The sequence below is a fragment of the Acyrthosiphon pisum genome, chromosome A2, assembly GCF_005508785.2.
Source record: "Acyrthosiphon pisum isolate AL4f chromosome A2, pea_aphid_22Mar2018_4r6ur, whole genome shotgun sequence".
In the NCBI taxonomy this organism is placed as follows: Eukaryota; Metazoa; Arthropoda; class Insecta; order Hemiptera; family Aphididae; genus Acyrthosiphon; species Acyrthosiphon pisum.
Genome location: NC_042495.1, coordinates 45,040,812 through 45,155,395, shown reverse-complemented (window position 1 = coordinate 45,155,395; position 114,584 = coordinate 45,040,812). Strand labels below are relative to the sequence as shown.

The 114,584-nt window shown below is 31.4% G+C and overlaps 3 protein-coding genes and 1 long non-coding RNA gene across 33 annotated transcripts in view; 2 read left to right on the top strand and 2 right to left on the bottom strand.

The window, feature by feature from the left end:
• Nucleotides 1–7,761: 7,761 nt before the first annotated feature.
• LOC100164103 (dystonin) lies at nt 7,762–85,870 on the bottom strand. 23 transcript variants are annotated; one of them, XM_016805242.2, is made up of 53 exons: nt 85,342–85,870; nt 84,992–85,221; nt 50,828–50,889; nt 47,852–47,869; nt 47,682–47,726; nt 47,276–47,365; nt 46,493–46,570; nt 46,338–46,430; nt 40,486–40,649; nt 40,295–40,410; nt 40,119–40,222; nt 39,838–40,053; nt 39,382–39,770; nt 39,112–39,319; nt 38,672–39,040; nt 38,578–38,601; nt 38,031–38,501; nt 37,692–37,967; nt 37,278–37,625; nt 36,649–36,909; nt 36,365–36,579; nt 36,055–36,205; nt 35,722–35,805; nt 35,391–35,621; nt 34,245–34,321; nt 32,919–34,158; nt 32,276–32,422; nt 31,178–32,202; nt 26,223–29,961; nt 25,822–26,148; nt 24,913–25,558; nt 23,301–24,823; nt 23,088–23,242; nt 22,941–22,952; nt 22,020–22,845; nt 21,701–21,924; nt 21,085–21,625; nt 20,785–20,982; nt 20,396–20,689; nt 20,034–20,317; nt 19,731–19,784; nt 18,572–18,649; nt 18,212–18,383; nt 18,011–18,128; nt 17,579–17,808; nt 17,329–17,446; nt 16,608–16,688; nt 15,381–15,520; nt 12,461–12,740; nt 11,638–11,800; nt 11,282–11,338; nt 10,179–10,310; nt 7,762–8,708 (listed from the first exon to the last, which is right to left on the bottom strand). In XM_016805242.2, the coding sequence occupies exons 2-53, from the start codon at nt 85,092–85,094 to the stop codon at nt 8,585–8,587; spliced, it is 17,121 nt and encodes a 5,706-aa protein (XP_016660731.1). In that variant the 5' UTR covers nt 85,095–85,221; nt 85,342–85,870; the 3' UTR covers nt 7,762–8,584. The 23 variants fall into 23 exon arrangements, with proteins under 23 accessions (XP_016660731.1, XP_016660728.1, XP_016660742.1 ...); XM_016805239.2 differs by lacking the exons at nt 84,992–85,221; nt 85,342–85,870 and adding exons at nt 63,702–63,918; nt 71,084–71,488; XM_016805253.2 differs by lacking the exons at nt 84,992–85,221; nt 85,342–85,870 and adding exons at nt 63,702–63,918; nt 71,084–71,488 and having other exon boundaries at nt 33,696–34,158.
• On the top strand, nt 71,698–73,116 carry LOC103309704. Its single transcript, XR_510812.3, has 2 exons — nt 71,698–72,300; nt 72,452–73,116. It is a non-coding gene; the product is annotated as an uncharacterized LOC103309704 (long non-coding RNA).
• Nucleotides 85,871–86,354: 484 nt separating the features above from the next.
• On the top strand, nt 86,355–108,516 carry LOC100160998 (focal adhesion kinase 1). 8 transcript variants are annotated; one of them, XM_008185885.3, is made up of 22 exons: nt 86,355–86,702; nt 86,896–86,985; nt 97,148–97,316; nt 97,945–98,076; nt 98,391–98,522; nt 100,082–100,237; nt 100,364–100,552; nt 100,699–100,776; nt 100,864–101,086; nt 101,201–101,242; nt 101,587–101,685; nt 102,156–102,353; nt 104,006–104,222; nt 104,346–104,741; nt 104,831–104,910; nt 105,336–105,856; nt 106,711–106,857; nt 106,926–107,060; nt 107,129–107,228; nt 107,309–107,433; nt 107,493–107,599; nt 107,671–108,516. In XM_008185885.3, the coding sequence occupies exons 3-22, from the start codon at nt 97,197–97,199 to the stop codon at nt 107,828–107,830; spliced, it is 3,357 nt and encodes a 1,118-aa protein (XP_008184107.1). In that variant the 5' UTR covers nt 86,355–86,702; nt 86,896–86,985; nt 97,148–97,196; the 3' UTR covers nt 107,831–108,516. The 8 variants fall into 8 exon arrangements, with proteins under 8 accessions (XP_008184107.1, XP_029346859.1, XP_001951286.2 ...); XM_029490999.1 differs by lacking the exons at nt 86,355–86,702; nt 86,896–86,985 and adding exons at nt 90,169–90,514; nt 93,147–93,964; XM_008185884.3 differs by lacking the exons at nt 86,355–86,702; nt 86,896–86,985 and adding exons at nt 90,172–90,514; nt 93,147–93,964 and having other exon boundaries at nt 105,336–105,547.
• Nucleotides 108,517–110,064: 1,548 nt separating this feature from the next.
• The window catches only part of LOC100302382 (ribonuclease H1-like), an 88,998-nt gene continuing 84,478 nt past the window's right edge, over nt 110,065–114,584 (bottom strand). The window contains 4 exon segments of the mRNA NM_001162971.1: nt 110,065–110,504; nt 110,603–110,778; nt 111,333–111,427; nt 113,054–113,317. Coding sequence (NP_001156443.1) covers nt 110,424–110,504; nt 110,603–110,778; nt 111,333–111,427; nt 113,054–113,175 — 474 coding nt within the window. The 5' untranslated portion in view covers nt 113,176–113,317 and the 3' untranslated portion in view covers nt 110,065–110,423.

Sequence of the window (114,584 nt, the reverse complement as noted above, 5' to 3'; positions counted from 1 at the left end):
GTGTTGTCGCCGTCTTACTAACGTGTAACATAACAAATTTACGCTCAGCAGTTGCCGTTTTATTCCGTTGGCTTAAAAAATTAGAGTGAATCGACCTATTGTGAAACTTAAACTATCGTAAAAATTTCTTATAGAAACACGGATAATGTTCTGACCATCATGTTTCATAATAGGTCGATTCGCTCTAATTTTTAAGCTAGAGGAATAAGACGTAAACTGCCGAGTGTAAGTTTGCCAGGTATGTTACGCGTTTGTAAGACGGAGACAACACATGCGGGTCTGTCCTCTTTTATCGGTTTTATCTCTATTAAATCAGTTAGTAATTATTAAAAATTAACCATAGAGGCTCATTTTATTATTATATATAATAGTTGTTATATTATAATAATCATGAATAAATGTAATAGATTAAAAAGTAAACTTAATTTAAATTGATAGTATTTTTTGAAAACATATAAGAGTTTAATATAATATTTAGTATTTAAAGATTTTTATTTCACGAAAAGTTATTATATGAATGTTATTATATTATTATATAGTTGTTATATCATAAAAATCGTGAATAAATGTAATAGATTAAAAAGTAAACATAATTTAAATTGATTGTATTTTTTCATAACAAATAAGTGTTTAATATAAAATGTAATATTTAAAAATTTCGATTTCACGAAAAGTTACCTATTGATGTAATTAATTAAAAATATTACATAAAGTGTAAAATAAGAGTTTTCATGAAATGGATAAACATTTCATGAAAAATACGATTACACTAAGTGGATGCGATTTAAGTTAGTAGAAAAAAAATTTTAAAATGTTACTTTTTTTCGAACATAGGTGTTGCCGACATACCTGTTGAAGGCTTTTTTATTACAAATTTTACTTTTAGAGAATTTTGTGATGGAAGGATTTTTGAGGGAACTTCAAAACTATGGTAGATAGTATAAGGCAGCGTCGAGTAACAATTTAGCAAAGAAATATTTAGAAAAATGTTTGTTTTAACAAGGGATTGGAAACAATTTTTAAAACGACAATTATATTACATAGATTTTAAAAAGGAAGAAGCTTACTTTAACCTCTCAAACTGCGCTATACTATTTAAATAAATGACGATCTATACGTTTGTAGAAAATAAAATTGGAAAATGTTACTTTTATTCGAACATAGATGTTGCCGACATACCTGTTGAAGGTTTTTTTATTACTTTTTTTACTTTTAGAGAATTTTGTGGTGGAAGGATTTCCGAGAGAACTTCATAACTGCGCTAGATAGTATAAAATCTAAGTAACTTAATCAGTGGGGTGTATCATAAAAAAATTGGTGTTGCTCAAATAATTTTAGGTGACCTACTCCTCATAATACTGTTATACCGACCTATACAATTTCCTATTTTTCTTCTATCAATACCCACCCACCCACCCACCCATATTTAAGGTGTTGCCTGAGCAACACTTGGACCCCATGTTACATGCTACTGTCAAACTTATGTTATTTGACTTATGAGTTATTACTTATGAGTACCTATTTTAAGATGCACAAACAATTTACAATTTTAAAATATTCTTGACTCGATTTAAAATTAAAATATATTAAAAAGCCTATGACATTGCCTAGATAATAATCTTACCTTTTAATTTTACAAGAAGTCAATTTACTCTAGTTTTTTAATTGACGGAGCTAAACGTGATCTGCTAAGCGTAAAGTTTGGTATGGTACGTACTTGTAAGACGGAGACAACACGCGCATTCAGATGCCAAGTCATCTTAATATGTACTATTATATGCGATCAAATGATGGTGTAACTATTATACAAATTACATACCATTTAGATACCTCAAATAATTTCGTCGATGTTCATAAATGATAATAATTTCATAATAAATTCTTAAGATTATTGATTCATCGATGATTTCAGACCACCTTTGAGTTAAATTTAAAACGATTGTTACAGTAATATCAGTGTTTTGTTCTTGTTACGTGATGTACTCAACTTTACAAAATTTAACGCTGGTTTTTTTTTGGGATATAAAATACTTTATTCAAAGAATACAAATAGGTAAGCACTTATACGCTATATTACCGGCGAGTTTATATTCCCGTGAGTACGGCACTCGGACGACTAACTATACTACAATCATAATGATGCGATCACACCCGACCGGTGTCCGCGCTGTTCTTTCGATAACATTATTATATTATTATATTATAGTGAACTATGGACCAAACAATCAGTGTATCCTTCCTTGTATTCTGTTTTTTTTTGGTTACTATAGTTGACTTATTGAACCGCACCGAAATACAACCGTACTACTATTTTAGTATTATACCAATAATACTTATGGTGTGTTCGATTTCTGCTTTCAAAGGCCAAAGCATAAAAACTGTTCAAGTACACACCTAACCTAACCTAACTCATATTGCCATGTAAACAATTAAATTAAATTACAAGTGGGTTCAAAAATTATTTGTATTATATATTTTATACACGTAATATACTATATGTGATATACATATTTTATAACGTCATGTGATGTATCTACATATTTTATTATGATTGGCTTATTTGGCTGTATGGTTATTATTTATGGTGTCCCTAAATTGGGTGCACAACGCGCAGTCCTAAATAAATATACCGGTAATATTATTATAATATTATTGTTTGATGATTTTTATTAGACTACGCATCGAATACTATTTGTTTTTCGATTTAAACATTACTTTTAATTTATATTCACTGTGTGTGAGTGTTGAATATTGTTTGTATTGCAATTTACTTGAAAATTGCAATCACTAATGCACCGCGACTCGCGCGTGTAATTTTAATATTATATCAGATTCAGTTAATATTTACGTTTGTACATTCAAAACAATCGGTTAAGTAAATATTTGGAGTTTTCGACGTTAAACCTATTCGTATAGTATATTATATATATTTTATACCGTTGATTTTACATCGTTTACCAATGATATTTTTGCGTCAACGAAAAAGATTTTTGAGCAGGTATAAGGTAATACGTCATGACCATTTTTTATCTCGTCAGTTATTTCGTTTAACTTTGGCTCTTTACATAATATAGATTCGGACATCCGGGGATAATGCCGGACGGTATTGTTCCGCTATATTTACGGCCCATATCTAACTTGACAAAATCGAAAATTATACCCTATACCTAAGTGAATGTGAAAAAGGTCAAAACTGAAAAGAACAAAATTGACATAATTTACACGCATATACATACACTATAATACCTATAGGTTAGGTTAGGTTAGGTATTATAGGACCTATAGGAACACGCGAATTTGTGTCGACGTTCAAAATATTTTATACGTGCATAAAACATTGCCTAGTAAGTTATAATATAATGGACCAAAATGAAGGAAAATCCTATATTATATGCCAGGAATCGATCTCATGAACTTTTCATTGACTTTCTCAAAGAGTAGCCACATACTGGGTCTACATACTTTGATGACGAATTATGTTGGCAACTACATCTAAAAAATTAAAAAGTGAAATTTTATCAAGAATGAAAATTATCATTATAATATAATAGGTACTTATAGGAAACAATACTTGTGATCTGGGGATCAGATATTAAAAATCTCACTATAATATACAAATAACTATTAATTTCCTTAATCGACTACGGAGTCATTAATTTATAATTTAGCAAAAAAAAATATATTGAATATTATTAACCCAATCCATAATCAAGGTATACGTTTGGCAACTGAAGAATTTAGGACAGTAGCTACATATAAAAATATTTTGTGCAGTACAGAAGAACCCCCGTTTAAATTAAGATGACAAAATTGCATAGGTACTAAATTAATATATTATAGTGAAAATGAAAAATATACCAGAAAGTATTTCCAAAACTTTACTGCACACCCCTTTGCCACCAAACTATTCAACAACAGACGCACAGTTTTCGAAAACTTCAAAAGTATCAGTGAAAAGTATAGTTAAAACTCATAAATAAATAAAAAAAAATTGAAAAAAATTCTGCTCTGGGATAAGGAATTGAAAATTCATGTTACAACTACAATAATATTAAACAACGATGATAAGGATATAAAAATATATATATTTTTGGTTATTTTTTTTTTAACTACTTAAAATTATGCAAAATCAATATTTTCAAAAACATTAATGTCTTTAGAATTGGTGAGTGTCTTACGTTAAATGGATCATCTGGTATAGTATACAACCACTCATATTTTTCGTATAACTGTTACGAGCTAAGCTCAGTCGGTATACGTACCTATCAATTCTTATATTATCATTATTATTATATTATTTATACATTTTTTTTAAGCCATAAACTGTATTTGGTTATTAGCTGGTTATTAGCTGATATTTACTTTGTGGAGAGGGGAGTGATAGAGATTACGGTTGATTTGTTAACACATATATATACTGGGCGAGGATTCGTCAATAAAAACCCGGGAAGTCACCCAACTGGGTGAAGCTAGCGACTTCAACTGATGCTTGACCTCAGAACACGTTAGTGATATCGGCTAACCACTGTGCCACTTTAGGTCACTTATATTATAGTATATAATAATTGTATCATAATGTTATTGAATTATGCTGAAAAATATTAATAAATAGAATTCAAAAAATATAACTTGCAATAAAACCGATTTTGAGTTTTGGCATGTATACACTATACATGTTGCCGCTCATATATATTACCTTAAATTATAAATACTATAAATGTAAGAAAAATAGGATTTTCCTATTTGCTTATTCATATTGCGTAACACAAAATCTAAAGAAAGTTTTGTTTGAGAAAAAACTATTTCTTAATGCAGATATTTTGCATACATATTATATATTTGAGATTTTGCATCTTTATTTAAATGATTCTTGACTTTTTGGGGTTAAACCACGATCGATAGTTAAGAATCATGACAATGAGCATTACAATGTTCAAAAGTGAAAGACAGCAAAACTTACAACAATTCGATCACGTATTATGTACGAGTTTACAATAATAATTTGTACCAATGATCAGATTATACATAGGAAGTTGAATATTTTTCATAATGTTTTCCCATGGTCTGGAACCTTTTTTTTTTAATACAAATTTAATCTACTTTATGTGCAAACTGCAAGAACATTATCGGTTGAAATTGAATAGCACTATTTATTTAAATTGTATGTGATTAATCATAAATGATAAATTAATAATCCACAAAACACCGTTTGCAAATACCTCTCACGTTCACTTAAACTACCTACCCTATTTTTTAGTTTTGAGCACGTATACCGATATGCGGTACAAATACGGAGACACAGCTACATTATAGCTATGTACTTGTATACAATCGTATTATAATAGTTATGTAATACAAATAGCTAATATAATCGATTGGCGTTTCGGCATGAATGGTCTTGCACAAGTGGATTTGTCGGGAAGTCTATCGTCGAACGAATAGTAATATTTTGGATCACTAATAATATTTTTATTTTAAATACCTGAATAAACATTTCAAATCTCACAAACTTATTGTACTTGTGCAAATATATTTATAAGAAAAAAAAATGCAAATAATATATGGGAGATATACATTTTTTAGAATATTTGTGACCCACTGAAATTTTTTCACTTACTCGCCAGAAAATCGTTGTATATTTATTGTATTCTACTTCTATGATACCTTACAATATAGTTTTGTATACCTAGATAGACCTATCGGCTATTAGATAAAATATAATAAGATGGCCCATTATAGGTACAATAGATATAACATATTAACTAGGTATAATCATTGGTATAATTTATCGTCGTATTTTGTTTTTGAACAACGTCTTAATTGATAATCTGTTTTAATTGTACACTAACTATAACTAAGTGGACTATAAATCGGATTATATACTCGTAATATAAAGAAGAAAGTTAAACTAAAGTGCAGTTATTGTTTCTTACAGATATGCTTGAATTCTGAAAATAAACCAAAAATAAAAATACAATATTTTAATTATTAATAGGCGTGAAGTCTGTTATAAATTATTTATAATACAAAAGTGTTTATATGCCTAACGTAAGGTCAAGGTGTTTTCAATAGGTACTTAAATAATTAGGTGGTAAAAACAAAAAATTAATATTTAAAAAAAAAACTAGGTTTACATAGAATCAACCTAAAATTATTTGTAATGGATTACATTCACACCTAAGATGAATTAGACTACCAAATGGAAAATTATTTACACTTTTATGCACCTAAATTATGCATTTTTTTCTGGTTTGTTCAAATACAATAGTCAAATGAAAAATATTGTTTTTAGTACATATTTAGTTCAGTTATAAATTCAATGCATTTACGATTTTAATCTAAATAGGTAACTGATCATAAATTTATAATATTTTATGCATAACCTATGTATATAATATATTAATATGTGATTTTCATATTAAAAATATAATATATAATTTGATTTTATTATTAAATACTAGCTGATCCCGTGCGTCAAAAAAATGACAATTCTTATAAAAATTACGATTGTTTAACTCGTTTTGAGTGTAACTTCGCTGCGGTAAATGCAACTCAGCCACCTTGATAGGCAATAATGTGCAAAAACTCTATTTGATGCAAGCTTGTACCTTCATTCTACCCGATTAACCAATGGTAACTAATGAAACAATAAATACTAATTTTTATTAATTATTTCTTCTTTAACCAATAGCAACCATTTATAGACAAAAATGTCCATCGTAAATCTCAAAATCCCCGTTTGAGCACCTACCGGGTCCAATTATGAATATAAATCATACCGGGAACCACTCAAACACACACAAAACATTTCATCAAAATCCGTTTAAGGAATGCATAAAGGACAGACAGACAAACATTCATTTTTACATTTTTATATTTAGATATATTTGGCTGGATACACGTTTTTTGTTTCTGACAGATTTTTGACAAAATTGTTCATTGCCATGGTTACTTATTAACAAAAAAATATTTATGACTCAAAGATTTTCTTTGTAGAGGAAAGATATCGAGAAGAGCTTTATGGATCTGGATACTGGGCTTGCCCATTTTGTTGTTTGTAAAAATAAATAAAATATATAAGTATCTTTATATTATTTTTACCATCAAAATAAACGTATATAATATCATGACTACATGGAAATTCAGTTTATAAAAAAAACTTAATAGTGTAATATATGACTGAATGACCAAAACATTAATTATAATACCACTGATATATTTATATTGCCTTTTTAATATTTTTTTTATAAATTAATTTCATAGAGATAGACTTATTATTATTGATAATATTGAAATAATCAATTTTTAAAACATTTGAGTTTTCAATGAATAAAGAAATAATTAAAAAAGAATAATCCATAATACCAAAAACATATCAAATTATTTGATTTATATTTTGATTAATAGCTTTCTAACTTTGAGGGAGATAATATACAATTTATTAGTCCAATAAAGAACACACTACTCACGCGTTGTAGATATCTTTTGTAATATTTTTAATACCGTTTCTACGTACCCCAGATGGTAAATTATTTTATTTTATTATTTATTAAATTAATTAAGTGAAATAAATTTAAATTATAATTAATGTAAAATTAAGTTACCTAACTAAACACATTTACTCACTTGCGTTTACACCGATAGAATTTTAAAAATGTAGGTAGACATTATTAGCAATAATGTTTAGGAATAGGCACTCTCTACCTGTTGGCGCTTATAAAGACAATACAGGTAGCATAAATAAATAACAAACTTGTTAAGTAAACAATTGCACAATTTATTCAATCCGCAACGGGAAAACAATTAAATATTATAAATAGTTAAAAAATAATCATTTGTTGTTACGATTGGTTAATTTTTAGAGTTACAATAAGTGTCTCAATGGTATTCATTAATTACTCAATATGTTATAAGTTTAATATAATTACACGTTACATAAAAAAATATATCGAAGAAGTAAATAATACAATATTGGCACTTGTAAATAATTTTAATGTAAATTTATTAACCATCCGTATATAGAGATTATATACATTAAAATAAATATATATATATAAAAAAAAATTACAATAAATAACAATATTGAACCGCTGGATCGCAATTAATATGAACGGTGACACAGTATTATGATTTTTTTCATTACTTTTTTCCGTTATAATGGCACTAATTGAATATCATAATACGTGTATAATATTATATCCCCTGTAGGTATATATTTTATACAGGCAAAAGTATTGATTTTGTTTGTATAGTGAATCATAATATTATACATATATATAAATTATGCGTTCGAAAACTTATCTGATATTTTTATAAAATGAAAAACTTTCTACTTTTGCTAGAGAAACAGAAAAACGAGTAGGTAGAATATAAATTCAAAGGCAACAAAAAAAAAAGATAATATGTAAAAAATAATAATACTTAATTTTTTAAAAATTAAAAAAAACACTAGACAGGATTAATTAAGAGATTAATCAACGTTTTGATTAAATGAAATAATAATTATAAATATCGATTACGGGGTTAAACATCAATTATGCGTATACATATTTTATATGTTTGTTGTTCCGGTGCATGCAGGTTTTCAGAGCCGGAACGGTTCACGGGAATCCGGTTTGGAGTCCCTTCGCTTCGTTTCGGACGCATTCGACGGCCTTCGCGACAGACCGGAAGACGACAATGGCGTGGCGGCCAACGGAGACTGCAACCTGTGCGCAGAGAAGACAAAAGTAAAACAAAATGTATTTTTAAGCAGACGGGTGGACGAACCAATGACGAATAACATCATGCGACACGAGACAAGGCCACTTATATGCAAACTGTTACATGAATTATGCCCATAATGCACGACATACGTACGAGGTATATGACATAGGTAAGTAATTACACTGATATAATATGTCATATTGAGGGTCTGCAAATTTTGATTAATGTGAGCACCCCTTGAAATTCCGTCTATGACATGTAATATGATAACATTGATAACGAGTTGGACACTGACTAATAGAATTGGTCATTTGAAATGTTTAAGTGCGGGATTTGAAAATTGAACCAATAATATTGTATTTGTGGGTCATATAAATCCTCGAAATACCACATCTATAGTTCTGAACGTTGCAAACACATAATAATAGACACCTATATTGGTTCAATATTCTAATAATGTAAATATAGCCATTAAAATATTGAGTATGGTTCGCAATTGGAAATTAAAAACTAGTGACAGTTGACTTTTAAAAGTAAAAAGAGCATATAGGTATACGACTTAATATTTTAAGAAATATTATAGATCTAGGTAGGTACTTATTACGTATATATATTATATACGCATACAAACAAATACACAAGAAACACAGACAAAAATGAGATTGATAGACAAGTAACTAAGAAACACACATTGCAGGAAATAAATAGGCATATAGTTTGCAATTAAGTAGGCAAACACGGCGAGAAGCGATGGAACTAGACAATAATATTTTATGTTAGAAAGATGCACAGAGTGATTCATATAACTTGAAATACCTCTACGTTTTCTCAGTTAATTGTTGTGATTTTTAAAATAATAAGTTTTTTTACTGATTTAAGCCATCATGTTTTAATGGTTTTAATCGTGTTAATTTTTAACAAATATTTTACCTATTTAAGTTTTTATTTTGTATATATTCAATTTAAAGTGAAGAAAATATCAGTAGCGTAATAGCGTAATTAATATAGTGCAATACGTATAGTGCAATACGCTACACCCGTAGTTTTAAATGGTTATAAATAAAATAAACTAAATATTTAAACATAAAGTATTTAGAGTATAGGGTCTGCAATTCAAAATATGAATTTAAAAACTAGAGTTATATAATAAACGGTATATATAAAAACCATTATTTTCAAGAAAATAAGTGCCTAGCAGGTTAAATGAATCACTCTGTATAGCATGTACAAAATTGTACATGCATTCGTACGTGTACACTGTACATGTAACACACGCTGATAAGAGCGTATAAGATGTGAAAGCGATAGCGTGCAAGATAAAACGATAATACAGTAAAAATAATACACAGAAAGTGATCAAGAAAAGCATTGACGGGGTAACACACAACGAAAACGGAAACGGGTATACAGTAATAAAATAAAATAGGAAGCAAGTGGCACAATATTATGTTTTGATTGTTGTTGCGCATTACCCAGCAGACGGAGACGACGAAAAGGACGGCGATGACGAAAGGGGCGGCGAAGACGAAGACGTGGGCACTGTTGCCGAGGAACACTGATGTTCCGCAAGAACGGGTATTTTCGAACCCGGATGATGGTTACGGCTGCACAACCGTCCGAGAAATAAATAATATTATTAATTTATGTGTACGCATAAATCGAATCGAAAACACGCGTCTAACAAATGACCCGACCCGCCCGACCTGCATTACACGACGTTTACAAGTTACGTACCAGGGTCAATATGTATCATTCGATGTTTCAAGAAATTATGACAACTTAAATAATATCTCAAACATTTGGCCACAGATGAAATTTCGTCACGATCGATTTGGATTACCAAGTCAGGTAATGGTACCATTATAGGTACCTATGTACTTTCTAAGCTGAGTTTTCCAAAATGAAAACGATCGTGTGCATAATACGCATATAAAAAGAGTGCGAGCGTGTCTGAAAAGACCGGTCTGATTTAAATTGGTCGAATAAAATATATATATAAATATTATGTTGCACAGCAAGGCATTAGTTGATGGGAAATATTAAATCGGACGGATAAATGTTATTCAGCTAACTGTTCAAATTCACATGAATTCGTATATCGTATACAGACGGGAGAAATAAACAGAGATAGTCCTACAACAGCTTCGTACGTGTATAAAACACTTACCTATCAGAAAATATTTTAATATAAATATGTTTTGGGACTGCAGGATATACGATAAAATGTTGATTTTTCGAAAAGTTTACGTTGTCATCATGATCACTTATTAAAAAAACATATTTTTAATTCATAGATTTTCTCTGTAGAGGAAAAATATCGAATAGTGTGCTATGGTTTTTTCTTTCAATCATTCAAACTTGTAGCACTTTCACATATTACAATACGCGATTTGTGACCGTAAAATCGTCCACAGTCAACGATTATGATATGAGTTACATTTTACTATATCCATCACCGATTGTATTGTATACAAAACGTGCTAATTATAGTGTTTCATAAAATACTAATAATGTTTGAAGCCTTGAAGATATATAATTACTGCGTATTACTTAAAATGTTAAAAATGTTAGTTACCTAGAGCTTGAATTAGACAACGTAGGTATACTCGACGACCTGTGCATTGACAGGGACCTGCATGAAATGGATAAATAACAGTAACATGGTTAGTGAGAGTTAGGCGAGTTAATAATATTATGAAAAAGTTAATAATTATTATGATGATGATATCAATGAATGCTAAATTATCGTAATAACTAATAATTAATATTATATAATTCATAGTTATGTATTAAATATTTTTGAAAAATGTGTTCGTTTCCGAAAAAAATATAAACAAAAAATATTTTCAGAAGAGCTATCATATAACTGAACGATATGTATTAAAATATAGAATAAATATTTATTATTATAAATATATATGTATATATTACCTGGAAGACGATGACGGGGATTGGCTGGTCAGCGCTGACGGCGAGCGCACTCCCCTGCCGGTAGTGTTGGTCTGTCCGTTGAGCGTAGACTTGCGAGTGGCGGACGTCGAAGAAGGCGTCTTGCCGGGCGTAAGTCTTGGTATCCGACTTGGCGTAGTCGAATCTAAATCACGATGAATGTACACGTTTTATTATAGAACTATATATTTATTACGTACTGTATAATGTATATTATGATATATAGCAATAACTTATATAATCACATATTTTATAATATGTAACAAAGGTGTTAATTAACAAATAATAATAATAAATATGGTTTTCACGCATCACTTCGATCACAAAAACTTTAAACACAATAGATAGTACACATTTATATATTGAAATAATGGACAAATGGGCACACGACATTGGTGTACCTAAATAGCCTATCTAAAACGCCGTGTAATGATAATTTAAATTACGTAATGCATTGTTAATTTATATACTTAGGAACCTAAGTTATCAGAAACATACGAAATTATTCACTATAGAAAAATTGCCTCCGTTAAGTATAATATTACAATACTATACAACGCTTATCGTGAGCTAGTAAAAACGAAAAAGAACTATACACATGCCCATAAGTACTATTTCACCCACGGTTAGTTACGGTAACACAAGGAAAAAAAGTCTAAGAAGGGTAAATATTTAGTTTTCTTTTTGGATAGATGAAGTATTCGTAACTGGTTAAGTAGAACCACCTTGCGCATCATATAAATTATGTAATATACAAGTACAAGTATAATTTTATAACGAAATATAATAGTAAATAAACAATCACCGGTACTGTCCAGAGACAGGTTGGATCCGTGACGGCTGGGTGGCTTGCTTCCCGGTCGACTCTGCGGCCTGCTAGCTGGTCTGCTAGCCGGTCGGCTGGCCGGAAGACTTCCAGTGAGTCCGACGTTTGACTTCCTGACAGTCGGCGTGGACGGTTTTCGGACGACTGAAGTCCTTGAGTTCGGCGATGATTCGTTGTCACTAAGCGAATCTGGAGTGCCAGCTGTGCGATTCACACCCATCTTGCCCATCGGTACGCTCCTGGAACTCCGTTCACGCACCTGATATACACACATTTCCAGCGTTAAAAAAAACCACGAACACAGCACACGACGACTCATCGAATATAAAAATTAAGATAGTAGTAATAATAATAATAATAATGAAAACAATAATAATGTGTATACATATAATTATTATAGTAAATAATATTACGATAAAATATTATTATATTTATAATATAGAAAGGTACGTATAGCGGCGGTGGCGATAAAACTATATACAATTATACTGATCAGTGGCGTGACGGGCGTCATCAATAAAATATATAGGTATTCATGAAAAGTTTGCCACTAGTTTTTGATCATCTTCTCACTTCTTCCTATAAATGGTGCAAATCGCTTGGATCTAATAAAAATACATATTATTTTATAAGCGACCTATTAAAATACGCTGCATGTTACGATTTTTTTTATAAAATGGTATAAGAATAATTTTATATTCCATAAAAAAACACTACGTATAAATGTACGTAGAATTCATTGACACGTTTAAATGCTAAGACAATAATTTTTAGATTTTTAAAAGATTTTGTCAAAATAATTAATAAACTCAAAATTAATTGACTGTCTTAGCGTATTTTTCTACCGTTAATTTTTTACGAATTTATACTTTTGACCAATGATGATTATCGCATATCTAGTGATTATTGGTTTGCTTCTCCGCGACTATACACCACCGAACAACACCGAAACAATTATATAACAATAATTAATATAACATCGATGAAGGCCGCCACCGCCGCCTAATAGCACCAAAATAAATATTAATAAAAATAAAACAAAAAAAAAATTGAAAAAACGCTAGAGTGCAGTTTTTTCCTTTTTTTTGACAATTTACCCAAAAAGTGTTGATTTGCCTGCTTGGGCCCATCGCAAGAGGATACGAACACGGCAAGGACTCTCGTTGTCTTAAACTCTCGAATATTGGCATCAACTCTCTCATAAACTCTTCGGCTGTTTAATTTTTAAAACACATATATTTACTATCGATCATCGACACATTCTCATCATGCTCTCCCCGAAGTGCCTCGACGTAGCCAAAGAGTATCATCTCGTATATTTAATAATAATTAGATGTTATTATGATACGATTGACAAATATACGATCACAATATGCAGAAGGAAATCGTCAGTTTTTTTTTATTAAAATAACCCTTGAGAACTTATTCATAAATAATATTATATCACACCTCGCTATATATATTTGTAGTATACAAAAAATATGCACTCAATACAAACCACAAGCCGACAGTTTAGAAGTAGAGCTCACGCCAAATATGTATATATATATCTGTGTGTGTAATAACATAACTTATACGGAACTTACGTATTATCCGTACTACATGGTTCGTTCGAAAAATGACCGGGCTATTATATAAGTACATACGTATTTTCTTTGGACTACCTCTATTTTTTCATATATGGATATATTAATTTACTAATAAAATAGTGTGTAAAGATGTATGGTGTAAGATCTGCAGATAACTTATATATTCTTTCTGAATAGATGATTCAAAACTAAATTATCTTTTATAATATAACCTTTTCTGTTTGCAGTTTTTTAATGTCCCAATTTTTTGCAAATTTACTATTTTTATGGATAATAACAAGTTTTTTTTTACTATCCACGCATCTGCCTGATTACTTGAATCTCTAAGAAGATAATAATTCTATGGACTATTGAGCAGGTGAGTTGGGTCTTTATTTTTTAATATATCGAAATTTCATACTAAAACTTATTTAAGAACTTGTAATCATATAGTCTCTTTAATTATCTCATTGATGGAATTGATGAAAGTTAGTATACGAATAAGGTGGTTGATCCTGGCACAAAAAAATGTAGAAATATCAAATATTATGGGGATTAGTGAAGTGGCGTAACTAAGTCCACAAACCTCATTCGACCACATATTGAATACTATTTGGCAGAATTATATTGCAGCAAAATCACATAAATTCAAACCAATTTGATTTGATTTTGAAACATTAAACATTTTTTTCACTTCTAAAGAACAATACTTATTTTAAATTATTTATATTTATGATTATTACCTATATTATGCATTTATTTTATAATATATAAATTTTTTCAAATAATAGTGTTGAATGACATTATATAGACATTTAATAATATATTAAAATATAATAAAAATACACCTTAATATTTCATTAGTAAATTACTATACAACAATTTGCTAACTGGTGGACCAATAAATTAATAGGTACTTATAGAGTACCATTGATTGTACTGTATATTTAATAATTTAATGAATGCCTATACCTACGTATAATAATATTATGTACGTGTAAATGGAAAATTCTCGATCGATCCATGTAGTTCAGATGATACGTAAGTATCTAAGTCACGCTTATATATAACTAACTACTACGCACTCAGAAAACTAAAAAAAAAAATAGCAGCAGCGAGCAAAAAATATAAGTAAAAAAAAAGCCAATATTTCACTGCACACATTATAGTTACTGCACGATGCAACGACGATACGGCCAAAAAACAGTGTTTATAAAATATATATTAAGGTACAGTCCGTGCTTTCTTACTTGGATATATAATAACAAAATAGTATATATTATATAATAATATACACGTAAGTTATTTGACGGATATGTTAGTCATTTTACCTTGGTGATCGGACCGGCAGTAGAACCAGACCGCTGTTGTTGTTGCGCGTTGTGTTTCGGTTTGAATGCAGACATGCTCTGTGATACGCCATCGGCCAGTATGAACTGCTCACGGAGTTCGATGTTTGTGCGTCCTTTGGCTGTGAGTGCGTAAAGGAAATGAAAAGGTGTGATGAGAAGGATAAAATTGTTAAAAAAAAAAAACAAAACAAAACAAAAACAAACAAAATAAACAAACACATCACAATATTAAAATAGTGAAAAAAAACAAACAAAATAAAAACGTTAATGTGTTAAAATAATAATAATTAAAATCAAATTTAATTAAATATAAATTAAAAAATCCAAAAAAAAAAAAAAAAACATTATTAGTACAACTAAAGTATAATATATTATTTTAAATATATACTATATAGTATATTATATAGTTATATGAAGCCAAACCGGATTAGTGTCCTCACGCCAGGTTAGACATTCAGCGCGTATAATAATATATTATACGTAATATGTATAATAAACTTACTATTAGCATGCTTGTGGTATGTACTAAAATAATGATAGACCGCAGGATACGTGCATAGGCGAAACTATCGAATTCGTGGCCTTTATATATATATTTGTTTACGCGTATTGAATATTGATATACTATATACATATAAATGTTAAATGAACCTTATTATATTTTTGCATTTAGCAATAACATCTATATATATATTTCATCAGTTGTGAAATTTGTATTTTGTGCATGCCGATCGAAATTTTTATACATACGTATATATAGAGTACAGTAAATAGTTTCACTTATGAGAGCAAGAGTGCAAGGATTTCAGGACTTATAGGATGAGGCGGCTGCGAACTCGCTACATATGCATACGTGCGATACGCATGCGCGAAATACGTGTTACAAAAACTATATTACATGTATAACATCATATTTAGTGTAGCAAACTATGTAAATCGATGCTATACCTGCAATCTCTACGAAAAACGTATTCTAATTTCTAAATGCGTTACGCGAGTGCTTGATTAAGTTTTTAAAATAATATAAAACTGACATCGACCATGTAATAATATACCTTTTTGACAGTTGAAGAAGGCTTACGGTACGCGGCGCAGTGTACCATTGAGAAATACAAAACAACAAAACGCAAAAATAAGAAAACCATAAAAAACCACGTGCATCGAAAAAAAAGGGTTCAAAAATATGTAATGACATAGCGATCATACAATTCAATTGGACTAGGCTGTAAGGACACCACGGTTCGTGTTCTTCAGGCACGAATGGGTTGGGCATCGGCAGCATTTCGACTAGACTCAACCAAAAAAAGAAATCAAAATCAAAACGGAAAAGAAAGAATAATATTGAAAACCAAAAACAAAACAAAACAAAAATCGTGAATATAGGAAACGGTGGATAAGGACAAAATCAAAATTGAACAAATAAAATATGAGAAACAACAGTGTCATAATATTATGTAAATTACGTACTTCAGAAACTAAAATCATATTCAATGTTAATGTAATATATATAATAGTATATTATATATGTATAATGTACACATGCGTTTGAGTTAGTATGTATAGAATATACACTCGTTTAAGTTCTTTTTACTTTCTCAAGAGTTTGTTTTTAATAATTATTAATATAATATGTATTTATATATTGATGTTATTTAATATATTCTTTTCTGTTTGTTAACCGCGTGTATGGTATGTATATTATGTTTACCCTTGTACTAACGAGGCACCGGTTAAGAGATACTAAAATAACAGTAAAATTAACTTATTAATTAGTTATTATTAATATATATATAATATATATTATTTATTTATCCAAAATTTACCCGACCATCGGTTAAAGATTAATCGAATTACTATTATATATATATATATTTATTTATAATGTATTTAGAATGTTTGCCGATAATACTGTTAACGAATTACTCACCTCTGCACGGATCGTTCTTAACCAAAAATTCGTCGAGAGCGACCCAACCGCCGCCGACACGTACCATGACGGTCGACCTCAATATGCGAACTAGACGTAGTTTCTGACTATCACCGAACTATATGTGGAAAATCAAAACGAAAAACGTCAATCATCGCAGCACAAATCCGATAATTATTATAATTGCATAATAATAATAATGACGTCATAAACCCCAAAATCCCTCAATACGTTATTATACACCCCGTACCCGGTATTTTCCTTCTCCAACTTGGAACACCCTGAACTTCTGCCGGCAAGTACACAGCATTACCAGCCTCTTAACCTCGTCGTGTATCTTCTCGGATTCGGTGTCTGGTTTCTTTTCCTCCCAGTCGGGTCGCAACGCGGCTATGAATTCTTTCCAGTCGATCAGACCAAGTTTATCATGATCAAACATGTCAGCCACGGCGTTCATTTCCAATTTACTTGTGTCAAATTCTGTTAAAAAATCACATATTTAAGACAATAATTAGCACATTATAATAATCTCGCCCTCCAGATTCACAGCCTCGCGGGCTCTTCCCGTTATCCGAAACTTATTGAAAAATCAAACCATAATATTTTATTTTTGACCCCAAACATTATCTAAAATACATACTGTACAGTGTAATAGTGTGTAAATTATCGATTTTTAACTCACTAGTTTTCATGATTCCGTCGATGAAGTCATCTCTCGGAATGAGACCATCATTGTTCTTGTCCATTTTCCTGAATAAGTCAGTGAGCCGGGATTTCTTGTGGTTCATGAACTTCAGGAACTTTAAACGGAAATCAAACGCAATTAAAACACAAAATCAGGGCATACAACTGTTTTTTTTTATTTATTTTAATATTTACGTACTCGTTTCCTCCACAGATCCCAAGAGAAATTCCTTACTTTCTCGACTTCTCTCAAATAGTTCAGACGTTCCTGCAAACGACGCTGACGTTCCCATGCCATCAGCCACACAGTGTGCCATTTGTCCCAAAGCTGTCGGCAACGCGAATTGCGTAACAGCGGCTCTTCCACTTTGCTACAAGAAAAATTAAAATCAAAAATATTATGTGAAAACGAAAATTAATCTACACCAAAAACACGACACAACTAGGCATTCTACATGTTACAAAGAGTACAGAACAGAAGAATAAAATATGGTACATTATAATACGTATATAATATATAAAATATTTTATATTAAAGTATAGATATTTTCTAGCTTACCTTCCTTTAGCTGGGAATCGAGGTCCAATATGTGGCAAATGATCCATGGACTTATCTCGTATGATTTGACTACCCCGACTAAAAATACGAAAAATAAAACAACAAAATATTAATTATTGATGCAATTATCAAACTCAAGAAAATCACATCAATAAAATAAAATGCATAAATATAATGCACATAGGTTTGTCAGTGAGATTTAAAATTTAAAATGATAACCTTGTTTTATATTAATGTGTTCTTATTTTTCAACCAACCCAAATGGTAAAAGCAAAATTAAAAATTATCAATACCAATAATGTTAATAAGTATTTTTTTAAAATATTTATACTAAACAACAACATAAACCTCAATAAGTTCTGTTATCTTTAGAAAATGTGAAATTACAAGTAAATTTAATAAATATAATTACAATTTACAATGGATAATACTTAAAAATGTATATACATTTTGACCATAGAGAAATATGCTATTATAAATAAATAACTCCATGAATTATAAAAATTTTTGTAACTAGTAATAGTAAAAATTAAATTAAAATAATAGTAAGCAATTAAGTAGATGTCTACAAGAGAAAGTTGATAAAAATAAAAGTAAAACTATATTTAACATACTAGAAAAACACGCATAAAATCATTAATCAATATTAATAAAAAAAATAAAAAATAAAGATAAATTTAAAATATATCAAAAACAATAATTTAATTTACTCTGCTTTATTTCTGGGTATTCAAAAAAATATAAAATAAAATATTCTGGTAAAACTGATGATTGATGCAGATAAATTGAAAATAAGATGTATTGAACGCATTCAATTGTTTTTATATTATTTTTATGGTAAAAGAATGATCTTAATGTATGACAATGAGAGAATCACGTTTTTCCTTTAAGTGGTCATTTAATAGGTCAGTATTTGTCTTCTATGTCTCTATTAATATTAATATTTATAATTTTTAATAGTTTTATTGTTATTATTTTATTTTTTTGCTCACAGAAAAATTTAAAATTGACTACCTAACTGTGGTAAACAACATGCAATAATGTGATTAACCCGATCACTAAATTCAAAAATATAGTAACATCAACATTTAACCACCCACTGTATAAGTATCAATAAAATTACAAAAATATGTATGTGCATTGTGAATTTTATACCAACCTTTGTCTGCGTTGATCACTTAGATCATGTGAACTGCCAGCCAAGTCCTCTCGGCTGAAAATGTGCAAAAGTGCAATCTTATAAATATTAAGCGTGCAATATTGTGTCAATATTTATATAAAGCGAACATAAAATGAAAATATTTCTATAACACAATAAGCTCTAAGTATACAAACATGCAACTGATAATAAACCATAAATAAGGTTTAAATATGGTTGGTTTTTGTTTATTTTAAATTAAAATAATTCCATAATTATTAAATATATTAAAAATGTACATTATCGAATTCTGATTTAGCAAACCTGATAGCAGAAATTTTCTTAGCTGATGGTTTTCTACCCACTGGAGCTGTAGGTTGTTTAACTTTGCACACAGTGTCCACTTCAGTTTGTCTTTTAGAGGTGCTTTCCATGAATTCACGATGTTCTTCAATCAGTTTTTCAACCACTTCTACACTGTCGGGTAGAGGTTCAGATTCAAGATCCAATAATCTGTTTTCTAATCTGGTCAACCAGGAGAATAATTCTTCTAGCAATGAGTCCAAGTCCTGAAGAGACTGTAGGTGTTCGACTAGCCTTTGCTCACGCTACAATAACAAATTATTAATTAAGAACAGTAAAAACAGTTATTAGCCACACAAGTTTTGATAAGAATGTTATTTTACCTGTTTAGCCCAAGTCCAAACTTCTTCCCACCTAGACTGAATTATGGTTATCCAATGCTTGATTACGCCAACTGCGTCTGGATGAGCCTTTTCTAAAATTCTTTGTGCTAAAGTAACAGTAGAATCTTTTTCATGTTCTTTATCAGACATTTCTTCAATGAACTTCCTATGCTCATTCAACTGGTTTCTTGTTTCTTGTTCGTTATCTGGTAATGGTCCAATGAACCTTAATTTCATCTCTGCGTCAGATAACCATTCTAACAGTAAATGTACAGATTTATGTAACTGTTCCGCCTAAACAAATTATAAACAATTTGAGTTGATTAACAATCTATAATTTTTTTAACATTAATATATTTTAATTTGTTTCTAATATGTATTTTTATTACTTGTCTTAAAGCATCTTCAAGTCGTTCGGTTCGTTTTTCGCACAGTTGGCTAGTGCGATTCCACAGGCCTTCTAAATCATCCAATTGATTTTGAATCACAGCACGGTCAGCATTATTAGCCTTGGACATTAGATCTTTACCAGTCTGTCGTACAGTTTTCATTTGTTCGTAACGCTTAGATAATGTTTCTTCAAATGTCTAATGAAAAATATTTACATAAATAATATACACTTAGCTGAATGCAATGTTATCCATAGCATTAAAATGTTAATAAAATTAAACATAAATTAAATTATTTACCTTATGCTGTTCAACTAAAGCCATTACTGTATCCAAATCTCCGTGCACTGGCCCATCATCTGTTAGTCTTTTCTCAGTTTTACGTAACCATTCCAAAAGAGCTTCCATAGCATCTTTAAACTGTCCACAGTATAACAAAGCTTCTTCCAACTTTCTCTGTCTGTCTACAGATTTAGTGCATACCATATTCCACTTTTCTTTTAATTCATTGATCATTTTGTTCAAGGGCTGTTCATCACTCTTAGGAGCTTTTTCTTTTAATGCTTTGCCCATTCTCATAGTAGAGTCATATGTTGCTTGCTTTCCACTTAAGGCTTGTTGTACATCTCTGTGTTTGGCTAAACGTTGTTTAATACGCTCTGGATCATTACCTACACTAGCATCTTGGGTTAACTCATCCAGGTTCTTCTCTGCAGTGGCCAACCAATCCATTAGGCTTGACCATGCTTCGTTGAACTCGCGGGCTTCTTTATACCCATGATCAAGTGCACGAGTTCTTTCAGCACTTTTTGACACAACACGTTCAAAACGATGTTGTACACTAAAAATACAAACAATAATTTAAACAAAAATTATTTGAATGGATAACATTAATATTAAATAATATTAATTTTACCTGATTAATAAGTTTTTAATGAGTATGACATCTTGTTTCTGTGAAAAGTACTTCAGATGAGTTCCTTTCTTGTCCAAATGAAGCATTATCTCCCGATGGGAGCTTACATCTTTTTGGAAAGTCTTATGATCTTCAATCTGTGTTAAAATGGTGGCCAGAATACGAGAAACCGGTTTCAAGTTAGATAATGTTTTTTCAGCATCAGTAAGCCAATCAACAAATGCCTAAAAATTATAATATAGAAAAAATAATTATAAAACAATATTATATTATATAATATATTATTAAATATATATATATATATATCAAACATAGGTACCTGTAAAGCATTATGGAATTCGGTAGCTTCTTTAAGTGCAATTTCCAATTTGATTTTTTTATCATTAGCTCTGGCGGTCACACTATCCCACCGCTGTTTTAGGGTCTTCAAGTTTTGCTGCAGATTTCCAGAATTTGGTGATTTTTTCAAATATTCTTGTCCTTGAGCCAAAACTGTCTCCACTTTTGGTCTATTCGATTCTAGTTCGTCATATACTTCCATGAAACGTTCCAATTGTTCACTAGCTGTTTCAGGTAAGCCACCAACTGGTTTTGATGTCGCTATTACACCATCAACTTCACCTAGCCATGAAAGCAGGTCCTGTATTTCTACGGCAAACCTTTGGGCTTCTTGCAGCGCGTCTTCTAATTCTAATTGCCGATCTGCCGCTTTTTGTAATAAGTCTCTCCAGCTTTTGTTCAGAACATTTAGTTTATCTTGAGTGGAGTTAGCTTCAGCTGATCCTTTTCCATTTTCAATCAGTTGTCGACCAGCATCATTCAAAGTGTCAACACTCGACTGATGGGCATGAATGTCATTCACCAATACTTTGAGCTTAGCAAGTTCAACTTCTAATAACTGGGAATCACCAGCAACAGGTTTCAAATCTTTGTCTAATGTTTTATTAGTACCATCAATCCAAGCAAGAAGTTCTGCCAATGCATGATGGAATTGGCCTAATTGTAAAAGACTGTTTTCTAATTGACGCTGTCGTTCTACAATACCCTTCAATAGATTTTCCCATCTACGGTTAACTTCAGTTAATGGTTGTTTGAGAGCAGCTGCCTGTTCAACTGTAGTTCTTTCCGTAAGTTCTTGGGCTTGCCTATTATGTACAAGAAATAAAATATAAGAATACGCAATATATTATTTTAAACTAAAATTGAAGTGGTTTCATCTAAATTAATTTATAACTATTACCTAGTAACACTTCTGTAAAATAATTAAATCCATTGTAAGCCGTAGAAAAACATACAAAAGTGATTAAACACAATAAATACTTAACGACCTGACCCAGTACTAATGAATAATAATCATTATTTATTAATATTATATAACTGTAATTACCTGTTCAAAGCTTCTACTTTAACCATTTGAGGATCAATATCAGATTTAAAGTTCTTAAGTTCACCAATTTGATTTTTAACAACTTTGATGTCTGTTCCCAATGCACCTAAATTGGCAAATCTGCGTTCTGCTCCATCCAAAAATTTGAGCAAATCCTAAAAATAATTTATATTAATTACGATTAACATTAAAATTTGTATTAATTATTCATACTTGTAAGGTTTCATGGAATTCCATAGATTTTTCCATAGCTTGTATCAAATTTTCTTCACGTTTAGCAAACAATGCAGTTACAGTTTCCCAAGCATTATCTAAGTCTTCAATATGTTTCTTAACTTCGGGCTTATCAGGATCTCCACAAACTTTCATTAATTGTTTACCACTTGCACGGCACTGGTCTACTTCAGGTTTGGTCTGATCAATTTCTGCTTTAATTTCTTTTAAAGCAGCTTTTTGTTGTTTCAATATAGCTGGTTCTACAGCTGGTGCATCTTGCGAGTGTAATGAATCTTGTAAATTTTTTAGTGTACCCATCACATTCTGTAATTCTTCCCAGAATCTCTCAGCTAGTATGAGGGCTTCTTCAAGACTACGCCCACGATCATTAGTCGCTTCTTGGACTTCATTCCACAAACTGTTCAATCGATCTAATTTACGTTTTATGTCTTTGACTGCGGGGTCCGAGGAATTCGGAGCCTTATTAATAACATCATTAGCTGCTCTTTTCACTGCTTGGAATGCATCAGCACGCTTATGTAAATCTTCAACAACAGCGTCGTTTTCATCTTGTTGGTCACGAATTTTGGGAGGATGAGCAGATATAGGTTCAGCACCAGATACTTGTTCGGCAGTATTTTGCAATGCTCTTAACATGCCTTCCAATTTATCACTAAATTGACTCGTTTCTTGTAATGCTTTTTCCAGAGCTTGTTGCCTTTGCCTAAGTTCAGATCTTAGTGCTGCATACCGGGAATTATCACTGTCTATAATGTATTGGATTTTCATCCCCTCATCTTCGTTACATAGTCTGATTAAGGCTTCACCAGTCTTATTAAGTTTATCCACAAGTGGTTTATGTTCGGCAATAGACTGTACAAACATTTCATTTTTATCTTGTTGCTGGGCAATAAGTTCAGGTCTCAAAGCAGGCATAGCTAACATTGATACTTGTCTCTCCATATCATCTAACCAACCAGATAAATCAAAGTGTGATTCTTGGAAATGTTGAGCAAGAGGTAGAGCTTGTTCAAGTATACTCAAACGTTCAGCACTTAATGATGACACATGTTCCATAACTTCCCGAAGGTCTTCCATTTTTTCACGCATGAGACTTGTGTCATTGCTTTGTGTAACTTCTCGTAAAACTTTCTTGGCCATAGACAATACATCTCTACCACGTCCTTTTTGACTCGATATGTCATCGTTAAGTGCCTTGTGTTCTTTAAGTTGTACACGAATAATATCCACTTCACTACTTGGAGGTTCTGCGTCTCTTAATTGGTTATCTACTTCACGGAACCAATCTAACAGGTCATCCATATCACCAATGACTTCAAGTGATCGTTGTTTAGACAAATGAATACGTTCAGCTTTTCTTTGAATTTGTTCAGCAATAGCGTCAAATCTTCGATTATCTCTTGTAACAAGGCCTTCAATAGTTGAAGCACCTTCACCAGGAGACATTTGACACAATTGTGGTCCTATTTGATTAATGTTTTCTAAAACTGGACGGAATTCTGAAAAACAAAATAGTTTATTATTATATAAATGTATTAATTTTGTTTTGAAAAAAAAAAATATTATGTACTGCAGTATTTCTATATACCTTGAATATCAAGTTCTAAATTATGTATGTCTTCTTCTTTGGGTTCTGCGGTTTGTAATTGTGATTCAGCTGATAACATCCAATCACCCAAACGTTTATGAGCATTATGGAATTGCTGTACAAGTGGCAACATGCTTTCGGCATTCTTTAATAAATCAGTGCCAGCAGTGACCAAGTCATTGAAACGTCTCTGCAATACGTCTAACTTATCTTTTAATTGAATGGCTTCATCACTGGTTATGTGTTTCATAAGCTCCATGCCTGCATCTACGGTTCCATCAACATCTGATTGGTGGTTCGATATTTCTTCACATAGATCCGCAATATCCTCCATTTGTTCCACTAGTTTATCTGTATGCACAGGTAGTACTTTGTATTTGCCTAAACGTTTCTCCATGCCTTCCATCCATGCTTGCAAATCTTGATAAGTTAATACCAGATGTCTTAAACCAGCACGAGAGTCTTGTAACAATTGTCCCACTTTATCTGAGGTATTTACAAGTGTAGCATAACGATCAGCTGTTTCTTGGATACGATCCGCTACACCAGATGCTTCCTCTTCACCAACCAAAGCCATTAATGTACTAGCTACTTCGGTAAGATCATGGAACTCAGGATTTTTAGATAAAATTTCATTGTGCAATTTCTAAAACAAAAAATAAATATGGATAGGTTAAAGTGGGAAAATTGTAAAAAATAAAGTTATCATTATTAGAAATCATAATATCTCAATAGCATAAAAGTATAAATTACTTATTTGATATAAAAATAATAGAGCATTAAACAACATACGTACTTTAAACCAACAAATTATGTATAAAATTATTAAAATACATATAATAATATACAATACTAAATTTTTATTTAATAATGGGAATAATAATAAAATTAATTTTTAATTTTACTTACACTATGTTCTTTAATCCTCTGTTGTATTTTTTCTTCATCTGTAGGAATTAGTTCCATGTCCTTAATTTTTTTCTCGCTTTTATCCAACCATTCCAAGAGCGGCGTAATTTTTTCTAAGAACTCTTTAGCCACAACCATAGCTTTTTGCAAATCATCCATGCGTTTTGTAGCACCACGATCCAAATTATCAAAACGTTGAGATAATTCTTTCAATTGTATTTCAATTTCCTTACGTTCTCTAGGATCTACATTAGCCGCAACTTCATTACCCATATCAAATATTGATGACAATGAATTTTGACGGTCGGCTAACATTTTCTTTAAGAACTGAAAAATTTTAAATTAAGTTTAACATATTATTACCTAATCCAATAACAATTAAAAAATAAATAATTATTTACCTTTTGTTCTTGTAATTGTGCTTTTACGACCTTGTAATCAGCTGAAGGTGGTTTTTGATTAGACACTAATTCTTCTGTATCAGCTAACCACTTAGCAAATCCATCCAAAGCGTCTTGGAACTTGCCAGATTGTAAAAGCCCATAGTCAAGACGTCTGTCCCTCTCGTTTAATTTTTCTTTGAGTGCATTCCACTTATCATTCATTTTTTCCAAATCTTTTTCTAAAATACCAGTGTTTACACCCCTGGCTGCAGATTGTATTAATCTTTGACCTACACCATTAACTTCATTGACAGACAAAATCAGTGGCTCAATGGTGTTCTTTCTGAAAGAACCAAACTCTTGTTGTTGGAATTTAATTGCCTCCACTTCAGATCCAATTGGTTTCAAACTCTTAAATTCATCAGTTGCATGTTCTATGTCTTGAACAACATTATCGTGCTTATTTTGGAAAGCTTGTAGTCTGTCTAAAATATTTTCAAGATCAGTTTGTCTGTTTGATGCTCGTTCGTCAAGTTTGTTTAATAAACGTGTCAGTGATTCAGCTTGATCACGCATTGAAGTAGAGTCTTCCAAACGTTGACCTAGTTCAAGCATTACTGTAACATCATCTCCAGCCCTTGCAATTTTCTTGATAAATTTGTCTACTTCATCTAATTGTCCAGTAACAGTTTTAATATCTCGACCAGGTGGCTTCAATGAGTCAAATTCAGCTTCTAAGTCATTCAAGTTTTTACCCAGAGCTTTGACTTTATCTGCATATTGTGCCAATGCAGTCGAAGCTGAAAGTAATTGTGAACACCTATCGTCCAATTTACCTTCTAAATCGTCTAATCTATCCATAAGATTGTCAACATCATCTTGTAATTTTAATGAGTCACCAACACCCATTTGAACAGCTTCTGAGGCCAAGTCACCAGCTGTTTGCCTTAGACTTACCAATGGATTTCTTAATTTTTTAGCATCTTCACGCAATGCTTTGATTCTCTCCAACAGCTTTGGATCACGCGCCGCACCTCCAACCGAATCGTGAGAAGTAAGTTTATCTTCACAACGCTGTAATGCGTGTTCAGAATCTCTAAGGTTGTCGGAAAAGTCAGATAACTTTCTTGAAATGTCTTCTAACCATTGTGTTTTTTCCATTAATTCATTGTTCAATCTATCCCATCGAGTTTTGATGGTTGATAGTTCTTGTTTTACAAGTTCTTTATCCACATCACAAGAAGAAAGGAATGTTTCTCCTAGGTTTTTAACATTCTCAAACTCACCAGAGTGTTTCCAGACTTCATTTCTAAAAGCAGACAATTCTCTTAATTGTTTATCCACATCTTTTTTACTAAAGCTGTTTGGTCGAATAAGTTCTAATTTATTTTCGGCTTGAGCCAACCATGGTGTAAAGGATTCTTGGGCTCTATAATATTTTCTACAATGCTCCATGCATGTTTGCAGTCTGTTATGGCGGTCTACAGCTTCTTTGCGCAGTTTGTCCCAATTCTGTTGTATTTTGTCTAAATCGCGTTGCAAATTACGAGATTCATTACGTTGTCCAGTTCGTGATAACATATCACGACCCTTATTCAAAAGCATAATTACTTCATGTTCTTTGTGTAACACTTCTTTGTATATTGGCTCATACTGAGAAACTTGTTGTTGTAATATATCTTTATCAGCAGATATTAATAGACGTTCTGTGAGACTGCCCAATTGATCAGACAGCCAACCAAGTGTCAAAGCACAGGTAGCTTCAAATTGTCTACCGTCCTTCAATGATCCTTCAATTTCAGCTTTTTTATTGTCCAATTTCTTTTGCAAGTTGTTATATTGACGATTAATGGCAGCTAATTTTGCTTGGATATCTGCTTTACAAGCCGGGTCATCTAATACATTACACAAATGATTGCCAGCATCTTCTAAATCAGCTAATAATGGTCTTTGGCCTTCTAATTGTCTTTCCAAGTTTTGTATTTTTCTAAGCCTCTCTTCTGGTTCTTTATCATATGAAATATCATCTAATTGATCAGAAATATTTTGCAATGCTTCAGTCAAACGAGCGAGACCTGCATCAAATTCTCGAGTGGAATCAGCTGCTGCGCCAAGATTGGATGCTCTATCTTCCAATTTGCCAAGTAAATCTGACCATTTTTGTAAAATTGCTGTTAATTTATTAGAAAATCGTTGAGCGTCAGGTGAGTTTGGATCTGGTAGTCTATTGAGTATGCTTTCACCAACAGATGTTAAATGAGTAAGTTGAGGTTGCTGAGTTCTAAATTCTTCTCTCAACACTTGAATTTGCTGAACTTGACTTTGTACTATTCTAGAGTCTGATGATATTGGACCTAAGACATTTAACATACGCTCTTTGGATCCTAACCAGTTGGAAAGATTGTCATGTGAGTCATGGAAATCTTTCAAGTCTTCAAGAAGTTGAATGCGATTCTTACAAATATCATTTAAGTTCTTCCAACGGCTTGTAACATTTTGTACGTCATCATGTAATCTATCAGCTCCCAGAGAAGTTGGTTTCTTTTTTAATAGATCATTTACGCCAGATTTCGTACTATCTAACAAAGATTGTTTTTCATACATTTCTTCAAGAACAGCTCTGACTTGTTTTGCTGCTTTATCAGACTCTTCTTTAGTCAGAGGAATACTCTCTTTTGGTAATGATTTCTGTGTTCTATCTAAAAATTGGTTTAATATTTTCATATTTTCAACCAACTTTCTCACATCATCTCTAATAGTATCTAATTCATTTTGTCTGTCTGATATTTTTACACCTAATAAATTATATCTGTTATTAATCTCATTCAATTCTTGCTGCACAGGGCTGTCATCTAAACCATCTTCAATTCTGTTGTATGTGAAACTTACAACAGAACTTCTAGGAGAATCCCTAGAAGTTTTTCTTAATGAGTCCAACGAATAGCGTTTAGTAGGAGACACTGAACTACGTCTTCTCATAGAATTGGTAAGGTTAGAATCATAAAATGTAACCCCTAGGTCATTAAGTCTGTCAATAGTAATGCTGTAATCACGATGGTCCTTAGAAATTGGTTTCAGTTCATCAATTTGATTTTTAATAATATTCATATCTACAGCAACACTTTCTAATTGGTTAACTCTTTTCTCAGTGTTATTTAACCAAATTAATACTTGATCTCTCAATTTTTCATATGCTTGAAGTTGTTCTATTTTAGCTTTAGATAATCTCTGCTTTTCTTCTAATAATTGGTTTAAATTTTTCCATTGGTTTTCCAATCCTTTAACACGATCACGTACAGGAGGAGTGTCGGTTACGTCCTTATTGTTAATGAGAGTTTTTCCATCACGTATTGTTTGATCTAATGCTTGTCGTTGAGAGTCTCTTTGAGCAATTAAATCATCCAACTTGCTTTCAGGCATATCGTTGAAATTATCTAATGCATTTGCCAGCCATTGTTCAAGCATTGCTGCTTGACTATTAAATGATGACAATATTTGGTTGATGTCATTTAATAATTCACCTCGTTTAGCAGTCCTATCCAAGAGCTTTTCAAAACGAGTCGTAACATCTTTTAACTTGACCTCAATTTTTTTGGTAAGTCTAGGATTGCTTGAGTTGATCATTAACTCTTGTGTAGAATGTGCGACGCTGTCAACGCTTGCTCTATGTGTATCAATATCTGACTGCAACAATCTGTACTCTCGGATTTGTTCAGATAGACGATCTGTGTGTAAACTTACTGGTCTCGTTATATTCCTATAAAAATTTTATTTCATTAAGACAAGTTAATAATTTTACCAATAAATGTTGGTCATTAATGCTAACTTGAATAATCACTAAAAACATTTTTTAATGGATTAACAATCATAAAAAAAATTTTAATTAAAAGTAATATACTTGAGGAAATAAGGAACTATTATAATAGGTAATAGGTAATTAAAGAATTGCTTATTACAAATGGGTTGGTTATTGAAATTAAATATTGATAAGATGGGTTATAAGTAAAGACCGGATTTATATGTTTTTACATATCACTACTGGGTCTATGCAGTCTTATGAGAGTAAAAATGTGGACGATTCGTTCAATTCTGAATGCGTAGAAAAAAGTTTTGTTTGCATATTTGAGAATATTTCATGGGTTAGAGAATATTTAACCCATTTAGCATATTTTGAAATATTTCGTGTTAATTGTGGGAAAAAAATTGTATTTATTTTTAATTTTAATATTACGGTACCCAGAAAAACATTTTTGAACATTTACAATTTTTTTTTTTTTATAATTTCCAACTCTTACTAAAGTGCAATAGTATACCATTTAAAACACAACTTTCAATACCTAATTATTATTTAATACCTCTATATTAAAATAATGTTGAAAAAAAACATATTAAAGAAAATAATGATGTTTATTGATTATTTTTGCATATTTTTGCATATTTTTGCATATTTTTTAAATTTTTAAGAGAATATAATGAGAATATTTTAAGGTTATTTAGAGAATATTAGCATCATAATTTAGGTATTTTAAGAGGACTCTACCAATACATTTGTTGTCTCCATCTAACAAACGTACAACATAACAAATTTTTGTTTACTTGTTTTATTAGTGTGCTGTTAGCTTTGATGTTAGAGTGAATTAGCCTATTATCAAACATTTAGGTTTTTAGGTAAAACTTTATCTATATTTAAGCGTCGGCGATTTTTTTAATATTTTAATATTTAAGCAATATAGAGTATGAAAATATCACAAATTAAAAATACTAGTATCTCCCTTGAATATTAAAATATTAAATAAAAGCCGATGATATATCACAGATAATGTAAAAGTTTGATAATAAGTCAATTCCCTCCAATATCAAAACTCACAACACACTATTGAAACTAGTGGATACAATTTGTTTGTCATATTTGCATAAGACGAAGACAACAAATGCATAAGTAACGTTCTCTTAAATAAAATGAAAAAACTTACTTTAATGTGGCTTCAGCATCGTTTAACCAATGAAGTAATGAATCTAAAGCATCCTGCACACCATGTGATTGAACTAATGCAGTGTCCAATTGTGATAGTCGGTCAATTAAACCATTACATAAAGATCTGTACTTATCTTCCAATTCATTAACTGGGCCTTGAATGGCCTCAATTTCTTTGATACCACTTTGGCCTTCAAGTGATCTAATTAAGCCATCTGCAGCTTGTTTGACATTTTCAATAAGCCTAGCTTGTCCCAAAAATTCATTATTCAAAGTTTTTGTTCGGTTGAATTGATCTTCAAGAGCATTTGGATCGGCACCAATTGGTTCATTAATGATTTTAATAGCTCTTGGTTCTGCTTCTCGAAGCCAAGCTTTAACAGCGTTCAAGGCATCCTTATATTCTCTCTGTTTAGAGTTAAGTCCGCTTAATTTATCAGACAAGGCATTAGCTCGTGCTAATAAATCTCTATAATTATTAGTGACATTGATAACTGTATTTTTAACCACACTATCTTGTGATGATACTGGTTCGATATGATGAAGTCGAGAAGGTAAACCCGTTCTGAAATCATTTAAACAGGTAAGATATTCTTTAGACTCATCAATAAACTTTTGGGCTGCCATTGTGATAAAGCGGAGATCTGCTTGGTGTGAAATTACATCAGACACAAACTCCCTTGTGGATTCGGTTGATGATGTATCCGCAAGTCTATTTATATTAGCTAATGCTCGTTCTTTTTCATCAAGAGTGCGCTGAGCTCTATCCATCCATGTTGTAAATGTAGTAAGTTCAGATTTAAACTTGGACAGTTCATCTTTAGCAGAGACTAAGCGACGTAGCAGTTTATCAGTGCGTTCATTTGCATGGTCATACCGAGATTTCAGAGATTTTCCTTTCTTCTCAACATTATTTATTTCTTCTCTAGACAAGTATTCACTACCCGTGGCAATTATATGACGCACTTGATCCAAACATGTTGTAATAGGACGTAGTTGAGAATCAATTTCTTCTTTAATCAGCTGAAAAATATAAGTACATAAATATTATATTGAATATAAGATAAATTAATGTATAAATTTAAAATATCCATACTTTTAAAATGTTTATTTGATTACGTAGTTGATCCAAACCTTCTTGAGCTATATCTTGATTTGCAATTCTGTCTTCAATTTCTCCAATCCAGTTTAAGTATTCTGACAGTGTGTCATCGCACAGTTTGTACTTTTCTGCCATGGCTTGCTATAAAAATAAATTTCAATTTATGTTATAAAAAAATCAGTAAGAAGAACTATAGGTAAGTAAAAATTTAAAAAAAATTAGTGCAATTATGAATTTAGCATATATAATATTATTTTTAATGCATACAAATTAAAAGCTTATTACATCTAAAAACTAATTTTAGTTTTCATGTGTTGTTGTTTTCATTTGTAAATCAGTTAAAATAAGCCTTTACAAAAAAAAACAACATACAACATTTGTTACAATAACATCACAAAAATAATTTTGTTAGGCATATTATACAGGCAAAAAATAACTGGTATGTATAGCTTTCAAAAATAATCTGGTTGTCCTGAAAAATAAAACACAAACACAAAAGCTATGAAAAAAGAAAACTTAAAAAAAAAGCTATACTCTTAATAAATAATTAATTAAAAAAGTTTGTTGACAAAACAACTAATATAATTTTAAATCACAATACACCATGCATGGCATAACATTACATCATTGAAGTTACCAAGGTTATTCCTGTGGTGCTTGATTCTAGTAGTGATACAGGTAAAGATGGTACATTTCTACTCTCATTATGTATAAAATCTTCTAATTCTTCTTCTGTTATTGATTCTTGTACAAAAAACTGAGGTCTCATACTATTAGACCGTTCAACTTTACGTTTTCCACCTTTTATTTCAACTGTTTCAACAGGTGAAGAAACATATTCAATTGCTGATGGATCATATACAAAGTTACCTTCTATAGCTTCTTTCATTGTACTACCTTGATAGTGACCAGTGGCATCTAAAATATCTTTCCTCAGTGCTTGTTTTAATGATAATGTTTTTGGCTTAGTTGGATCAATTACTACAGCAGAATCTGGATTTATAATGCGCATATCAATGCACTCTTTAAATGATACTAACCTGTCAGTACCAGGTATAATAAAAACACCAGATTCGGGATCAAATAAATTTTGTTTAATTGCTTCAAATAAACTCCAACCTTCTGTTGGCAAATCAGTTCTAGGATCTTCTTTAATTTTCAAGGCGTCTAATGTTTTGGTCAATACGACTTTCAATGCACTTTTTGGTTTGAGGCCATTAAGTTTTGCTAAAAGTTGTAATTCATCTTCAGCCAGATTAATCTTATCTAAGTTTCCTTGATGAACGGCGTCGAGTACAGTAATTTCTTTTTCATTTAATGTGACTTTTTTATTTAACACTTGAAATACCTCACCCCTAACCTCACTCGAATTAAGAGTTTCACTAAAATCAGCAATATGTTCTTCATTTTTTACCTTTATCCTTTCAACTGGTCCTCGTTCAGCATCCATTAATTCCTTTTGAATAGCTTCCAGCAAAGTCATTTGTGGTCCATTATCACCAACAACACACGGACCCAAAAGTTTGTTTGCTAAACCTTTGTCCACCAGTCCTTTCTCAACAGCTTGCTCAATACTTACCCAACCAGATTTTGAATCTGGTTGAGTGGCAATACGACCAGTTCGTACATCTAATACTCGTAAACGAATTGCTTCGCCTACTGTTAAAATTTCGCCAGTCTTGGGATGAACAATTCCTGGAGCATTAATAATATCATCATCAAGTCCAGTGGCTTCTTCCATACGTCGACGCAATGAACGAATATCTGCATCACCATTAAATTCGACGGTTTGTGTAGAATGTTGATTACCCATTGCAAATGACTGATGATCAATATTTGTAGCTGTTATTGTTTCGTCTATACCATTTGTCGATACACTAGAATAAAAAAAAAAAAAACACAACACAACTTTAATCATACAACTATGAAAACATACTAAGACTATATAGTATCAAGTACTAACTCAGGAATGGTATCATATATATTGAATTCAGTTCTGAATGTGCGCAACGGCCTAGCCTCTAATGTCTTCACATATTCCTGCAACATTTATTTAGACTAATCATTTCTAATAGATAAATTGATAGGTTAAAGCCAAACCTTGGGTATCTTACAGTAATTATATGTTGCTTAATAACTTCAAGGGAACAATACTCTACCATTTTTAATTATTTGTAGTAAAAACTAAAAGTGCAAAATAATTGACAAGAGGAGTGTTACTGTGTAGGTGTAATCAACTATACTTAACAAAATATTTGTTTTCATACACAAGAGTATATAATTAACAGAATGTATTAATAAAAATTTAAATTGACCTAAGTAAAAACAAGGTAGTATTATTTTGAAATTTACAAATGTAAATATTTTTATTTAAATATCATTGTAAGCTAACCAAACATTTGTATATTTATATAACACTACAATTGTTATGTGGGAGCCGAACTTCAAAATGTATGTGTCTCAGAATAATAATGATTAGATATAATAATTTTGATATTTATAGAATGAAATTTTAATTTTAATATTTATCATCAAATTCTATGAATGTATACTATTGTAACATCATTCAATAAAATATTGTAAGTAGGTAGTTGGAATTTTTTGGAATAAAAAAATTATCTCTTTTTACTTTAATTTAAATTAATTAGATAGTAACAACTTATGTTTAAGAGAAAACCTCTTAATTTAAAGTATAATAATTTAAATTTAGTTTATTAATGAGGGCTTATGAATATATTGAATTCATGAATTGTTTTATTTTACAGAATCTTCATATATTTTACACAATTTAACAATCATTGAATTAAATTTAAATGTGTTATTTTTTATCAGTTTAAAATAAATATAATTAAAAATATTTGAAGACACCCATAATTACTATTTTAATTTAGAATCAATTGTTATTCATACATTTTTTTTAAACTTGGATATTTTTTTGAAATCATAAATATAAAAACAATAGATATATAATTGTTAGATTAAAAGGAATCAAATATTATATAGAAATTAGAAAATACTAAATATTAATTGTAGAATTAAATTAATAAGATTTAACAAATATTGATAATGGATCCTACTTACTTAACATTCTAAAAATAATCTTACTAACCTGTAGTTCAAGATCATCAGTATCGACTGATGCTAGATTTTTCAACTGGTCAATCAGCATGTTAAGCAATGCTTGAAATCTATGGTTGAGCACATCAAGTTCATGAGACACAGCCAATTCACCAACACTGGGATCCATATTTTGTCCTTTATTATGATTGCTGGCATCAAGGCTTGGATGAACTTCGTCTACCAGCCACGCACAGTAATGTTGAAGTCGTAGGTCATATATCTATTTGCGGGTTAATTATACGCATAGTCTTTGTTATGGTCTGTTAAATGGTTATCACAGCAAATTTCGATTTTTATTTTATGTTAAAAAGCGTCGTTACCTTAGCTTCTCGTATAAATCTGCCACCGTCCACATTGACGCTCTCAATTGCTTTAGTACGTTCCTGCACCTTGTTATACAAAGCCTACGAGATGTATTTGATCAATAAATAAAAAAACCTTTGTTCTGGCCGTAAGGCTTTACTTGGATAATGTAATACAGTATACACTTATGTTATATTAATATTTAATATTATACAATATATTAAATTATTATGTATTGTTTATTTAACGTGCAATGGAATGTTGAGTTTAAGTAATATAAAGTACATGACTCACCATAACATATTATATTTAATGATTTATGCCAGCTTTATATATTTATATACACTTACCTTAGTAGTTTCTGTAAGATCTCTTGCTTGCATTTTAAGAGGTACCACATTATTCAATTTAACATAGCTCTCATCAATGATTTTAACTTCAGACTGGTACGAATTTTTGTATTTATTCAAAAGATCGTAAGCTGCTTCACAGCTCTTTAGCCTGTAGGAACAAAGATACGTACAATATTATTGAAAAATTAAAGTGAACAAAAAGTCTTTGATATGTTTCACATTAGTACTAGAAGATGATTAATATCTTATTTTTGTTGTATAAATTAGTAATAAGTGAATTTAATTTATAGGTAATTTATTATTTTACCTGTCGACTAATTGACTACAAACATTATTCCATCTACTTGTAATACGATTTACATCACTGTCTAGTCTATCCAAATCGTGATGAGCAGTTCGCGGTAAGTGGTGTCTGGATTTTTCTGTTAAACGCCTGGTATTGTGTTTATCTTCAACCAACTGATCAATGATTGGCTGTTGAAGGACAACATTTTTTTGTAATGCTATCAGATCTTGATGCACCTTTATAGAATTATACACATAAATATATCACTGTGAACTTGACATTAAATATTAATGAAATTAATTTACTAATTTTAAAGCCGGTAATTCAGATGGCATTTCACCATAGGATGCCAATTTTATTTCAAAATCTGATATAACATTGTTTGCATCATCTAATCCAGACAAAGTAATTTCTGCACACTTGAGTCTTTCAACATAAAGCTGAGAGAGATTCCATAACTGGTTCCATTGGTTCAAAACCTTATCATGTTTAGCTTGTAAGGCTGCTGTTTTGTTTGGTATGTTTTTGAATGTAGCTTGCATGGCTTCTACATCAGGACCCAAGTTCTATAGCACAAATAAAATTATTATGATAACATATTATTATTCTATTACACAATCCACGATTAAAGATAGTATAGTTGCACAACGAACCATAATAAAGTGTTGCTCCGAGTTTCCTAGTTTCCTCACAACGATTAGCGGAACCGAGCATTGGCGCTCCAAGCGTTTAAATATTGAATCATATATATGAATCATATAATGTGTATGCCTAGTACTTAATTTTTACGCTATCAGCGCTAGTAAAAGCTTCTAGAGTATCGTTGATAATAAAAGAAACTATGAGCATCATTTAATTGTTTCTTATCATAGTTCGTTGGGCAACTATACTATCTTTAATCGTGACACAATCTAACAAATGATGAATAAAATACCTTCAGTGATGTTTCAAAATCTTTGTGTTGAATAACTAAATGTTCCAGAGTGTCCATGTCTCTTGGTATAGGGGCACTCAATCTAGTATTTAATGTGTGTTCATATTCATCCAATGAAATTTGAATAGATTTAACTTGATCAGTAAACATTCGTGTAAGGTTTTTACTGTCTTCTTCGGCTTGTGATCGCCTTTCAAATTCGTCAAATAACCTGTTAACTTCATCCATTTCTCTCTTGAGTCTTCTTAATTGAGGGTCAGCTGGATCACCTTCTCTCAACAACTTATTAGCATCTTCATTTAATGCCTTACGAATAGCATTACGTTGATCAGCACCCATGGCCAAAAACTATAAAAAAATAAAATAAATAAATAAGTTTATTTAATTAAAAAAATTAAATAAAATGTTTATTACTTGAGCCAAATCCCAACCCTTGACAACTTTGATAGTAGCAAATATCATATTTTGACGCATACGCAATTGTTTACGTTGCCATAATGCTGTTGAACGATCATATGCTCTACGCAAACGATCTACAGAATCTAAAGCTTCTTGATCAGGAGGAGGTATTAAAAATACAACACCAGGAACATTTGAATCATCAGTTAGATTCATTCCTCTGGACACTCTCCATTTGATTCGTCCAGAGTTATCATGGAGCAACCATTGAGAACCTTTTTCAACATTAATCTAAGAAAAAAAAATTTTGTTAAACATTAACTGTTTTATCATATCATAATTTTTTTAACATACCCCATTTTGTTTGAAGCTACAAATTGCGTTCACTGGTATAGGTCTAGTAATTGGAAGTCTACGTTGCTTCAGTGGAACTACTTGCCTTGATCGATCTTCAAGTGTACCAATCACTTCACTGAAGTTATTTAATTCTTCTCGGAGGTCTTGCATACCTTTCAACAAACGTTCTCCATCATCCAAACTAAATTCCGATTGGCTAAAAACAGAATTTAGTAACTCGTCTCGTTTGTTTAACCAATGTTCAGCTTCTTTGACATCAGTATAGAACTGATGATAGTAAGTGGCATGCTTTAGATGAGTTTCTAAACAAAGAGTCAACTGGAGTAACCAAGTCCATTGTGTTTGTAATGCAGATATATAAGCTTCAATACACTTTGATGCAAGATGACCCTGAAGAATTAACGCTTCTCCGCGATCTTGGACAGAACTTAATTGAATCTCTCGTTTCTCAAGTTCTGACATTAAAGACTGGAAAAATAAATAATAATAATTTTTATAAAACATAAAATAATAAGGGAGTATAAATTTAATCAAAACACACAACCTCAATCCCTGATCCAAATGCATGCTTAAAAATTAGTTAAAATATTAAAAAATTAAACCTATTATATAATATTATAATAAATACTAAATATTACCTCATAGTATTGTCGAATTGATGGTATGTTTAAATCTTTATCACTCCAATCACGATTTAATTCAATTTCTTCTTTCTCGTTTAGCCAAATAAGCTGATTGGTAGCTGATTGCAAGAAGTCTTGCAATGTTTCTAGATCAGATAGTCTTTTATTAGAGAAAGTAACTAATTCAGCATAAACTTTCTGCAATGTATTCAAATGCTGTGAATACAGAGATAGCTCATCTCCATGGAAATTACTCTTAGCATTTATGCAATGCTCAACTTTAGTATGGAATTGGTCGATTATTTTATGTTCACGCTGGTGTTGGTCCAAAAGCCCTTGGACACTGGGCAAATCTGAGCCATATTCAGCTTCCTGTAATTGTTTCTATAAATACATAAAAACAACATAAAATTAGCAAACACATAAAAAAAAACCAATTTTCAAATCTATCCTACCAATTTGTTATTGCACCAATCAATGCATTCTTGCAATGAACGGAAATGAGTATTGGTATCAACAAGTCGAGTTTCCAGAATGGTTCGTGTTTGTTTGGTAACTGTACGCTCTTCAACAATTGGAAATGATAGAGTAGCCAAAGGAGTAAGAACTTTTGAATGCAACAAAGAACGCAAATTTACCCATCTCTGATGCAGTTTTTCCACCCTAAATAAAAAATATATAAAATATAAAAATTTAATGAATAAAATATAATATATAGTAGTTACCTCTTTTGTAACTCAGGTGCCTGCACATAACGTCCTTCTCTGAGTGCTTGTACATCAACAAACAACGATTGAATAGTATCTTCAGATAAACGCAACTCAGTCTCCAGTTGATCAGCATTGTGTTTTGCATCCAATGGATGCAGTCTATCTGCCCGGCGACCTTCTTCTACAATTCTAGTTTCCAACTCATCCAACTTTAAGTCGGTGCGCTTGGTTTCACGATGAACTTTTTCCGCTAATCTTTGTAAGCGTTCAAGACGTTTTATTTCTTCCTGAATAGCAGAATCTCGATCTTGGTATGACATCATCAAACGATTCCAGGTACGGTCAATAGCATCAGCTTGTAATTCTGGTTCAATATCATTTTCGCCAACAGCCTCAAAATATTTCTATAAATTATAAAGTTCTATGAATGTTTCTACTAACAAGACACATGTTATATATATGTATTATTACTTGAAGTTCCTTATATAAATGGACCAGGTGTTGTTTGTCCCGATGGCGAGGTGGAAGCTCTTCATTACGAAACTTAGTAGAATCAGATGCTAATTTTTTCATTTCAATAAGTGTTGATGGGAAATTACGGTCGGACATTACAGATAACTTTTCACGCATCCAACGGTTCAATGATGAGGCAATTTCACGATATTCCCCAGAACGTTGTTGAGATTCCTACACAAATATAAAAATAAAAATAATAAATATTTAGAAAATAAAACTATTCAACTTTTACTTACAGAATCATAAAGAGGGTGCAAACGCGGGGGTTCCGGGAACACTTCGTGTAATGATGATATATAAGTAATAATCGATTTTTCGTCAATTTCGTGGGTGTCAACGTCTGTAAAATAAGTATTACAATAATGAATTTACAAAATCTATGCAAATATTATGATGCAATTATGATGATCACCTTCCGGATCCAATAATCTAGTGACTCCATATTCTCGTTCTGCGATGTAAAATGCAGACTCCAATCGCTCACGAACATTTTTACTTTTAACATTGCGCCAATCGATTAAATCCGGTCTATGGTAAGATTACAATAAATATTAATTTTTACTACATATTATAAATGTTTACCCACAAAAAAAATATTATTACCTATTTCTGTGTATAATCGCGTTGAATGCCATGCCATCCCGCCAAGAAGACGTGAAGTCCGACACCCGAACACCTGGGTATTTCGATGTTGATTTGCGAGCCCATTTCAATAAAGCGTCACGCGCCGATACGTTCGGTTCTTCACCGACCACAATGTCAGATATCTAAAAAAAATAATAATAATAATAAATAACAATAATAACATAAACATAAAAAATAAAAATAATGAAAATATCGAAAACCACGCCATTACAAGTCGACGCGCGTATTAAATGTCCACATAAGGTTTCTTGTCCCACCGGAGGCGGTTCGAATTACCCATATTACATTGGTGCCATATACATAATTGTACATATAGGAATATGTATTTTTACACAGAATAAAAATAATAAAAAAAATAAGACAATTATTATTAGGGTCAACAATGCGCAAGCCCGCCGACGAAAACAAAATACAATTCGGTATACGTGTTTTTTACGATTCGACCGAGCCACCAGTCTTCTCCTTAAATGGACAGTAGGTCCGCTCTAGAGGCCGTTCACAACACATTCTCGCCCATGTCATTTATTAGTAGGACAAATTATATGTGTTTTTATTCTTCTATTGAAATAAACATTCGAGCAAACGAACGAAAAGTAAAACAAATTTTTACTCATGAAGAAGATTTAAAGTCGAGACTTCGATCCAAAACTGGGATAGAGTAAGAGAGTACCTATGTGTGTGAGAGAGAGGTGATTTATGGGTGTGTGTGCGATCGTGTGATGTGTATGTGTGCGCGAAGAAAGAAATCAAAAATCAGGTCACCATCATTATGCGCGTTTGAAGGAAATGTACATCATGCATAAGAAACCATCCATGCGTGCCCTGATCATAGTCATATTATTCTTCACTATTATGGCAGCGGGTACAGTGTAAAACGTAGACATTATGTATGTAGATACTATCCATGTTTGTATACATGTTAACTATGTTTCAGTCAGGTGATGTACAGTACACAACTGTATACATTACCTATAGTAGTAGGTACAAGAAACAACATGTAAATATATAGCGCAAAATATTGTAGGTAGGCTTAATGATGTTTGTCTCATTCTGTTTTTGATGCATTTCTTTACCGGCCCCGATAAATAACCAAAAAAGCACGGTTAAGCTTTTATTCCTATGTTTCGAAGCACTTCTTCATTAACAATCGCTCCGTTCACTTCGAAACACGTAGTTCGTTCACCTTATTCTTGTTTCCGGTACGTGCACTCAAACAGTCTGCATATGTGCGAGAAAATTTAAATCCAAGTACCCGAATCAGCAAATTTAACTTTTATATCGAATTTTTTGAACATCAATACAATAATGATAAATTAACCCCAATACGCTAACCACTCATCTGTGTCATTTCCGATTGTATAACAACACAATGCCCTACGATAAACGGGTATACAATAAATTAAAATACACAAGTTCTACATTTTATGGACTGTTGTCGTCTATTACTAACCAAACACATAAAAAATAAATATTCGTCAGTTTATCAAAGGCGGTGGTTATCTTTTCGGTAAACAAATAAATTTGTGATTAAAAGAAATTATGTAATAATAAACTATACAGAAATAATAATTATAATTTAGATGCTTGTAAGATTATCAACTTTTTAAAAGATAATCATTAAACAAACTATGTATGAAACATGATGTGAAATCAAACTGATAAGCTTAATATGACAACCAAAATGTATTTTCAACCATGATTTGAATGGCTTTTAAAATATATGGTTTAAACTTTAAATGCGAAATGTGGATTAAGGAATGCAACACAACATTTCACACGCGAAAACTCTATACATATAAGACGGCCTATGGTGGAGGACGAAAATTGGTCCGATTCACAGAGGTGTGTCTGTTATTGGAAGAATGTGATGTACAAGTACAATATATGAAATCTTTTAATGAAATATTTAAAAATAAGCGTTACAGGGGGGGGGGGGGAGGTGTATCCACAAATAGAGGTTTTACTGTAATGAGTAATAACTGAATTAGGATATACACCGCGTCCAATATAGTTGCTTGCATCGACACATTGTATATGTATATATATAATGTGGTGCGTGAGCAGTGCGTGTATGTGGTTAAGTACTTTACTACTATATACATAATGTGTCGAACATAGCACAAATATTATGAGCTGATATTGCATATGTACCCATAATTTGTAAACCACTTTCATTCGAAAACAGATCGGCTTTATCTATGCGTATAAAAAAGCGGAAAAGGAAAAAACTATTCAATGAAACAAAACATGTATCCTATACAGTTATATAGCTATATACCACGAAAAAATGTCAAGTTGTACGCGAATATAACTACTGTACGAGAAACACTCAAAATAATCATAGACCTCCATCCGACTGCACGCAAAAAAGCCGTTCGGACCGATTTCCCACCAAACCGCCGAGAGACTGATTCAACCGTTGCGATTTTGAGCTATTAGGTATTTAGTTTTTAGGAAAACTTGCGATCCGAAGACAAACCCATCACGACAGGATGAGCCTGGCGAACATATTATAGGTAATAATACATATAGGTATGCAAATATGCGCGTGCTATGCACGATTCGCGAGACTACCTTGGCTTTCTTGGTCTTGATGACCTGATGATGATGTCTGGACGAGGTCCTTTTGGACTCCTCGTACGGCTGGTCGGCGACCATCATCTGGCCGGTTTTCATCATGCTCTCGGTGGCCGACACCTCGACGCCGCGCGTTAGCACGGTGGTTTTTCGCAGGACGCGCGTGGTGACCGAGTGCCTGCCGACTTCCGGCCGCCTGTCCACCTTTTGCGACTCGTGATTGGACCCGGTCACCTCAGTGGACAGGTGCCGTTTCGTGTACACGGCCTGCAAGTCACGCACGTCGTCGTCGCCTTCCCGGGTGCCCTGCATGAACAGCCGGCTACCACCCGGGCGACCAGCCGCCGCCGACGACGACGACGACACCTCCTTGGAGGCTTTTGTAAACCGGTACATAATGTACCGTCAGCGTTTCGATCTCTGTCGATCTCGATCTTATCCGGGTACTCGCGTCAATCGTTCTTCGCTCGCATAGCGGCGCACGAGACGTTTCCGAAAACCGTTTACAACGACGTCTATCAAATGCGTTGGATGTGTGTATCGCGACGATGTATGTACGTAAATATAGTTTGCATACGACAAGTCCGGGACGACAGCGACAGCAAAACCGTTACTGAGCAACGATGAACAACGATGACGACGACTGACTGCACGCGCGATACGGCCGGTGCACAAGAGATAACTGAACCGTGTTAAGCCGTCGGGGGCCGGGCCGGTGTTGTATCAGAAAGGCAATACGTGAATGAGTAGGAGGATGAGGAGGAGCGCGCACTCACAGGTATACAGGTACACTAACGGAGTGTTGTCGCGGCTGTGGTGTGTGTGTAGAGGGGAATAACAGCGACTGCGTATGGTACCTGCCCGCAATAATAATAATAAAAAAGCGCACTTCAAGGTTATAACCACGCACACGCACCGCCACCGCACCCGGACACTGGGGTGAAGAGGGGGCCCATTGAATAATATTGCGAGACGCGATACGCATACGCGAGATTTTCTTCCGTGGAGTCGGGATTAGATACGCGGAGGTTTCATTGAAAAAACAACAATTGCGCAACGAAAGTGACCAGGCTGCAGGACTCGTCGGTCGGGTCGTATGATTTAGGCCCCCTCGAAAAGCTCCAGCAGTCGTCGCAGATGGTCTACCAGAATATTATGGTATTATATTGTAGGTAATGTAATGTGTTACGATATCAACGCCCGGCGCCCACGGACGTTGAGCCCACGTTCGACCTGGCCAAAAATCTCATCGCCGCGTTTACGGTGTGCACCACATATCCATATAAAGAGCGGCCAGGTGCGTTCGGATCCTTGGGTCGCCGGGGACCTTGGACGAACCATAGCGTAGGAGTCACCAGCCCAGCGGACGCTGGAGGAGGCCACGGATTACATAAACACCGCACCGCTGTGCACAACATACCTGCGCATTATATATATACGCACCAGTACGGACGGAGGCGGGAAATCAGGGTTAAGACCGGATATATACTCACGGCAAAAACAGATTTTCACAATCGCCCGCGTCCTAGTGCTTTTTACCGGCTTGCGCGCGCTACCTACCTATTAAACGCATTAAAAATATGTTTCCAGGAAATCACGACGACGTCAATATTGCATGTACATTGAGGTATACAGTATGCCGCGATGACAGTATGGTGTAATGCGATGACACGCGCCGCCACCGTTATAATACACGACGACGACAGTATCACATAAATCATAATTGTGATTTCGTGACGTACGTTATTACGAGTAACGCCTCTATTCGTGATATGATTGGTAAAACAAAAATTGTACCGTTCCTCCGTTCGAATAGGTATACTCTCATTGTCTCAGACATTTAGAACGCGCGGTGCCGTAAATACTGATACACGACTATATTGACTATAATATAATTATTTGACGCGTTTCAATATATTCAATTGGAAAATATTGTCATTACGTGGTTGGTATAATTTTATCTCGTGTACCCATAAAAATATAAAAAAATCTCATACGCGACTTAGATGCTCCTAGATTATACAGTTATTTAAAAAACAATTAATTAAATTTGTAATAGTTGTTTAAAGACGAAATATTTTTAAAAAAAAATATTATTATTAATTATTTATTAAAATGTACTTTATACATATCATTCGGTGATAATTTGTATCAAACGATGACGATAGAAAAATTATCTGTTCAGAATTTTTATATTTACTAAAATTTTGAACGGAAAACTTTATATTATTTTAACTTAATTCATATTTATATAAAAATAATGTATTATGCACTGCGATTCATAATTATTAATACATACTTTTAGAAATGTTTTTACAATAAGAAGCTAAAAAAAATAAAGAAAAACAAACGTATTTAAAATATTAAACATGATACAAAACACTAAAATCAAATAGGAATCAGCTGATTGTAATAATAAGGTGTAAGAAATTTAAAGAAGTTATAATAATTAATTATTCACCATATTACATACAACTATAATAATTATCAGAAGATAAAAACTTAGAACATTCTTACTAATTAATTAAAAAGGAGCGTTCGAGGTAACTGCTATTACTTAGATGCTTTTATAGTTGCCTATCCAACTCCCAATATAAAATCTCATTTCTAATAGCAATAACTTTATGAAATATGTATTTTGGCATAATAAAAAAAAGTTTTTAATCATTTTTAATACATTATAATTTATAAAACAAAATTCTATTAGGATATTTAATTTTCAAGTAATACCATCATACAATGAATTAACCATTCTGAGGTTAGCTAACGTCAACTAGCTTCATCAGTATCTAACATGATATTATGACTAAAATCAATTAATATTCTAATAAATAAATTAAATGCACTGCAAATTTAGTAATCGACTCGACTATGAGGTGTTTTTTGAAATTGGATATTTGAACATTTTAAATAAAAATAAAAGAATAATTATAAACTAATAAGAAATAACAAAATTATAAGTCATATAATATCCAGCTTTTAAAATGTATTCTAGCTGGCAACTACATTACGTACTTTTAATCCATACGTATTTTTTTTTTTGAATTGTTGAAAATGTAAAAACTAGCAATACTAATCGTGTAGGCTATAATCAACCACACGCGGTTCTCAGGTGCGCCCTGTGTTTTGTTCTATCACACGTGACCAGCGTTGTGTAACGATTTATTTTTGTAATAATATGCCGTTCCGAACATAAATACCCATATCCAGCAATAAAAATTAACGACACTAACCTGGAAATGAAGTATAATGGTCCATATGAGACCCAGCGTGAGTTTTGGATTGCCATCTACAATATCTTCGGCCCGAATGTTCACGAGTTTGATCTAAAAACACACAACAATTATTATAACATAGCACTATTTGTTATTTAAGTAAAAATATTTACCTTTTTGAAACGCAAGTATTCCAGTGCCATTTGAACATTTTGTAGCATGTGAAATCTCAGTTTGCCTCTTTCTCTTGGCTGGAAATTAATTCGGAAATAATTATTACAGATATTTAGAGTAACTACTAAGTAACTTGTCCTTGTCAATCTATCAAATATACGATTTGCAGTGTTTACGAAAAGATAAATAATACAATATATTCATTGAAACTCAACAATAATAGGCACAATTTAATGACTTTTTTTACAAATTGTATTACACAATTTTCCACAACAAAACAAAGACAAGGATGTATTTCAGGCCTTGGCGCATCACTTTATACGGAATATCAAGTTCTAAGTAGCTGCTGGCCGTAATTATCATTGTCCGGTTTGCCGGGAACACCTTTCTTGGATGTAATAGCATTTTCCTTCAATTAGGTTTTTACAACTCTGCTATATAATAGTACTAGCCTACCCCTTAAATTATCAAACACAAAAGATAACAATTAAAGCGACAGAATTGTCGAAACCGCCCACAAAAACTATCGTGTTGTGCCACAATCAAAAGTTTTCGATTACTCAAAACATCGATTATTATGGCCTAATGATTATCTGACACGTTACAAATCCTATAGAGGCACACCCCAGAAACCTTGAAAGTAATTTTTCTAATAAGTAATAACATATAAAATACTGTCCGATGCATGTAAAAACATTTTTCTTTTTCTAAAAAAAAATACCATCCTACATACATAATTTTGTTATGCCTTGTCTATATATTTATTATTATTTATTGCTTACCAATTGATCTCCGGACAACACTTCGAGTAATGATATCAAGTTCAGACCATCTTGCAAATCGATGAATAGGTCTCCAACATGACGGTTCGCCTGTAAAGCCAAACAATTTATTGTTTCATTGTACGTATATCTATTATTATTGAAGCGTCAACATGTTTAATAATAATAACCAATGCTACAGATTCACAATTCAATAAAATATGTAAATTTATATAAAAAACGTCAGAAAAACGTGATATAGACTACTAAACACTTAACACATGGAAGGCAGTGACAAATAATATAAACTTTCTACACACAAAAAATAATACAACATACGGGTTACAATTAGTACTTCTATTTTAAAAAAAAAAAAACTATCACTCAAAAGAAAATATTTGAAAACGCTCAACTCAAGTAAACTTACACAAGAACAACTAGAATTAGAACACGCCTGCAAACAAGTGTATGTCTGAAACATACAATTTACTCATTTACTTTTAAAGTAAATTACGAGAAAAATGAACGAAAATCCTTTCGATCGTGTCAAATTAAAACGTGAGTTATTATTTTTTTTTTTCTAAGTAATTATCCTACCTTCGAGTATTTCCAGTGCTGCTTTCAGATATTCAGGTTAAATGTAAAAAAAAACACAAGAACTGATATAAGCAAATGTTAATTTTAATCCACAGATTATAATGATTATACTAAACTTTAAAGTATATAATATTATAATATGTGACATAAATAATAAGTTTTATTTATTTACGGTTTTACTTTTATAAATATTGATATAAGTATATTATAAAACCCCATAATACTCAAGAAGGTATACCCCCTAAAAAAAAAGTAATGCATTGCAATTTTTGATTTATTTTGTTATTTTTTTTTTTGAAAGATAAATCTTATTTTGTTTTCGATAGCGGAAGTAATATATACCCACCATATGCCAATCCTAAAAACATAATTTTGCCAAACCAAAATATATTATTCAATATGAATAATATGATATTTAAATGTTTCCGTTTTGTGTTGGTGGATACATCATTAACTAGTACAAAAAAGTAAGTTGGCGTTGATATTTTTTAGGTACTATGTTATTTATACCTTGACCCAAAAATTATAGAATAATAAAGAAAAATAATAAGCAAATGCATACTAAAATCAAAAAATATATATATATAAACACTATAGTAATTACAAATAAAATCAATTAAAAATGTTAACATGTACCAAAACAATAGGTTGGGTACACTAAATTTATTTATCACACATTACATTCTTATTAGAAACAAATATTTAAATATTTATTCAATGTAAAGTTTAGGTTTGTACACTTCAAATTAATAGTTAGGTGACGTAAATTTTATTTAACAAAATGTTGATGCATTATAATTTTTTGGGCTGTATTTATAACTGTCCTATTGCAGACTCTAATCAGAGGATACAGCATAAATAAAAGCTTCCGAAATTTCATTCACCCACAGATATTTTTAACTACCTACCAAAAAAATATATTATACCTATATTATAGTATCTAGTTATAGTGCCAACTTCTATCGAAACCATTCGTTATATTATTGTCATTACATTATTATATGCAGATGATAAAATTGGATTCAATTTTGTGTATATTTTAATAATGTAATTTCTAACGGAAAATTGACTAAACCGGAAATTCAGCGAAAAATTTCACCGTGTATCTACAAAAATTCACTAAAACTATCATAAAAGTCTAATAACGCAAGGTTTTTTGTTCTCAAAAATCTTAATGTAATATGAATTAATGTATTGACTTTATATATACTAAATTTAAGTATAATATATCACATCTCTTAATCATTTACGAATATTATTATTAAGTACATTTTATTATTTAAGTCCGGTGAAAAAGAAGACACTTCAAAGTTAAAAGTTCACAGCAGCGACATTTACGATTTTAATTTTAATTTTACATGTAGGTACTTACAAACTTTTGTAATATTTAGACTTTTAAAGCCATTTTTTGACATACAGAGTATATTAAATCAAAATGAAATAGGTAATCCATAAATATGAATAAGCTATATGAAAAAAAAAATTGCAAAGAATTTTTATAAATTCACATTATTTGTGAACCTCGAGGACTTTAGAATAGGAGGACTCTCTCGAAATAACTGAATATAGATATTATCATGACATTTTAAAAGCGAACACTTGTAGTCTCTTTCTAAGAAACTATACACACTATTAAAACAAAAACTCGACATTTTTAATCTCATAGACTAACTTTATTTAAATCAGATAAGTACTTATTCCTGATACTTATTGACTCACATGGTGCAAAAATAAAAAATACTTTAAGTAGTCTTAATCTAATGATATATAATGTGGGTAGACTTTTTTCAATATTTAAATTGTTTTTTAAACTACGTAAGCAGTGACTGTTTTGAGAGAGGTCATTGGGACGATTGACCCCCTCCACAATTGGGATTTGACTAACCCTTTTTAATATAATATAAATATTTAAAAATAATATTTTATGACTATTATTATAATAGTATAAAGTTTTAAAATATAACAATAATAAAAGCACCTATGTACTTAGTATTTGTAACAGAAATAAAACAAATTTTCTTGTGCCATATATGATACAATAAATATGCCTCTCTTCCTTGAAATTTAGTCAAAATCGCTACTGTAAGTGAAAATTTAAAATCACCTTCAATTTATTATAAAATATACGTATTTAATAAAATATTAATAAATTGTAAAAGCTTACATTGGGGACTAAATCAACATAATATCCTCAGTTATTTGTGTAATATATTATAATTTAGAGGTTATGCTTACTACAATACAATTAAAGATTTCTAATTGAAAAAAAGTTAAATATCGGTTTTGACACCTATATTATGACGAGTATTTGACATATTACACAGTACAAATATATTCAGCGTCTAATTTTACAAGAGAGAGTTTAAATGAGAGTTAATAATTTTAAGTAACAGAAAAAATAGTGATATAACATAATATCACTCAAAACCGTATAAGCAACATAAACGTGAGGTATATTTTTAAACGTCAAACCATAATTATTTTTAAAATATAAATATAATAATGTTTTTGAAATCAATATATTTGTATTACTTAAAAAAGTTCCAGACTCAACTAAGCATAACAAAGTGACTAGGTAATAAAAATATTTATATACACGTCAACGAGTATAAATATTCGCGTTTGTTTGTTTTGTTCAATGATAAGACTCCTTTGTGACCAAAAACGATGCAATTCACTATTCAAATAATGGGAATGTATAATATATTATATTTTGTGCTTGACAGGTGCATAATTATTAATACGTATAACGACTATAGCTGGTACTATCTATAAAACTAAACCCAAAGTTAAGAATTTTATGTTAAACAAAATATTACATGTATTATAATATGTTATTAAGTTTAACATTAACATTATTATTTGTATTAACTACCATCCAATACCTATTTGTATTCATATTATATATTATAATAGATATAAATATACATATAGTAAAATATAATACACCATAAGTACTAATGTTATATGACTCACTTTTTTCAAATGTTTGTTCACCCATTTCGTAAACGTTTTCTTCTGTATGGCATCTCTTTCATCTGAAAACAAAATATAAAACTTTAGTTTAAAGATAATAATATTATAGTCAATTTTTATCGGTTAAAAACTTAAAAACATATTTTCCAGTTTACACAGGCAAACCATTTATTATACGGCCTATATTATAATATACGTTTAGTTGTAATTTACGTTGAACTATGCATAACGTTCTGCCACGTCATTATGTACATAATATTATATAATTTTTTCAAAAAAAAACTTCATCTAACATGACGTACTTATTAGTTATTATAATACAAATAAATTTACACAAAACTATACGAATTGCGACATTTCTAAATTTTAAAATGTATAACAAGTAACAAAAACACTAGTCTGTGCCCCAATATAACAATATTCATTAGACATGCAATACCATGTAATTACTCTATCTGGGAGCGTTCCGGCTAAACGTAATCGAATTTACAAGAATTTATTTATCGCTTATGCATTTCGCTTCGATTTTTTTCTTCGACCTATTTGGAACATTTTACGTCTTTGTTTCATTCAGCACTACAGTTTATTTTAATTTTATGACGTTGTTTTCAGAATCTGAATACGCTGCCTAATAATTAATATAATATTAACTTGTAGTACCTATAAGATAATATTTACAAAAACACATTATTATGATAATTCATTCAGACGCAAAGTCAATACAAATTTCATATTTATTTTTGTGACAAACCAAATTAATTATAACTGTTCCATTACATATGTCATCGTACATGCCGTGTTTACATTGTCATATTCAATATACATAGATATTTTGAAAACTGTAATGAATACTTGGGATTTATAGGTACTTCCATATTTTTAAAAATGTATCGTATCAAAAAAATTACCTATATAATTTCAATAATTTATAATTAAAAACGTGATGCTCGCGCGTGTCGTCTCTATCTTACAAACGCACAACATAGCAAATTTTTGTTCAAATGAACCCGTTTTGTGTTGTGAGTCTTATATTACAGTATAAATTAACCTGTCATCAAATTGAAAGAATATTATCTGTTCTGTCGTCACTTTTTTTTTTTTTTAATATTAAAATAAAAAATGTTGACATAATATTATTAAAATAAGTTATAAGTATACCTATCTAAAATATAACCATTTAAAAATGTTCATAACTCACTAGCTTTAAATTAAAACATCGAAAAAAGCGACGAGGTAACAGATAATTTCATTACCTTCAAATTTGAAAATAGGCCAATTTATACAGTAATAAAAAACCATTAACACAAAATGTATTCGGTTGAACTCAAATTTTCCATATTGTACGTTTGTAAGACGGATACAACAAATGCAGACATTACGTCCTCTAATCTTAGTAATATCCTATTATCAGACAATAATGTTAAATTCTGCTTGTTTATAAAATTAAGTGTGCAATAAAATGCAAAAAGAAAAAACAAAGAATTCTTCAAGAAATGTATAAATAATGGCTATATTATAAATTATCAAATTTTCAACGAAAACTTTCTGGCAAATATTTTTAAAATCAAAAATGACACATTCAGCTTAATTAACTAGAGACAATGATATGTAATAAATGGTAGCATGGTACACATTTTTAGATTGGCAGACGGTCAAGTGGGTACATCAAATGGAATAATTCCAATTGAAATCATAATTTGGCTTTGGCACTACCATACCTTTAACTAATACATTTATACATCAGCACAAATCTTTAGAACCTTAAAACTATATTTTGAAAAATTGAATGAACAAAAATAACAATGTCTAATGTGTATATTGTATACCTATATTATGTGTTTAAACACACACATTTTTAATCGTTTATGCTCTAAACTACATTTAAACTTATATGCCTAATATTAAAATATAATATAATATTTTAAGATTTAAATTAAAAATCAAACATTATAAATAATATATCTTAAATACTTAATATATAGGTACAATTTTATATCATGACACTTATCGCAAAATATGTTACCTTAAGTAACACCTATCGAAAATGTTATCTCGAAGGTTTCAGGTTCATTGGGAATAAATGAAATAAAATAAAACCACACATAGCTCTACAAAAGGTCTCTTAACGCATTAACTTTAATTAAAAATATGTAGGTATAGGTAATAGGTATATGTACCTATATATAAGATTAATTTAATAGTCTCTTTCAAAGAATATTTTTAGAATTTTTATAGTCGAAAAGAAAAACCATTAATTTTAATATTTAAATAAAAATGTACCGTACCTACATGCAAAACAATATAGATTTTGATGCGAAAATAATTAAAAGATTATAATATAATTGTGTTCTTGAGAAGGCACTAAAATAATAAGCGAGCCTACGCAAAAAGTATGCCAAACATAACATTGTGTATAATTAATTAATTATTAATACGTTATCATATGTAACTAAAAATAAATGCTTTTAAAACGATTGTGTAATTATTCCACACATCTTACAAAGTAACAAGAACATTGTATTTAAAATATATCATTTAAATAATCAAAAAAAGAAATTGAGATGTTTATTTAAATTATATACGTAGCTTTTATTCGAAAATAACAGTGGACGCTCAAGGATTAGGGTGGTCCTATGTATATTATATAATAATTGTTGTTATTATACCCGTGTATACGATTAAACCTGTATATTTATTTTCCATCACGTTTTAACTCATTCATAATAGTTACTTAAAATATAGGTACTAATCTACAATAAAAAACAAAGTTTTATAATTTTTTGGAATAAAAGCATAAAAGTATTATAAAATGACTCCAGAACGAAAAAAAACGACGCATTTTAACGATATTGTATTGATTTTCAGATAACGAAACCGAACAATATGTTTAGTGCTGTTGATGTTAATAATTTATAACTAATGCTCGCTTCAGTATAATAACAAATTATTCAATATAATAAAATATATATTATTATATACTTAGGTAATAAATACCGCATACAACCGTCGTCGTAATATTGTTGTTACATAAGGCCAGTGAAGAGGCCGACTTCTGAGACGTTTTTCAAACGCATTCTCCTCCGTAGGACGCCTGTTTACAGATTTTCTAAGAAAACAATTTCACCTCGGAGAAAAACAAAAGATCCGGGGTAAGGAAAACCAACAACAGCGAAACCTCACAACCTGAGGTCGAACTCTCATTGTCGGTACTCAAAGCACGATGCATACAATTATAATATACAAGTGTACGATATATTTTCTAATTAGCACAGCGGCTGTGGATCGTAATACCTGTTCATTATACGTCATGATATTATATACGGAGTGATCTATTTCGTCAGCAACACTAATTAATAATTTTATCAACCAACTCATGCGATTTCGAGAGAAAACGTTTTACACGAAAAACTTAAACAACATTAACCTCATATATTAGACGTACCGTAAAAACAAAACCAAGAGCAAAATTGAAAAAATGACTAAAATTAGTATAGCACACTGTATAAAACTAATAAATAATAATAATGAACATAACGAAAGATCTATCGAAGTGTAGGCAAATACCGACAGTATATTTAGTAATATAGACCCCAAGGTGGGAGGGGGCGCAGTCAATCGACCTTTCCCCGTATTTGTAACAACACTAGCAATTATATAGGTAGGTACATAATAAATAATATTATGATAATGTGTATTATATATTTATATTGTTACGCTGTCGCGGAGTCACGTCATCGTCACCTCCAGCAATACTGAAACCATGGGCTCTAAAAGATAAGATGGAGGTAATGTATGGAATTTGCCCCTATGGCTTTTTAGAGATCCGCTATATTATGGTAATATGATATTAGGTCTCAATGCTAATGAGTTATAATTAAATGTTAATATTATTGTAAAAATTGAATCTATAATATTTTTATGTTTATAATTTTGGAAAAGACTGAGAGACGTTATTAATTTTTTTTTCAACAATAATAATATTTCAATGTATGCATCACGATTAAAGACAGTACTATCTTTAATCGTGGTATGCATTGATTTCACTAGAATTTAATTAAATCATGAAAAAAACGAGCTTAAATAATCAAAATCCTATCAAAAAATACATATATAATATACATTATAAAGTGTATAGTTATGCACGATATTTCTTATATTGTATTATAAACATTGATATAGAGCTTGTCCTTCCCCCCCTTCCCACAAAAAAATGTCTGTAGTCGCCTATATGGCAGCTGAACGCATTCGAGACGACTTTTATAGTGCTGCCGACGTCGTATAACATACATAATATTATTATTATATTACACGAGGCTTCAGCACGTACATGCGCGCGTGTGCAATGCGTGTATACATAATATAATAATACTAATATCGCGGTTGACGTAACCGTTTACCTGGTATTTTAAGCGACCACCAGTCACTGCGATGATTCAACGCGCCTAACTACGAACTCGGTTCGTGCGAATAGTGTATTTAATATCGTCTAATTAGCAGATCTATGAGAAGAAAAAAACTTGATGTACATAGATTATATATATATAATTAAAATGATATATTATGTCGTCAGTCTTCATAAATTTCTCTAGGTCAGTATTCCAAGGCCACAACTAAAACAATGACGAATTCGGGGAATCGAACTAGACAATTTTCCGCACCGGAAACTATATAGAAAGACCAACCGAAAGCAATAGGTTGACTTGACTATCATCGGAAATACATTAATCCACATTGATTTTTTCTATTCTTTATTTTTCTTTCTGTATTATAGGTATGATAATTTATTTATAATTTATAATTTTATTAATCATATCCAAAACTAGAACCAAATTATATAGCCACTCACTTGCACGTACAATAAACAAATTTGGTTTTATTCCAAATGAATAACGATAATACTAGTTTCATAATGAAATCAAAAAATATATACTTAGTAAATAATAACACAAGTAGTTGTAAAACTAAATTTTAAATTATACGATATTTAGAGTTGCTAGTCCCGTAAATTGTACACTTTTTATACACAGGAATTTTCTGTTTATGTTATTGTTTTTTTTAATGAATATTTTATTTTGTTGATTTATATTTTAAAGCACCATTCGTATATATGTACTTGAAAAAAATGTATGTCACACGATAATATATTGATTAGAAATTAATGTACAATTAAATAATTAATACAGTCTACAGTCCTACAGAGCTCACCAAATTTAAATTAATGTCTACCGTGTATTAAAATTCATTCATAATACATAATAATATGTACTTATATAATATGGTTATATAATAAGGACTCGCACACAAATATTCATCAATAGGTACATTAAATAATATATACTTAGCAAAACTTTATATAATATCGTAAAAAACCATATTAGTTATCAATTTATAATTTATATACTAAATATACATTAAATTGACAATGCTATTTTATCGATTGGATGTCTATAATAATAAAGTTATTACAAATTTAAAAAATATTAGAGTTTAAATAAATATATTAAATTCAACAAACGCTTTCCCGCCGGAGGATATTTACTTTTAGATATAAGTATATAATGTTAAAAAAACAAATTAATATTGCCATTGGTGATATTGACGAGAATATTGATTAATATTTCATAAAGATTTGCCATAAAATATTTAAACATACACTAAATATATGTTTAAAATTAAAAATATAAGACAATTCAGACATTAGTAATATAAATTATTACTTATTAGTTATTACTTGTACCTATAACTTACTATCAGTAGGTATAATGACATATTATGTATCACATAGTATCAGTACTTAATAATAGCTAAATAGCACGCATAGTATACATTCTACACAGTGTCAAAAGTCCTTATCAATCTTATTTTCAAAATATAAATAATACAACCAGATAGGCACATAGAATATGATATATATTGGTTATTAGGTATAGTTTAATATAATTGTACACATTCCCACATTTAATAACTTATTTATCCCATTTCATCAATCAGTGGATCTTCATAAAACATTCTGAACAATAAACTTGACTTTTATTAAATTATTGTCCTTGACATAACAATAAATAACCTAATTTTTCTTTTCATTTATTATTTTCATTCAACAAATTGTATGGAGTATCCACTTAGAAAATATACAAATGTTGTTACCTATGCGAAATTTTACCAATAGTAGCATAATGGTGTTTTAACGAGTTGTTAATAAAAATACGTCAAATTTAAATTAATGATCTTGGAAAGATAAATAACGTTCAGTGAATGACATATATGTTGTCACTGCTTGCTCACAGGTATAAGGGAATACATTAATTAAAACGGCATACTTACATTTTTGAATGCCTATAAAAGTAGATTTAAATAAGATGAAAACCGAAATTTCCAAAATAGTTGATATAAAACTATTCATGACTACCATAATATGGCTAAATGTCGAAAAAAATATATATAAACTGTATACGAATTAAATGTTATAAATTACAATATTTTTTATAAAAAATGTAATAATCCCATAAATCATACTACACGTTTTGAAAAAAAATATAAATTATTATTGTATAATAGAATTAACCAAGCAAAAAACATACATCAATGTTAAAAACTATAATATATATATTTAATTTCAAATATAATGTTCTGTCAAGTAATATATATTATATATAGGTATATATATACAAAGTAATATAATATACGGCTATACCAGCTATTGCAATACCTATAATAATATCTAACATCTATATATAATGTTATGTATTAAAATTTGCATAGGTACCAATTTTGATTTCAATGGTTATACATATACACTATAATTTTATAATATTATGCAAATACCTATTTAGTGTGTAATTATTGAACATAAAAATCAGTTTAAAATTTTTATTTTAAAATTAAAAACCATCCAAACTTATAATAACAAACTATATATTGAAGCATTTAACAAATAAAAAATAAATAAAAAAACATATTTAAAAAATCATGAAATTATATTTATTCTATATACATAAAAATGTTAAGTTAATTCATAACTTATTCGTATATATACATGAATTATAATATTATTTTTCTAACGTTTGTTTGATATGTTTGAGTATTTATTTTTTATATTTTGACATATACTTTACCTACCATATCGCACTGTGAGTATATTAGTGTAGTAACTTGAAAATGGAAATTGGAAGGTTTTGAGTTACACAATATGTTTTCTAATAGTAAAAATAACATTAATTTACAATGCACTAGTGTATTATGTATTAAGTATTATGGAAAAATTGAGTTAAACTGTAATCTAGTATAATGCCTACCTATTATGATAAGAGATATCAATAACTCGATTTTCACAAAATCTTCATTTTTTAGTTAACACACTGATGTATTCACATAGTGATATATAAATAACGTAAGACAAATTGTGTTTATAACTTCCAATTAAAAAATAATAAGGTAATACTTTCAATTAAGAGTAATAATAATGATCTATGAACTATATTATTATATCGCCACGTAAAATAAATTGAAAGCTATTATTTAATGAAAAAATTAAAAATGAATAATTATCATAACCGATCATATCAAGGCAATTGTTTTGATTAAAAATTGTCTAAATAATTTTTATTTGAATTGAAATATAGGTTGATATTAAAAACTAAACTAAAAGTGACAATATTACATATATTATTATGACCTCAATAATTCCTCAATAAAAATTAAAAAATAACATAATAATTAACAATATTATCGTTCATTATTTATAACAAGTTCTATAATAAATATAATCTTATTGCTTTGAGAACACAATTTAAATATTTTTAAAGTTTAAACGTTATTTAAATGTGTTGGTTTTAGATCACCAATAAACAAGAACAAAATCAAGTGCTGTACTTGTCCTATATATTATATGGTATATGGTATATACTATATAGTCTATATGTATTAAGGTATTTATCATTTATAAGATTAATTCAGGTCATCATAAGTTCATTACACGTTTAATAAACCCTAGTCCTTTAAGTAGACGAGTATTTGTGTGACCTCCAGTGATTGATCCATATAGTATAAAATATTTTAGATTTCTTTATTTAACATACACTTTTATTACCTATTCATATTTGAAGTGTCTACTCATAACTATATTAGTAAATTGTTTATATTGTATTGAAAAAATAGACTTTAGAAAATTATATTTTTACTACAAAATGAACAACATATTACTCATCATATTATTTGTTTATAAGACAATGTGCCATGTACGCGAAAATCTATTTTATTTTCATATAGGTACCTACAGATTTATTGTTAATTGCACGGATTAAAGAAAAATATATTAAATATTAAATAATAAAATGTTATTCAAATGAACTTATAAAGACTATATTATTATGGGCCGTTAGATAACATCTTATTTGTATACCTATCTTATTCATGTTAAAATACAGATCATCGTCGTACAAAAATGCGTGATACCAAATGTACTTTTAATATTCCAAAGCGAAGAATGGCCTTCGAAGTGAATAATGGGTTTTGCGATGTTATACTCCGAATAAAAAATTGTAGTACATACTATCTAAATCTCGTTGCTTACAAAAATATAGGAGATTAAATTTAAGAAATGCGATTCTAATTGATTATTGTTATTGAACGGCAATCGTGTGTGGTTTCTTTCATCTCTTCGTTATACTCTAAGCAATATCATGTTACCCATCTTAGGCGCCATATAGTTTGCACGCGCATACACACACGCATACACACACACAAACACACGCACACACACGCACACATATATATACATATACAACTCTCCGCAAAACATTCGATTGTTTCGCTTTTAAAATAACGCACGGAAAATGGTAGGTGTAATACAGGCTGTAAAGAGTAACCGATATCAGCGACACGCCCATGAATAATACTTAATAGGGATAATTCCACCGGCTTGACCGGTATTACGCTCAAAAACGAAAGTTATTTTAAATGGCCACGAGGTTTTCCCACAGTAAAAAAAATATGATGTATAATATAAATTATAAATTATATATAAGCGGAAAAGTAAAGCAATAAACAAAATTAATTTTTAATCAGCTAAATAGTTCGTTTATTGTTCACCCCCAAATGGTGATAAACGATAGTTAATCGTTTTATTTTTGTTAGTATATTAATATACTTTAAAGTATTTGACAAATTAAAATATAATTACTTTATAAAATCAACTACATTCACATTTGTAGATACAAAAACTAAAAAAAATACTGACATTCAATTATTGTTTTTAACATAACATTCAATAATATTATATCTATAGGTATTATAAATGATAAAATATTCAACTGTTTAAGATTCTAACTGGACCTCAATAATGAACACTCTTAATGAAGACAAAAAGATTATTGACATGTACACGACTATATGCAGTGACGTTTTCTTATTATTTTATAAAGAACCACCAGTGTAGGTACTATTTTTGAATAAAAAATAAAATGTATTATAGGTAGGTATATAATAAATACTAGTAGGTATAATAAATACTATTATAATATTCAGATGTTTAATAATATTATACTTTTATATATACTATTTAAGTGCCTCCTTTAAGTACTGATACATTCCTAAAAAATTACATTTTGACAGTTTTACTTTATTATTTCTTAGAAGGCACTTAGATATTAAAATATTCAAAATTATTATTTATTATATTTTAGTATTTTACCGGTATTTTACCAAAAATAATATTTTATTATATGATTAATAAAAAAAAACCTCTAGATGTGCGTAAAATACAAAAATAATACTATTGATGAACAATGTATACATACACAACTACATATATATTATATAATATTATACACCAATATGAATTGATAAGTTAATAAGATGAAAGAACTAAATATAATGCCGATAATTGAATAAACATGTTTAGTATAGATAATGCTTCTTCTATTTCTAATTAAATATTTTTAATACCTATATATATATAGATGTTATCTAAAAATTACCTAAAAACAAAAATTAAATACATAAAAAATACACATTTTTCGTTATCAAAGGTCATAATAAAGTATACTTTTTACAACAAATATTTTTAAAAATTATATCATAATATTCAATGATTAAACTATAATTAATATTTTCAATATTATAATGATAAAAATCTACTACGACTGATATTAAGTTATGTTTATACAATGAGTAACTACGCTCAGTAAAAATAAATTAGGTAAGTACTGCAGCATAATTATAGTTGAACAGTATATTATTTTTTTTATATTTATCTATTTATTGAAGATGTAAATATTTAATTAAAACCCTTATTGGCGTAACACAAAACGTCTGTACATTAAACAATACAATTCTGAGTACCGTAGAAAATGTAATACTCATCAATGCATCATTTTCAAACAACTAGATAACTATTCGAACACGAAATTTAGAGAAAACCAAATTATTTATATACAATTTGTGGCTTAAAATTTGATGCCTTGATCTAAAATGAGAAAATATATTTCTTTTGGTATTTTGATATGGTTTAACTACTGATTTAATATGGATCGGCAAGGATTATAACCGAGTGAATAATTAGATAATAATAAAAACAAATGGTTCTGATCATCAAGTTGTTGAGTTTATTACGTTTATTTCCTGTCTTGCAAAACCATGGTTTTATTGTCTTGAAATGAATTGATAATATTAGGCTATAAACACGATGACCGGTCTTCGATGAATGATTTTTTTTTTGGTTATTTTTATTTTGACCTATACCTTTTTAGGTGTTGTATTAGTGTACTACAACACTGATGGCGAAAACCACTGACCCTGCCCACTGCATTCGCCTACTCTTATCCACACCCCGGGCTTTGTCAATCTAAATTACATAAATAAAAAGTGCAAGGAAAATTATGTTTTCCCTTAAGAATAAATAATTTATTAGATCTTATTGGAGTACAATGCCATTGCGATAGCCGCATGCCATTATTCTATAATATATTATACATATCACGTGTCAGAATTAAGTCCTATTGAAAATTATAATGTGGCGTAATATCTGGATGTGCAATTATTAAAAAATTACGAAGGCAAACGTTTTCAATAATTTATACCGATACGTTATAATTTTTCATTATTCAAATAACATTTAATTTTTTTAAATCGCTGCAAGGTTACACTATTTGTCATTTATTGTACTACAAATCATGTGCAATAAGTTCTGGTGTAAAAACTGTAAGAATTTTAAACGCAGATAATTTTTAATTGGTATTTTATAAATTAAAAATTCAATATATTTCAAATACCTAAGTATGGGAAAATATAGTTTTTTTTCAAAACTTATAGTTGTTCGTAATAAAATTTATAGATATATAGATACCTAAATCTATCATTTAATTTTTTTTATCTTAACAGCTCATCAAGTACCTACTTAACCTTATATAAATTATAAAAAAAACAATACAATTAATTTTAATTTAAATAATTGTAATAAGCATAGTTATAATTTATAGTTGATTTTTTAGTAACCATTCAAATACATCATCGTTGGTAGTACATTAATATCAGTTAGGGGAGTAAACTAAATGAACATATGCTATTCCATATGGTTTTATAATGTGAAAAATAGCATAAGTACATTAATTCATCACGTCAGGGTATAACTTTTTGAATACGCAATTATACCGAATACAGATGGAACCTCATATAATGGTTTATCACAAGCTATGCTGGTATATATATTATATATAGAGAATACAGAATATATGTGGTGAAAACTCAAAATGTACTTAATAATACAGTTATATGTCTATAAGAGTTTTTTAAAGCTGAAACAAAACACATAAAATACGTATAGCATTGTATTTAAATGATCATAAGACAGACATATATCGTGTATATTGATAGGCACTGCAGTGACAGCGCCTAAACAGACATTACAATATATTATATATACACTGCAGCCGTTACCCAACATATCACGTGTTACAATACAAAACGAACCCTACACAGAAAGTGTTACTACTATTATTACGATTTACAACCGATTGCGATATTAACCGCGCAATATGGTACCTGACACCTGTACGATATCACATTAAATTACAAATAATTATTATTATGGATTTTAAGTAAAACGATAAAAAATTTTCTTCCAACGCGCGGGTGTAACACCTACGCGCAATAAAAGAGAAATTCTGTGCGATAAGTCCAAAAAACGGAATAACAGACCCGCGCGCCGTTTTCCAGGCATCGAGAAATTCCGCCTACAACGCGTCGTCCCACGCGCGGTATTGCGATAACAATGCACGATGTTCGCGTAGTGCCGGTGCGCCGCGGTCGTATTGAAAGTGTCAATGTGTCATTGATATTATAATAAAGGTATGTATTATTGTATTATCCTATATGTATTATTATAATATTATTAGAATCGTAAACCGGCGGACTCGACGACACGACACGGACCACTGACTGGGCGGCACCGGCAGGTCGCACGGACTGCACGCCGGCTAGTACGCGTCTTGCACCGCGGATCGTGGACACATTTCAAACGCCCGATAAGTATGTCTGCGCGCGCGGCGATTCTCACCGTCAGTCCTTGGACGGCGAGTGCGGTGTGGCGCGCGCGGCGTGAAGAAATGTGTCGCGCGAGCGGCCGCGCCGGAGGAATCGGTCGTGCGCGGCCGCTACCGGCACAGACGACAGACCGACCGACCGGCGGCGGCGGCGCTCGAGTTCACGGTTGACCTCGTTTTCGCGCGCTGCCAAAAAAAAAAACACTTTGGAACCGAAATACGTCGCATCGGTGTAGGTACCTATGTTATATTATCACCAGCGATACTACTTTATAGATAATACCTAGCGCACTAGTAAATTACGGCCATTGAATTGTTAAACACATGTGACAAACCTTTGAACTTGCTCAGGTTCTCCTCGTATCCGCGTTTCGACTTGCGTGGAGTTCCGGTTGTCGCGGTCCCGTCGCCGTTGGCCGTCGGCTCGTCTGGGTCGAACCCGAGACGGTCCTTGTAGTACGACATGTCTCGCCTGGCAGGAGATGGCAGTACTGCGGACGGCTCCTGTTTCTCGATCGCTAACGCCGCTAACGTCTTTATTGCGCGACGATCCTTCAATGAGAGGATGAGGGACGAACGAGAAACAAAAAAACACAAAATTTGAACAGCTATCGGAGTATTATTCTTTGCTAACGCACGCCGCACGCGTTTCGTCAACTGGGTATACGAGCCTGTCCCTAATCGCTGATGTACTGCACACAAACAAACACTCGCCACACTCGACTGACGAACGCCAAAAACGATATCGTATGTAACCTGCCTACGTTAAATAATATAATATCGTCGGGACAACGGGTCGCCGATCACTGGCCACATGCACGCGCTGCACACGCGTATAACGACATAATATATTGTACGTATGACACACGCACACGCACATTTTGTCGCGCGCAGAATAAAGTGCGCGCGCGATCTCGCGGGGCGGCTGGCGGGCGTACGTGTGCGTTCCCCTCCAGGTGCCCCCCTCACAATAATGAAACCGGCACAGGTTTTTGCGAGCGACTCGGGTGGCGATATAAACGATGATCGAACCAGGGCGCGGGCCCCAAATGGAATTCGCGCGCGCGCGCGCGCGCCGGTCGCACACCGCGGGACGACGCACAGCGGTGGGCGGCGATGGTCCGTGGGACGCGGGATTGGCGTCCTGCACTGCTGCCGCCGCCGGTTCGCCTTACATGGAACTGCATTACACCCGACGACTGCCGCCGATGATTTTCCACCGGAACGGGTCATCGGCGATATTATAATATGCACGAGAAAAAAACGGAATCGCATTCCGCGGGGGGGGGGGGACGCGCCCGGAATGACGACGGTATAATATTATTACATAGGCGGACGTGGGCAGAGAGACACTCGGCGAGACTAATATAACGCAACGTACATTATAATATAAATATATAATATTACAAGTAGCGTTTAGTACTATAGGTCCATTTCTTGCACGTGTACCTATTTAATATATACCTACTCGTTTGGCAAAAACCTCGGGGCTTTGCGAACAGATTTTTCTCGCGTGCTGTGCGCCACCCGAAGTAATTAACATGCCACCATATCATCCGACTATCTTTATATAAGTATAAATGTATAATTGATATGGGTACATATTGTGCTGTGTGTGTTATTCGTCCGTGGGTTTTCGAGGAAATTAAAAAATACGAATTCGTACAAATATATTGTATACTGTGTAATGTGTATAGCCTCCGGCGAAGAAGATATTAATATTGCAATTTTAATTGCTCGAGTCGTAAATCCCAATTGAAACTTGTCAAAAACAATTAATAACATTTTAATTAATATTTTCCCATATAGGTAGTCATACCTACCTACTACATTATAGTAGTCGTGCAAACTTATAAAGACAATATTATTATTACTAGTAAGTAATAAAATTAAACTGTAGACTGTAGTCCTCACGACTTTTATTTTATTAGTTATTCTACAGTAACAGCATCATAACAATTTTATTAATAAGTATAAACTTGAAAGATATAACCTATCTATAATTTATATAACGTTAGAGTAACTGAACTGTTTTAATACAAAACGTAATGTATTGTTATAAAATTGAAATAACATAAGTTAAGGAAATGTTATTTTTAAAAACAATGGTTTTCCTAATAACAGGAAAGTATATCGAACAAAACTTTCCCTACAGACTACCGTTCATAATGACGTAAGAATTTTATACGTCATATTAATTTATTTTTAAGTGTATGTATATTAAACAAAGAAACGATTTTATTTTTAAAGGCCAAATTATTAAAGGTCGTGGCCATAATAAACAGGTACTTATACAAAACGCTTCCATATTCCTTATTATTTAACTACACTGTTTATATATCTGTACTACTATTATATTAATGTATCATAATGTATAAAATATAAGGGTCAAAATAGTTAATTATTGTTTGTTTTTTATACATACCTACACTACCTATCTATAATAAGTTTAAATAATTCATTACAATTAAAATTTAATATTTAACTAAATAGTTGATTATTACATTTTCAAATGATTTTGATTTGTATATCTCAATAAAATAAAGTGACTATTAATATTTTATATTATTTGGTTTAAGTTATCGAGCGTTAAAATCTTTTGACTACCTCGAGCTAAAATTGTTGATATTTAAATTTGATGACATTAAAAAAATGTTATTATTTTTGTTCAATAGTATGGGTTTTATTTGACTAGTGAAAGAGTTACCTATGGAAACTACACATGAAACAAATATGTTTAATACTACTCATAAAATTAAAACCCTGTTATGAATAAATTATGGTGTTATAAATTATAATACCCATTTAGATTTACTTACAGTTTAAAAAGATAATTATTTTTAAAATCGTTAAATATAGGTAAATACAGGGTATGTTGAATGCAATTTCTTCGTCCCACCGACCACCGTAAAATACAGAACATATTTGGTAAATCAACCAACATTATAAGAAATCTACACTCATTATGAAGCTGAATTTAAGAACTGATATAACATATATTACCATCCAACAATATAAATATAAAATTAATTTTAGTAAAATGTATAGCATAATTCGTTATAATATTATGTACTGTATAGTTACTTTTTAATGTATATATTGGTGGTATATATTTGTCTATTGGTGGATATTTTGCCAAATGTGTTTTTTGGGGAGGGGTTCGACACGATCATTAACATTAGACAGGTCTTATCAACTATTACTTCCAATATTTTTCACCCGGAATATGTAAAGGAACACAGATGTATATAAATTCAAGAAATTAATAATAAATAATACTAATAAGTTTATATTGATATTTTAAATCTTTAAATATTAAGTGTTGTCAAAACATTTAGGGGGGATTAACCACCCCAAACCCAATTGATACACACCTATGAGTAGGTGTAAAATGTGTCTAACGTAAATAAAAATGCTAAGCAAAACCGGACCTATATTATACCTGTGCATACAAATAATGTTTAGGGACATTACAAGTTCATATAAAAACAGAAAATATTTTATTGCATATTTTATTTCAATGAAATAGCATATTTAATTATTACTTCAAGATATTTTAATTATTTTAACTTCTTAGTTAAGTATAAGGAGTAAAGGAGCATAGTGCAACTTTGTGTTTCCTTATTTAGATTTGATGAACAGTGTAGCGAACAAGATATCTTGTAGATTATAAATGTTTAACAATTTATGTCCAACAGGGTTAATTGTTTATAAAGTAATCTAGTAATTTACTTAAATAATATAATATATGCGAAATTCAATTTGAAATATAAAATCAATTTGAAGATTATAATATAGAAATAAAATTTATTATAATAAAGATATGATAGTAGGTACCATACATAGCTAATTTTAGTTAAAAATTTAAATCATTAGCTTGTTTATTTTTAGAATTTCAACTTTAATTATGTACCTGTTATTTTTATGCACCTATAATTATATTTTGAATTCCTAGGCAACAAGGGTCTTCTCAGTGGGTCCCAGTACTCATTTGTATATGAAATTAAATTAAATTAATTTTAAAAAAATACTTAATATAATATGATCTTCATAATTATTATGATGTATAATTATTACAAGAGTCACATTAATTTTTCTAGTACATGTTCAGCAGGCAATTTAGGGTCATTGTGCGGCTTAAAATATTTTATGATTATGAAATAAGTATTATAAGTACTATGCATAGTATTATATTTCTTGGGATGTCATCTTAATAGAAGTCAACAAGCCATAAAATTAAAAACTAACTTCAAATTCAATTATTTACTCGAGAAGTAGTTATATACATTATACATATTGATATCAACATCATTGAACAATAAATTATCGCTATAGACATATACATACATATTACATACGCATACATACTTCCATAAATTCTTAAACATATAGATAGACTTATAAACATAATATATTATATGGTTTCATAAAAAAAGATAAATGTTTTGAGTAAGAATCAGTATTAATTTGTACACTGTCAAATTCACAACGAAATATACTGTTAATATCCATTATATATTCCGTTTTAATATGGGCTCGAATGATCCGATAATCATAAAGTCATAAGTACCAACTCTATATTATATTCTTATAATGTAAATATTATCATCGAATGAAAAATCAAAACTTATGCACTTGAATAAATGTTACTTTAATATCTGTCGTTTTTATTAACTATTATTACTCAATCATAAAGGATTTAACTTGTGTCATTGTATGTGATAGAAACAAAAGACACCGATAATATACACCAGGTTGATTTATAAATACTTTAAATTTAACTAATCGTATATTTTTATTAGAGCCCAGCTTTTATAATGTTTTAATTATAGATCCAGCTTCATATAAGTTAACCAAAGTACATGATGTCGTCAACTTATACAGTAATCGGATAGTAATCTGTCATTAATTCGCTTATAGTAGACCTAGCTGTCCTCGATCCAATGGCCATTAAATGAATATAATATGAAACATTATCAAGGTTTTAATGTAATTCAAATATTCCTAATTTTTTTTTTATATAGTTCAGACAGACTTCATCAAAATTCGTGCATCGCAAAAAAAATGTCTTTTAAATAACAAGGCCATGTATATAACAAGATTATAATAACCTTATTATATACAATATAATGGATATCCAAATAAACAATATTTAAATAATATTTTAGAAGCTTTGTAATATATATTATAGTAAAGTGTATAGGTAATATATTATATTGATTAATATAAAAAAAGGTTTTATGGCATTTTTTACAACAGACAGGTACGTAGGTATACGAACAAAAGACGTCACTAACAGCAAAGTTTGTGGACTATCATAACGAAAATTATGGTTCATATTAATAATTAATATTAAGTTAAAAAAATTAACTTGGAATATTGTTGAAATAATAATAATTATTTTTGGATAGCCTAGGAAACACGTTTAAATTAACAAAATTGATACTATATTTTACCTAAAAGATTTTGTTTTAAGAAAAAACTATCAATAGTTATGAAACCAAAGTGAATATATTTATATATTAATTATTACTTAATAATAAAGTGAACCACGGTATAATATTAAAACATTTAGATTCTTTGGAAATACTTTAAGGTATACAATAAACTATTAGTTATTACCGACACGTAAACAATAAAGGTCAACAAACTCAACATTTACATTTTAATAATAAAACTGACATCAATGAATTATTTACCTCAAACGAATGTTAATTAGAATCTACGAATTAACAATCATAATGAAATAATCAGAGAAATAATAATGCAATGGTGATTATCACAATATCACGGGTAAACGGAACTATTATAATAAGTATTACATAATATTATGGTATAACGGTGTGACTGTCGTCCATCCCTCTAAGCACAACGTAATGACTAGACAAAAACGCATACGACGTGCATGAAATCCGCTTGGATTTGGACACGGGAAAAATAAATCACAGCTGAGTTAATATAATCGCGTAAAGAAAAATTCAATGGACATTAGATTCATAAATTGTTCGGAATGGCAGCAAACGCAACGCACACCACGTACCACGGAGGAGTTTGACGAATCGCGTGCATAAAAAATATGCTTACGTCGTGTTTTTTAATATTTCCCCACCGCTGTTCATTGTAATATTGTCTAATGTGCAGCGAAGAGTATAACGAAAACCAAATAATATCATTGTTTATGATTTAAACAGATAATTTTTCAATAATCACGTCTAATAATTGCAATTTTCAAACAATCAAACCCACACACACACACACACACACACTGTATATTAGTGTGTTACGGCCGTGGGAAAATAGGATCGGGCAAATAATATTCGGCGGGGGTGGTGACCAGCGACGGCGGCGTATGGACATAAACAAACGCAGCCGGCGCGGCGGTGACTCGACCTGCATACGAATAATCACCCCGTTTTCACGTACACCGATGAGGGGGTGCTCCCTCCGAACGAGCCGAAAACGGATAGTAAACACTGCGTAATAAGTACATGCGACGATGACGATAATAACAATAATAATAATAGTAAACACAATGCGCGCACGACGACGCCGCAACGAAAAAAACAGTCGTTAACGTCGCCGTCGTCGGTAGGTTAATTCGTGCGGTCCCGCGGTTAAGAGCGGCGTCAAACGGTCGCGCGCGACTTGTACCGGCTATTATTATTATTATTGTATGTTATATAAATCTCGAAATTATTATTATTATTCATATCGTCGGAAGATCGGTTTCTTTGCACAGTTAGTATAACTGCCTGCATATATACATACTCGGGGGGGGGGGGGGGGGGGCGAGAGACGTGACTTTGAAAAATATATATGCACTTATTCTGGGCCGCAGCCGCCGCCACGCACAGAGAGAACCGGTGCTCGCACAGATTCCGCTTCGGGCAGTACCGGGTTCACATGTACCACCGCACATGCACACCTACCGCGCGGCGACCATTCACCGCCGGGATACATTGTTTTCGCGTGAGTACAATATTATAAACTTAGCGGTGGTATACTATACATAGGTATTCATGGTAATGATAAATAACGATTTTTATCGCCCGTGAAAAATCGCGGCTGTCGTTTTTCGGAATTCCCGGCGAGACCTGCCGGCCGCGGGTGCGTCAGAGCGCGAGAATTTGTTTTCTATTTATGTATTCGATCACACGCGCGTAAATGCCTACCCTCGGCCGGAAAACCTGTTTCAACACGGGCGTCGGTGACGATGACGGAGCAGATGACGTTATGTTAATATTTGTACTCGTCAATCCGGTCGCCGACAGAAATGTTTTTTTTAATAAAACCGCAAACACGTTAACTAGGACTTGTGTTTGTTTTCGTTTTTACTTGCGTAAATCGAGACGTGACCGTTATCCACGAGCTGATTTTCGCGGAAATGATGTGCGATGAGAACCGAATAGTATGTTTTCGCGATTTCAGTGCGACAGGATACCTATAATATTATGTATAGCACACTGAACTAACGTGTGCAGACTTGCAATTTTGCAACGAGCTTGCTTTGATATTGATGAACAATCGTAATTAACACGATCGCGAGTAGCTTTTGGCGAGCCGTTAATACTAAACGAGGGCGAGTGTGTTTTATTACCAGTACGCCGTTCGCAATCGCTTGAGTCTCGGACGAAAGCGATTACGAACAACTGCGGGGATCCGCGTGAACGTCGAAAGCGCAGAGCAAAATATAAACAAAACGAAAAACTGCACTTACATGGTATTCGTTTCTATTTTTTTTTCTACAACCTCGGCCGACGGACTGTGGAAAAAGTACGACGACGAAGAATTACCACCGCCGCACGCCGGGCCGGAAACGATATCGACAGTTTTAATACCTATGTCGCTAGTAACTGCATAATGACGCGTGTGAAAAAATTGGTTAAAAATTTAATAATAAAAAAATCGAATACGATGTTGTAGGTGTATAATATTGTAAAAATATATTATATTTTAATCTGTTGTACTCGTGTAAAATGTAATAATAATTGTTATTATTATTACACTGTAGGTATATAATATATTGTGGTGATATTGCGGTGATGCTCGCGGAATGGATGTTTAACGGAATATTACAATAGCATCATAGTATACGCAAACAAAACAAATAGGTACGACAAACGCCGAAACGACGACGCGGCACACGACTGCGGTCTACGGGTCCGCTACGGGTTACCTATAGTTACACCACGATTTAGACGGACGGACAAACGCACACGCACACAGAAATACACGCGCGCGCCACCACCACGTTCGATACCGTAGACCGTGGGCAATACGCACGCACACGTACACACGAACGCGCAAGTGTCGAACAGATGGAAGGAATGCGTCGTGGAGTGTGTTTGCGAGGGGGGTCATAAAGAAATGGCGATGGTGGGGGTCATGACGAAAAGTAACCGACGAGACGGATAATAACGTTATAATGCGTGCGTGTATTATAACAATATATTATTTTATTATTATTATTATTATTTAATTTTTCAATTTAGTTTTTGCCCTACGCAACATACATGCGCTGCCATCTGTCGATAGACCCCTGCGACTGATCAGTCGTCTGGCTATATAGGTGTTAAACGGGCATGGGTTTGCGACGCCGTGCCGCACCGCCGATTACCTGTTGCTGCTCTCGGAAAACGCGCAAACTTCGGCGTTCCGTTTAGGCAACCGGACAAACGGAATTATTTCCAAACGACACCGACCTAGCGACGGTTTTCGAGATGATGATGTCACTCGATAGTCGATAGTCGAAACTCGATAGTCTTCGAATAATTAGTGTAATCATTCCATATTTTCTAAAATGTCAACGTAAAATATTGACCAATTGGAAGCAGATTCGCGGACATGCCACTAACGAGGAAGCGAGAACTCGAACCATCTATCGACTGTGGAGAGCTTAAATATATATTTTAGAATTCGTCAACCGTGGTACACGTAAGCATAATATTATAATATATTTTTGTGTCAAACGCGTCAACACTCACTTTTACCGTTGTCTATCGGTGGACCTCGGATTTTGCAGCCAAAAGTTCTCACGCATCAATGCATCATCACAATAACGACAGTATAGCTTTCTCTGACGCAGATGCGAAAAATGTTTCATCGAAAATCAGACAGCCGCGATGGACGTGGAGAAAACGACAAATTTCCCAAGACAGCAGACCAGCGGGTAACGGAAAATTTCACGATAGCTGTATACAAACCATATATGGGCGGTAATAGCGGCAATCATTTCGGCCAAGATAAGACAGTGATCGACTGCATCCGGTTAACAACTTCACATGATTTCGCCGCCAGAATAACAGACGCGTCAAGAAAATTTTGGCCGAAACCAGTATAGTTAATTCACCAAAAAATGGTCCAAGCGTACATTCCGAGCTATAAAGATGAACTCTGGCCGCATAATTTAAATATTATTACTATTATTCCATTCCATAACTTCCTATTAAATTTTTATTGTTAGCATTAATATATTAATTAATGGTCTTTGAAAACAACCGAATTCTATGTCATGTTCAATTGGCATAGTATAGTAATATAGCATAATATTGATTACCTATTTAATATATTATTATCTTATATTTCCAGACCTTATCATAAATGACACTAAATCTTCAGTATATTATTAGCGTAATTTTTCAGAGATCTAAATTTTATATACATGAACATGATACATGCCAATAATTATTTTAATACACACATTTTTGATTATGTCGTTTACTTTGAATAAATATTTTCACAAATTAGCAAGAATTTTGATCTTATACAGAATCTTATACCAGTCATTATTAGGTATATAAATATTATATATACACATAACCCCGTTTTGCGTCACGGCGTGAGTGCATACTGCAGTACATAATGGTACCTAGTAAATAGTAATTTAATATACGTGAGTGCGTAAAAGTATAGCTGTTTACCACTATTATCAAGGAGCATTAATATTTTTAATTTAAAATTGCACTCACGTTACTGTGAAATACATATTGTTTCTAACAGTAAGTAGTTACCCTATTGTTATTAATTATTATAGACCTATGTAATGATAATTTAATTCAAACACAATCTGTTTCATCACAGTTGGCCCTATAAAATACATACGCATAATGCATATTATTATATATAATTATCTTGCAATACGCCAGTTTGCTCTGATTTTTTAGCTATAGCGTATCGTTGACATTAATAAGTTGTACAAATATTATGTACTTATATCTAAACGCGATTACTACAATTACGTTTCTTACACACGGTTACGAAAAACACTTCAAAAACTCTACAATAGTTCAGTAAATTGTCTTTATCAACGAAAACTTGCGTGATATCTTGTTCGTAAAAAACACGACAAGTGTTGAAATAAGTTCAAGAATATTTTTCAATTGTCATGTTCGACAACAATAAGTACCTTACCAAAAAACTTTCTGTCGTTTGACAATTGCAAATCTTTCAATCAAAGTTGAATTAAGCTCATTTAATAGTTATCCCCGAATTAGTATGATAATAAATTATACAACGATATATTCACATTTCAAGAAAAATAAAATGTTCCTGTACAACTTGCAGTTATTTGAAAAATGAATAATGAAATATTGAAAAACTTAATACACATAATAAGAGTTTTTTTCTTGAATTAAATATTATTATAATAGTTGGTACCTACTGTATTTAGTCAATTTTTTAGTGGACACCACGTAAAATGTAATTATCACTTATTTGTTAGCTTAAAGTACACGTGTACTATATTATTATATAATTCATACTGAAAAACATCATAAAATATATTCAATATGATAATAAATAATATATATAATATATATATATATATATTTTAAAATTAACATATATTTACGTACACATAAAAATTTCTATTATTACGATGTTCATCAATCAAATGATTATGATATTATTTAATATAAGATAGTTAATTCTCAAAAACAATTAAATAATCAATATTAAAGTAGGTACAAGGAAATACAATTGAAATGTTTCTGATAAAAAACCGTAGGCATCTATAAAAGTGCCTATATCTATCGTTTACTATACAAAAATACTAGAAACCAAAAAAGGTGTCAGCCAAATAATTGTTTGTGACGCCAAACTATTATTAAAAGAACAATAGACAAAATTATCGAAAAATCAAAACAATAGTTTATTTACGTAGGTAATAAGCTGTAATCTTTTTCTTATTTAATATCATACAGAACTCTGATAAAGAAAAAATATGAAAAAAAGGCACGCTTCGTTGATAGTTTAAATTTTAGATACTTTCCAAAATTAAACTTTACTAAATAAAAAAAAGAGGGGAAGCAGGTAACCGCTGAGCTGTATACACGTACAGTTGTAGGATTCGAGTGTACCTCGCCATTGAGTATTCACTGAAATGGATGCATGTTAAATTTGGATTTAAGGATAAATCATTGTACAGTGTATGCGATAAAAAACGATCCTGAGCCAAGACTGTATACTTTTTGACGTACAAGTTTACAAAACAATTATTTTAGCAATAATATTAAAATGTTAACAAATGTTTTTCTCGTGTTTTTATTATTTTTCACAATTATTTTAAAAAGTAATAAAAACTTTCAATTTTGAATTAATAACTAACTAGAAGTAAATCCAATTTTCTACCAGAAACCTCCATCAAAGTTCATTATCAGAGCATTTTTACTACTAAAAAAAGTGTACGCAAATTGTGAAATCAATACATTTATCGTTATCGCTCCACTCACAGTCTAAAATTAAAAACTCTTAATTATATCAATTTTCTAACACTTTACATTGCTATTTTATCTAAGCGTATAAATACCTACAATATTTTAATATTTGTTATAAAATTGTAAATTATTAATTATTTATGAACTCTCTTTTTTTTTAAAAGTTTATTTCATTAACATTGAATTGTAATATTATTTTAAATACCACAAGGCACAGGATCTTATAACTAAGCCTGTAATAATTTGAAGCATAACTTATTTTTCTTTATTTTTCAACACATAATACTTAGGTATTTTTAGTATAGTTTTAAATCATATTATCCTAAATCTAAAGGCTAGTTCGTGAACGAAACGAAAATAAGATGGCATCTAAATATATTAGGTTATGCCTTAAGCCGTATAGTAGTTGGTTACGGTAATAGTTCGCAACACGTTAAAATTATTCTATATATAGTTGGTATCTAATTGAAAATCCAAACGAGTTATTGATTTCATATTGAACGGCTTAAGTGAGTTGTTATATAAAATTTGAGGAACGGCAGCAACTATTTCTTAAGGGGTTTAATTTTGTAACAAATTAACATACTTGGATAAAAACGTATGTTCTACTTACTACCACAATTAACCGAAGAATTTAGTTTTACTAATTTTTGACCTTGGAGGATATATTAATCTGGGGAATTTCTGGTAACCTCCTACATAAACATAGTGTTAACTCCTACAAAAGATAGTAAATGGATATCGCTAGTATACCTAGGTATACCTCCTAGCACACTTATATATATTATAAAATTTAATCATTTCCTCCAGTTTAAATCGTTTAATTATCATATATTATTAAATATTAAATACCAAATGACTTGGGTAAAAAAACAAACCTTTGTATTTTTCATTTTCGATATTAAAAAAGGTGGGTAAGTGGATGTCGCTCTGCTGTACAGTAGGTTACAAGTGAGTCACTGTATAATGGATAGTATTAAATTTGAATTCAATGATATAATATCACTGTATAAGAAAAACGATTCTGAGCGGAGACGGTTTGTCAGTCTAGATATAAGACATAATATTATACATTTATATCTATGGTATAAAAAAAAATTTACCTATAATAGATACCTATCATAAATTCCAAATTAATCATATCACATTATCTATTAGATACTTATTACGCGTTATACATAAAAAAAACCGTGATACTATCATAGATATATAATAGTATACTTTATAAGTTTCAAGTAACTACCCACGAATAGTATTATACAATCACAACAAAATAATTAAAATAGTTATTCTTGGTTTTTTAATATGGAATTTCGTCCAAATTTTAACTTAATATGAGAATAAAAATAAACTGTGCTTATGTATTTTTTAGATTTTTTGGTTCATGTATCTACAGTCATTCGTTTTAAAGTTACACCAAAAACCAAAATCAATTTTCTCGAAAAATTTTTTGCGTAAAAATTCCCGTTTTTCCTTAATTTTTCTTTTGTTTTTCACTGCGCTTTTGAAAACTATTGGAAAAATTTTACTTTTGACCCCCCAAAGTACCAACTAGATTCACTTTCCTATCAGAAAAGGTACTGTTGAAGAAAATCAAAGCACTTTTACTGTCCTAAAAGGTGATGACAGACACAAAAAAAAATTAAAAATTAAAAAAATAAATATAAAATAAAAAAAAACACACACATCATTGTAAAATCAATACATTCATCGTTCCACTCAGAATCTAAAATAAAATATCAGTCTTGTAGTACATTAATTATCAAAAATTATACAAAAACAATTTAGCTATATAAAAAATGATTTGGACAGTAAAATAGTAAATATTCCTACTGTTATTATTCCGAGAAATTTCCATTTTTCCGATCACCGAGCGGGGAAAAATATATTTTCTCTGTCCACTGGACTAAAACAATAATTTTCTAACGCTTAAACTATCATTAAAAATTAAACTTTCGGTGCAGGCATGGAAAAAAATAATAAATATTCATCTTTTTTATTATTAGGGTACAGTATGTTTACTAGAATTACCATATATGTAACTATTTAGCATAAAAAAATAAGATTAATTACATTTTTGGCACGGATGTAGTAGGTACAAATTTGAGATTAAAGAAGTAATTAGGAGGTAACTATAGATGCAATTGAATTAAATAATGATGATACCTATTATAATTTAATAACTTGTTATTTTTAACGCAGTTATAATATATAATATCTGTACTTTGCACATGTTTTATCCCATACATGTATGGTCATTAAATAAATAAATATTGTACACAGTTCATCCTAATATTCAAAGGATAGGAAAAAATGTACATATTCTAAAAAAGGTGGGCAAGTGGATGTCACTCTGCTGTACAGTAGTTTACAAATGTGTCACTGTATAATGGATAGTATTAATTTTGAATTCAATGATATAATATCATTGTATAAGAAAAACGATTCTGAGCGGAGACGGTATGTCAGTTTAGGTATAAGACATATTATATACTTATCTATGGTATTAAAAAAAAATTGACCTATAATAGGAAGGTACCTATAATAAATGCCAAATTAATCATATCACAGTACCCATTAGGTACTTATAACGCGTTATACATCAACAACAAACCTTAATACTATCATAAATATATATAATAGTACACTTTAAAAGTTTCAAGTACCCACGAATAATATTATACAATCACAACAAAATAACTAAAATAGTTATTCTAGGTTTTTTAATATGGAATTTCGTCCAAATTTTAACTTAATATGAGAATAAAAATAAACTGTGCTTATGTATTTTTTAGATTTTTTGGTAACAGAATTAGCTACTTACGTGGAATCTTGTTTAAAAATGTTCAGTCCTTAGATATAAAAGTTGAACATTTTATAAATTTTTAACTACAAAATAATTATTCAATTTCAAATTTGATAAATTTTGTAAAAATTTGAACTTCAAATGCTTATAAAAAAAATTGTGACTATGTATTTTTAATATTTTTCAACTGCTATTGTAACAATAAATCAGAGCCTTGCATTAAATTTTCACGCTTTTTTACCAAGCAAACAAAATTTTATTGATATTTATAGAAAAAAAAAACTAAAAAATTGAAAACTGAGAATGTCCGTAAACAGCTCAAAAGAGTCAAAATATTTTGAAAATTTTATGGTGTATAAAAAATAAAAATATTAACATTCAGTGAAATTTTCAAATATCTACAGTCATTCGTTTTTTAATTACAATAAATTAAGAAAATCGTCACATGAAAAATCGAGCGAATATCAAATGTTGTAAAAATATGAATTTCAAATGCTCATAAAAGTTTAATTTGACTTTCTTGTAGACTATTTTTTACAAAGGTAGACAATATTATGAGAAATCTTGTATTATATTTTCAAATCTTAGATTTAAAAAGAAAATTTTTTACGAATTCTTAACCCAAAACAATTTGCTAATTTTCGGGATTTTTACATATTTTGTCAATTTTTGAACTTTAAATGCTAATAAAAAAAAACTGTGATTAAGGATTTTTAATATTTTTCAATTGTAAAAATTTAGTAGGAGCCTTGTATTAAATTTTCAAGTATTTTTACTTGACAAATAAAGTTTTATTGACATTCATAGAAAAAAAAACTAATAATATTGGAAACTGAAAATGTCCCTAAATAGTTCAAAACAAATCAAAATATTTTGAAAATTTTATCATGTATAGAAAATAGAAATATAAACAACCAGTGAAAATGTTATGTATCTACGGTCGTTTATTTTAAAGTTACACCAAAAACCAAAACCAATTTTCTCGAAAACAGATTGTGTATAAGAATTTCCGTTTTTCCTAAATTTTTCTTTTGTTTTTCACGGCGCTTTTGAAAACTATTTCAAATTTCAAATTTTGACCTCCTGAATGCACCAACTAGATTCACTTTCCCATCAAACAAGATACTGTTGAAGAAAATCGAAGCAGTTTTACTGCCCCAAACCGTGATGACAGACACAAAAAAAAAACACACATTGTAAAATCAATACATTCATCATTCCACTCAGAATCTAAAAAGTAAATACCTAATGTTCGAAAGTCAAAATAGCCGATATTCCGTAGAACCCACATACCTATAGGTACTTCGATATTATTTCTCTCGTTATTCCTAGAATGATTCAGATAACAATTTAAAAAGCTATAATAACTACCTGTGAATAAAATGTTTTTGATAATTGTTTATAAGTTATAATATTATTAGAAGTGAGGATGTAGGTCAGTATAAATATAATATAGTAAAAAATGTTTTATCTGCTATCATATATGACAGGTGAAAATACCTGTCAAATATATATACGAGTATATATATATATATGATATAGATAATAACTTATGACATATAAGTCAAAATATATTTTTTATCTAACAAACACTCCATGTGTAGATATTCAAAACTCGTTGAACTAAACAAATATGAAATAAATACAAATAAGATAGGTATAGCTGATATATTTATCTGAAAATTTACAGCAAAACAATTTTAAAAGTGGAAAAAATACCATTTAAATTATATATATTTAATAAAACTAAAAAAAACCCATTGGTTTTCAAGATTATCCAATTCAAAATCCTTTGAAACAAGGCATTTTGTATTTCGTGCATGCATATTTAAATTTATCAGAGCCGATCTCGGAGAAGTTTTGCTTATAAGATTAGTAAGCACCAAGTAGTGTATCGTGTATGTACCTATATAAGTGTAACTATGGAATTTTAATCGATTAGAGTTCATTAATCAAAAACTATTCATTTAACCTACATAATGGGTTATCATCACTACTAATAATCGGGAACAAATTGATTAACTATTGATTAATTAAATACATTTTGTTATACAAATATTGTACCTAAATCATCATAAATGCGTATAATTTATTATTTATTCTTTAAATAATTCCTCGAATAAATCAGACTTAATAAATCACTGTAAAGTTAGTTTTTTAAATTTGAAAATGTAACGGCCACCTAGCAGCTCAGACTTAACATAGAGAGTTATCTGGTAACTACTAAACTACCACATTAATAATTAACTTAATTTATATTAGGAGGTGCCTACCTAAAAATGTGCAAAAAATGTAATAATATAATATTTATTTGATGCTTGTAATATCAATACAGTGATAATATATATCGAGATTTAAATGCGATAGAGTTGCGTAAAGACGATCTGCTAAACACGCAAATTTTCCCAAAATAAATAAATTATCGTTTTAATTTATACCATCCATCATAATATCCATAAGAAAATATTTAGACAATAGAAAGCGTCAGACCAAGGAACACAAATGATACAAGTGTACACAGATGAGCGGCCAATTCATGAACTCGAGACGAAAATAGATGTATACCTCTCACTGAAAGTTTAATGTCATACAGTTCGGGAAGCTGAAAACGCGACGTAACAGCAATCAGCAGCATCCACCCTATCTGGCTACGAGCCCAATGAACAATCTTCAATACTCGATATTTGTGTATGGTTTCGTCTTTTAACGCACACTGCAGTTATTGTAAAAGTGTTGAAATTATTATTCGGGTGTATACTGCGTGTGTCTGTATATACTACAATATCATATGGTAAGTAGCTATATAATAAAAATGTATACGTTACTATAGCGTAGGCATGGTAAAAGCTTTAAAAAAAAATAAACAATTATTATTACCGCAAGTACCTATATACCTACCCATCTAATCAATATTGCAATCAGAACTGTTTAATGTATATAAATACCTAAATACCTAACACAGTATCAACTGTGCATTTATCATTAAGTTACGAGGCGATCCGGTGCGATATAATACGTCGGTGTCACATCGGAATCATCAATTAACGAGCGTCATCTACCGATTTAGTATCTTTTAACGAACTTTCAAATTGCACCGACGATTGAATGGACAATAAAATCTGGCAAACACCCATTCGTTGCTACCTACTTATGAAATATTATCATCGGTTTATAATATATCTTTGGATTGACCGAAACGTCTCGTCACAATATTACAACTCTATATATTATATCATTATATATACACTAGCTAAGTGCCGATAAAACTATAGAAGCGTAGGGTATACCACCCACTACTTTATTTATAAAGCAGTATAGGTATATACTATATAGGTAGTGTATACTGTATACACATAACACATATATATTTACACAGCAAGAGACGTAAAAGATCGCAAGGACGGCTCGGCGGGGGGTTTATGATTTTCGTGTCAGCTGTCAGGTAACGCATATACATTACAGGTGTAGTTGATGCGATTTTAAAAAGCAGTATTAAACTCAAATCAAACGGTTTGAATAAAAAGACCCTATATTGTGCACAGAAGGTCATACACAAAACCGTAAACAGAACACAACGATAACGTGCATCGTGTACCTCTTACCCGTTATTATTAATAGGGTAATAGGTATAATAATATGTCATATTACAACAGCATATACCAAATATAAACTAGCGGTACATATATTTATAAATTGTATTATTGTATATATTTATGTATTGGTAGATACAGGTTGACTTTTTAAGCATGCCCGACCAATTTTTATGTTTAAATTATGCATATATTAGAATTATGATTTTTGGAATTCTTCAGTGTAATAATTAAAGACAATATTTTTGAATAAGTACTTAGATTTTTCACGACATTTGATAGGAGTATCCATTCTGCGGCGATACCAACTTTGGTTTTTCTAATGAGAATTTATGTTTTAATAAAAATTGTGAATGATGATTTTTCTTAAAATGTTGACGTATTATTATAATCGAAATTTGATCAAAAAGTTTTCGTATTATTCTACTTTAATTAATACTAAGGATTAAATGCTGATTGATTCAATGCTTTGTAAATGGATACGAGGTCGGTCATCTTAATTAAGTATGAAATATAAAATATTTATTAAGGTGCCCCCGGTGATAGTTTTTCAGATTATCCTTAATTCTATAAAAATTTTATATTTTGAGTAGTTTCCACCTTAATTATAATAATTTTCCACTTATCTACTGCCCGATGCCTATTTAGGAGGGGTCTATAGGGTGTATAATATCGAAAAAAATTAATTCACGGGAATAATATTCTCAGGCCTTGTAGAATTAGTTGACAACTAATGCCCGTGTAAGGGCCTCTTAATAATTACTAATTATTTAAGTGAAGGTGTATACTCAGACAATTATATAATATTACAAAATACTCGTTTATTAAATAATAATACTGCACCCAATAATTTTCCAAACAAAAGTAAATAATATCCTTTTAGTTTTAATAGACTATTATCATTAGTACCTACATCATATTTAAAGTAGAATAACTCAGAAACTTTTCGTTCAAATTTCGATTACAATATATTTACCTAGGTTTGTTAAAATATTCAGAAAAGTTATCTGGATCAAAATGTATATTATAACATGACGTCAGTCTCATTTAAAAAACTAAAGTTTTTATCGCCACAGGATAGGTACCTACTGCCTATCTACTCATTGAATGTTGTGAAAAATATAAGTATTTTAAAATACCGTTATTAACTACGCTTAAAAATTCCAAAAATCAGAATTTTAAATATATAAACATGGTGTAAGCATGTTTAAAAAATCAATCGGTATACCACTATGCTGGTATAATTGATAGTGATGCGCGGTAAAGGCGGGTTCACAACTACCCGTGTCGTGTCGGGTGAATTGTGAATTCCAAATCAGGACGATACCAACTTGGGATCTAATCAAAATATAATAGATACCATAGGTATTAGATAGATAAAATAACAGTAAACAAATGTACCAAGGCGTAAACATTGTGACCAGCACGATCAAAAGTTGAATTAATTCAACTTCGCGATAATCGCGGTATCGTGTTGGTCGACACGTACATATTTTATTATCACATTTTGGTGAACGATTTTGCACGACACGACACGACACGGGCAGTTGTGAACCCGCCTTAACACTTCTGAATAGCCAACCCGATCTGCGATAATCTCGCGCGACGAACATGATTTGCAAACATGATTTCGGAATTTCGGCCCGTTAATAAGCATTAAATATTATTATATCATGCGGTACACATAATGTACACACGAGTCGACATAACGGGCTGCGGCAATGACGGAAACGTGGTGTTGTTTTATAGTATTATATGAATAGGATACTGATCCATTGTGCATCGGATTTTCCGATCGAAAAAGCAATGGCGACACAATGATGGTAAGTAAAACGATGCACAAATTGAACGTGGACCATTATACAATGCTGTTGCCGGTAATCTCGTAACGGGACGCTAACGGAGCCGTCCCGAAAACCAGATCCGCGCGACCCCTCGGGGCGTACGAGATCCGAGGTGGGCGCCATGAACGACGGTTAAACGGTGGCGGATGATTTGAAATCTCGCACACACGTTGTGGAACGTGTCTGGCGGCGACGGACGAACGGCCGCTGTCGGACAAGGTCGAGACGGAGCGGCGTCTACGGCGGTAGCGTTTAAAAATAATAATAATAATAAGCACGCCCACGCACAGATCGCACGTAACCTCTCGATCATTATGCCGCCGCGGAAATATGCAAATTAACGCGAGCGCGCGCGTGTACATCATTTATCACGACCGACGGTGTTGTATGTGATAGGTTTTTACGCCGTCATCGTCATCGATCAATGATAAATAATCATAAATAAATAATAATAATAATAATTGTAGTTCACTGGGCCAGCCGCGGACCCCTTCACGAATATCGTTTCCGATGTTATTATTATTGTTTTTATTATGCGGCACACGTGTACCGCCGCTACGCCACGACGGACAGACGATGATAAGACGTTATCGGCATTATAATATTGTACATAATATTATTATATTTTATAAATTGTATACAACATAAGAAAACGGTCCGCCGGCGAACCGGTCGAATGAGTTTGAAAAAAAAATAGTATAATAATAACAATAAGCGATTTTTTTCCATTCCACCCGACCGGCCTGTCAACGTACAAAAATGTCGGAGCATGAAAAAAATTGCAAACGAGTCATTGAACGTTTAATTTTTATTTTCTCTGGTTCGAGAGTCGACGACTTTTCCACCACAGTACCTATTATACCTCTACTATAATTATAATATTGTGATGTGATCACCACAAAAAGGTTGTAATTGCATGGTGCAGTACTCACTACTACCACCACTGGTAGGGTTAATCCGTAACAAGGTCAAAAATATTTAGGCCAAGTCATAAGTCCAAAATATCAATAATAATAACAACTAAATGCAAAGTAGATTAATTAACTGTTAAATTTTAACAGCTTACTGTTACCCTTTTTTATTTTATTAACACTAACACGGTAACTAATTAAATATAACTCTATATATATTATATTATATCCAATTCAGAAAACTTTTTTCTGATCACTGACCACATTTTCATAACCATAGGTATACTACAATAATATAATATTTGAAACATTTATACCATGTTGTATAGGTACCATCACAATGTCACATAATGCATACTTGAGTGTTAAATCACATAATTATTCTAGGTACTAATGATAACAAAAATGAATAAGCACATATAATTATCCTAGATGTTAAGCTTAATTTGGTTGAAATAAATACCAAAATAAAAACTATTTAGCGAGTAAAAGCAATTTCCACCACATATGGAGTCAACAGAACTTAATAATAAAGTTATGTGCTTTATAAATATCAGGGTTGAATGGGGTGAACACTGCCCAAGGGTACAACTCAATTAACCTACATTATAAATTATCATCATGGATAGGATTTCATTTTATCCAACCTATTAATTATTATTAATGTATACCTACTTCCTAGCCTTATTATAACCAAAGTATTTACAGCCAACTGTAAACAAAATTAATCAATACAAAATGCAAAAATATATTAACTTACCAGCTATTCGGAGTACAGCCCGGTCAGCTGGATCCAACTGGAGTATGCTGAGCGGTTTGTCTTTTGCCCAGTCCTTAAGGCTCTGGTCTGAATCAAAATCCATGACTATCGGCTTTCAAACAACTCATCGGCCGCAAGCGGTAACCGACCCGTCTACGGCCAACACACAATACACTTAGGTCGGCATCGGCTGCAGCTGCGGGAACCGTACAGCACTCGTTGTAAAAGTCCTAAAGACCCAAGTAGATTTCAAAATGAAGAAGAAAAAATTAAAAAAATTTTTTTTTTTTAAATCTGATGTTAGATTTGGGGGAATGTCAGTTATCGCACGGCTCTACTATCGTTTCTACCTGTCGGTGGCGAGACGACCACGTCGCGGAGAAGACACGATACTGATGCGAATTCTGCGTTTCGACGATCGCGGATGCGTAACGTCGGCGGGCGGCGCGCTGACGTACCGGCGGCGGCGGTCGAGGCGCTGGCTGCGAAGTAGTAACCGGCTGCCTGAGTGACCGCGGTAATTAAGCAGATGGACCGGTAACCGGGGGACACAGATGCCTATTAAATCGTTATTGGTGCGATGAAAAAAAATAAATCACGACCAATGGGAAACGGAACAGTACAGTGCGGCGTCGATCAACGTGCTGAAAACGACAAAACGAGGTGCATGACCCGGCGAAGCGACGAGAAAAAAATATTTACGGCAAGCGCGGAGACGATAATGCCGTAAACGGACAGTGCAACTACATGGGTACACTACTACACTATGGACTAGGCGAAAACGACGCGTGGAACAGGGGAATATTAAAAAAGTAAACAGAAAAAAACGTAGCGTACCGGGGGCATACCGCATACGCGAATAATAACAATATTCGGTACTCGAACTATTGAAACGATATTGAATCACTCGTGCCCGCCGAGCAGTGTGACCAGCGGAGCATATGCGATAACGGCGCAGCGGTTGTGATAATTGATAACATCGTTCAGCAGTCGGCGACGCGAGCGCCGTCTGCTAGTTAGACCGGCAAGTCTGCCTGTACGTCTCTTTCAGTTTTCTTTAAAAACAATTTCAAAACGATAACCAACGGGCAATGAGGCAGCCGACGTGATTCCCAACCATTGAATTATACTGTACAATATTATTATAGCATAATAGTCCGTACGAAATTAAAATGCAAAAAACGCGATCTTTTCGCCACTTTTAGGTGTTATAATCTCCCACGCCCAGCCGATAGGTGGCGCCGCCATCCACGGGTCGATGACTCCCGGTCGCTCTCCAACGTCATATTTCTTCCTGCCGGGCGGACAGCCTGCTTATCAGATACTGCTAAAAAAATCATTAATGAATAATATCGTATTTTTGTTGTTGTGATAATAAAGCGTTTAGCAATACATGAATAATAATAACAAACGCACGGAAAATGTTCGCCTCTGCTGACGCGGTGCTAGACTGAAACGGAAAAACGCTTTTACGACGTCACTGTGCCCGTTTGATGCTCTTAAATCGTATTTCCACCGCCCCATTTCCATAACGTCATCGCACAACCAAACATAGTTCACAGTTTTCGTACAATTATTATTACCTACGCCAAAGTTTTTAAACCTCAAGTAAATTTTCGTCTTTTTTTTTACAAGCAAATTAATAGTATAAGCACTTTGGTTTTCGAAAGCAATTCGTCAAACGCTGTTTGGGCCGTTCAACGTGTATCAGGTAAGTTGTTGGCCCCATGCCCGTATTTATACAATGTACACTGTAGTTGTTGTTTTTTACTGTTGTGGTGGTCCAAGTCCAATACTCGATTTGTGTCCTTATGTCCTATGTACAAATGAATATACGTTTCATTCCATTAGAGTATGTATATTATATTGTTTTAAATTTCAATATTGTTGTAATTTATCTGTAGTCCAAGAATTGCGAACAAATGGTGGCGGTACTTCCTGCCTGAAAAGAACATCCTGTTGAGGCATATAATTAAGGAGTCATGGAGTTTCAAGTGAGTTGATTATAGACTATTAGACATAAGTGAACCTAGATTTTTCTAGTAATCTTATTTAATAATAAGCTTTATTAAACACGGAAAGTTACACATTGTATTATTAAAAAAAAAAATAAAGAATATGTTGGTAAATGGTACCATTAATATCTATACCAGTTTTTCAATTAAATACAAATATTGACCTTATTAAATACATTAATATTATATATTGTATATATTAAGTATAGAATATTTTAATTACCCATTAAGAGTATATTAAATGGATGTGTAAGTAATGAATAATTACCATTGTTTAAATTTTAATATGTATTTCCATATTATGAAAATTAAGTTTTAACCATCAAATAAATCATATTTTTCTTTATACATCATTAACATACTACTACTTAATATCAAGTATAACATCAATCCAATTATCATCTAAACCTGTTTATGTACCTACCTAAATAATGTTTATAAATTCATAAAGTATTATACACGGTAGGTAGATAGGTACTTCTACATTATATTATACAATAATGATTTCATTATGCTAAATTTATTAGATAGGTACTTACATTATTTAGTTAACACCAAAAAATAACTCTAAATTAAACATAGCTACCATATGTAATATAATATTATATAATAAATTCAATTTTTTTGATTTAATATATGACATCATATTTTCAACATATGTGTTCTAAAACATCTGCCAAATGTTCATTGTTCTTTTGTATCCTAATATGATTATTATTTTACCAACATAATTATTTTATACAAACCATTACCTATACCTCATTTTTATTTTTATTTGCAAATACATAATAATATAGAATAACAAAGATACCTTCATTTTTTTTTCCATATAAAATATTTTAATGCGTAACATAATACATTAATATCTAAATTGTAATATTTACCACATTGCTTATTGTTCCATTAGGTATAATACCAATACTTTTATGGTTTTTGTAATCTACTTTATCATATGTTTTGTATTAATTTTGTACTGGACACTGGTAAATTATCTACTAAGTATTAGTTTCTTCTTCTAGTATGATATAACAAAACAAAAATTATAGGGGTAACTCTTTCACGAACAACCACAACAATTGTATGAAGAATTAAATAGGTTAAACAAATAATAATATATTATTTTAATGATCTGTATTCTAAATTTTAATTACACTATTTTTAAGACAATTATGTTGTTAAAAATCTAAAGAGGTGGTACCAATTTTTCCCTACCATTCAATGTGTCGTGACTATCTCTTAACAATAGAAGGATTAGGTATCAACCTATTAAATATAAATACCATCTATTAATTAAACATTTTACTAAGCACCTATTTCTTTCTTTAACTTTGAACTGTCAGCTTTACCTAAATTACTACAATATTCTTACCGTCATTATTTGTAAACATAATTACACAGATAATATAAATCGTTTCTGGGTTGAATTAAGTTATATTTACCGTCATGTTTCACACAGTATTAATTACAGTTAGGTTAAAAAAATTGTTATAAGACCAATAAAACTGGTTTTTTCATTGCCTATTTAAATATTAAATTGATCTTATGCATTTAATATTTAAATATATTACAATGGTTATGAGTTTTTAAAAGTTAAATTAGATATTAAAATTGTGTTATTTATTAGTAATATTAATTTAACAAATATTTTTAAATATATCTCATTGAAATTTACAAATATCAGTAATATATCTTAGAAGTAATTTTTCTCTGCAAAATACCTTAACCTGCAAATTAAAATATATTTTATTTATTTATTTGAATATTGCCAGTTAATATAAAAGACACTACATCTTAATACTATCTTGTAATTTATAACTATAATTATATTCAAACATTTTAATTTTTACTATCATGAAATTCCTATAAATAGCTTAATTTGTCATGTAATACTTGTTCTAATAATCTTGAAGTCTTAAGAAAATCTCTTAAAACTTAAAATAGCAAACATTATTCATATCATATTATATATTACTCCATAGTCCATCAGAATAACAAAGAAAATTAATATACTAAAGTAGTAACAAAAATAATAAGTAGGCTAGTAGCTCAAACTGAATATGTACACTCCTCAAAAGACAACCACATCCTATAAGACAAGTATCATGATTTTAATTAGGGTTGTGGATTTATTGCACTATAAAACCTTAACAAAGCATTTTAAATGCCTATAAATAAATTCAGTTTGAAATACAATACAAATAGATCAATAACATATAGGCTATAATTTTAAAAAAAGAAAAGATAATATATAAAAGTTTCAAAACTGAATTTGTTGTTAGATAATTCAAACTTTCAACGTTTTAAAATACGTTAAAAGAATTGCTGTTTGCTACTAATTCACAGCCTTATATATAATGAGTTGTATGACATATAATATGTGTATACTGTATATTGTGTATGAGACATGAGTAAATTAAAAAAATGTATATGAAGTAGTTAATGTTTGGAAAACATTTACCATATTTATAAATTTGGTATGGAAAATATATAAATATTGAAATACATAAAAGTGTACCCAAATGAGCTTTGCTTAAAATTATTATTTTCTCCAGTCCCTCATATTAAACAGATTTCTATCGAAGGTTGAATTTAAGGAATGTCCGTACTTGATCTATAAATTAAAAACTTATAGTAGGTATTTATTTATATTTAATAAATGTTCATTCAAATGTAATAAAATCTTATATTTTTCCCAACTCGTAAAACGTGAAGCTGAAATAATTTTAAAAGTTGATCGAAGTAGTTCAACCACATGAATCGAAATGCGTGAGCAATAGGTATTAGGTATTACACATAATCAAATACTTCAATTTGATCTTTATACTAGTTATGTTAATGTAAAGGGAAACAAATGTCCGGGAGTGGTAATCTAAATTGAAAACTGGCGATAAGATAAACTAAAAAATAGAACTATGATTGTCATAGCAATTGTTTTTTATATGACTACGTTATAATACTTTATCGGTCCAATATTTTAATGTGTTTATAACGTCTTCTCATTGCGCTGAATGCCGATTAATAGCCTAATGGGTCGTCTTTGTGTTGTTTAAATACCAGATAGCACCACGAAAACCTTGAATTACTCACAATACTGTGTTTATTCAGACTGGAAGGAGTCCAAGTCCGCGCATATGGGGTCTTCTCGTATTAATTTTAATCCAGCTCCAGTCACTCGTCAGTATTTACCGGTTATTAGTAAGCTGCTGCATTGGCTTACCGCGACCGGCCGCCGTGCCTGTGCTGCCGTTACGTATTGCGTTCGCGATTAGTGATCTAGCTTTAATTTAAAATATAATATTAATATACTAAGTGTATTTAATTTAATAACCAACGAAAATATCATAAACAATTATTAATATACATATTATTTCATTATATATTTAAATTTCGCTCGTAAATATTTAAGAAGCGATTTATATCACTATTTTATAACCCAATCGAGTTTGTGCGCAAGTAAAATGTATTTATATTTTTAGTGATTACTGGCTATGTGTGTAACTATAATAGGGTAAACAATTTAATAAGAATTATTTTTATTTTATTTCTTGATATTTTATCACTAATTTTATGGTTATTCAAAAGTTGTACACACAATTTAATTTAATTATATATAATTGTTCTTCCATAAAAAAAAAATAATAATATTTAATTAGAGGAATAGGTTAAAAATATAATTCAAATACCTATAAAAATAAAGATAACTAAATTTAATTTAATGTACCTAGTAGTACTAACAAAATATATTATTCTAATGAACCATAATTATTGACACCTTTTATAAAACCTTATTATATTGTATTTAACGATAGCTAAAGCTATGATAATAATGTGTCACAAAACAATTTATTACATTGCCAAATTTGTACATCTCTTTCCAATAGACAATCAGTAGCGCATACGTTAGGTACCTACATTTATTCGAGATTTATCATCTGTGTACACGATTCAACGATTGTGAAAGTTATTTGTGATGACGAAATTGTTCGTTTCTTTTTTATTATGAAGTTTAGTGTTTTAACTATGTTACAATTTCAGTATAACTTTTTTAATTTTTACATAGAATCAAAATACAAAGTAATGTACTAATGTGTATTTTTATTATGAATGAATCAATGATACATTGGATTATCCAATTTTTTTCATTTTTTTATGATTTAAATATGCATGTTGGTTACAAAAAGTACAATTTTAAATTTGGGTAACTATTTTACGTAAATCAGTTTTAACATTTCGACTCACAGAAATAGCTACATAAAATAAATCTAGGATAGGTATAACATACATATTATATAGTTAAACGAAACATTTTAGTTTATTTCACTTTTGACTGATTTGATCTCCTTACATTTTAACGGTCAGATTAAGACGTCAAGATTAATGATTTCAAAAAATTAACCATATCATACTTCCATCATGCTATTAAGACGCTCCTAACCTACCAATATAAAACTAATTTAGTTCACATCATATTATTTATCATTCCAGTATTTAAAACTATCAAATAAGGTCTTATTAAATACTTTTTATGTCCAATAAATGTTATCTCTGTTTTACTGTTCATTATACATACTATTTGCAGTAGTTCAATTATTGTAAATCGTTAATCTCACAAAGACCTTTAAATAAAAAATATATTTTGTATTCATGATTTAATAAATTGTTTAATAGTGTGTGCAACTTCTTCGGGTTAAGACAATGTTTATCTATAAGTATTAAGTATAATATAATTCATCAAACGCTATCGATGAATTCCAGTCTGTAGAGAATACCTGAATACTGAATATTCCTTCATAAAAATTATAATTTGTACATATTATATATTCAAATTCTTAATACTATCCCGCAGGCCTGGTCATTTTGTTTTCGACAAACACTTAATTATCATTAGACTTAAACTACATTTAACAATTTAAGGTTTCCGTTAATGATTTCGAGTTCAAATTACTTTTCTTTAATGCATATAATATATATCGAACAATTAACATACCTTTCTTGAAATCGAATAGATTTTTAATGTCTATGTATCGCTAGAAGCTTAGACAAATGTGTCGTGACCATATTTAATAATATATAGTACACCTTAATACGCCTATCCTATTACACAGTACGTTAATTTAATACTGTCGACGCTCGAGAAATCTGAAACAAAAAATAGATGAATATCTCTTGTAAATTGTTCTATTGAAAATCAACAAAATATTATACTTGAATAACTTTATTAGGACAAGTAACAAATAATATTTAATAATAAATGTCCGATGATAATAAGCCAATCCCACGTTTTACCTTGTTGTGCGTTGTGCGTATATATAGGTACTTACTATATACCAGCTATATCAAGGGCATGGTAGGAATTCGTTTTTTCACAATCTCCGAAGCAACTATATATATATATGAAATACGTGTTGTGTGTATATAACATTTTTTCTTCTGTTATTACTGTTTATGGTTTTGATTAGGTTTTTATTCTCGAAAATATCTAGAAACTTTCGTACGCCATTTAAGGCCAGTAAAGCTTCGGTAAGAGTAAAAAATCACTTTTTTTGGCATTGGTCCCTTTGCGGTTGACAGGTTAAACTAAATTTAGCCCGATTTATCTTATACCGCACTGCTGCACATGCGATGACACTTAAAAAAGATGTATTTACATAAATTTCGCTACCTAAGAAGGGGACAAGGAAACGAACGGTTTTATTGCCCTCCTCTAAATAAACCCCCTCGCGCGGAGTGTCGTCCGCTTTGTGTAACCTCTTCCCTACACCCAACCCGCGCCCACCCATAACCACAATAATAGCATTAGTTATACGTTATAAATTATTATAATAATACATCGGTACTTATGAACTTGGTGGTAATAAAACGCACGAAAACTTGACGACAACGGGGGTGTACAAACTTACGAAAGTCGACTTTGCGTGACGGACGGATTCTCTGCCGATTGGAAATGTCTTCGAATGCGTTTTAGTGAAATATTTTATAGGTACACACATATTATTATAATACGCTATTTACGCGTATGCATAAACGTTTTGTGAAAGTAAATCATACGTCGTTGTGTTGTGCACACACGTGCCTATATATGTGCTTATACGTATATTATTATGAAATTATTTTTATTTGAGTATTTTTTGTTAACGAAGGTGTTAACGGGGACACACCTGCGGCCGCAGCAGCAGCAATAGTTGCCGGTCTCGTCCCGCGTTGTTGCACGCGTCGCGTCGGTTACGCGCGTAGCCGAGAACCCGGCCGTACCCTAAAAAATATTATAATAATAACAAAAACCGACGCCCATTCGCGCACGCACAACAATCATAAAAAATAATAATAATATCAACATATTATTATCATTTATATGTAATAATTGCGTAGCGCGTGTGTTGTGTTGTGTGAGAAAACTACTCCAAAGGCCAAAAAAAAACTGACTTCGTCGACGAAATAATATTATAATAATATGTACGGCGGTAAAAAACGACGGTTCCTCCTCTGTCGCCGCCGACACAGTCGTACGCTACGTCCGCCGCACATTCTGAACACCGACCGCGCGGCGCCGGTTGTGCACTTGTGCGACTTGCCCCGCCGCCGAAACGGCCACAATGTTGGCCGGCGCGCTTGACTACGTGCTGCCGGGCCGCCGGTCGCCATACCTGCACCGGGTGAACGTGGAACGGTGCCCCCAACCGTCGGCGCCGCCGCAGCAGCTTCGGCCGCACAGTTACCACGGCGGCGCGACGGCTGAGTGTCAACGCCGCGACGGCTTAAGGACAAGTGGACGAAAGTTGGCCGCCAAGTTTTGGTCGTCGTGCGGGTCGTCCCGGTCTTCGGCGGTGGTGGGTGGATGCGTCCCCCCAGACCCGGTGGCCGTGCGCAAACGGGCGACCGCCACCGCCGCGGCCACGACCACCTGCAGCAACGGCGGATTCTCGAACGTTTCGCACACGTGGCGTTTCAAGCGGCTAAGGTACGACGACGACACCCGCGCCATCCATATAATAATTATCTATATATTTTATTATTGCAGTTATGTCGTTTCATTTTCATAATATGTTATAAATATCATTGTATTTTATGTTCTACGCACTAAATGCGTCCAATCGCGGCTACTTTATGTGTGCATAATTATATAGGCACTTAAAGATAATATTTTTACGGTATTCGCGTTACGCCATTATATTATTTTATGTCATATTATAATATTATATTATTATGTTATTATTATATTATATCGTCTTGCGATCGGTCGACCTCGAAAGACAAAAAAAGGTGTGTGTGCCCGCCGTAGATCGTCGTCGTCGTCGGCGACACCCGGCCGAGTGGGCGACTTATTTTTTCCCCCGTTACCGCATGATCGTCGAGACCTTCCCGCGATGACATATTATTATAATATGTATTATGGTTCGGCAGATGTTGGCCGTAGCCGCGAGACGTTCACGGCTCACACACGCTCGTGTACCTATACGTTATAATATGGTAAGAACCAGATCTCGGAAGTCGTGTGTGCGTGGAAAAACGAGAGAGAAAACCGGCACCGAGTTATATGTGCGCGCGTGCGACGGGTGTTCGCCAACGAGTACGTCGTATCAGACGCCGTCCGCCGCATTGCCCTTTGCGAAATACCACTTTGGGGATCGCGTCGTTTCGTCCGGTCCATTATTATTTACGTCGACGCGGGCGTATATCGTGTCCACGCACATATTTGACTCACGTATCGTATAATATATTATATACTATACTGCTGAAGATCTGCGCCCGACTCGTCTGTATAGATCTTTGTTCCACGTATAGGCACCTAAATAAAAGCGTAGGCAACCATGAACTGCTGCGACTGCGGCTCGTCTGTCATTTACGCGGGTTGGGACTTGGGTGGTGAATTAATTTAGTCGAATCCTTTTCAGAACTTTGAAACTTTATTTCTTTATATTTATCAATAATGGATATATTATTTTGATATTAAATGGAAGAAGAAAAAGAACGTTATTGATTCTTAATAATCGTAATTTAAATTGTATTGACACCCTCCTCCTCCTCCTCCTCCTCCTCTTCCTCATCATGTGCACCATATTCTGTGTTGAATTATCTTCGGACCATGGTGAATTTTTTAAGTAGATAGAGAAATATATAGGTTTAAAACGCCAATTTGTCGCTTTCTTCGCTTTCTATACCTATATAATATACAAATATATTATGCAAACAGGCAGCCCAATGCCCACACTATATATTATTTTTACTATAGTTTAGGTATATACCTCGCTTTATCGACACCTGCACGACAGCACGTTTTTTTTACGTTCTCTTGGCTGCACTACGGTTTGCATGATTAACTCATTTGGAATGTGAAAAAAGTTCGTTTTTCCCGTTAGTCAAGCTATTTTATTCTAAAAAAAAAATTACTAATCTCATACGTTCGACTATATTTATATTATTATTTTTTTTTTTTTTTTATTAAATCCAATTAATCATATAATTTTTATGTTTTTACTATACTTATTACTACACGCCATATATATCTATAAATTATTATTCTCTTTGTTCGTTAAATTCGTTTGCATAAAAAAAAAAAATGCTACTAGATTACACGTTCCTATTAACTCATACGCGATTTTAAAATATTTATGCATTACATCACATCTCGTTTGCAGATCTCAGAGACGAACTGCACGGTGTCATTTTTGGTCTATACACGATTTGTATAATGAAACAGGTTGAGACGCTTCTACTATTACTTATTGGCATATTATAAAAATAAAACAAACAAGAAAATAATATTATATTATTATGTACTACATAATATCAAACTATCCGTGCTTGATCGTTTGCCAATGAATATGAACAATGTAGAAAATTAATAAATTTCCGTCTACGAATGTTTAATCTCGTAGTTGGTTCTGGTGATGTAGCCAATGTAGGTACTTAGGTACCTACATATTTTATTTTTCTTATACTACTGTTTCTATTGACAATAATCTATAGATCTTAACCGCGGTATGATGATGATGATGATTGAAAACGGACTAATACAAAAATTAATTTGTTAGTATACTTTATAAGTACAACGTACAATGATGATAGTATGACCATATATATCACGCATAATATTATGCATAATAAACTATTTTTTGAATCTCGAGAGTAGGATGATTACTTTTCCGTGTTGGTATAACACGCATATCATACATATTATATATAGGTACACCGTACACGTGTATACGTATTGGATCCCCCTCGTATGCACATCATCCTCGACATCCTCTATATATATTATTGTGGACGGGAATAAATTAGGCATGTGCGTTTTCATCGCCCGCGCGTGGGATAAATCCGTTCAACATAATATAATATGTAATAATAAGCGTATAATATGTAATTACGTTGACCTTTGAACTCTGTGTGTCGATGCATTGATGACAATATTAAATTCCTTAATATTATTATGCATAAAATATATAGACACATTATACAGACTATGTTGTAGTAGGTGTATGTATAATGCGTTATCCAACACACTATAAACCGACCCCACGACGCGATGTGTCTGCGTATATTAAATTGAATAATAATTTTAATAATATGTATATAATTACCTTACATATATATGTTATCTTTATCTAACAACTTAATAGTGCCTACCATGTTATGATTAGTTATATCATGGTACCTACCAGTAACATTGTTTTGGACGTTATGGACAAGTTCCTAAGACCATTATAAGTGCACTCCGCAGATTAATACGTTTGAGTTACCGAAATGTATGAATTGTTTTTTCGAAAATCAAAAATCCTACAACAATGGTAAGAGCCAAAGCCCAAAGGGTATCTTTATCCAAAAACATGCTTTATCTGATAGGTTAATGTATAATACTATTTGGCCGTATAACCTATCATAATATAATATAAATTATTATTATATACTTATATGTTTATGTATATGTATATGTTTTAATCCATCCCTCAATATGTGTATTCTACTTACATATGGGCTTCTTATTGATGATACAACATATAATAATTAAAAGTGATGATTGGTGAGATCATCGCGTTTTGATTTTGTTCTAAGATTTATGTAATTAACGTTAATATTATTGGGTTTATATTTCGAAGTGTTCAGCCCATAATAATAATAACATGTTTAAATCCGATTTTTCCAGTCATGCTAGCAAAACGCCGGTGGAGGAACCGTCGGCCAAATCAACGGAAATGGCTGAAAGCGGCAGCGGGGCCGCAATGGTTCCAGCTGCCAAAACTGGATCGATCAAAGTACACTTGCCCAACAACGGATTCAATATTGTAAAGTTCATCGATAACATCAATGTCAAGGTAAAATAAATATAAAAATGTATTACAACAGTCTATCGCAAACATATATCTAATATTATACAAGGTGATTATTATTTGAACAGTAAATACGCATAATTATCACTTTAATTATCAAATTTTAATGAGGTTTTTACATACCTATTCAGAAATAATCAATCTACATATTTTTAAGTAGAATACTTTTTAAAAATTGACGTTGTAGGTATCTTGTATAAATATTGAATATTAAAAAATTATAATTTTGTGCTTTAGAATTAAAATTAAAACTATGCTGGTTTTAATCAAAAAAAAATAGACTTTATAGAAGTATCTATATACTATGTATAAAAACATTTTATTTTTGAAGCAAACTTAAATTGATCGAAACAATGAATACATTCACATTTATAGAAGAATCGCCTTGTACCTATATAATATTTATACGTTTATACTTTATATAAAACATTATATTATAGGTATTTACGTATTATATTCGAAATATTGGCCGCGATATGATGTGCTGTTGTTTTGTACTTGTTTTGTACTTGTCCATTATCCATACTACCTTTAATCTATATTATTATTACGTTTTGGACGCCAAACATTGATTAAATTACGTTTGATTTTGTTTTCATGTTTCGTTTTCAAGGGTATCATATCTCTAGTCACTGGACGTTTGGCCAATGGGTGTCCTCAGTATCAAGGCGTTTACGGATTGCAGCTGTACCATCCGTTATCTGGCGATGTTCACTGGTTACATCAGGATTGCACAATGTCCGAGGTTACTAAAAACTATTATGATAAATGATAATAATAATAATGTTAATAACGCACTGAATATTTTTATCTATATAAAAAGTAGACTCCCGTGTTTTCCCTGTTTTCCTTCTGTGTTAGCTTTATTGGAAAGTGGGAAACATAGTAACTCCTCCTGCAGTATAATATACTCGATGCCGATTCGTTAGGTATACGTATGTACCTATATTATACGAATAACATCAATAAGTTCGCTAACATTGTATAATATATTAATATATCATTGTAAAATTACGAAGTAAACGATCATATAGTAACGTATTATTTTGTCTGTGACAGATTTACCATAAGTACGACGAACAGTATCCAATGTCCGAATGGAGGTTCGAGCTGCGCGTGCGGTACTCGCCCAACGACATGGAGGACCTGTATGACCGAGATCGGTTTACGTATTTCTTTTATTACGATCAAGTAAGAACGTTTTCCTCTTAACGCGCGTCCCTAATAATATTATATGTGCAATTTGCATGTTGCATCGTAATCCTTGCCTCTGCAGCATAGCGACTGAAAAGTTAATGATCCGCCCGCATTGGTTTTTGCTACGTACCTACATGTATACTCTTAAACACCACTACTGATAGGCCATATAGCTGAATCGCATATTACGACTTTATAGTATGTAATTCTCAGCCGAGTCAGCCCCGATTACCTTAACCCAACAACGATTTTATGTATGGACTTGCCTCAATAAACATTATAAATACCATATAAACGCGCGTATTGTACATAACAGCCCTCCTACCATCCACCCTACCTTTACATGCATAATATTGTATATATTTCATTATATTATTAAGTTGCGTGTGTACAAAAAATAACTGTTTAAAGTGTGTGTAATTTAACCGTAATGAACACTATTTATTTATTTTACTGTTAATTGGTAGTAATAATAGTGATCTTCCACCCACTTAAGTTGCGTAGGTGTTACTGAACCATGTAATTATATAAGTTATAGTAGCCACCACTGCGTTAAGCAAAATTGTTTTTATACTTTATTTATCATGTTTCATAACTAATCGTGGGTTATATTATTCTTTTTTTGTTGTAAAAAATCGCGTTTGGAAATGGCAATGGTTTGCAAATCGATAAATAATTATTTTATTATCTATATGACTGTATACACTCATAAATTCATGGCTATAAAAATAAAATACACGTACTCGATGTAAAACTCAGGAGGTATATTGACTACAATAATCAATATAACTACGTACACGGAGTCACGGAGACATACATTTATAGGCATTCGATAAATAAAATCGAGTAAAATCGATAGTATTAATATTTAGAGATAAGGTAATACCATGCGGTGCAATCGGGTAAAATATCGCTTTAGCTTGAATTAAATTTCTTAAAAGTTAAAACAATTGCATGTATAATCACTATTGACTAGTGGGGCTGAATTTGTTTTTTGTTTCTCGGTCTATGAAGTGATTTCCAAACCGGATATTGCTTAATGCGCTTATGCCCGATCATTATCATGCGTCTAATCCAGGGGTCTCCAACCTACGGGCCGTGGGCCAATTCCAGCCCGCCAAGGGTTTTTCACTGGCCCACCAAGCTAATTAATGTTTTGAAAATAATATATTTATTATTATACATATACATTTAGTTTTCATTGTTTTTAATTTATTGAATTAATTAAGTACAATTAATTTATTACTTTTTTCTTTCGGTGTTATTCGTAACAGCTTATAATAGTAATACTATTTTAATACTATATCATACTAATTTCTATTTTTATAGAAAATCTCGTTATAAAATTAAAAAAAGTATAAAAACAAACGTTAATTGTTCTAAATAAATCTTATCTATTCTTCAATTTCTTAACCGATCTATTCCTTTAAATATGTTAGCCCGCGATGCCAAAGCGTACCTATCTCAATTTAAGCCCGCCGTAAAAAAAGGTTGGAGACCCATGGTCTAATCGTATATATTTATAAGTACTTACTTTAATTCACGTATTACAGGTACGGTTCGATTATTTGAGAAAAAATGACCCGGCGACACGAGTGGACACGGAGATGGCTGTACAACTCTGTTGTTTACAAATAAAATGTTTTTTCCGGGAAGTCCCTCATATGTCGTTGGAAAAAAAATCCAATTTGGAGTATTTGGAACGTGAAGTAAGATGACATTTTTCGTTTAAATCCATTTCCCGTATAGGCCATATATACACGATTATACTGACATAGTGACATTCGATCCTATAAATGCTACATCGTTGTTGTTTTTTTTTTCTGTCCACTTAGATCGGGCTCAATAAATTCCTGCCCTACTATATACTGGAATCAACGAAACCAAAGAATTTACGAAAAATGATTCAGCAACAGTATAAAAAACTTTCGCAAACGTCGGAAAAAGAATGCGTGCTACAGTTTCTCAATCTAGTTTGGTCGTTTTACAAGTACGACGAGGAACAGTTCAAGTGTTCGATCGGAGTAAGTTGAAATAAAAAGAAAAATCTCTTAGTGTGTTTATTTTCTCTCATTATTTATCGCATCATCCGCAGGATCTGCAACTGCATCATGATGTAGGTATATAGCGAATGGCTGTCATATTAATACGATTTTTAAACATTTTTCAGTCTGGTTGGACGATCCCGGTGGATCTAGTAATCGGACCGCGACACGGGATTTCTTACATCAACAATCAGGGGTCGGCGGTAAGAACATATTTTTGTCTAATTGTTTACTTATATTTAAAACCGTTTAGCAATAATTTAGTGGTTTTTATCGATTCCAATTTCCAGCCCACCAAAATGGCGGATTTCGCTCACATCGAAAATATACAGACACTGGTGTCCGAATGCGAAACACACCGTAAAACCTTGGTGCAGCTCCAAGTGACCGACTCGGCTGATCCTCTGGTGCTCAGCTGTTCGACGCTCGAGCACATGTACAGCCTGGCTAATCTGATTGACGGTTACTGCCAACTGGCGAGGAAAACGAACATTTCGTTGTGGAATAAAAAAGGTGAGCGACAGATGAAATAAATAACAATTTAGTATTTAAAATATAACAATTGCTAACAATTTTAAAGTAATATTTATGTGTATATACCTGTACTTTTGCATTTTAATTTCCAAGCTGCCATATGGAATCGTTTTCCATGTCCGTGTGATTCTAAAGGTTTGTGTTGAATGAGTGAAAAAAAAATACAAAAATCAATATCGATTAATTATTATTTATTATATGTCCGTATTCAAGGCCGTATCTAAGGGGGAGGGGGGATTCAGACCCCTGGATCATCCCAAATTTTTTCAATATCTTATTTTTAACCAAATATCAAAACCTAAATTCAATAAAATTACAATATACATGTTTTGAACCCCCACCCCGAAAAAAATTTCTGGATACGGCCTTGCCCGTATAAATATATTAAACAATATTATAATATATAGGTAATTTAATTTGTGTTGAGATATGTATTTTGTTTATAATATAATGTTGTTGACTCTGTTCTTCGTTTATAGACTCCGGAAAAATCAAAACCAAAGTGCCCTCAAGATTTTCCGACGATTATCCTGATGACGGTCCAATTGAAGAAGAAGGCGATTACTCAACACTTGCTAGTACGTATTTTGGTTGTATAAATCGTTTGTATATTTTAATATTATTTTGAACTGTATGTAGATTTCTGATTATCATCTAATATTGATTTCAGTGTTTTATCGAATATTAAAAAAAATTTTAAAAAAACTTCACCAAACATCCCAATCGGCCTTTATATATATATAATTATACTAATACTATATACATATATTATTACGAGTTAAGTGCGATATGTCGATAATTGGTTGTTAAATGACAACAATGATAAAAAGTTCGCTTTACCCACCAACGTAATATTTTTAAATAATTTATTGTTGACGCATTTTCATTCTACATTTTTTTTCTCCTTTCCTATATATAATAATTATATTGTGTTAAAATTTATAATACCTAATTTTGGAGTGTTTATAATATTTTGTACAAATTATTTCGTTAGAATGTTGTTTATTTTTTTTTTTTGTCTTGTTATATTTTAATTGTTAATTTTTAGATTGTAATTACGAGCTGTTCCGCGACCAGGTTGAATTGGGTGAAATAATAGGAGAAGGTCAATTTGGAGATGTGCACAAAGGAGTATGTCACATGCGTTCAATTAAGAATAAACTGGGAAATGCTGTGGCAGTCGCCATAAAAACGTGTAAACCTGATGCGGACATGGCAACTACAGACAAATTTTTAGAAGAAGCGTGTAAGTGTGCACAGTCAAATTGCAACGTTTATTATTTAGTAGTATATAGTTAGGATATTTATGATTTAAATTGTTTTTATGTTGTCTGATGTATATTTTAATGTATTCTTAGATATAAATATATTTCATGATACCTAGATTCAAATTTCATAATTTTCCTGAAATTTAGTATTTGTGCATATTCTAGCTTGTTTCTGATTTTAATCACTTAATTTATGGTTTTTGAAAAAAATAAAAATATTATTAACTAAAACTGAATTTAAGTTTGTATATCTGTATTTTATATACATTATTTAAAAATGATTGATTTGATTTATTGTCATTGGTTGAGAATTCTACATTGCAATTAGGAGATATACATGCAGATACATATAATAATAGACCACTGTATATCTGAAGCACAAACTATAGTTCAAGTTATCAACCTTATTAAAATAAAATCATACATAAAGCTATAGTTTTTAGTGATTCTCTTAGTACTCTTATGAGAATTTAAAATTCTTTTAGACCAAATGAGACTCCAGAACAATACAGAACCTAATATGCACATTACAATAAGAAAACTTTATCTAAAAAACTATTTGGATACCAAGCTACACAGATATTACCGGAAATTAAAGAGGGTATAAACTTGCAAAGGAGACCATTGTGTCAGCAGATGCAATCCAATTTCAAGTATATTCAATATCTAACATTAAACTGATAATTAAAAAAAAATCCTCAACATCTGACAAAACAAATGGAAAATATCGAATATCAAATTAAATTAAATTAAAAATTATATCCTCCCGTGGCCTTACAAATAATTCACTAGAAAAGAAGAAGTTGCCATAAACAGGCTCTTAATAGGCCATACCAGATTGAAGAAAAAAGATTACCCAACCTGCAATTACCCTCTGACGGTACACATCTTAACTGAATGCAGCCATGGAGGAATAGTACAAACTACATCGTCTGAAGTTCAATCTAACTCACCATCTAGATGAAAATCTAAACACCGGTATCATTAATGTTCTCAAATTCCTCAGAGATACAGAACTCCATAATAAAATTTAGAAATGTATCCATATAATATGTATTATAAATGTATAATGTATTCACATATTTTTTTTCTATCTCTATTACTATAAGTTTCAACTAAGTGTAATAATTTAATCCTTAATGTTTAATTATGTTAAATATCTTGTTGCCAATGGCCCTAGTTGCCGAGGCAGCTAATATCAAAAAAAAACTATCATTGTTCAATACAACTCTCTTAATTAAGACATTAATTATGTATAATTTATATGTCCTTTTAATTATAGTAAAGTAATAAAATAATTATATACTATTTTTTTTTTTGAAACACCTTTAATTTTCATTAAATTATAAAATTATAAAAAAAAAATGAATGCATATTTTTCAATTATTTTATGTATATTAAGATATTTTTAGTGTATAAACATCCTAACCCTATTTATAAGCATCGGCTTAAGATCAGCCAAAATTAAACCAGTACATAAATAATTACTAATAACTTGATTTATTTTGACCACGAAAGCTAAATAACCTATTATTTACAATATAATTTGTAGTATAAAAATAATTACTTAACTATATATTTTACTCACATTTCCTTCTTAATACTATATAATATGTTGTATACGTTTCAGACATTATGCAACAGTTCGATCACCCGCACATCATTCGACTGATCGGAGTTTGTTGTTCGCCGCCCGTGTGGATAGTCATGGAATTGGCCAAACTAGGCGAATTACGGGCGTACTTGCAGAACAACCAGCCCCACTTGGACTTGGCCACTCTTATCCTGTATTCGTATCAACTTTCTACGGCTCTATCGTATCTAGAATCTAAGAAATTTGTTCACAGGTAAAAAAATGGTCTATATTATCGTCGCTTTATTATGATTTAGGGTGTTTAATTAGTTACACTGCGACAGTATATCTATCATTGGTGTGAATTAATTAAAATGAACGAAAACTGTTTTCGCAGAGATATTGCTGCCAGAAACGTGTTGGTGTCGTCACACCACTGCGTGAAGCTGGCCGATTTCGGTCTGTCGCGATGGGTCCAAGACCAGAGCTACTACAAGGCGTCCAAGGGCAAACTGCCGATCAAGTGGATGTCGCCGGAGTCGATCAACTTTCGGCGGTTCACCGCGGCCAGCGACGTCTGGATGTTTGGCGTGTGCATGTGGGAGATATTGATGATGGGCGTGAAACCGTTCCAGGGGATCAAAAACAATGATGTGATCGGAAAAATCGAGAACGGCGAGCGGTTGGCGTTGCCGCCCAAGTGTCCTCCAAGACTTTACAGTCTCATGTCGCAGTGTTGGTCATTTGAACCCAGCAAGAGGCCCACGTTCAGAGACGTCAAGGAAGTGCTCAAGTATGCGTCAACTATAAATATACAGAACACCGATACCGCAATAATTTGGACTACGCGTTGAAAATTCAGTTTCGTTTATTTTTTTTCAGTGAGATATTAATCGAAGAGAGACACCAACAGAAGGAAACACTCCGGAGAGAAAACCGCAGGGTTCACACTCTGTCTTGGGGTGAGTGAAAATATTTTTAAAAAAAATACCGAATAAAATTGACGACCACAATAATCAGTGGCGGATTTAAATAGGTGGCCAGAGGGCTAGGTTAATAAATTGGACAGTTTTTAAACTTGTGTCGCAAAACTTGGAAAAAGACAATGACCTGCCCCCTTAAAAAAAAAAATCTAGATCTGCCACTGGCAATAATGGCAGGAGGGGTGACGAAATGTAGTACCTGTACTATTATTTATTACTATTTTTATTTATTTGACATATCTTTATCGTTTACCCGGAGATGTTTGCATGTGATCGACGCTTCATACCCGGCATTGCCGCCCTTGGTTGCCCGTCGCTTTTGGATACGACAAAAGTATCCTTTTATGATATGTACAAACCTATAAAAACAGCGACCATATTATAATATTATGAACACGATTTAGGATCCAGCGGCTCTCTGGACGACCCGTCTGCGCCGCCTAAACCTTCCCGACAGCCAAGCGTGGACCTGCACAACAACAAGTCCGAGCTGCCCGTGTCCACGTACATAGTGGCGCAGAACGCCGAAGTGCTTGCCCACCTGTTGAAGGAGAACGAGCAGCGGGGCGTCGTCAACCCGTCCGTGTACACAACCCCGGCAACCGGATTCAACACGGTAACCGTAGATTTCCTTAATGACGTCGACGACGACAAAACCATTTCTGCCGGGAACAGTATACTGAGCATGGACTCTGTGGGACTTATCCCGATGGACGGCGGCGGTGGTGGTGGTGTCGCCGTCCACCCGTCCACTAACAAGACGTTGCCTAGGAACTTTACTTCGGGGACGGCTTCGCTACTAACGCTACCCCCAAATTCGGCGGACAAGAGCAGGCGATGTTCAGACGGCAGTCTGGGCACGTGCGCCGCCGCCGCTACTGTTGCCGCTACAGCGGCGACCGGTGGAGGAATAAATAACGATGAGGTTCAGCTTGTTGTTCGCGTGTGACGTACCTAATGATATATGCCTGCGAGTTTTGCATGAGTATCGTGTGCTTGTTTTAGAAGGCGCACATATGGGTGTATGCAGGGCCGCAAGGGGTGTGCTTAACACTGTTTACGTTTAACTTGTAGAGTTGGAGGGGTGGCAAAAAATTCGTCGTCATAACGTCCAGCGTCCTTTAAAAAAGTCCTTTTCCGTTTTTTTGTTCGGTCTCGCTGTAGCTTTTCATCGATTTAGTTGTTGTGGATCACGAAAGTGTCTAGTTTTAGTTTAGGCTTTACAACCCTACCCCCCTCCCCCGCCTAATGCATTTTTAAAAAATTGAACACTCGTCATGTTTCCCATTTTTTCTAATCGTTATTTTAGATGTAAGTTTGATGATGAATTCTTTACATTTACAAGACGTAATTAAATTTTAATTTATGCTCTTGTTATCAAAATTACATAATGTTAACACCACCTTTTATATTCAATGTGCGCCTATTATTGTATTTGTGGTGTACTGGTGTGTCTGTAGCTTTTTGTTGTAGTTTTGTGTCTTGTGGAGCGTTAACTGCTCTTTTATACTCTAGCTTTGTGTAATATATTGTTGCTGTTGTTTGTTGTTTCAATTTTTAGCCAAAAATTGAAATTACATGTCCTAATTTTTGCAAGCGGATCAATATGATTTTTCAGTACCTCACGCATATTTCCAAATAGTACCATGGTGTCATGTTCACGTAGATAATAATATAACTTAAAAATACACTATGTGTGTGATTTTCATAGTTTATGAGTAAATGATGAAATCATGTGAATATAATTAATTTTTTTTTTCATTTTTTTTTAATATTTAGGGAGCCAAGCATTTTGCAAACAACTCTATTGGTGTATATGATAACGAACCTTTATCTGAAGTAGAACAGATAGAACGCAAGCTAAGACAACAACAAATTGAGTCTGAGAGGGACAACTTATGGCTGGCCGAAGAAGAGATAAACTTAGTATGTTCAACGTTGATTGATTACATAAACTGTTATTAATATACTGTTATAATTTGTTATTATTTTAGAAAAAGCGTCTATCTCTAGTAGCCAGTGCGTCAGACAATGAATCTATTGATGGCAGATCATCGTTAACACCTCCTTCTTCCCTAGATCGAAGCACCAAAACAAAACCTACAGAAGAACGGGTTGTTGTAATAAAGGTTAGTTTTTAAATTGATATAACAAAATCTCAACTATTTTATTTTTAAACCTTCCATTGTTCTTATAGAAACTCGAACCCACACCAACAGCCGATTTGGACAGAACTCATGATAAAGTATATGAGTGTACGACACTGGTTGTCAAGGCTGTTATGACCCTTTCACAAGGTTAAAATAATAATATAATTATCATAAACTGTATAACATAAGAGTTTAAATATATACTAAATGTTATTGTATTACTATAGGGGTTCAACAAAATCAGACTGATCGATATTTGGAACTAGTCAAGGAGGTTGGACTCCAACTCAGAGCTTTATTGACAAGTGTTGATAGCCTGGTACCATATTTCCCTCAAAGTGCTCACAAACAGGTAAATTAACATGAATAATCACCATCCATGCTTATTAAAAAATATTTATTTTACTTTAGGTAGAAATGGCACATAAAGTTCTCAGCAAAGACATGGCCGAGCTAGTCAACGCCATGAAACTTGCTCAAAATTACTGTCACACTGCTGTTGATTATTTGTATAGCAAGTAAGTGCTAATAAATCGATCTTGATAATATTATAACAACAATTACACAAGTTAAAATGTAATTTTTATAGAGAAATGTTGTCTTCAGGCCATATTTTGGCTATGGATGCCAAAAACCTGTTAGACGTTGTTGACTCTGTGCGCATGCAATATCCTGAAGTGGAAGCGATGATTAGAGGCCAACAGTCTGAGTCAGCCAAAGAACAACACCATGGTGTAGCCGCTTCATAGTAGTACATTTCATAGTATGCATTCCTAATTCATTACGCATCTATCATACACCAATATTATTGCAATTATTTATTTTTTTTTTTATGTAATAATTAATCGACTGCCTAGTAACTTTATTAAAAATTATTTATTTTTTTTTACTAAAATTGTAAATAGTATATTAACGAAAGATTTTTTATAGTATTTTACATTTTTGAATAGAACTCATTGTCTTTGATGCTATATTTGTATATATTATATTATATACAATTTATAAAATGCTTTTTATCGCTGTTAAAACTTGGAATTATTATTTGTTCCTTTTATAATTCGTGGGTGCGTATGTGAAAATAATATTTTGATCCCAGTCTTACTAGTCATAAAATATTTTTACCCCTAAATAATATTATATTATATTATACGTAACTTATTTCCAAATAAATGGAATCAATAACCGTATCTAGTGTGTAAAAATATAACTAAGTCTATTTGTTTTATTATTTTCTCTGCGTGATGTGATTGCATGTTGAAATTATACCAATTTTTATTTTTGTGTTAAATCAAACCAAATGTGTGAGTGTTCTATTTAGTGGTTGTAAGTGAGAAAACTAATGGTTTCCGTTCAAAAAATTCCTAATCAGTAATTTATTTCTACTTGTACAAAATACATAATTATTTTATTTTATTAAATATTAGTGCTTTCAAAATAAATTTTATGTTTTTATCATAGGCATATGTCAACATTTCACTTTTTCCAAATAATTAAATTACTTAAATGTATTATTTTTTTATAATTGACACTATTGATACTTAATATAATTTTATGTCAAAATTAAGAGAATTTGTACACTTAAAAAGGCAACTATAGATATTTTTATCTACTATGTCTTATATTACTGTTTTATAATTGCATTGTACATGCCTAGATTATGGTTAAAAATAATTTAACTGTAATTTTTTTTTAATGAATTAACCTATTTATAACTTTACAACCACATTTATAAGACAAATTTAAAAAAAAAAAATAGAAACATTATTGTTGCAAGTATTTTTACTTTTTCATTAGACTTATAGAGATATTGTGAACTCCATTTTAAAAATGAATTATTGTGATACAAAAATGATCAGAAAAACAACGGAAACCATAATCTTTCTAATTTTTAGTATTATTTCTCATATTATATTGTGATCTTAGGTATTTTTAAATGCTCAAATGTTATTATTTTGATACACTGGTAATTTATTATTGTTTTGTTTTTTACATAAATAATAAAATATGACATTAAACTAACTTCATAGTATATTGTGTGTAATTCACCTTTCGGAAATATGTGCAATCCGTTCAAATATGAATTTGTACTAATCCTAGTCCTTAGATCCCTTTTTAATTTTTGTTTATTGTATACGTGGAAAATAATATATCACTGACATAGCTGCACAAAATTTCAGGGCTAACCGGTTTTATTTTTTTCAATTTTGGTTTCAATATTTCAATACCGGTATTAGGAAATTTCAGATTTGGTTTCGATTTCGTTCATTTTTTTGAATCGCTATATCAAGCGTTCGAATCGCCTTTTGTGTAAAGTCAACTTTCCAAAATGTCAGGATCCAAAGATTTTAAAAAAAAATACAGTTTTTAAAATTATATTTTTGGTTTCGGTTTTTAATTATAATACCGGTATCCAATTATTCCCGGGATTGATTTTGTTTTTGGTTTCCGTTTTATAACAATTTATACCGGTTTTGAAACCGGTTTCAAGCCCTGAAATTACTGTATCATGTATAAGCCAGCATACCGAGCAGCAAGCAGATTTATCATAATACAAATTTTATGACATACAAATCATTATTCAGGAATCCGAGTTTGCATAAAACACAATTGAAATTTAATTAACACTATATATGACCATCTTTCATCAATTCTTTATATTTGCTAATAATATTATATTAGTCATGACTCATGATAATTCATATACAAATCATCATTATTCAAACTAATTTACCATGTCAATGGAATTGCTTATGTTTAATGTATTTCAGTTATATACACATGACAATAATCAAATGTATTATGTATAATATGTTCAAATTTAATCTAATGCATGTTCTTATAATTTATATTTCAATCTAAATTAAGCAGTAAAACATTTTTAAACTCTATAATTTTATTTTAATGCATAAATAATAAATTTTATTTCTACCTAAAATAAACTTAACTATACAACTAACTCAAGATCAATGAAATGTTTACTCAGTCAAAACTCAAAACAATATATTATTGTGTCATTATCATAAAATAAAATAATATTATTTGTAGCACTAAATGTACAAAATTTGAAATGTTACAATAAAAAAACTTTAGTTTCTAATATTTAGATAAAATATCTTTATTAAATAGCCAATAAATAGAAATAGAAATAAAAATATGATAATTGTATTAAACTTTGATTTACAATAAGATCTTCTGCAATACTAAATAGTTAGTAAATTATGAATATATTATATGAAAATAATTTAATTGATTTTTATTTTCCATTGAATTTAAAACTTAATAATCTAGATTTTAACATTATTGAGAAAATGATAGGTATAAAACTTTTAACTTAGTCATAACTCATTGCTTGTATGCTCCTTGACGAGCTAACTTGTCTGCTTGGTCATTGCCATAGTGTTTATTATGTGCTCGTACGTAAGTCTATAAAATTAAAACATAAATACAACAGTTTGACAAGGGCCAATAATGAAGTTTTCTGATTGTTGTAATATTGTGAAATGAAACTGATAATAACATACAAATTTAACAGAATCCATGGCTTTTATGCAACTATCTAGTTGTTCCAGCATATCCTTGTTTGCCACTGTGTTACCTTTACAATTCCTCCAACCATTACACTTCCATTTATTGATCCACTTATACATACAATTGCATAGAAACATGGAATCTGTCATGATTTCTACGCGGTATTCATCTAAAAAAAATTTAGGAGTATGTGTCATTAAAAAAATTGAATGTCAAGTATTAGTCATCAGTGATAACTATCATATTATGATGTCTTGTAAACCAAATTTTGAGAGGGTAATCACTATAATTTTGAATCTTTAATGACAACAATATGAAGTTTAAAAGTTTAATTGTTCATAACTATTCATTATGGTATACCCAAAATCATTTTAACAGTTACTACTTACTACCCACTCCACACAGCAGCAGCCACTAGTTTGACATAGTATTTTCAATCAATAAGTATCTATTGCTTATGCACCTGCATACATTTTTATTTTTTCCATCCTTTTATATTTATATCTAATATTATATCATAACAGTTTATGCATGATATTACTAAGTCTAATTTTAAAAAGTCAGGCGGACAAGTGGGACTTCCACTCTGGGCGCTTATGGATTTATCATCTCTAGGCCAACACACAAGACAACCAGTGGTTGCAAATTTCAATAAAAAAAAATATATATAAAACAATATTAATATTGACATATGAATGAGCTAATGGGTTTTTTTATTGGTACCAGTGTATTTGAGCAGCATGTCAATAGCTTTAACCGCAGCATATATCTCAGCGTTGTTGTTGGTCTGGATACCGGGCACAGTTTATGACACATTCCTGCAATACAATATAATTAAAATATTGCAGAACAAATACATTGTTATTTGTTATGATGGCAAACAACACCACAATTTAAGGGTATCATATTGATGAACTTATTTACAATTTTACCTATGTGGACCCAGCACCATAGTAAAAACTACTAGGTATTTAATTGTCAGATAAAAACACTGAATGCTGACGTCAAAAAATAATAATATCAACACAATTGCAATGATATTCAAACATAACAATATGGTATAGGCATAATAGTTACGTTTATTCAGGCTTATTCAGCATTTTAAGAATTTGTCCGAGTGATCATCCTGTAGACATAATACAATTATATTGTACAAACGCTGTCACAGGACGGCATCAATTTTACAACTGACAACGTACTATAATTTGGGACAAACGTAAATTGCGCCAAAGGGAAAAAATTGTAAATTTCGCCCCGTATTTTTCAGCTATAAATTTCGATATAATTTATCTAATAATTTTTTTTTTTTAAATACATTTTTATTTTTATAAACTAGTTAAAAATAAATAATATTTCTAATTGAAACAACCATTTTTTTAAAGAAAAAATTATAAATAATAGGTAAATTATTAAAGAATAGAAAACAGTACCTATTAAAAACGAATTTTATGTTACTTCAATTTTTAAATGGAAAGAGCTTATTTTGACACCTCAAACTGTCCTATATTATTTATTTAAATAGCGATCTTTACGTTGATAGAAAAAAAATTTGGAAAGTTACTTTTTTCGAACTAGGTTTGGGCGACAAACCTGTTGATGGCTTTTTTATCAATGTGACAATGTCCTCCAAAAGTTATTTATTGATTTGCTTGAGATAAATAAATTCGATAATAAAAATAGAAAAATTAATTATATGGGATTAATAAGTTGTTCAAATATTTTTTGTTAGGTTAATTTATACGGTAAATAATAATAAAACATTTTAATAATACAAAATCAGGTAAATTATATAATATAGAGTTAATAGTAATTACTAATTAGTAATACAATTATAAGTTACTTGTAAAGTTATAAAGCCAATGGCCAATAGCCAATGTTGCAGTCTTTATATTTTACAATATAAAAAAAAAATAATATCAGCATAGAAATGAGACATCATCTTCACGTATTCAACAATAAATTAACAACAGTATTTAAAATAATTATATTAGATATCGATGAATTCAAGGTCACCTGGTCACCTAGATAGATACTATGGGTGCAATTTACAATAGGTACCTATTTTAGAAACTAAAAAATCATGGGCGCAAATTAATATAGTATTTTTAACCTGTTCAATGTGGGCGCAATTTACAAGCGCCCAGAATTTGCACGACAATAATTATTGTTTCATTCTTAATATTTATTATATTAAAGATTAAACCTATTACCTAGCAGTATTGTATTATACACATAATACTATTATTAGGTAATAAGGCAATATACGTCGTATAACTATTAACTAAAGCTGTTCGATTATTTCTGATTAATCGTGCATAATAATCGATCGCCGAAAAAAATAATCTAACAGAGCTCTACAGTATGCCGAAGTGTATTTCACGACTATAACTGCATATACAATATGTCAATATACATCTTGTGTCTTATTTGATAGGTATACTCACAGATCATGAAAGTCATCGAACCATACGCCTACGCCGGCACGTGCTCCTCGCGTACCGTTTCTGGGGCAGGCGCCGTCCACGTACACCACCACATCACCGTACCTGTTGTACATGAAGTCCATGACGAATGTCAACTATGTCTGTATGGTTTATTAATTATAATAATATGATGGCGGATGACGGATGTGTGATAATAGATACGATTGATTGGGCTCCGAAAGTTAGGATCGCGACATCAGTGGTTGTCGTCGACGGACGAACGATCTGTACAGCAAAACGACAGGAAATTAATAAAAATATATAAACGTAGATCCGATATTATAATAATATAATACGTCATACGCCGAGGCGCGTCTACGTCGGCGGTCAGCTGTGTAATAATGTAATAAGCATAATATTATAAAATAAACTATAGCTTATAGCTCCAGATAAGACATAATATTATAAATATTGAGGTAAAATCTATATTATTATTAAGCGTTGTCAGCGATTTTTTTTATGGGAAATCTGTACTAAATAATTTTATTTTTAGCCGATCGAGCACAAATTGCGTGGTCATGCTACAACAGTTTCACAGTTATCAACAGGGCACAGGCCTTCGTATTTCGTACCTGTCGTAGTGTCGTATACCTACCTATGGGCTATGGGTACATCGTATATTGCATATTGTGTGTCTGTGTAGTGTGTATAACACTCTTAAAATAGATTAAGACATTAAGCACAGAGTACCTAATGCATACAGTAAACGCCTTATCTGCATATAATATATCTATAGGTATTAACATTGAACTTAGATACATATATAATATCTTGCTATCTACTCATTGGTATTACTCAGTGGCGTATTTAGGAATTTGTTATGACTTATGGGGAGGGTCCAGTTAATATTCAGGCAAAGCCTCCCACACCACCCAATTACTCTTTATTATATAAATATACCATATTTATAAGACAATTTAAAATTTTCAATGTATGATGGATTGTATTACGCTTGAATTCAATGATATAATATCATTGTAAAAGGAAAACGGTTCTGAGCGGAGATGGTTTGTCAGTCTGGATATTTTATATTGTTATTATTTATTATAGCCCGTAAGTTGAATTAATATTGAAATATATTTTTTGTTTATATTCTCTATTTTGTTTATTGTCTATGATGATAAACAAAGCGTTAGAAATTAAAATCCCATTTTTAGAGGTTTTTTGTAATTTGTCGGTGGTTTTTCCCGTGACATTAAATAACTATTGAGAAAATCAAAAAATGACCTGCTTAAAGTACCATCTTAATCCAATTTGCTAAAAGATAAGATAGGTACTACATAATTATTGAAATCAAAGCACTCCTTCTGGTAGAAATTATGTATACAGGATAAAAAAAAAAAAAATAAACACCATTTGTAAAACCACTAGCTTCATCGCCTCCGCTCAGAATATAATAATATAGTTTATATGTTCTAACTTTTATAAAAATATTTCTTACATACATTACTTCATTTCAGTGTTGATTTCAAATACTTTTTCAACCCTTTTA

What these genes read in the sequence shown, in the direction of transcription:
- LOC100164103 (XM_016805239.2), bottom strand. Translation starts at nt 63,831, where the DNA reads ATGTCGTACTACAAGGACCGTCTCGGGTTCGACCCAGACGAGCCGACG. An exon ending in ATTTTGAAACATCACTGAAG is followed by an intron (nt 36,910 to 37,277) that starts GTATTTTATTCA and finishes TTTGTGCTATAG; the next exon opens with AACTTGGGTCCTGATGTAGA. An exon ending in CTGCCGGTCCGATCACCAAG is followed by an intron (nt 12,741 to 15,380) that starts GTAAAATGACTA and finishes TGTGTATATCAG; the next exon opens with GTGCGTGAACGGAGTTCCAG.
- LOC100160998 (XM_029490999.1), top strand. Translation starts at nt 93,600, where the DNA reads ATGTTGGCCGGCGCGCTTGACTACGTGCTGCCGGGCCGCCGGTCGCCA. An exon ending in GAGGAATAAATAACGATGAG is followed by an intron (nt 105,857 to 106,710) that starts GTTCAGCTTGTT and finishes TTTAATATTTAG; the next exon opens with GGAGCCAAGCATTTTGCAAA. An exon ending in TGTTATGACCCTTTCACAAG is followed by an intron (nt 107,229 to 107,308) that starts GTTAAAATAATA and finishes GTATTACTATAG; the next exon opens with GGGTTCAACAAAATCAGACT.